At 42.5% G+C, this 106,386-nt stretch overlaps 6 protein-coding genes across 13 annotated transcripts in view; 1 reads left to right on the top strand and 5 right to left on the bottom strand.

Moving 5' to 3' along the window:
• The window catches only part of usp11 (ubiquitin specific peptidase 11), a 34,653-nt gene extending 26,243 nt beyond the window's left edge, over window positions 1–8,410 (bottom strand). The window contains exons 1-4 of the mRNA XM_085780841.1: window positions 8,147–8,410; window positions 2,474–2,583; window positions 1,154–1,284; window positions 936–1,053 (exon numbers count right to left, since the gene is read on the bottom strand). Coding sequence (XP_085636967.1) covers window positions 936–1,053; window positions 1,154–1,284; window positions 2,474–2,583; window positions 8,147–8,256 — 469 coding nt within the window. The 5' untranslated portion in view covers window positions 8,257–8,410. The remainder of the gene's footprint in view (window positions 1–935; window positions 1,054–1,153; window positions 1,285–2,473; window positions 2,584–8,146) is intronic.
• Window positions 8,411–8,956: 546 nt separating this feature from the next.
• rfc2 (replication factor C (activator 1) 2) lies at window positions 8,957–14,093 on the top strand. The gene is made up of 6 exons (XM_085780842.1): window positions 8,957–9,234; window positions 10,305–10,410; window positions 10,507–10,608; window positions 12,008–12,266; window positions 12,373–12,633; window positions 13,700–14,093. Exons 1-6 carry the CDS (start codon window positions 9,000–9,002, stop codon window positions 13,808–13,810), a joined length of 1,074 nt encoding a protein of 357 aa, XP_085636968.1. The 5' UTR covers window positions 8,957–8,999; the 3' UTR covers window positions 13,811–14,093.
• A 327-nt stretch (window positions 14,094–14,420) lies between these two features.
• LOC146984024 (protein NDRG3-like) lies at window positions 14,421–35,121 on the bottom strand. Of its 2 annotated transcripts, XM_085780852.1 has the most exons (18): window positions 34,987–35,121; window positions 34,883–34,949; window positions 30,406–30,493; window positions 30,097–30,129; window positions 26,945–27,050; window positions 26,670–26,790; window positions 25,073–25,135; window positions 24,906–24,966; window positions 24,590–24,676; window positions 23,336–23,392; window positions 23,127–23,230; window positions 21,635–21,700; window positions 21,482–21,533; window positions 21,354–21,401; window positions 20,834–20,869; window positions 19,092–19,143; window positions 18,484–18,522; window positions 14,421–16,655 (listed from the first exon to the last, which is right to left on the bottom strand). In XM_085780852.1, exons 3-18 carry the CDS (start codon window positions 30,463–30,465, stop codon window positions 16,486–16,488), a joined length of 1,155 nt encoding a protein of 384 aa, XP_085636978.1. In that variant the 5' UTR covers window positions 30,466–30,493; window positions 34,883–34,949; window positions 34,987–35,121; the 3' UTR covers window positions 14,421–16,485. The 2 variants fall into 2 exon arrangements, with proteins under 2 accessions (XP_085636978.1, XP_085636979.1); XM_085780853.1 differs by lacking the exons at window positions 30,097–30,129; window positions 30,406–30,493; window positions 34,883–34,949; window positions 34,987–35,121 and adding an exon at window positions 29,065–29,380.
• Window positions 35,122–39,791: 4,670 nt separating this feature from the next.
• LOC146984023 (PHD finger protein 20-like) lies at window positions 39,792–59,316 on the bottom strand. Of its 7 annotated transcripts, none has more exons than XM_085780828.1 (18): window positions 59,253–59,315; window positions 57,092–57,171; window positions 56,737–56,908; window positions 56,533–56,617; window positions 55,531–55,604; window positions 55,196–55,421; window positions 52,126–52,209; window positions 51,915–51,974; window positions 51,412–51,598; window positions 51,201–51,331; window positions 49,824–49,946; window positions 49,608–49,694; window positions 49,341–49,483; window positions 49,112–49,211; window positions 46,411–46,606; window positions 46,067–46,283; window positions 43,406–43,682; window positions 39,792–42,178 (listed from the first exon to the last, which is right to left on the bottom strand). In XM_085780828.1, the coding sequence occupies exons 2-18, from the start codon at window positions 57,169–57,171 to the stop codon at window positions 42,042–42,044; spliced, it is 2,379 nt and encodes a 792-aa protein (XP_085636954.1). In that variant the 5' UTR covers window positions 59,253–59,315; the 3' UTR covers window positions 39,792–42,041. The 7 variants fall into 7 exon arrangements, with proteins under 7 accessions (XP_085636954.1, XP_085636956.1, XP_085636957.1 ...); XM_085780830.1 differs by having other exon boundaries at window positions 51,213–51,331; XM_085780831.1 differs by having other exon boundaries at window positions 51,213–51,341; window positions 51,434–51,598.
• A 5,306-nt stretch (window positions 59,317–64,622) lies between these two features.
• Window positions 64,623–77,958, bottom strand: LOC146984022 (C-type mannose receptor 2-like). Its single transcript, XM_085783042.1, has 5 exons — window positions 77,758–77,958; window positions 69,562–69,781; window positions 65,750–66,088; window positions 64,997–65,088; window positions 64,623–64,742 (listed from the first exon to the last, which is right to left on the bottom strand). Exons 1-5 carry the CDS (start codon window positions 77,956–77,958, stop codon window positions 64,623–64,625), a joined length of 972 nt encoding a protein of 323 aa, XP_085639168.1.
• A 9,469-nt stretch (window positions 77,959–87,427) lies between these two features.
• drc7 (dynein regulatory complex subunit 7) lies at window positions 87,428–103,464 on the bottom strand. The gene is made up of 17 exons (XM_085783041.1): window positions 103,331–103,464; window positions 103,083–103,242; window positions 101,990–102,115; window positions 99,419–99,613; window positions 98,589–98,738; window positions 98,084–98,302; window positions 97,856–97,993; window positions 96,200–96,269; window positions 95,807–95,935; window positions 95,500–95,628; window positions 94,066–94,280; window positions 93,201–93,413; window positions 92,933–93,043; window positions 92,698–92,808; window positions 90,198–90,392; window positions 89,829–89,968; window positions 87,428–87,843 (listed from the first exon to the last, which is right to left on the bottom strand). Exons 1-17 carry the CDS (start codon window positions 103,462–103,464, stop codon window positions 87,753–87,755), a joined length of 2,526 nt encoding a protein of 841 aa, XP_085639167.1. The 3' UTR covers window positions 87,428–87,752.
• Window positions 103,465–106,386: the final 2,922 nt, after the last annotated feature.

The raw sequence follows: 106,386 nt of genomic DNA, 5'->3' as shown, positions 1-106,386 counted from the left end.
AATGCACTCTAACCTTTACAGGAGAACTTAATTTAACCTTCTCTAAACTTTTGAATGCACATGTCCAGTTGTTCAATGTTTCAGTCCTTATTGAATAACATGCTGTTCTCTAACAAGGTGATTAACCACAAACATCACCAGCACCGTCTGATTTAGTGGTTCAGTTGTCATTTCAGTGACAGGTTGTATTCAGTCCTCTTCTCTCTCCCTCTCCTCTGCACCATGTTCACATGTTGACATCATGAGACTAAGACAACACTTTGATCAAACTGAACAAGTTATTGAGACATTGAGATGTTTGTTGTGCTGTAGCCATTAGCCACCACTGTTGTTAGCTTTTGTTTGAGATAAAGAAATGACCATTGCATCCTTCTACTTAAAAAGGCATCATGATAGAATATCACTGTAGCTTTTTAGAGGGATATTCTTGTCAAATATCCCTAACGTTTTAATTTTTTGTTGTGAACTACTGTACATTATATGTTGCAGTTTTGCTGCAGCTAATTAGCCAGATTCACAGCGTCGCCGTCTTTGCTTACGTCATCACTCGGGGTGGGAAGATTCAACACCGTCACATAACGCTACTGTTTATGTTAGCAGTTGCAGCTAATGCCGGCTAACTTAACTCAAATCTGTTTAACCCAAATGTCGTTTTACTTTGAAATATGGCCTGATGTCCCTTCAGACGTTGACAACCCATGGCTTCCTTAAATCTGTATCAACCGGGACGCGATGAAAGGAAAGCAGAACATCAGACTCCCTACGTTTGTACGGCTTGCAGCCAGGGAACCAGCAGTTCTACGGTTTGTTTGTTTACCCACCCCGAGTGATGACGTAAGGAAAGATGGCGACGCTGTGAATATGGTCAATGGGGATCCAAATAAAACAATTAAACAATCAAACACACATGCAAGTTCCAATGTAAACAAACTCACGCATGTTGTCAGCGCGGCTGAACGGTGCGGTTATGACATTCTCCATGTTGCTATGGAGACAGAGGAAGACTTCAACGGGGTAAACTTCAACCTTCAGAGTGCTGGGTAGGTCCACCACCTGACACACACACACACACACACACAGACAGAGGTGCTGTTAAAGCATGTCAGACTCTGCAGACAGGGCGAGTGTGTCTGGCGGCCAGCCGTGCTGCTACCTTGCGCTCCAGCGGCGGCTGACTCTCCACCATGCCGTACCAGGCCAGCAGCTTGTGCCAGGCCTCGGCCGGAACCAGCACAAAGTCTTCATTCTCCACCAGACGCTCCTTCAGGTGGTACGAGTCCAGATCTGGAAAAAGCAGACGACGCCACTTGAGTTTATCCCAGACTGAAAAGTGTGGCCACTTTAAAGCAACACTATGTAGTTTTTCTACCTTAAAGGGGAACAATGCAAGTCAAATCAAAATCAAAATCAACTTTATTTGTCCCACCAGAGGAAATTTGTCTTGGGCAAGGGAGTTATGACAGCTGCCATGTACATGTAAAACATCCATACACAGTACATAATATACAATAAAACTGTAGCAAACAAATCCAAGAGAAGAGAAAGAAAGAAAACTGTGGGGTGAAACAAATAGAGTAAAATACTTATGATACAAATTCAAATAAAAACATACAAAAAAAAAAAAAAGTCCGGTCACTTTTCCTCTGCTAACCCTCCTCTCGGCCATGTGCATTTGTTTACAACGAAGCCGGCGAGAAGTCAATGGATAGAGCGGTGGATAACGTTATTTATCAGATACGATGTTCCATGTGTATAATTGTGTAGTCTCAGTCCGTCATAAACAAGAGATTACGGGTTATGGGGCGCGTTTGTGTAAGGTGCCGCCAAGACCGGAGCTCTTACAAGGTTGGTTTTCAGCCAAGAGATGCTAAGTGGAAGGCAGAGAGCCTCCATTCTCCCTGGAACAAGTTCCAAGTCATTGATTTAACCAGCACAATTACTCCAAAGCTGTTTCATTACGGTAAAAATGTAACAGAGTTGAGCTAAAATTCCTGCAGAGTTCCTCTTTAAAATAATGTTTCTAAACTCATTGACGTGGTAGAAAAACGGTCGACAGGATGAATCGTGCTGCCGCTACACCCTGAGTGGAGTCACGCAGGTAGGAAGTGGAAAATAAGTATGGGGGGAAGCACAACACGTGAATTTGTTGACGGAGCCACTGTTGGAGGAAAGCAAAGAGGGTTTTGTTGACTAGGGGAGTGAGATTCTGGTGGGAAGTTGAAAAATCCTACAACACCGGTCCGATATTTAGGCTATCCGTGCTCAGCAACTGCATAGTGTTATGGCTGTAGCCGTAGAAACCTGATTCTTTGTGAAGTCGGAGACTGTGTTTGTCCAGCACACCAGACGGAGGAGGACACATCAGTATGTGGTGTGGCTGATGTTCAAGGAGAGGGTGTGTGTCGTTTGTGGGAGGAGGTGAATGTTTTCAGGTGACGTCAGCATGATGGCGCGGAGCGAGGCGTTTACTGACCCTCGAACAGCTCGGTGTTGTCGATCTGACCGGGGAAGGACGACGAGTTCTGATCTCCGCTCTCCACAAACTCCTTCCACTGCTCGAACCAGCGATGCTCCACCACGTACCTGCAAAACAACCAGGCAGAAAACATTTCATTTCATTAGATCTACAAAAACATCTGTTGTCTTCTCATTATGTCAATTGTTTTTTTTTTCAACTGACACTGCACTGTGAGCCGCCACACAAAACAACAGTCTGTCTCATTATCATCACTTCTCTCTCTCTTAGGAGGAGAAGCAGCTTCATCTCTCTTACTGTGACTGACATTTTACAACCTAAAAACACACAAAATAAAATAACAAGACCACCTTTCAATAGGACTCAGTAGTTATTACATCATTATCACACTCGTGGGCCAGACTGAGCAGCAGAGTCCCTGTGGTCATCCCCACCACGGTGAAAACAACACCAGGCCCAGTGTCAGGGCTGGTAATCAAAAGCCTCATCAATAATGAAAGTGATCATTAGTTGCAGCAGTGGTCACTCGTGCTGTGATGTTGATGTTAAGTATCATTCAGCCTCATGTTTAAAGGTCCAGTGTGTAAAATGGGGGTAAAACCATGATATCCATTGTTCAGATTCTAGATTGCAGTGCTCACTCGTTCGCACTAAAGTGACGGTGGCCTCAGAGGATCAAAAAACGTATTTACTACGACTGGGAGAATTTCAAGAGCACGGAGCGACGAGGTGAAGATCTGAACCATTTTACCATGTGTCTGCTGTTTCTTCCTCCTTCCTCTTCGTTGGTTTATTTATGACTGTGGAACTCGTGAAACACACTCTCTGACTGGCTGGATTTTCCATTCAGGCTGCCGTACAAACATGGCGGCACAAGATGGCAACACTCTCTAAAGCAAGACCCTTGCTCTATAAGAACAATTATAAGGCTACGAAAACCAAACCAATGTTATTTTATAGCGATTATACACTTGTGCAAATATATTCGTGGGTAGTATGTTCAGATTTTAAAGCAGAAGTAAGCGGAATGTTCGTGTTAATCTAAGTCTTAAATAGTTGTATCTTCCGACAGCAATCACTTCTATAGAGTGTTTGGTCTGAAACACGGGTCTGTCAGTCACTCTGCTCTGCTCTGAGCCCAGGAGAAAACTTTCCTTGTATCCTACAACCTTTATCCAATGAGGAGAGAGAACGGCATAAAGGGGCGGTCCTCTCTGTTTGTGCAGCCAAGGGATGCGCGTGAATGTGGTGACGTAGGGACGAGGGCGGGGACTGCTAACTCCATCTGCTGACAGGAAGTTAGACAAAACCACCGGATCGCTGACTTCTGCTTTAAGCTATTAAACCTTGACAAATATTACACACTGGACCTTTAACTCTTGCAGAGTTTCTACCTGGGACAGACTCAGCTACACATGGTTTGTCAGTGTTAACATGTGGAGCAGCAACAAACAGACCTGTGGCCTTCTGTTTGTTAGTGACGACTCAGACTTGACACATGGCTCGTGACAAACTGTCCATGAGGTAGAGCTGCAACAATTAATCAATTAATCGCACAATAATCGATAATTAAATTAATCTTCAACTATTTTGATAATCGAATAATCAGTTTGGGTTTTTAGGAATAAAATTCCAAATTCTCTGATTTCAGCTTCTTAAATGTGAATATTTATGGTTTCTTTGTTCCTTTATGACAATAAACCGAGTCTCTCTTGGTTTGTGGACAAAACAAAACATTTGAGGACGTCATCTTGTTTGAGAAACACTGACATGATTTTTCAACATTTTTTTTTACATTTTATTGACCAAACAACTAATCGATTAATCGTTTAAATAATCGACAGATTAATCGATAATTAAAATAATCATTAGTTTGCAGCCCTTGTCTGAGCTCTCTGTGGTTAAATCAGTAAGTACTTTTTTTTTTTTTTTTTAAGTAGCCTATATTTTTGGGGCCTTTAAAGGGATAGTTCAACATTTTGGCAAATTGGCCCATTGCCATAATCGCTATAGTCATAGCAGTAGGTTCATTACCTTTAATTGTAGGTGTAAGCTATTTTCAGTACGGCGGAGCGCAGCAGCTGGCTGCTCAGAGCTACGCTATGGAGGCTAAGGGAATTTCTTGGTTTCCCTCATTAAACTCATCAAATTCAACATCCCAAAACTCCACAGCGCTTTTGTAGACAAGTTGTGACCTGCACAACCACCACACTATGAGATAATGACGGAACGATACGAAACGGAGCCGTTTTCGAGGTAAATACAGGGTAAATACGGAGACTGCTTGCTGAAAAACTGTCCCTGAACGCAACGCGCATCAGCGGTTTTGTATGAATTTACCTCGAAAACGGCTCCGTTTCGTATCGTTCCGTCATTATCTCATAGCGTGGTGGTTGTGCAGCTCACAACTTGTCTACAAAAGCGCTGTGGAGTTTTGGGATTTTGTATTTGATGAGTTTAATGAGGGAAACCAAGAAATTCCCTTAGCCTCCATAGCGTAGCTCTGAGCAGCCAGCTGCTGCGCTCCGCCGTACTGAAAATAGCTTACACCTACAATTAAAGGTAATGAACCTACTGCTATGACTATAGCGATTATGGCAATGCGCCAATTTGCCAAAATGTTGAACTATCCCTTTAATAGACAAGTGAGTTGACAGAGAGACAGGAAATGGAGGCAGAGGGGGGAATGACACGCAGGATAGGGCCACTCAATGCGGGATTCGAACCTGTCCTGCAGTGAGGGTGCTCTATCAACTGAGCTAAACACCACCCCGAATCAGTCGGTACTTTTATATGATATCTGCAGCAGGAGTTGTGTATTTCATTATCTGGATAGCCCCAAATAAACATTACTTTAGTTTGGAACGTCATTTAGCTCAGTAGGTAAAGCAGGCGCCCCATATGCAGAGGCTATATTCCTCTCGCAGCGGCCCCCGGTTTGATTCCACCTGTGGCCCTTTGCTGCATGTCATTCCCCCTCTCTCTGTCTCCCCATTTCCAGCTGCCTGTCAATTAAAAAATACACTAAAAAGTTAGTTTTATTTTATCAGTTCATAAGTTTCAACAGTTTTTCCATCATTTTCTTGATTAAATGTCTGATGAGAGTTTCTGTTGGAGCAAAACTGACATTTCATGGACATAAAATAATCAGTAATCAAAAATATGATTACCGTATTATATATAATATCATGAACTAACAAACACAACACTGCCCCCTGAGTCCAGACATGTATCCAGTCCAACACCTCCACCTCCTGTACTTTATGTGAGGTTCCTCTCCTGCAGGCTGCAGGCTGACTGACACTCAACAGCTCATCCGTGTTTTAATTCACATCAAGTTAGATGATGAAACTTCCGCGTGGGGCTCAAAATAACACATCTAGCTCTGATTGCAGCTGGAAGCTCCATCCAAAAGAGAAGCAACAGTGAAGCCGAGCTCCTTTTAAAACCTCTGTTCTGCTTTTAAGCCCCATCCAGTCGGCTCCGGGTCTCATTACTCTTTTATAACAGTTTGGCAGAGAACCACTTTGCTTCCTACCACCTTATAAAAAATAAAAAAGCTTGCAGCCTATTTGTTGCAACTAACGACCCGTCTGTCGCTCAGAGACGTTCTGTATCTGCGTCTAGGTTTCTGTGACCTGCGAATGTTGATCAGAACGTCAGAGATCATAACACACAAGGTGTCCGAACTGTCACAGAGGTTTTATTCTCACGCTGCATAAGTATATGGTGCATTTACTGACCACACTTTTGTTTATTACAGTACTGATAGTGAAGAGAAAATGAAACCAGATCGAGGTAAAACACTGCTTGGCACCAGTCCCTGTCATGGTGCTGTAGAGTCGAGCCGATCGTGTTTCCACCACCACAGTTAATCAATTTATCACACAATAATCGATTATTTCATTAATCGTCAACTATTTTGATAATCAAATAATCAGTTTGGGTACTTTAAGAAAAAAAGTTTAAAAAAATTCTCTGATTTTAGCTTCTTAAATGTGAATATTTCTGGCTTCTTTGTTCCTTTATGACAATAAACTGAGTCTCTCTTGGTTTGTGGACAAAACAAGACATGTGAGGACGTCATCTTGAAACACTGATTGACATTTTTCAACATTTTTTAACATTTTATTATTGACTGAACAACTACGTAATCGATTAATCGTTTAAATAATCAACAGATTAATCGATAATGAAAATAATCTAATCTTACTGATATCATTTAATTTAATTGTATAAAAAGTGTCACATTTATGGACTTGATTATGGAAATGGATAAAGACTATTTTCTTTTTTTTTAAGTATATTTTTTGGCTTTTTTGCCTTTATTTGAGAGCACATAGTGAGATAGACAGGAAAGGGGGAGGCAGAGAGAGGGGGGATGACATGCAGGAAAGGTCCGCCCGACACGGGATTCGCACCGGGGGCGCCTGTGTTGAGGACTGTAGCCTCTACATGGGGTGGCCGCTTTAACCACTGCGCCACGCACCGCCCCGGATAAAGACTATTTTCATAATTAATTCATATGTGGACTATAAGATTAACTGTTTTGCCACCTTTTGACAGATCCATGGGGGTTTCCATGTTCACTTGAAATTGCCAATGACTGTGTTACAGACAGAGGTAAGGGATATGGCACGCTGGGATTTCCACTTGACATTTATCTAATCATCCCCTGATAAAGGGGCCAGGCCCAGGACAACAATGTGTTGCAGGGCCCCTACTGACTCTCATTATTCATGACAGTTTCATTATTTCTCCTGTCACTAAGAAACCAACTAGTCTTGTAGAGAAGAATTTAGCTGGCAGCCAGTTGGATCATTTAAGTCTTTATGACGGGGAATATCTAAATGACAAGCCACATCTGTAAATCAACTTCAAAGATCTTTGTGTTTTTTTATCAACTAAACAGAAAAACTAAAACTAGAATGTTATGAATGTTAGAATGTTAACATATGTGTCGTGTGGCTCCACAGCCACAACAGTTTCACTATTACTTACTCTTCTCTCTTACTAAAGAGATAATAAAACCTCTCCTGACAGCTCAGAGTCACATTGATTCATTTTATTACCAACCAAAGCAGCCAAGAGTCAGACTTGCAAATTAGATTTAAATGCCTCTTAGGTAAATTCAGTGTTTGTCAGACTTTTCAGGACCTACAGATACTCTGTACGTAAACATTAGGCAACAAACAGGATATGTGCTAAATCGAAATTAATGTCAGTCTTGAGTGTGAAACCAGGATCTCGTGAGACTAATAAACTGGGATTAAACGCGTTCTGGCCAGTGCTGCCACATATTTCTGGTCGGGTCAACCACACACAGCGCTGGTCAGACCACCGGTGAAGCTCTCCGAGTGGACCCTGAACGTCTCCCTCCAGCTGGCTGACAGGCTAGCGCTAGCGCCGTCGGCTAGCTGCCCGTCCCCGTCGGCTCACTACCTGGTAGCAGGAACTAACTAACGCCGCGGCAGCAGCCAACACCCAACACCGAGCCGTTAAACCGGCCCCGTAGACTCACACCGACACACTGCCGACCTGCCCCTGCCGTTAAACCCGTTAATAACCGTTAGGTAACCGTGTGGTGCTAACAGCTAGCCCCCATTTGTGTGTGTGTAGTGTGTAGTGTGTGTAGTGTGTAGTGTGTGTGTGAGGCGGGCGGACTCTCACCAACTGTCCCCAGCTCGGAGCTCACACTCCCGCAGCAGAGACTCGATCTCCCGCCGCTGGGTCTCCAGGCCCGGAGGCTCCGCGGCGGAACAGCGGCTGTTGGCCGTCATGATGCCGATCAATCAGTCATAAATGTAGGAACAGCTGAGGATAGAGAAAAGAAACAAGAAACGAAAGACAACAGTCAACCGCCGCATTGATCAACCGATAAACGGGAAGCTGCACGGAGCTGTGTTTGCGGAAATAGGAAGTGGTTCAGACTCCAACGATGACGACTTCCTGAGTCAGTCTCTTTATTTATTTATTTGATAGATATTATTATTAATATTTATTTATTTTATAAGCTACGTAAATACAAAAATGAAGTGGGCCCGTGCTGTGTTTAATGTTTATAAATGTGCCTTTGGATAGTTGTCCATTGTTCTGTAAATATGTCAACATAACAGATGTACAAGAAAACTGAGGAAATGACAGCAGATTAAAACAAGTTCTCATAAACCGAACATTAATTGTCACACATTTCACATCCATCCACAATAGAGAAAAAGAACATTTGAAATAAACATCTGTTATGAGGTTCATTGATATGTACATCATTTATTAATGTTTAATTGATAACCAGACTGTGAATCTTAATTTTTTTTTAGCTCTATAAATAGGACTTATTGGCCATAATAAAATTTTAAAATGGAAGTATCGCGAGGTTTAGCGCGTTGTTCTCGGCCAATCGATGCCTTCACCAATAAACGTTCAGCCAATGGGGCGTCAGTTTGCTGCGGTGCGGTTGCCAGGGAGGGAAACGTTCCGCTGCTGTTCGCGCGCTCGGGCTGCAGGGACAGAAGTAGACGTCAACATGGATGTGGACATGGCGGAGACCGAGTCCGAGCAAAAAACGACAGAAAGTGCGTCGAAGACGAGCACAGAAGCCGGAGAGAGTTCGTCCAAAAACTCCGGCGGCTCTTACGAGCTCCCGTGGGTGGAGAAATACCGTCCGCTGAAGCTGAACGAGATAGTGGGCAACGAGGAGACGGTGAGCCGGCTGGAGGTGTTCGCCAGGGAGGGAAACGTCCCCAACATCATCATCGCAGGTGAGCTCAGAAACATGGAGGTAAGTTAGTGCTGAGAGCTGAGAGTGAACAGACTGAAGAATAAAGTTAGTCCGAGTGGACAGAAGGCCACCACAGCGGACCTGGAGGTCTGTGGTCAGCAACACTAGTGACTATACCTAACCCTAACCTCCTGATAGCTGCACTCACATACAGGATAACGGAACTATACTATACCACGCACACACCGGTATTTAGATTTGTCCATAACGTTACCAGGTGATGGTCAGATACTATGACACCACCAGTAGTCTGCGCAGTTACACACAGTGTCAACCTGAGCGGCTGCATCGCCTTTGTCAGTGTAATGACTCGTTTATAAAGTCAGTGCTGATTTAAATGCTGACAGCGCTGTGGGTTCATGTCCACACAGCTCTGAACCGCTGCTCACACCTGATCCAGATGTGTCTGATCACATCACTTAATAATCTGTTGCACTTGTTTCAGTCTGACGTCACAGTGTCCGTGTATGTGGAGGCAAAAATAATGTAGAGAAAAAACAAAACAACAGTATCATCTTTAATAAATTCTCTTCATAGATGAGTGCTGACATGTATTTTATTATTTATTTATTTTAAAAAGAGTTTTGTTTCAAAATGTGAAACAGCTAACTTTTTTCTGCAGTACATTTGTTTAACAGTTGTGACATCTTCACATGTTTTTACAGTTTGAGTCTCATCCACACATCATGTAGGACGCTGGTCTGTCAGCAGCAGTCTTGGTGTCCTTGCAGGACAGAGCAGGGTTGGTAGTTTGAATCTGTGGACATGAGAAAGACCAAAAGCACAAATACCAGCTAGTGAAATCAGGCAAATCTAATTTTTTGCTTGAAAAATAAGATTATAGCAGGAAAAAAGGGTGCTGATTCATTTTCTGTTAAGCTATTTAATTAAATCAGTTAATTTGTGTGTGATCTACTCTTCTTGGGTGTTTACAAAGCTAGAAAATACTGGTGCACAGTCATTATGAAAAGTCAAATAGTTAATTCTGTTAGATCTGATTATATTTGAGAAGATATCCATCAGTGAGGATGTCTGTCTGTTGTGACTCAGGTCCTCCCGGCACAGGAAAGACCACCAGCATCTTGTGTTTGGCGCGAGCTCTGCTGGGAGCCTCCATGAAGGACGCGGTGCTGGAGCTCAACGCTTCAAATGACAGGTGAGAAGTCAACAGCAAATAACCTGGTAAACAACAAAAAAACAACAATATTTGACGGGGAGTCGACGGTGACGGTTGCCGCTGTTGTGTCCACAGGGGAATCGACGTGGTGAGGAACAAGATCAAGATGTTCGCTCAGCAGAAAGTCACGCTGCCCAAAGGACGACACAAGATCATCATCCTGGACGAAGCCGACAGGTGAGACGGCAGCAACTCTGACTTCACCTGGAACATAACAAGTCTAGGGTCGTGGTCTGTCTCAGTCTACAGCAGGGGTAGGGTAGGCAATGTTTTTTTCCAAAGGGACACATTGATTCTGATAAAGTAAGTGAAGGGCCACACGACTGAAACATGAAATACGTAACCCTGCTGCTGAATTATGATAAACTACGTGAATGTGGTCGACATGGTTGTTTTACAGCAGCCCAGAGGACCTGGGTCCTTGTTTCAAAAATACTGAAGCATGTGTCAGTCTGGTGTCCTCTGGGGTTAAAGGAAAAGAGTCCTCACATAACACAATCCACATAATTGCATTATCAGCTTTAAATCAGTCCAAACACCTTGCCAGTTCCCAGTTGTTTTAGAGGCAAACGCAGAGACTGTTTGCTGAAAAACTGCCCCTGACGGGAACGCGTATCAGCGGTTTCGCATGAATTTACCTCTAAAACAACTCTGTCTGGTAACGTTGTGTTATTATCTCATAGCGTGGTGAATGTGCAGGTCACAACTTGTCCACCAGAGCGTTGTGGAGTTGTTGGATTGTGTATTTGATGAGTTTGATGAAGGAAACCAAGAAATCCCATTAGCCTCCATAGCGTAGCTCTGAGCAGCTCACGGCTCTGCTCCGCTGTTCTAAAAATAGCTTACACCGACAATTAAAGGTAACGAACCTACTGCTGAATGACTATAGAGATTACGGTAATGGGCCAATTTGCCAAAATGTTGAACTATCCCTTTAAATATCAATATTTCTGGTTTCTTTCTTCCTTTATGACAATAAACTGAGTCTCTCTTTGGTTTGTGGACAATACAAGACATTTGAGTACGTCATCTTGTGGTTTGGGAAACACTGACTGACACCTTTCAACATTTTATTGACCAAACAACTAATCGATAAATCGTTTAAATAATCAACAGACTAATCGATAATGAAAATAATCGTTAGTTGCAGCCCTACACACGAGAGAAGAGTTCAACACTGTTGTAGGTGTCTGTAGCAACAGCAGCCACCAGGAGAAACCTGCCTGATGGAAGTGGACCATCAAGGTCAATAGAACAAATAATGATGATGGGAGCTGAGTGTGTACCTTGTGTCAAGGCTGCTTCAGGCCCTGTGTGTCTCTGCCTCTGTCTCTACATGGACATTAACCCTTAAAAAGACGGTTTGTGTTAAAAAAGCAGAGAGAAATGGAGAATCTGCTTCTTTAAGCCTAGGCGTCTACGTATGGTCTGTTTTGAGTCATTTCAGCTTCACCACTAGAAAGAAGTGCAGCTCCCACTGTCTGGATGTCGCCCTTATATTAAAATAATATTTCTATAAAGCACTCGGGCCACTGTCTGTGAGTATTATTCAGGAACCGGGTCTGTCTCCCTGCAGCATGACGGATGGAGCTCAGCAGGCGCTGAGGAGGATCATGGAGATCTACTCCAAGACGACGCGCTTCGCCCTGGCCTGCAACGCCTCGGACAAGATCATCGAGCCCATCCAGTCCCGCTGCGCCGTGCTGCGCTACTCCAAGCTGACGGACGGTCAGATCCTGGCCCGGCTGCAGGAGGTGGTGGAGAAGGAGGCCGTGTCCGTGTCGGACGACGGGCTGGAGGCCGTCATCTTCACCGCTCAGGGAGACATGAGACAGGTGGGAGGCAGGAGGCAGGAGGCGGGGCTAAAGAGCGTGGCGCGGCGCCCGGCACAAGAGACGGGCCGTCGTCTCACACACCTCCTGCGTTTTTGTGTTCTTCCAGGCGCTGAACAATCTGCAGTCGACCAACTCCGGCTTCGGCTACATCAACAGCGAGAACGTCTTCAAGGTGTGCGACGAGCCCCACCCCCTGCTGGTGAAAGGCATGCTGGGACACTGTGTGGACGGGAACATCGACCAGGCCTACAAGGTGGTGGAGCAGCTGTGGGCGCTGGGCTATTCTCCAGAGGACATCATCGGAAACATCTTCAGAGTGTGTAAGACCTACCAGATGGCAGAGTACCTCAAACTGGAGTTCATCAAGGTGAGGCCTGGCTCCGCCCACCGCTGCACACCACTACGTCACCATTGTTTTCACTATTAAACGCTGCGGTTAATTAATCGTAAAGATTCCTTAATGCCATCACTTTCCAGAGATAACGGTTATGCCAGAACCATATAGGAGAATGAGCCCAACTGGCACGGAACCAAAACAAAGTTACACAACAACCGTGTAACTTTGTTTTCCTTCCGTGCCAGTTGCAGAACAGAGTTTGGCAGAGAAAGATTTATTCTCCCCAAACAAACGTATTAGGTCAAAGACCTACTAAAGTAAACCAACCAACCAACCAACCAACCAATCAACCAACCAACCAACCAACCAATCAACCAACCAACCAACCAACCAAGACGGCTCTCCAGCCGCAAAAAAGTAGCAGCCAAAGAAGAAAATAAATCTAATGTACTATATCATCACCTGCAGAACACACACCTGGCTTAGTACGCCAAAGGAATTGAATTGGTAGGAAATGTTAGTGTGTTGCAAATGAACTGTGTAGTGGTCTGACACGGTTCAGCTTCAGTGCAACGTGACAAGTTAAACAGCGTTCACGTAACGTTACGTTAAACAGATGAGAAAAACCGAACATGTCTGAAACTTTTTTGATGGACAGTTCTGCAGTTTGTGTCCAAACATGATCGACACAGCCGGAGGTCCGTCACTTTTTTAGTCATCAAACAGTGTCAGTGTCAGTGTACTGTGGCCTGAAGACAGACAGCATCTAGTCATAAACTTCTTTTGTCTTTTGGTATAGACGATCATTAATGACTTAAAATGTTAAACATTTCCCCTGAGGGAATTACAATTGGTCATATATTTATAGATCATTAAAAAAAATTTGTGTGTGTGTATATAATTAGTAATGTATTTATATTTTGACTATATTTGATTTTACTAATGCATAGTGTTGTGAAATTAATTAATGCATAATAATCGCAATACCGTGGTTATCTCTCACACCAAGAAAATCCATCATCATGACATCACTACTCACAGCATCAGAACATGAACAGAAGTTGTCACCTCATCTTGTTCTTGTTCTGTCCTGCAGGAGATCGGTTACACTCACATGCGGGTGTCTGAAGGCGTCAACTCCCTGCTGCAGATGGCCGGTCTGCTGGGTCGACTCTGCAGCAAGACAAGACCCCCTGCTGCCAGCTGAACCCCCCCCCCCACCACCACCACCACCACCTTAAACTTGCTGCTGACTCTGTGTCGGACTCTTTCTCATGTTGTTGAATCAAGTGTTGATTTAAATTCTGACGGCGCTGTGGCTTCATGTTCGCACAGCTCTGAACCAGATGTGTCTGATGACATCATCACTTCATCTGTTTCACCTGACATCCCAGTGGACATCGTGTGTCCATGTATGTGGAGGCAAAGTATTGTAGAAAAAAAGACCCTAGTATTATCTTTAATAAATTCTTGTCATAGAAGAGTGCTGACATGTTTTGGTTTTTGTGGCATTTTGAAATGTAACAAATGTGCGTGGGAACAGCTGCTGTACAGTCTTTTGGGGTATACTTTTTTTCTTTTTCTTTTGTTTAAAAATAAGAAATGTAAAATGGCAAACTTTTTTTTTGCTATACATTTGTTATCACTGGCTAGTTTAGTTCAGTTAGTTCACTACAATAGTTAAAATTCTGCTCAGTCAAAAAATGATTCAATAATATATGGAATATTAAAAAAACAACACAATTACGCACATTACACTTTGCCATAAAACTTCTGAACATTTTTTGGATATAAGTATAAATTGAGATCAAACCATCTTTTGAATAGTTACTTTTATTTCATTACAAACCTTGTTTACATTAAAAGTCATAGAGCAACATCTAATAAGTACAAAGCTCAGTGTAACAGAACAGCTACTGATGCTTCAGTCCAACTCTTCAAAGAAACAGTGATAAATACTGAGAACAACAGCAGAATTACAGTCAGTATATAGAGAATAAAACCAAGTATTTGTGTACAGCTGACTCTGACCCAAAGTTTGTGGGTCGTCCCTGTTGATCTAGAAAACTCCGCATCAGTTTGTTTCAGGTAGCGACTGGTTTGGTTTCTACCTCAGGATACTAAAACTTAAAGAGCCAACATGAAGGATACAAACAGACACCAGGATCTATTTCCTGCTCTGGAAGCTGTTACGTGCTTGTCCAGCAGGGGGAAGCATCACAACAAAGAGCAGAGCTGTCAGACCCAAGTCCCTAAACTACAGAATCCACGTCAACATGACCTCCATCAGGGCACAGTCATGTTCAAAGTGCAATTCATCAAACAAACTGGAGCCAAACACATGTTTGTCATCATCAATAATCAACATGTTATTGCTGCACATAGAAAGTAATGTTCGTCCAACGTTACAGGGTTAAAAGCAACAAAACTACAACAAAAAAAAACAGAAAATTCCACCATATGGTTGCATCACAGGTTTCATGTAAACCAAGTTGGACGTACTTGATTTTCACAAGCTAGCGGCGATGTCAAATATTTGAGGGGAAAGTGTCTTGCTCAGTGGACCTCAGCTGACAACCCTGCTGGCAGCTTTCAATCCCAACAAACAAAAAGTAGAAATGCAACACCGGGAGGAATATTGAACTTGAGAATAATTTTTTTTGTGTGTCTGTCTCCGAGGTGAGGGACGAAGGTTTACAGCTGAACTACATCACTCACTCACTAGACCACGGTACGGTTTGCATGCCAAAACTCCACAACGAGCATGCTGGCCTCGTCGACGGCTCCGGGAAGAAAACGGGTCATGTACAAGGAGCGGACGAGGTAACGGGACCGGCATGGAGGAGGTGGGAGGACACGGAAAGAATTCACCTACGAATGATTGTTTCAATCAAGTAGTCGCCCTCCACATCTGGAGTACCAGACACACACGTTTTTACAGAAGTAACTGACTTTAAAAACTTGTTTTAACATCAACAAAACACCATCAGGGCTCAGTGCTTCCACCAGCCTCAAAGACGACCGCTGCCTGCTGCTCCGTGACAGATGTTTAACCAAAGCTGTGACCGTCGGAGATATCACGTCTCCTTCTCATTTAGTATGATGGAGGGGAAATATAGAAGCGTGCTATAGTAGTATATAAAGAAACACATATTAGAAGGCAATAGAAATACAAACAAATACAACTAATAAAAACCTTATCATACAAAGAGACAAGGACATGTCGTCTCCAACTGTGTCAAAGAGGAAAGAGTCACAACTTTAGTCAGATATTTTGTGGATTAGAGTTGGGCTAGCTCTGCATGTGCACTGTAATATTTGATCATGTTCTGCTGGAAGGGGCGAGCAATTGACTCTGGGTCAAATATTCCCTCGAGGTTACAGGAACTTCACAGGCTGTATGACGTCAACGCCACGGCACCACCAACAACAACCACCGTGACAAAACTATGTTGATTAGAATAAAGAGAACAGATCAGGACCAAAGGAAAGAAAGAGAGGAGTAAAGTGAAGATCTGGTCTGACCTGAGAGAACCACCGTAAGAGTCTACTGTAGAAATACAACACAACTGTATAGAAATATGAAACGGCTCAACTCTATGTCCGGTAACATCTACGGCGTCGCCACAGCAACCCTATGGCTCTGGAGAGGAGGGAGGGCACTCACCGACCAACATCAGCCTCCTATAGAGCTGACACGACTGCTGCTAGTGACACGGGTGGAATCTAACCTTCTGTCTCTACCTTAAACGTTAGATGTGATCTGAGGAGGACGGTTACGACTAACAGCAGGACTGTGGGGCTGCGTCCTGGTTACCACGGCGTCTGACAGGAGGAGGATGGAGGAGTACGGGTGGAGACGGCGGATGGGGGGGGGCCGTCCTATGCCGTCATTTCGATGGTGTGCGGCGCTTTGTGTTCGGGGCTGACGGACATGTCGCCCTCTGCCAGGGTGTTGGTGGCGCTGCGGCTCCGGACGCCGTCCGCCGAGCCGACGCTGGAGGCAGAGTGAGTCCTGGCGCGAACCAGCCGGGTCATACCAGCTGTGGGCACTGAGGAGGAGGAGGAGGGGGGGGCAGAGAGTGTTGGGAACAGATTACAGATCAGTGTGGAGTGGTGTGGGTAACCAGGTGGTATGACAGCAGGCCATGTTCCGATTTGAATCGTCGGCGCTGTGGCTGAGCAGCTGGATTCAAATCTGGTGACGGTGTCTGAGGCTCCGTTCACACTGGAGGTTAAAATGTGTCGGCGCTGACCCACATTTTGATTTGTCTTACAGGAACCAAAACAACAAACACTGCAAAACATGAACTTCAAATCCTGGTTCACCACTATCCCAGAAAATCCACCCTCCATCACTGACCTGAGCCACTGACTTCCTGCTGTCAGTCTGTGAGCAGCGCCGCCGTTACAAATGATGAGGGGGAAATAAGCATTTAGACCATTTCCACTACAGGAATGTAACAGCCAGAAAACTTCACTTTCACAATGTTAGGGTTTGGGTTAAAGGGATATTTCAACATTTTGGCAAATTCACCTATTGTTATAATACCTATGGTCTTAGGAGTGGGTTCTTTACCTTTAACTGACGGAGCAAGCTGTTTTTAGGTCGGCGGGGGCAGAGACGTGAGCTCTGCACGGCACTGTATTTTCGCCTTTCCCTCATCAAACTCACCAAATACACAATCCAACAACTCTAAACGCTCTCATGGACAAGTTGTGACCTGCACATTCACCACGCTATGAGATAATTATGGAACATTACGAGACAGAGTTGTTTTAGAGGTAAATACGTAACCGGAACTACATTACAGACGCTGGCCGGAGTCATTTCAGAAGCACAAAGTAGTAGTAGTAGTATTTGCTCTATGTGTTACATAATTATACGTTATTATCTCATAGCGTGGTGAATGTAGGATTGTGTATTTGATGAGTTTGATGAGGGAAACGTGGAAATACCGTGAGCCTCCGCTAAGTTAGCTGAGCAGCTCACGTCTCTGCCCCGCCGATCAAAAAACAACTTGTACCGACAATTGAAGGTAATGAACCTACTCCTAAAACTATAGGGATTATGGCAATAGGCCAATTTGCCAAAATGTTGAAATATCACTTCAATAAATTAATCATCAACCCTAACCCTAAATAAAAGACAGGGGTAGTGCAGTCTACAGTGCTCTTACTGATCTCCTCATGAAGATAAAAAAAACTAAGGGGTGCCTGTTGTGTAGCCTAAAGTTTGACCTCCTCTGACCTGTCCTGAACTGACTCCATTGGTCCAGCTACAACTGTGGGTGAGGTCTTAATGAATGGTACTGACATAATTCTGAGTCATTCAGATATCAGACAGGCATTACAGTATACACTGTATGTAGATATAGTAAATATAGACTTTTCCTCATCTTTCCAGCAATCAACCAACTAAGCAGAACCCAGAGGATAGGAGCTGAAACCAGAGAATAATCAGTATTTACACTTAGTCCATGTCTGTCTCACAACTAAACCAAACTAGTTAGAATGTTTCTTGTCACAAGAAAAAACCTAGAACCAAAAGCCAACAGGTGAACAGTTGTGACAGGCCTGAAGTGGGAAAGGTCTTTTTGTTTGGTTTGTGGTTTCTGTGGGATGTGCTTTTTGTTTTACAGTCGTCATGAGCAGCTGAGTGTCTGCAGTGTGAACGGAGCTGGAGTGTTGGCATGCAGCACAGCCAGCTGGGAACTTTCACTGCAGAGGAAAAAATAAATCAGAGTGATCAGCTGATCGGCAGCATGCAGACAGACACGGAGACAGATGGACAACGGCAGAGAAATAAAAGAAGAAGATGAAAATGGACGGAGGTGAGGAGGAATGGGCGGGTGGACGATGTGGCTGAAGTCTTGATACCTGATTGGCTGCTCAGGTTGTTTAATACAACATGAGGGACTGGAGGAGACAAATACAAAGAGAGAAAGAGAAAGGAGGAGAATAAAAAGGAAGGAGGACAGGGTGAGAAATAATTGTAGTCTGAAAAATAGAGCACGCACGCACACACAACTACCATAAGCGTGTTTTTGTGTGTGTTCAAGAAATCCAAATATTCATGTGGCGCTATGAAGAGAACAACCAACACTGCAAACTGCTACTTACAGTGAGGCAGGGTCGGACAGACAGACACACACACACACAAACAGATATATAACATCCATGAGAATGAGACCGTCACTGGTGTGGGGAAAGAGTGCTGAGTTAAAAGTAAACATAGAGGAGTAAAACACTTTCAATGAGTTTATAAATGAGAGTTAGTTTGTTTTCAGTTCATTTTGCCAACAGATAAACTAAAGTCAGGTTCATGAGGAAGTGGAACATCTACAGCATCTATATTAACTCACACCAAGTACATTCTGTTTGATTTTATAAAACAGTACTGTTATACAGAAGAGTGGGAAATGTCTGAATAAAATAAAGAGTAAAAACGTTCTAGTTATATGTGAAGAAACATGACAGATACTTACTGTAGCCCATCCCCTGCACAAAGTACTTGAAGGCCTCTGCTAGTTTCCCAGGCTGAGGAAAGAAAACCAACACACTTCAGTTAGAATGACTCATCATGTAGGCAAGTGATGATTCTTTACTAAAAAGCACTGTGACAAACACCACACCTGACACTGCTAGCTTTTTTATTTATTTGGTTCATTTCGGGCATGTCAAGTAGTCCTTGACAGCTTGACATGTGTTTGTGTGTGTGTGACACTTGAACACACACTGAAGCATGCTAAGACCTTTAAAGGGATAGTTCAACATTTTGGCAAATTGGCCCATTGCCATAATCCCTATAGTCATAGCAGTAGGTTCGTTACCTTTGATTGTCGGTGCAAGCTATTTTTAGAACGGCGGAGCAGAGCCGCAAGCTGCTCAGAGCTACACTACGGAGGCTCACAGGATTTCTTGGTTTCCCTCATCAAACTCATCAAATACACAATCCAACAACTCCACAACGCTCTGGTGGACAAGTTGTGACCTGCACATTCACCACGCTATGAGATAATAACACAACGTTACCACACAGAGTTGTTTTAGAGGTAAATTCATGCAAAACCACCAATGCGCTTTCCCATCAGGGGCAGTTTTTCGGCAAGCAGTCTCTGCATTTGCCTCGAAAACAACTCCATCTCGTAACGTTCCGTTATTATCTCATAGCTTGCACCGACAATTAAAGGTAACAAACCTACTCCTAAAACTATAGGGATTATGGCAATAGGCCAATTTGCCAAAATGTTGAACTATCCCTTTAAGGATTTCGCAGAGTTTAAATGTTTTCAAGTCTGTATTAGAACAACACTCACACAGGCATGAACATTACTGGTCGAGCAGAGAATTAAATAAACGCCATTTCAACTTCCCACGTTAGGAAGGCAAAGCCCCACCTTAAGATCATTATGCTGTAAGGTTTAGTAGGTATAGGTAGACTAGGGTGATGGTGAATTAAATGTGTGGCAATCACACATACAGTTTGATTGTAAATAGGACAATGAGAAAATGCTTTGCTCATAAATTCATTTGGGAAATCTGGTGTTCAGTGGTAAAGAAATATAATTTGGAGCGGGACATCTTATAACTTCAAACCAGAGGCCCTAAACACACGTGTAACAGTGGGCACACAGGAGCATCGCAGAAATTTATAGGATAATTGGCAATAAAAAGGTTTCACAAATTATGGACAGTAAGGAAAAGTAGATTTTACACTGGAATCACACACAACACCAGTCAAACGTTTGGACACACGTTCTCATTCAATGGTCTTTCTATATTTTCATTATTATACTTTCTACATTGTAGATTCAAACTGAAGAAATAAAAACTATGAAGGAACACATGGAATTATGTAGTAGGCCGAAACAAAAAAGTCCCAGAGGTGCTGGTCCAACTCATCCCAAACCATCTCAGTTGGGTTTAGGTCAGGTCACGGATAATTGGCAGTTTTGTGTTTACTGCATAATTTTATGTGTGTTCCTTCATAATTTTAATGTTTTAAGTATGAATCTACAATAGAAATACAGAAAAACCACTGAATGAGAAGGTGTGTCCAACTCCAAACCTTTGACTGGTAGTGGAAGCAACACATCTGGACTGGAGGAACAAAGCTATCAATCACTAACTCTTTCACAGTCCATGTGGAACTGAACTGACATTGGATCGATACCCATAACTAATAAGAACATCATTAAAACTGCTTTAAAATGTGGATCAAACCCACCTGCACCACCTGAGGGAGTCCTCCACAGTCAGCCATCTAGCAGAGACAGATATGACAACATCTGGTGAGAAGAACACCAACCAAGAGGGTACGAGTCCGACCACAACTCAAATAATAATTATTAGTATTTCTTTTTCTTTCTTTTTTGGTTTTAATATTATTTCTTTTCTTTTTTTTTTGTGTATATCTGTATATAAGCATATGTATAGGTATGTGAATATACTGTATCTTGTGATCTATTTTTGTAACATGTGCATATGCCTATCTGTACTTTTCTTTGAAATAAAATAAAAATTTGATGACAAAAAAATTAAGATAATTTCATGTGGCTATAAAATAAACCTCATCAGTAAATTAGTCTGGTTTGTCTTTCATCTCACAGGCCGGACAGAAGAGGACAGAAGAGAGCCAGGTCCAGCTCGTGGCTGTAAAATGCCCAGGTCTGGTCTACAGCAAAACCTTACACATGAAAACCCTCAACACAGTCCATGTTTGAAGACAGACGGACGTGGACGGGTACCTTGAGCAGGGTGGTCTTGGTGGGGTCCAGTCTGGAGTTGCACTCCACCTGTAGAGCACAGCAACACGCACTCGTCACAACAATGTGACATCACTGGCTGTTGTCATGGAAACAGTGCAGATACTCACCACGACATCAACAGCAGGCGATGTGTCTCCGACCACCAGCAGAGCAGGACACCTGCCAGCGAGAGAAACACACACACACACAGGCCAGACTGAATAACAGGACGTGTCTGATTCTTGTACTTATCGTGCAAATGAAGTGAGTACACGTGATACCTCAGTGTGGTGACGGTATTTTCATTCAGACCGAGGACCGGCCGCTCCATCTGCAGCTCGGTGCGACTGTCAGACACACAGTAACATACAGGGAAGTTCATCAGCTTCAGCAACAGCCCTTCTATCAGGAGGAGTTCAGTGACGGGGGACATTGTTTTGGATTTTCACTGAGGTCTGAAAACAGTGGTGCAGCATATATACTGGACATAACAGCAGCAGCTGGACACGCAACTTAGGCCGCACCTGAAAGTCTGAACCAAGGTCCGTGTTCTGTTACATTGTATACATTTGGTCCTGTTGGTTTTGGTTTCACACCACAAATGGAATAATGGACTTCACAAGACAAACCTACTGGACGCTTCTAGGGCTGTCCTGATTATCATATTTTGATAATCGAAGCTTCGCGGACATAAAATCGATCAAAATCAAAGCTTCGACGGCGGCGCGGCGCGGTGGGGGGGGCGGGGGATCGTAGCGTAAATAAGCGCCATCGTAGCGTAAATAATGAAAGTAGTGGCAAACAAACACTGCATATCTCCAAAATCAAGCCAAGTAGCCTGCTCATTTCAATGTAACTGCTGATGAGAACCGGTGTCAAAAAGGAAAAAAAATAAAAAATCGATCACGGACTTCATGATCGATTACCATGGCAACGAACGAAGCTTCAAATTTTTTGGGTCAGCCCTAGACGCTTCATCTCCCTACTTCCACGGCTCATTTTGTTGTGGTTACACTGCGTTGTTGGCCAGTCGGCATCTGACATCAGTGTTACTTCCTGTTTATTGTTGCCGCAGTTTCTTCACCTTCAGGTGGCACTGCTCTCCCGCTCTCTCATAACCTCTCTCTTTCATCCTCTCAGAAAACAAGTAAAAGGCTCATTATTTTGATGTGTTGGGTCTTGATGAAGTTGTCCGACCAGATTTCAAGTAAGCACCTAATCTCCTCAACTCCCCATGTACTCCTGCGGCTTATTTTGTCATATACTGTAGAACGTCTCTGATTTAGTTTTGTTTACGCTGCTAGGCTAGTTTTGTTTTGCTGAGTCAGCTGGTTAGCATGACGTAACTTTATTGATACGAAGATCCGAAACCATACAAAAAGTTGTTTTCACACTGCAAAAGGTATGAACCTTGGTTTGTTTGGTCCGGACCGAGACCACCTCTTTTGGTAGGACCAAATTTTGGTCCTTTGGTGCGGACCGTGGTCCACGGCACCTTTCACACCTGGAATTTAGGTTCGGATCAAACTGAAAAGTCCGGACCAAACGGGATAGGTGTTACAGTGTTGATAGAATGAAACAGAATTCACCTTTTAAAGTTCATGAATGTTCAACAACTCATTTTTAGTTCTCTTGTGGTGAACCGCTGCTACAGCCAAAAACACCATGAGAGTGAAGCGAGTCAAACTGTAAAGCTATAGTTTATCAGCTGCAGCTGTTTTAAGTATGCAGGTTTGATCCCCTTGAGGACAGCATGGGTCTGTAGAGTCCTACCTGTCATAGCTGTTATAGAACATAGCCAGGTTCTCCTGTGGTATGTCCTGAGAGATGTGCAGTCTGTAGGTCTGGGCCGTCTCCTGATTGTCTGTGAGCTCATCCTACAAACAGTGACCAGTTCACAGCTCAGTGGGGATTCATCATCAGGCAGACATGTTCCTTAGAAAACAATGCAGAGCCTTTTAAGTGTATGTAACTGTACTCACCGTGCTGAAGTGATGTCCCATGATGGTGTCAACTAGGTTGCTTGTCCAGCCGCTCAGCTGCAGGAAACAGAAACACAACATTTTACAAAGATTCATGCAGCAGACAGCTTTAACTGTTAACTGTCATGTTACTCTTCAGGTGACTAGTAAGTCTACTAGGGCTGGGTATCTCTACTGATTTACTGAATGGATTCAATTCCAATTAACAAGGTCCTGATTCAATTTGATTTCCAGTTCCATTCAATCCAGTTCATTCAAAGATATTTCAGTTTTAATACCAATTTTGCTTGGTTATGAAGAGATTTTCACAGAATTAATGCTGCAAATTGTACAAAGATGGAACTCTCTAACCTGGTGCATCATTAAAAATATTACAAATTTCATCAGAAGCAGTTAAATTAATGCACATTTATTTAAAGAGGAACTATGGGGGAACTATCCTCTGTCTTGCTAACCCTCCTCTCGGCCGTGTGCATTTGTTTACAACAAATGCCAACGAGAGATCAATCAATAGAGCGGTAGATAACGTTATATATCATATACGATGTTACGATGTGTATGTTTGAGTGGTTTAATCTGTCATAACCAAGAGATTACAGGTTACGGGGCGCGTTTGTGTGGTGGTGCCGCAGAGACGAGAGCTGGGACACTGGGTCGGAGGCTCTGATCTTATTATTTGATCTGATCTTATAATTACTCCAAAGCTGTTTAATTATGGTAAAGATGTTAGAGAGAGTTCCTCTTTAACATGACCCACTCCAGAAGTAAACAGTACAGCTGTGGGTGATAAATTCAAGTACATTTCAGGTGTGAATGGACATGACAAAATGTAAACAGCAGCTGTGATGTGTCACGCTGCTCTGGGATCTCGTCCTGTTCGTCTCGTGCACCAACAGAGGAAACCGGAGACGGCATATGGTACATTAAAAAATCCATCTGAGGAGTTTATGAATCGATCTCTCAAATGAATATTGATATGAATCGGAAAATCCAGGCCTACAGGCTACACATCAACATTTTCAAAGCTTCAGTTCACATTTCAACTGCTGCTCACACACTGACTGGCTCTTCACATTTCCAACTAAAATTTGAAGTTTTGGTTGAACTTATCATTTTGACAGTTCAGCTCTTTTCTCCTTATAAACTCCATCTGACTATTTAACTGGCCATTGCCTTCGAATCCAAATGATGACAGTGGAATGAAGATTATTGTGTTAAACTACTGTTACCACTTCACTTTGGTATGTGGGCTACCTTAGAGGCGGCCCAGTCCATCCAGCCTTTCGCGCAGGGGTCAATGTTGATGAGAACTAAACCCTCCACCAGACTGGGCTCATTCAGCTGGAACACAAAGGAAACCGTCATCAGCAAAACTTCCTCGTAGTAGCAGGAGGTACTGTAGCAGAAGTAAACTCCAGTCAACTCTGAAATGGTGCAGTGGTGTTTCCCAGCTGCTCCAGGAATCAAACTGGCGATCCTTTGGTCACTGGGCCCTGCTACAGCCTCTGTCTGAGCCCGGTGAGGTTCGACACAGTTCAACTCATAAGACTGTTGATGTGTGTTCACTTACAGCCAGTTTGGTCAGGATGTACGCTCCAGCTCCAACCCCGATGCCAATAACACTCTTCACCCTAATGACACGCACACAGACAGACACACACCAGGGTGAATGTCAGTTTGATGAGACTTGTTCCTACTAAAATACTCTTCATGATTTCCATTACAAGGCAGACTTACTGTAACTGTGTGAGGACAGACGGCAGCATCTCAGCCAGCTCATCCAGAGTGGGATACTGGTACCTGCTCTCACACACACACACACACACACACACACACACACACACACACACACACACACACACACACACACACACACACACACACACACACACACACACACACACACACACACACACACACACACACACACACACACACACACACACACACACACACACACACACACACACAGTGATGTTTTAAGGTTTATTTTCTCCCTCTCACTCAGGAAATGATTTTAGGCCCATAGCCCTGACTGGCCAGGTCATGAAATGTTTTGAAGGAGTGGTCCTTGGGCCTTTCAGTAGGCAGGTCAGGATCCACTCCAGTTTGCATATGTGTTGGTGTGGATGATGCTCTACTTTATATGCTACACAGAGTATATAGCCACTGGTGCAGCTGTGAGATATATATATTTTTTTACTTCTACAATGCTTTTAATACAATTCAGCCACACATTTTAGTTAAGAACCTGCTGGATTGGAATATAAATAATAACAATAGTGCATGGGACTACCTCACATCTAGACCCCAGTTTGGTAAAATTGGTGACAGGGTATTGAAAATTATTTTTAACCAATACAGGAGCACCGCAAGGTACAGTGTCGTCACCCTTTTTATTCACTTTCTATACCTCTGACCGGAGTTGGATCTCCAACTGCCACCTACAGACATTTTCCAGTGACTCTGCACTTGTTGGTTGCATCACTGGAGACAGCCACATATCTTATCTGAAGTAAACTGACAGTTTTGTCAAGTGGTGTGAAGAAAACCACTTAATCTTAAATCTAAATAAGACAAAAGAACTTATCACTGATTTTAAAAAGAAAAAGACACTGGTGTCCCCTGTATTTATCAATGATCTGGAGCCTTGGCATCCTCTAACAGGCTGGACTGGGAAGAGAACACCTGTGCCATGTTTTTCCTCAGGATTTGATGTCAGTAGGTCTCTCTTAATGTGTTTTATCAAAGTATTTTAGCTAGTGTCCTTTAATGCTGTTGTCTGCTGGGTTGGGGGTTGAAGTCAGAGGGCAGGGGCATGGGGGTCCACATGTTTAAGCAAGCTGAAGAGCTCAGTTAGTGATGCTGAGGTGCCCCTCAGAAAGATTTAAAAGACCTTTATACCTGGTGCACTGAGGTTTTTTTTAATGAACATTGTTGTTGACTGCTGAGTGCTGTGGATTGTTTGTGATGTGAGTCTGTTTCCTTGTTGTATGTTGGCTGTCTCTGTGTGAAGGTGACATTTAATCTCCCCTCTAAGGGATTAATAAAGTACTTCCAACTCCAACGCAATGGTGTTTACCACTCTGTGACTGTGTCTGTCTACTGTTGACTGGAATAATAATTATTATTGCAATAAAGGTTTTTTATTCAAAATGTAATACTACATACATAACCTGGACAGTTCTGTCAAAAAGAAAAACAAAGCCTGGAAAACAACTGGTGTGTCGGCGGCTACCTGGTGGAAAATTGTAGAGGACTGTGTGTGTTTACGTCAAATGGAGAACAGTGGGTGGAGGTTGTGTGTGTGTGTGCGTGTGTGTGTGTGTGTTACCCAGTGGGAAATACAGGAGCATTCTCCTGCTGTCCTGGAGCATCAACATGCACGACTGAAAAGTGCTGTGTCACCTCCTGCATGTCCTCATAGTTGAACAGGCTGTTGAAACAAGACTTATCTACACACACACACACACACACACACACACACACATTTATACAGCCACACATGATACAAAATACTGTATGTAGTATTGATGTTTTCGTCATTACTCAAACTCTTCAATAAACATCATGTGTAATGACTGTAGATGCGTGTGCATGTTTACTCACGATTAAGTCCAATGTCATGGTAGGTGAGGATAGTGGGACGGTTGCCCTTAGCAACTCCCCTCATGGTAACATGCAGCACACCGTGGGCTGTCTCCACATCGTGCTCCTGCACAACACAGAGAACACAAATAAACTACGAGCACCGACAACAAACGCTCCGACAGCCTGGAGGGGAAACTTCCTGTTGTAGAGTAAATAACACACAGCAGCTGCTCAGGGTCACATGCCACAAAGGTGTGGCTGCTGTTGTTCTCACCCTGCATGTGTGTGTGTGTGTCATCATGGAGACACCTCAATAGTGGGGAGAAGCACAGAGGCAGTTTTTAAGTACTATGGCGGGTGTTTGTGTGTCTGTGGACAGATTCAGCATCACAACCTTCAGGACGCAGCCACGGCCCTTCAACTGATCCAAATGAATCCCAAGTATGGATATGGGTGTGTTAGAGCTAGGGCTGCATGATATATTGTTTGAGCAATGTCATTGCGATGTACACATAGTCACATCACAGGATGTGTGATGTTTTCTCTTTTTTTAATTAACATGTAATATAAACTTTTGTTTTGCTTCAGAAGAACATCTCTGAACCAGCTCCATGCTTCGCTCTGAGTTCTCAACAGTTGTAATTGTGATTTCAAACTTCTATAAACTTGTATAATGTTTAGCCTATAATGGAGGAAAAACAACATTTTGTCATTTTCCCAAACTTGGATTTTACTCTGAAAGACATCCGCGATTCTGAAGCCTGCACCGCATTCATGTGATCAGTTATTGATCCATGGTGGTGAACGCTGCTATTTCAAAATCAGTGCGACTGAGGATGGCAGAGGGAGAGCAGTGCTGTTCTGTCGCCTGCAGCTTCTTACTGGGGGCTTCAGGTGGACTACTCGGACCAACATGTTAACTGGGGCAGGAGATCGTGAAGCGCAGTGGAGAGAGGCCGGACTGAGTGCGTGTGTGTGTGTGTGTGTCAGAGGAGCGAGGGGGAGAAATGCATTGTAATGAATGCAATGAAACAACAGCAACGCATCAGACTGTAGTTGTAGGTCCTTTCCATTCAAATATTCATTAGGCCAGTTATGGACTTTTTTTAAATCTACAATTGGTTGGGGGTCCTGTTGGGGGGGGGGCACTGTATTTCTTAATATCGCTATATATATTGCAGAAATAAAAATAATGTTAGTTTTTCCCAGTATCGTGCAGCCCTAGTTAGAACCCATCAGTACCATGTACCCATGTTGTTACATTGAGTTCTGACTCAGTACTCATGGGTTGTAATGTCACAATGTTGACTGTTGTCATGGTTATGAGATAAACAGCAGATAAACAGTTTCATCCACCTTTTTCCGAACGTCAAAAACGTAAGCCGGTTTTGCTCTTCCAGTGGAATTTTATGTTTAGGTTTCCATGGTTTGAAAATCTGTAAAACGCATGGATCATCACACCAGCTTTTAACAATGGATATCACACAAATTGACATCCGTGTTAAAAGCCAGCGTTATTAGATCCATGCGTTTGTGACGACTGAAAACCATGGAAACGTAAACGTACAATTCCACAGAAAATGTAAAACCGGCTTCCGGTTTTGACCATAGATGACGTTCGGAAACTTGTGGATAGGCTGAGGTGTCTGGTAATCTAATTAATGCACTGACTATGGAAACACTGGCCAGATCCTATTAATGGTTCTTAGGCTTCTCTACACTCATGTACACACACAAACACACACACACAGTCCGTCACTACTCTGCTAAATTTACACACTTGTACATATTCTTACTGGGTTTCATTATTTTTTTTCTTTCATCATTTTAAGTAAGAACCTGTGACCTTTAATAATCATTTCCACCCCGCCCATTTGGTGAAACAGTGTACATACACAAACTGAAAGTCTTATAAACAAAACATGACTCATTGCTGTCTCTCCAACATACAACTGAAACAGAGCAAATACATGAGAGCAGATAAACGGCTAACTGTCTGCCTGCTAACACGGTGCATGCATGTAACAGGGTGAGCAGGCTAAGTAGCTAACCAGCTACAAGCTGACTCCTGTGTGTTAGCAGCGGGCCAAGCGTGACTCAGGACAGCAGGCTAATCAACGGCTAACTGGCTAACTCACCACCCCAACTCCTAAAGAACAGGAGATCTGGTGCAATTCCAGAATGTCAGACATCCTGATAGAGGAGACCAGCAAGATGACAATGACGACTTTAGGAGAGAGTTAAAACCTTCACATAGAGTCAGCAGGAAAAAAGGTGAAACGTCATATTAAAGAAGAGAGAAACAGGTCAGTAGGAACAGAAGGAAGAGATACAGGTCAGGAGAAAGTGTGCGATTGGATCAAGAGGAATAATCTCTGTGGCTATTGGCTGAGAGCCAGAAGGTCTTAAAGTCTCAGCAGCCAACCACTTGTCACCTGTTTCATCCTTCACTGGTTTCATCATACCCCTCTTCAATCTGCTCCACTTCCTGCTCTCCTCCGCTTTCAACCTGCCCCTCCTTACCTCTCCTCCACAGGGAAATCAAAGTTCACAACCGCTTCCAAAATAATCATAACACTTAATTAAGAAATCACATGTGCCTCCCGTCCCCTGATACTTTTGATTCAAGTTTTCCCCTTCACTCACTGTTCACTAACATTTCATTAAAATAACCCGGTCGTTGATATCAACTGTTCTGCTGTGGTGATGTAAGTCCTGCTGATCGATACGTGTGTGTCCAGTTGACTTCAGGCTCATGTTTGAAGACCAGTCCCCCTCTGCTTGTATGGTGCCCCCCCTCCCTCCCTCCATTATTGCTCTGATTGATTATCACAGTTACATAAACAACATGATTGATCGATCATGGTCAGTGTTGTTACCAGATGAAGTATCTGTGGCTCTTTTGTGTGTTGCAGAGGTTCTGTGCTTTTTCCAGAGGTTAAAATGCTGTAATAACTGTAGTAACTCCATATTCATTTAGCACAGATACTGTCTTTTATGAAGCATCGTTATATTTTATGCATCTGAATATAAATCTGAATATAAATCCAAAGCTTTGACTCTCTTAAGTAACTTGGTTTTATGAATGATCTCCTTTTGAATTGTGATGAAATTTCAGTTCAAACGCCATTGTAGAGTATGAAGTTTTTGCGAGTCTGTGTAGAACGTACCTGACAGTCGAAGTCCTGCAGATTGCTCCCATTCTGAAGAGACAGAGAGAAATTCTTTAACCATAATTGTTATGCATTAAGAATCACAAGAAATCAGAGTATCTAATAAAATAAGAAACTACATTTTGATTAAATTGATTGAATTGAAAATGTAATAATATTCAATAACTCAATAATAAATATTATAGGATGAAACCATAACCTTAAAAGATTTTTGTCATTACATGCAAACTATAAGTCTACAGTCAATCCCCACAGGATTTTTTTGATAAGACACTTTCGTCAGCAGCATGTGGACGTCCCACTCACCTGTCCTGTCAGCAGTGGTTTGATCTCAGTCAGCTGGACGTCGTGAAGCTCTTCCATCATAGGGCTCCTTTAGTGCCAGTCAACTCACCTTCCAGGCAGACAGATTAAACAACACAGTGTTAGTGAGCAACAGCTGGGAAAATGTCACATGTGAGTTTACAGTCACGTGTTTCCTGTTGATGGTTTCAAGGCTTCACAGACTGAAGATGTAGATCAGAAATAGATTGTTCATTTAAATACTGTTCCTGTGGCTCTCTTTAGGACAAACAGCAAGGTAAGTAATTATGATTCTGTAAACTGAAACACACAGTTACGTTTTATCAGTTGACAACATGCATGCATCATTCACAGACTAAACGAATGTGCTGCAACCAGGATGTACCAAGTGAAAAAGACTCAATTAAATCTAATTAAATTTGAAAAAACAAACCACAAAAACAGAACTACCACCTCTGACTCTGACACACAAAGTCTAAAAATGTTCTTTCTTGAGCCCAATTAAATGTTTGTGGCAAATTTCAAGAAGTTCTAAACCTAATTAATGCATTTTAGGTCGTTTTTGATCAGCTGACAATCCCCCAGTCACACAATTATCTGCATCTCTCATCCAGGTCTCAACCTGTCTGTCTTACTGTCTGTCTCTCTCTGGGTATCTACCTGTGTGGTCTGTGTGTTATCCAACTGTGTGAATCTAATGGAAACAATCAGTGATCTCTCCTTGGCAGTATTCCATCCAGTTCCGTGTGTGTGTGTGTGTGTGTGTGTGTGTGTGTGTGTGTGTGTGTGTGTGTGTGTGTGTGGGTAGTCAGGTTGGGTAACAGTGTTTTAGCAGAGTGCTTTGGATGGATGATGAGCTTCCTGCAGGCTATCTGGATTTGACCCAAACAGATAACTGACTGACACAGAACACACATACAGTACACAGCACAGACCACAAGATCCAGCACGGTACAACATTTTAGTGGGAATATAAATGCAGAAGCTAAATGAGCAGAATGTTTACTATTATTATTTATAATAATAATAATTAATAATTAATAATATAATAATGGATTACATTTATATAGCGCTTTTCTATTGTTACCCAATACCCAAAGCGCGTACAGCAACCATTATTCATTCATACCACATTCACACCGGTGGTGGTAAACTACGTGTGTAGCCACAGCTGCCCTGGGGCATGCTGACAGAAGCGTGGCTGCCATTTCGCACCAAACAGCCCCTCCGACCACCACCATGATCATTCATACGCATTCACACGAGGCAAGTTGGGTTAGGTGTCTTGCCCAAGGACACTACGACAGAGACTGGGAGAGAGCGGGATTCGAACCGCCGACCCTCCGATCATTGGACCCGCTCTACCTCCTGAGCCACTGACGCCCCATAGCGTGGTGAATGTGCAGGTCACAACTTGTCCGAGAGAGCGTTTTGGAGTTGTTGGATTGTGTATTTGATGAGTTTTGAGGGACAGGGGACCTGTACCATTCACCTCCATTGTGTTCACTGAGCAGCTCCCGTCTCTGCCCCGCTGATCTCAAAACAACATGCACCAGGTTAGGGTTACTTGTAAGACAGAAAACCCAGGTTGTTCACATCCATGTTTACATTCTAGTTTTATTCACAGCTGTTTGTCTACATTGGTGGAGAGATGGGTCCGACTCCTCTGTATCCCCCAAACCTACCACTGAAAACTAAATAAACTCACTCAACAGCTGAGGATGGGCTCTTTCCTGATGGCCTTAACTCCTTGAAGTATGACTTCTTCTAGCCTCCGGGTGAGGAAGACATTAATACCAGAGCCGGACCTCTATTTCACCATAAACACCATAGCAACATATTAATCTACATTTATTTTAGCATTACTGACGAACATAACTCAAGCTGAGGACACACAATACACCAGAGAGTGATCACATCCATTAAAACCCGCTATGGTACGCTCAGTGATGCCAGTTAGAAAAAGGATGTTTGGAGTGTTTTTATTTCTTAAAATAGACTAAATAAACATAATCCAAAGCAATTTTAGAATTGTTATTTTTTGGGAAGTCTTTGGAGTTTGTTGCCTGTAGGCAACATTGTACCAAAGCAAGGTTTTCTTTTCAATTTAATCATAATTTATTTCATAAACATATGTAACATATTAAATTTTCAACTGGTTATAATACATGCCATTTTTGGCATGTATATATTGAATTTAAAAGCATTATAAAAGGAAATCTTTAAAAGGGTTTCTTGTCTGAATGTTGCCTGTTGGTAACACTGTACCATTGTGGAACGACCCATTGAAATGAATGTCTCAAAGAAGCATATTTCTTTTTTTTTCTTCTTTTTTTTAATAATTGTTGGCTTTTTTTCTTTTTTATGCCTTTATTTGATAGCCATAGTAGAGATAGACAGGAGAGGGGGAAGCAGAGAGAGGGGGAATGACATGCAGGAAAGGTCTGCCCGACGCGGGATTCGAACCGGGGACGCCTGCATTGAGGACTGTAGCCTCTACATGGGGCGGCCGCCTTAACCACTGCGCCACACACCGCCCCAGAAGCATATTTCTTTGAAAAAGAATTCATTATGATTGCATTTTACAGTACATCCTATTTTATACTAGAAATATCAGTCTCTGTAAACTTTCACCTTCACTGCCGTCATCCTCATCCTGATTCTCACGCTCATCTTCCTCACCGGTCTCACTTTCTCTTGTAGCTCGTCATCCTCATCACTAATCAATTCTTCGCTTTGTTCACTACGGAAGTGTGATTTCTACCCTCTATTTACTTTAATGGGCATAGAATGTGACTGACTCATTCTGTAAATAGAGGAAACTGTGTGGAAATGATCAGACAGGGCAGGTTATGGCCTATACAGAGTACAATATAACCTGAAGTTTACTTTACTGCAACCAACATCAAATTTATCTTCGTTAAATTGTAAAGATCAAAACAAAATTATGATGAGGTACGCTTTCTGAACATTATATATAAACACACACTTACAAAATCTCATGCTGCCATGTTGATTATAATGGTTCACCGTTGCCACTTGCCTCACATTTTCTATAATGGTATGTTGTTGCCTCAGAGCAACAGGTGCAAGTTTCCATTATTTAATAAGAAAATAAATTGCATGAAACTATTGGGAATTAAACATTCCTAACCTATTCGTGTAAAAAAAAAAAAAAAAAAAAAAAAATCAGACTAAAAAGGGCCAGGAAATTATGTTTTCAGACCATTTTTGTGAAGCAAAATGGCAAACCTGCTTCCTTTGAAAAAGTCTGCAAAAAAAGGGTTTTGGTGGCTTCCTGAAAGTCGTGGGAAAATGAAAGCATTGTTATTGGTGCTCTATGGTCTTCCTTCTTTTTTAAAGTATTATATCATTGTAGAGATGTGTCAGGCCAAAAATTGTGTTGCCTGAGGACAACACAGTACCATAGAGGGTTAAGTGGCTGTGATGATGTCCTAGAGGTGCAGACAACTAATGTGAGTTAGCAAACTATCCTTTGGTTTCATATTCTCCAGTGAGAGTCTGATCCTTCCTTTGCCAGTTAAATCTTTTGCAGTGTGTGTAATATCCTATTGGCTGAAAGAGCAGGGTGCAATGAGATTTTACACAAGAGAAACCCTGTAAATATTTTGTGCAGAAGTTAGTGTTGATGCTCACAGGCAGTCCTGAGAAGTGTGGTCCTTAACGTTACCTCTTACACAACACAAGGCAGAGCCAGACCCACAACACACACTGACTGGAAAACTGCACACTACAATGGATGGAACAGAAATGATAAACCGACTGAAGTCACCCGTTTGATCTCTGGTGCCATCTTACTGCGTGACGTGATGCCAGATTCAGTTTATGAATTGATTAATTGACAAATCAGCTGCAACAACGATCGTTACTTGGAACCACAGCTCAGATCTGAGACTGTGTTCCCGTTATGAACCGAGTGCACCGATTAGATGCTCTTGGAGCTCCTGTCCGCCCACGCACACACACACACGCGCACGTACGCACGCTCACACACACACACACACACACACACACACACACACACACACACACACACACACACACACACACACACACACACGCGCGCAAAGAGCAAAGATCTAGTAATCTGTGAAGATGAGTGAACGATGAACGTTGCCTAATTAATGAGCCTGGATGCTAATGTAAGCCCCAGACAAACAGCTTAGGCTTAGCAACTGTTGCTACGGGGCAGCTCGTTAGGGACACACACACACACGCCTGCACACAAACATGCAGAAAACACACCTGTAACCCAATACACCGCCGCCATAAAGGATAGTGGACCAACCTCGTTATCCGTGCCTGCTTGCTTCCCCGTTAACGCACGGATATAATTCAACAAACACCTCACTGACCGTTAGCGGGCTAATTAGCTAACTAGCCTTTACTTGGTTAGTAGACGTTAGAGCAGCTGCTCGTTGCCAGCCCAACGGAGCGATAGTCGCTGTTAGCTACTAACCGTCAGCAGCCGTTAGCTCCAGGGACTACCCGAGGTCTCCGTGTAAGTGGACGCCTGGTCGGCTGGTCTGTTGTCTGTTGACCTGCTGTCTGTTGTCTGTTGACCTGCTGTCTGTTGGCCGGTAACCGTCAGTAACGGGGCTGGCTGGACGGGCTGGGAGGCGCGAGGGTTCTCTCACCGCCTGGGCTAACTGACAGCGGCACGCGGACAGAGAGGGGCGGAGCTACGTCAACGTAAACAACAGGTCATTCTCTATGGCGTCACGTGACCAGTCACCGAAATCACAACAGGTGGCGAATTTGCGGTGTATTTTTGTGTGTGTGTAGAAAAATTGACCAACTGATGTCTTCTGAAAGACTTCAACAGTTACAATGACATTTTACTTCAGCGACGAGTGAAACAATAGAAAGAAAAGATGAAACTCTTTCCCTTGTCGTTGCTCTCTTCAATGTTAGCAAACTACTAATTATCAGCAATGTGTTCTTTTGTCTGCTCTTGGGATGTAACTGGTCGGTCTCATTGATTGTTACCATGGTCCATGGACAGACCTGTGACTGAAACTGTTTGGTTTATGAGTTTCAACTAGTGTTGTAGTCAAGACCGAGTCAAGAGCAAGACTATGAGGGGCCTGAGACTTGAGTCAAGACCAAGACCAGAGTAGGCCTAGATACCAAGAGACCAAGACTATGAGGGGGCTGAGATCGAGTCAAGACCAAGACCTATACCAAGACCAAGAGTTTGAGGGGACTGAGACCAAGTCAAGGAAAGAAGTCCAAGACCGAGACCAAACGTGAGACCAATTTCAAGTCTTGGTCTTGAAGCCAAGACCAGGCTTAGTTTCAGCATTTCCTAAAACAAAATCTAATTGTCCGTGGTAGGGGAGACCGGGGACAGTAGCAACAGGGGATGGTTGCAACCAGAGCGATAGATATAACCAGGCCTGGAATTTCGTCATTTTAGGGGCAGGGCCACTTGGCCTTTCGTGTTGTCAATTTTTTGAGGGCACAAAGGCCAAAAGCCAGGGCAGCAAGGCCATAATATAAAACAATGATTTTAAATCCATGCCTTTAATGAATTTACTAACTACCGGTATCTGTTAAATTAATACATAAAACGGGCTCAAGCAAACCAGAAATTTTCTACTTTAAATTAATTTATGCATTTAATTTTTTGCACAAGGGTCCAGTCCTATGGCTATGTTTTGAAATTCCTATCTTACTTGTTTACTATTGCACTGGGCGATATGAGAAAAAAATCCTATCACGATCATTTTTTTCATATCAGTCGACATCAATTTATATCACGATATAACTCAAATCACTATTTTGGTCAAGCTTAAATATATTGTCACAAGTGAGATTTTAAGTTATCAGAAGGTTATTTTGTGATTTTTTTTTTCCTGTCAAAAATTAAACATGACAGATGTAATGATGAACATTATACAACATCATATAAATAAAACAGATGTTAGTATAGTAGCTTGCCTGGGTCTGGGCAGTGTTCAGGTCGGCACAGTTGAACTTTACGCCGGAGTGCGGTGCTCTGGGCTGAGCAGCAGCAGCAGCAGCAGCAGAGCGACCGCATCGTGACCGCATCCGTTTGTTGTGTGAACGCGGCCGGACGTCGGTCCGCTCCAGCTGTCTGGTGTCTCCATTGTGAAAGTTTAGCGTTACTTCAGAGTTAATGACGCACCACGCATCTTTTCACGGTCAGCCATCCGAGTTCTCCTTGACTCCTTCACATTTTCTTCCGAGGCAAAACTCTTTTTTTATTTTTTCTATTTTTTACCGGCGGTTACTCTGCTGACGTGCACAGCTGTAGCAACCCAAACACTTAGCACGTGTTGACATGTTGTGGCTTGGCTCTTTTCCAGCCACATGATTGGTTCGGCGAGTGGGGGGTGTTTGATGAAGTCACCTGGTTGGCCGGTGATAGATTGGTCATCAAACTGTTGTTATAGCCGCCCGAGCGGTTTATGCCAGGCTCGAATCAAACCCACCCCGTGATGATGCTGCCAGAATGTCAACAAAATACGCATTGTTTTTTCTTCAAAGACGCAGGTGTCAAAGCCGTGTTGACAGGAAAGAGGCAAAGGAGAAAACCGCAAAATCAACCGGGGCAGTGCGGGTGGGGCATCAAGGCCACTGTGGCCTTAGGGCAGATATTTTTTTCAAGGGCACAAGGCCAAATCGGACGGGCACGAGGGCCATGGCCCTTGTGGCCCTCGTGAAATTCCTGCGCTGGATATAACATCACATAACATAACATACAAAATCCATACTAATGGACTTGATTCTCATTATGAAAAACATTGGTACAAGAATTTGAATGATAAACTCACTATCACTCATTTGTTTTGGTCTCAAAATAGATGTGTGGCCTTAGTGCATCTAACATCCACTCAGGAGAAACTGTTTGATGTGTAGGTAACTCCACGCATCACGTGTCATTGTCCAAACGGATCCAACACATGATTTGAAACCAACTCATCAAAAGTGCAAAATAGAATGGTTTGATCTGTTAACTGCATCACAAAGTGGTGTAGTGTCATAGTTGGCACTTTCTGTTGCACATTAATCCCTGACAATGATGTTGATGGAGGCATAACAGACCAAGCTCTTATTATACTCACTGCCCTTCATGATGCAAAGATTAAAGACAGGATGGTGAGTTTTTCTTCATGGCTCATGTGTTGGGGACTGCATGGATAGGGGGGTTATTGTCGGCTATGCTGTGTATTTGCTCTACCATGTCATCCCACGTTCAAAGCTCATCTCTACACAGATGATTCATTTGCAATCTGAATGCCATTTATTATTGGCTTCCAACAAATCTAACTAACAGTGATCCTGACCTGTTTTCACCTTCTTTAGACACTGACCCTTCTTCTGATGACTGATCATCTGAAGACTCCATGTGTAAATGTAGCCTATTTAGCCTCCTCCTTGCAGCTTGCAGTGTCAGTGTTCCACAAATACAGCCAATGCTTTTCTCATTTCAAGATTGTGATAACTTAGATTGAATCATTCTGTGAATTTCTATGTCTGATGTTTTACATGTAATGATGTGTAGGCTACACTTTCTGTGATCAATATATGATCAAAAGGGAGGAGTGTAATGGAAAATGTTCAGTGTGTAGGCTACCTATTTATTCACTTCTCATGTTTTGTGCTCTCTGTCTGATACAATAGAGAGATACATCTTGTGCATGTTCTCACCTAACATCGCCTGGTTCTTTGTTTTTGACACTTGTTGGTGACCTTGGTGTAGAGCTGCAACAATTAATCGATTAATCACACAATAATTGATTATTAAATTAACCGTCACCTGTCGGCTTGGGTAATTGTTTTTAAAGAAAAAAAAGTCAAGATTCTCTGATTTCAGCTTCTTAAATGTGAGTCTCTGTTTTATGTATTTTTTGTTCCACTCCTTGCAGACTGAATTGCACTCTGTATGACCGATGACCTTCTTTGCAAATAATAAAACCCTTAAAAGACATCATCACAACAGTCGATCTCAACATCTTTATTTCAGCTCTTGCCAAACAAATTTCCACAACACTGTACAGTGTGGGGGGAGGGCCACTGTAGCACACACACACACACACACACCATAAGGGAGTATCCTGGTGGTCTGTGAACACATAGCGAGACCATCTGGCCAACTGGACTTGCTCATAGCACAACAACACAAACAAGGTTTGCAGCAGAGGAGCATACAACAGCATCATGCTCAAACAGAGGTCTTTACCAGACCTACAGTATGTGACAAAGAGTCACAGACAACATGAATAACTGACCCAATCAATCCTGATCAATTTCTCATTATATATCATATATATATGTATATATTTTTACAACCCCAGTATCCAAGCATACTGATAGACAGGGAATGTGGTGGCCCAGTGTTATTTTTTGTTTTTCAGGCTTTTTACACATTTATTTTTGAAAGGACAGCTGGAGAGAGACAGGAATGAGTGGGAGAATGGCACACAGCAAAGGGCCACGGGGTGGAATCGAACCCGGGCCGCTGCAGTGAGGACTAGAGCCTGTGTTTATTGGGTGCTTGCTCTACCAAGTGAGATAAATGATGCTCGCAGCCTGGGGCACCAAAAAGGGGGAAAGAAGGAGAAGGATTCTAGGGGCCCATGACTGACAGGGGCCCAGTATGATAATACTGAATAAAATAATATGACACTGAGTTATTAACTTATACTCACACATATATTTTGTACTGGTAACATGAATTTAATTTGTTTTTGGAAACATGGTCAAGGACGCATTGTGACCACATTGAACACAAGTGTAAACGGTAATGCGTCCTGTATCTCCATACAACTACGCAGGAGGAAATACTTTTACTATTTATTCTCTTTCTTTTTTAATTTACCCGGGCAAATATGTGAATCGGATCTCAATGTGGACACTGCCAGGTGTAAATGCTATCCGGAGACACATGTTAATCCCAGTGTAAATGGGTGAGAGTTGCAGCCAGTAGTGATTTTCATTGTATTCAGTGTGCTCAGTGCTTCCCCTAGCAAGCCAATTATACTGCAAAATATCATTGTATACTTTTACAGCATCAAAATAAGATTTCTTTTCATGGGGCACAAAATCTTTATAAAAGTTTATAAGTCGGGTTCAGCGGGGGAGGGGGCACATCCTGATAGCTGAGAATATTATTGTCAGATACCGCCCCCCTCTAATAAATATGGGGATAGGCTCCCACATGCTTGAGTTTTACACTGTTGACTTGTATCATCAGAACAGACAGCAGCCCCCCCTCAAATTAAGATGAGAGGGGTGGCAATCAGGTACCACCACAACCGCATTTTAATCCAGACAAAACCCTGGTTTGGGTCAAATTTAAAACATTTTAAAACGTGACACATACACATACACACATGAGCGGAATTTCAGCATTTTAATCAAAGTTTGAATTCCTCAGAAAACTCTTGCTTCATGCTTTAATCACAGTATGAAAATACATGAGAAAACTTTGAAGCTCCGTGTGTGAACTGCTGGTCCTCGCTAACTCCCCAAAAACGATAACATGACCAATCATGTGTTTGCATTCAGATGTACCAGGTGGGAGATGCAGCTGTAGGTTTCCAATAGGCTGCAACTTAGACTCATCCAAGTTGATGATGACATGTTTGAAACTGTGGTGAAGTGGACTGGTGATCAACCATGAAAACAAAACAGCTGCACCAGCAGCAAACATTGTGACGAGCCTAAGACACATCAGGAGAACTTGTATTAAAGTATAGTGGTCACTGGAGATTGTAAGAATAAATCTGTCGTCACATCAAGAGAAAAAAAATGTGGTAACATCAAGACATAAAAAACATATTGAGAGAAATTGAAATTGAGTACTTGTTAACCACTTTTCCTGTAATATTTAGATTCTTGCCCTAGAAATTTAAACTTCTTTTCTAAAATGATTTTCCTTGAAATCTCCAGTTTCCCCTAAAACTTCACTGTGGATCCATAACTAATCTCTCTATATCAAAATAAAACTGCAGCTTCAAATAGCTGACATCTTGCATAAAAGTATAAAACATTCAATTTGACATATTTACATTTTAAATTGTTTTTGTGTCACAATGGATGAAGCTTTTGATAACTTTATTGAAAAATATGCACCAACATATTATGAGGCGGTGACCTTAACTGAAGAAGGCCAGTTAGATCTGAAACATCACTACACTAAGTGAACCGGTGAGCTTATTATTATTATTTTGTTCATATTCGCGGAAAACAACAAGGGACTTTCATGGCCTGTCATCATGGACATTTGTCTTTGTAAAGTCAGAGAAACATAGAAACATAAAAAAAAAACAACTCAAAAGCTCCGATATGAATCTGCTTAAACCTGAAAAACTAAGAAGGTGAGAGAACTGCACTGAACTGAGCTTGGGACAAAGAGAGGAACTACTCAGTGTGAAACTGAGGAAATAGCAAAGTTACATAGATTTATAATAATAATGGATTATTTTAAAATAAATGTCTTCAGAACGTAATTTGATTGACCTCTGGAAAGAGCAATGATGTGCCAAGTTTTGAATTTCAGCTTTAAGATTCTTATTCCTGTCTCACCCACTCAAACCAGGTTGACATTTTGCTGCAAAATCCCTTAACTCCTGTGTTATCAACACAATTAAGGGATTCTCTTGTGGGAGTTCAACAATAGTGAACTCACAAATTAGTCCCATAAACTATTGCAATTAGCTCCTAATGATCCTGAACTGCTCCGTAACAGAGAAACATCTGTGCTACAAGTGTGTAAATACATCCACTGTGCAGTTACTTCTACAGCACCAAGCTAACAGTTGGTGCTAGTAAATGCTTATCAAGCTATGTAGAGCTACTTACTACACTTTCTTTGATTTGTAATTGAATGAAATGAAAAATAAAGGACTGATCTAGAGAAAACAGGATGATGATCAGACAGCTGTTACGACAGACTGTGCTAACACAGCTGGAGTGTCAGCCATCATCACTGTGCCTTAACAGCATAATATTTGTTCTGTGACCAGAGTTCACTCTGTATTTTACTTTGAAGGATAATAACCATGTTTTAAGTAACAGAGAAAACATTTTCAGTGAATACCAACTTTCGTACAAAATATCAAACAAATAAAACCACTGTAGAAATGTTTAGACCAAAGCCTTTCCTTGTGTTTGTCAGGTGTTACAGCTGCTGAAGATGATATATGACAGTACCGTGTCATACACCATCTGTCATGTATGACACTGGATTCAGTCTGAACTCAGCTGGAACTTTTTGCTGATGTTCCACGTGCTCCTCATGACATGGACGACAGCTGCCGACCCAAAGACAATCCACAGAAACCATCACTGATCAAACCTGGGGTCACCACAAACTGTGTGGTTGGACACGGAGCGGTGTCCTGTTGGAGGCCTGTTCAGTCACTCTGTAATAAAAGCGGCCTCACTGTTGCAGTGCACCTTTTGTCCACCTGGCGGGCACTGTCCCCTGACTGTGTGGAAACAAACCACAATTGTCCTTCAAGACTGAGAGAGACTCACTCTCAACCCGTCTTTAGTGTCCACCCTGAGCTGGCCTCGCCGGTCAGTCAATCTGTCTGTCTGTGACTTGCAGGAGGTCAGGGGTCAGAGGTGACAGAGAGGGGCTGTCAGCGGTAGACCGACAGACTTCTCACAGTGCAGAGGTCACGCAGTAGCCGCCTGATTCGCTGTTTGAGCTGCGGCAGACGGGACAAAGGGTCGGGAGGCTCCAGCTCGCCCGAGTGGTCCAACCAGGACTCTAACACTGGAGAGAGAGACAGAGAGATTCAGTTTGTATATTACCAAGCAGCTGAGACTGTGTTAAAGGGGTATTTCAACACTTTGGCAAATTCTCCTATTGCCATAATCCATCTATAGTCTTAGCAGTAGGTTCATTACCTTTAATTGTCAGTGCAAGCTGTTTTTAGATCAGCGGAGCAGAGACGCGAGCTGCTCAGCTAACGCTACAGTGGCACATGGAATTTCCACGTTTCCCTCATCAAACTAAATACACAATCCAACAACTCCAAAACGCTCTCGTGGAGAAGTTGTGACCTACACAATCGGCAGGCTATGAAATAATAACATATAATTATGTAACATTATGACACATGAAGCAAATACTCAGAACTACTTGCGCTTTTGAAGTCACTCTGCTGAAGGTGCGTTCACACCGGACCTTTTATTTTTGTCGCTGGCGACAAGTTTACATATTAAGTCAATGCAAACGAGCGACTGAATGATTAATTGTTGGACTGAGTATTTGATGAGTTTGATGAGGGAAAGGCGGAAATACCACGCGCCGTGCAGAGCTCACGTCTCTGCTCCACTGATCTAAAAACAGCTTGCACCAACAATTTAAGGTAATGAACCTACTCCTAAGACTATAGGGATTATGGCAATAGGCAAATTAGCTAAAATGTTGAAATATCCCTTTAAGTAATTACGGGGTGTCCCCGACTGAGAATTTTCATAGTCAAATCTGATTGGTCAGATTTAGCCTTTAGTCGACTAATTGTCGCATCATGTTGTTTTTTTCCCTCATTGATTCATGATCTCGTTTGCACCTTTTTCACATAGGGCCAGGTAGGTTTGGATAGCTTTGTTCCCTTAATAAATGAAATCATCATTTAAAAACTGCATTTTTATATTTACTGAGGATATCTTTGTCTGCAAGTTTACACTCCTCACACCTGTGCAATGTCCAGAAATCACTTCAAGTATTTGGTTTTTATACTTATTTATTTTAACTTATTGTATTTGTGTTATTAAGAGAACAATGCTTGTAATGTTGTTCTGCTTTACATCTCTGATATTGTTCTGAACGACAAATAAATCTGAATCTGAAAGATCAACAGATATCAGGAGAGTCCAACTCGTGACTATAACACTCGCCCTGCTAGAATGGTACAGACAAAAATGTGGCTCCTCCCATGTTTTTCAGTGTTACTAAAGAAATGTGTGTGTGTGTGTGTGTGTGTGTGTGTGTTACCGTCAAGCTCTCGCTCGATCAGGTCCATCCTGGCACTGATCTGGTGGTGCAGAGACTCAATGTGCTCCAGCAGGTTCAGCTGACACTCGGCCACGGACGCTGGACGAGGCTCGGGCGTGTGCGTCAGAGCGTGCGCGTGTCCCTCGTAGTCCACGTGCGTGTGCTTCTCTGTTTTTATGCTGGTGTCGGCGTGTGCGTCTGTGTGCATCGCAGCATTCCTGCCATCGTCTGTGGTGGTGTCGGTCACTGGTGTGTCGAAGGCTTCAGGTTTAATTTCCTACACAAACACAGATTCACTGTTTTAGTGAAGACAAGGAGGATTGAATGCGAGTGTGTGCGCCTGTGTGTGTGTGGGTTTCATGTTAACATGACTCCCTCTGTGAAGCTGCCCTCTGTGCTCACACTCATAGAGCACTAGGAGGTAAAAATAGTCCCACATTTACCACAACGAGACTCAAACTGGTTGTCAGGGGTCTCGTAGCAACAGCAGGCGCCTGTTTAACGCTGTGAATAAAAAGCGCATTTCTTAAATGTCTCTGTGCTTCTCTGAGCTCAGCTGGTCTGAACATCACATCCCTCCATCCATCATCTGCGCTTCACATGGTCACAGTTTTAATTCAGAGGAAGTGAGCTGATTAAGGCAGACCACGGGTGTAGAGGTGAGGGGACGCCGTCCGCCCACTTTTATCAGCAATGTTATAAAAAAAATAATACTACAAAACCATTAAAGCAATAGACAAAATATCTGACGACTTGCCTGACATGCCAATTTAAAGGATAATTACCGTTTATTACCATCTGGACCTTATTTCTAGCATAAAATACGATCATTTACTCACCCAGATAACTTTGGTGTCATTACAAGTTGTTACGACGAAATTAGATCCAGCCGAGAGCCACGTATATCACTATAATGCGAGTTCACGGGGCAGCACAATGCAGCCTCTAAATAACACATTATCTGCCGCGAAACTCGTTCATTTCACCAATATTTAGTTCTGATACACTAGTGCTATTCCCCTCTGAGCCCGTGGTGGCATGTTATCAACATCCGGGGTCTGTAGGTTGACCTACTGACCTCTGACCTGGATGATGTCATCTCCGACCGCCGCGTGGCGTGGCTTGTTGCTACCACTAATGCTACGGTTCGTTTCTGCGTGTTTCCAACTTGTCAGAACAAAATGAGCAGCTGGATGAAGTTCAGCTTCCACAGGCTTCCTCTCCTCAACCTGGACTCACTAAAGCTCCGGCTAGTTGAGATAAAAATGGACCTGAATGCCGAAGTGGAATGATTATTATCAGAATGAGCCGGGCAGCGGTCGGAGATGACATCATCCAGGTCAGAGGTCAGTAGGTCAACCTACAGACCCTGGATGTTGATAACAGCTAACCCCGGACTCAGAGGGGAACAGCACTAGCCTATCAGAACTAAATATTGGTGAAATGAACGAGTTTCGTGGCAGATAATGTGTTATTTAGAGGCTACATCGTGCTGCCCCGTGTTCTCACATTATAGTGATATACGCGGCTCTCGGCTGGATCTAATTTCGTCGTAACGACTTGTAATGACACCAAAGTTATCTGGGTGAGTAAATGATCGTATTTTATGCTAGAAATAAGGTCCAGATGGTAAAAAACGGTAATTATCCTTTAAGACTGCCATCACTGCGATCATGTTCTTTACATGTTTACAATCCATCTATAAAGTTTAGGGATGTCAAATAATATCTGATAATGAACATGTTTAATATTTGCGACTAGAAATCCTGTAGTGTGTGGGTTGCTCCGAGGGGAGTCGAGCACGCAGTGTGTATCTCTACGTCCACCGGATTAAAATGGAGGCTCTGCCTTTTATTTACCTGTTGCCATGGTGACTTGCAGTATCGGGGCCAGAGCGCACGGCCTCCAACTCACGCTGTAACGCATACAGCCCACATTCCCGCCGTCTCCATGACTTTTTCCATAGTCGTTTTGTTTTTTCAGACAGTAAACGGACGAAAACAACCACCATTGCGTCTTCCTGTTTGTCCGCCATGTTTGTTTACACTGAAGTCACGTTTGACCACGTGAGATTTGAAATATTGAGTGTGAAGAACCTGATACTCGCTGAAGAATCGGTTAGTGTGTGTGGTGTGCTCCGTAGTGCACACCACACACACTATAAGATCAGAATCCGATTGGTCAGATTTTGCCTTTACTCGACTAAACATCGAATCACGTTGTTTTTTCCCTCATTGATTCATGATCACATTTGCATCTGTTGCATCTGACAGATTAAACAGCCGATATATCATGAGTTATTGGCACAAAGAACTTCTATGTAAAGTCAGATGTTCAGCAGCAGTGAACTCCCCCTTACAGTCAGAATGGTACCATCTTTCTTTCATAATCACATTTTGCAACTGAACGACAAGGTGGATCTATTTCTTGTGTGTCCTGTTTGTGAGGTTCCTTCTGTTTGGTTTCCTTATAATATAAGGAAAGCGAATAGAAGGAATATCAGCTCAGAGAGCGTGTGATCTGTCACCTGGAGGACTGAGTGCTGAGCTGAGGCGGACTCTGATTTATAATTTTGGGTTTGATGTGATACTAAACGTTGATGCAGTCTGAAGATAACCATGTCAGAGTTGGGAGATAAAGGCAACAGGCTGTTTTTTTTACCTTCAGTTCGCAATCGTGTTCCTGCTTCACTGCTACCGTTTGCGTTTCCTTCTCTCTCTCCTCTGCTTTTTCCCATGATGCTCCAGGCTTCTGGTAGCAGTGCTCGCTGCTGACGTAACAGGCGGCAGGGTCTCCTCTCGGGCTCGATGTCAGTCTTGGCCCCTCTTCCCGTCTCCATGGCAACTTCCACAGCTGCAGGTCCGGGTGGGATGGGAAGCTGTGCAGACAAAAAGACACACACACACACACACACACACACACACAGACAGACAGACAACCGACTGAGAACAGGGCTGTGTGGATTATAACACGTAGAGTCTGAGACCATGGTTAACTGTACTCACTGTAGGAGGCTGATTTTGAGCTGCAGCCCACTCAGGACCTGACTGAGACCGTGTATGTGCGACAGCAGGCAGCTGGTGTGTGTGATCTTGGAGGAGTTGATCTCAGAGTAGTTCTCCTTCACACATGACAGGCCAAACATGTGACCAGAGATCAGGAAGTCAGGCTCTGACAGGAAACGCTGGGCCTGCCTCCAACCTGGACATCATAAATAAAAATACACTATACATGAACACTGGTGATACACAGAGCCATGCTGACCCTTTTTCATACTTTCTCTCGCAAGAGTACATGTGAGATTTTGACTGGTCCAGATGTTCATTGTAATAATGCTAACGAGGCGCGTGTTGATTGGCCGCAAGAAAGACAGAGCCTTACTGCATACTATACTGCTAGTACGTACTGATTTGGTCAAAATGCAGTATGTAGTATGCAGTATGCAAACAAAAGCAAAATCTGCAGTGTGCAAAAAATTCCCGGATTCGGAAAATATCTCCAGTATCTGACCATCTGACCAGTCTACATTAAATAATCATATTTATTTTGATAGACTCAAGTAGGAAACTCAACCAGAGCTGTCTTGTCTTGTCTTTTCTATTTCAATTGTAGTTATTGTTTTGTCAGTTATGTTGTGAGTTATTCTACCTTTAAAACATGCATGCATTGATGCATTGTTGTGTGTGTTGTGTAAGTGTGTATTCTTTTTTTGCCACCATGTAATCTGATGCTAAACAGAAGCTAACAGGGATCTTAATAAACGAGAATGATGATGATGATTGATGACAGTGGTGAATAAAGCTGCAACTGTGTCAAACACCGTGCACAGGTCCTGCTCATGCCAGCGGCAGCACGTCTGATAGGCTGGTTCATCTACAGAGTGAAGGACACGCACTATGGACACACACAAACACACACACACACACACACACACACACACACACACACAGAGGGCCTCACGTAGGAGTGGTGGAGTAAACACACAACCTAAAGATTAGCATTTTAGCATGCTATTGCTAACTCTCACAAATGGACTGACCTTGTGCAGATACTCTGTGAGAAACTAAAGAAGTTGATGGTGGTGCAGGACGAACAGTCTGAGGCTTTAAAGCTTCAGTTGGTAACAATTATTCAGTCATATTTGCTGGAACTGTCACTATATTCTGATGGTCAGACATTAAATGAGTAATTTAGGACAAAACCCAACTCCTCTGGCTCCACCTACAGCCTGGAATCGTATTTGCCAAAATCCACTGCGACCGAGGATTCTCCTCCAGTCAGGTAGAGGGAGCAGGAGGAGCAGCCAATCGCCGCTCCTACACGTCGTGCTATGGATACGGTACATCTTCTGTGGGTGCGTTCATGGCTACTTTGTGTGTGTCTGTGTGTGTGTGGGGCGCTTGGCAGAGGTTCATAAAGGGACCTGACGGAGTATTGTCTTGAAATTTCCGACCAAGTCGCGGAGTTTACTTTCACTTTCGTCAACTTACCAACTGGAGCTTTAAGGAGGAAGTATGCAGTATTTGTAGCTGAACTATGCTACATCTTAATACTACACCTTAATTAAACAGCTTCAGAGTAGTTGTGAGGGTTTAATAGATGGCTTAACTTGTTACCAGGGAGAATGGAGGCTCTCATTCTTTCATGTGCGTGCATTTTATAATATTTTGTTTATGACACATTAAACTACACAAATATAAACATCTTAACATCGTATATCGTTATGTACCGCAATTTTGATTGATTTCTTGCTGGCTTCGTTGTAAACAAATGCACATGGCCGAGATAAGAGGAGGGTTAGCAAAACAGCGGAAAAGCGACCAGACCTCCCTCTTTAAGGGATGCACTGATCTGGCTGTATCACGATTATTATGCATTAATTAATTTCACTAGACTATTAATGTGTAAAATCAAATATAGTTAAAATATACATTACTAATTATAAAATATTTTAAATATCTATTAAAATATGACCAATTATTAATCCGCCAGGGGAAGTGTCATCGATACCAAATGTTTAAGTAGAATTCAATGCTACGTTAGGTAAATGGACCAGTATCTGTGCATTTACCTTTACTTTGCCATCTGCCAACATGGTTCATACATGATCTTTTTTTTTTGAAAGTGACATACTGTAAGTGACATAAGGAATCTTTGCGATCAATTAATTGTGGCATTTAATACCGCGATTAATTGTGAAAACAAGTAATTGTGACATCCCTAGTCTCAATGCCAATTCCGATACCTGGGCATAGCGTATCCGCCCGATACCCGATAATGATCCAATCCCACTGTTGAATTAATAAACTGTACACCTTGCCATGTGGAAGACAGTGAAGGCTGGACTCTAACATTACTTTCTAACTTTGTAAAACGTTGCTGCTCTGTGTTTGTTGTCTACAGGCATGCTGCACATTGCTGCTGACACGTGATGTAGCACGCCTCACAAACATGGAATTGAAGTGAATCGATCGGGGTCATGGACCCGGCGTCAGCCCCATTATCCAATACCCAATCCAGAGGTCTGCAAATGTGCAGCTCCTTTAAATGTATTCAGCTATAAACATGTCTGATTTGTGGTGAAATATCTGATGAGGGAGTAACGGGTCACAGCGGTAAATGTGAGGTAGAACTCACGACAGATTCTTACCTATTCATGAACACCGCACACAAACAACACATCAAACACAGAGTAGTGCGTCGTACCTGCAGTGTGTCTGCAGTAGTAGCAGATGTAGTTATGTGGGACGTTGTCTTCATATAAACCCATACAGGTGCCGTGCTGCCAACACAGACAAGACTCACACTACACACACACACACACACACACACACACAAACATCTGATTAGGAGAAATGATGACAAAGCCCAGAAAATATCTTGTATAATAATATCTCTATACATGTGTGTGTGCAAGTGTGTGTGTTTAGGTTACCTGGATCATGAAGTCATTCTCCTCGTCCACCTCACACACACACCTCACCACTTCGCACTCCTCTGTCTCCATAGCAACAGGCCAGGAGGGCGTGTCCTCTCCACTCTCGGCTGTTAATGTGGACCAGTCGCTGCCGTCGTCAACTGAGAGCAAAGTCACGACAAACCTTCATATTCAGTGTCAACAAACCAAACGTCTGCATTCCAACATGAAGAGGAAGTTCTATGCAGCTTTTGTGTGTGTGTGTGTGTGTGTGTGTATTCCCACCTTGTGTTTGTGAGTCCTGTTGTCCAGTGGTCAGTTTCAGAGTTATTGGGGGTCTGTCTGAGCTCTCATCATCACTGCCACAGAGTCCTGAGAAGTCGATGGATACGACACAGTGAGAACATGAGGTAAAGATACTGTTTGAGGTGAAAGGGACACATGGACGTCGGTGATCTAAAAACAACAGGTCGGCAACTGTAGTTTCTTTGAGTTTCTCACCCGACTGATTTTTCTTCTTCTTCTTCTTCTTTTTCTTCTTCTTTAGTTTGACCCTCAGGAAGTTCTTCCTGTCCTTTCTGCTCTGTCCTCCAGTTTTCTCCCTCCCACCATCCACCATCACCTCTGTTCAGACAGCAGGTCAGACGGGTCAGATAGAGTAAAGCTGAACGATTGCTTGAAGGAATATTTCAACATTTTTGCAAATTCCAAATTCCAAAATTGCCATAATACCTACAGTCTTAGGAGTAGGTTTGTTACCTTTAATTGTCGAGCCTACTCCTAAAACTATAGGAATTATGGCAATGGGCGAATTTACCAAAATGTTGAAATATCCCTTTAACCTCAATATTAACCACATTTAAGCCTGAATCAAGGACCTGTGTTTGGACAAAGATGTTTGTGTCTTGAAATATCAAAGTTGTGTCAGATATCATTAGTTGCGTTTCCATCCACCTTTTTTTATTCGCATTTTCAAAAATTGCGAATAAATACTTGGATGGAAACGCCGTAAATTCGAAAAAAGGCAGTAAATGCGCATAAAAGTTTTTACGCTTTGGAGGGGGGGGGGTGGATTTGTCAGCGTATCGATAAAAGGAAAATGCAACTTTTTGTTATGGAAAGGTTATGAGAATTGAGTCAGAGTTTGTGGGTGAAGTGCTGCTGGAGGACAAAGTCCTTCACCCGCTGACGTTCAAACAAATGGAGAACGACGCCCCGGTCTCCCAGCTCTCCTCTCTGCACCGCAACACAAACGCGCTCCGTAACCGTAATCTTTTGTTCATGACGGTTAAGACTACACAAACACACACGTAACATCATATGTTATGTAACGTTATCCACCGCTCCATTTATTGATTTTTCACCAGCTTCATATGTAAACAGATGTACATGGGCGAGAGGAGCATAACCAAAACAGCAGAAAAGCGAGCAGACTGTCACAGTTTCCTACTGTCTGTCTGTGTAAATATCTCATGTTACAACATGAAAACCTGCAGCTTATATTCAAGTGCAGCCTATAGGCTATATGTATTTTCTTTTAAAATTTAGCTGGTGCGGATTATATACAGGTGTGTCTAGTCTGGAAAGTAAGTAAATTGTCCATGATGTTGAGTGTCAGCTGAGTGTCAACTGTTGTCATGGATACATTCACGCTCTCTTATGACGTAATCTCACGGCGCACTCCTCCTCTCCCAATAATCGCAAAACAATAACGAATGGAAACGGGCATAATTTTGCATTAGCTTTTTGCGCATTTTCACAAAATCCGCTCTTAATTCGATACATTTGGATGGAAACCCAGTTATTGTATTTATTAAAATACTGTGTGTGTGTGTGTGTCTGTGTGTCTGTGTGTTCTGGTTGTTTCAGTTTTTATACCTCCATGTGTACCTGTCCTTTCTGTTCTCATAGTGCTGTGCTCCTGGTCGTCACGGTGACAGCTTGTATTTTGGTTCTCATTCTTCCTGTCTGACGCAAAGTCAGCTCCCTCTGAAGATGACCGCTTCCTCCTGCAACAACCTCAGTGTCAGTGTTGAGCTCAGCTTTCTACACAGTTTCTATACTCTGGGATTGGGAACCATCGACCTACCTCGGCGACTCCTGCTCGCCACCCTGCTCGCCAAGCTCCTGGTCCGAGTGGTAGTACTTGATGTGGTAGTGGAGCAGACTGGCCTTCCTGAACGACTTGGAGCAGCCTGCTGTGGGACACTTGAAGGGGTTGTGGTCCAACTCGATGGACAGGATGGGGGGAGGCTGGTTCTTTATCACTCTGTACACTGAGACAGGGACAGAGCATGTGTTTTCTTAGGGCGCAGTGTGTTGAGCCCTCTAGGCCGCCGTTCTTCCTGATTCAAAGCATCACTTTCCATTTGATACTCTATGTCACATTATCAAACCAACACACACAGCTGCAGGGGCTTAGTTGATGTTGTGGATGTGAGTGCATTTTAAATCTTGGCACTATAATATTATTAGATACATTTCTCTACAACAATAAACTCCTATAGATTGTGTAGTGTGCATGTGAGGTGAATGTGAAGCATGATGTTTTGTATTGTGTGCAGTTTGTGTGGTGTATGTGATTTCACTTACGTGGTTCTCTGCTGAACTTGTGTGTGGTGGGCAGGTGGGCTTGACGCTCCAACAGGAGTTCTGAGAGCCAAGACAAAAACTGAAGTTGTTACAGGAACACTATCACACATCGGTTAGAGTCGTTTTTTTAACCAAAGACTATTTTTGTTTGGTTGTTTAATGTTTTTATTTTGAGAAACTACACTGGCAGTATCTGAAATGCTCCGTTTACCTCTGTCAATGTGGGTGGGGTTAGGAACAGCTGGTTGTGTGGAGTCAGCTGCGATTGGCTGACTCTCAGCCCCACTGCTTCTACCTGGGGGAAGAGCAGTTAAAGGGATATTTCAACATTTTGGCAAATTAGCCTATTGCTATAATCCCTATAGTTTTAGCAGTATGTTCATTACCTTTAATTGTCGGTGCAAGGTGTTTTTAGATCGGCGGGGAATAGACATGAGGTGCACAGTATTTCCATGTTTCTCTCATCAAACTCATCAAATACACAACCCAACAACTCCAAAACGCTCTGGTGGACAAGTTGTGACCTGCACATTCACCAACGTTGGAACGTTACGAGACGGAGTCGTTTTCGAGGCAAATGTGTAACCGGAACTACATTCCAGACACGGCTGCTGGGCGGAGTGATTTCAAAAGCAAGTACTTCTGAGTATTTGCTTCATGTGTTGTAATGTTACATAATTCTACGTTATTATTTCATAGCGTGGTGAATGTGCAGGTCACAACTTGTGACAAAAGTGTTTTGGAGTTGCTGGATTGTGTATTTAGTTTGATATGGGAAACGTAGAAACACCATGAGCCTCCATTGTGTTAGCTGAGCAGCTCACGGCTCTGCTCCGCCGATCTAAAAATAGCTTGCCTTGCACCGACAATTAAAGGTAATGAACCTACTGCTAAGACTATAGGGATTGTGGCAATAGGCGAATTTGCCAAAATGTTGAAATATCCCTTTAATTAATATCATCAACATGACAGTAGACAATGAACATGGTCCAGGTGTCTGTCTGGAGTAGGCTGACAAAGCATACAACGTCACCATAGGCGACCTTACCTACGTTTCAACCCTTTCAATTGAAGCCGCCAGGGGGCCCCCAACTGCCCGCCAAGTGTAAAAGAAAGTATAAACAACTAGAAAAAGCATTTCCAAGAATGGAAATGGTGTGACTGCTGACAGCAACTGAACGCTGTTGCAGAATTAGCAAATAGTGCAAGCTGTGATCACCATACAAATGTTTGACCAAGGTCAGAATCGAACCCACATCCTCATGGTTATTAGACTTCCACTCTGCCTCTAGGCCACAGTGCACACACAGTTGCAGAGACTGTTGTCTGTTAATGATCTGCACACTGTCAACATCAAGAAAGCTTGAGAGTCAAGCTTGAATGACTTAGAATGAAAATGTCTGTGAATTTCAGGCTGAGCACTAACCATATGGCCACAGAGAACCTGAGTTACAATGAGCTTTATACTATGAGGAATCAAAGACTGTCCAATGACAGCTGAATAATTGGAATCAAAAGTCAAGCAATGAAGTGAAAAGACTGAGGCAGGAATCGAACCCATGACCATATGATCACTAAACCTTTACTCTGCCACTCGGCTACAGAGAGCACACTGCTTTCAAACCTGTTGTCATTCATTGTAATGTGATGATGTGCTGCAAACTGGTACGAGTAATCAAGGAGATAACAAACACCTGTAACCAATTGAAGGCGGGGGAGGAGAGCAGAATTCAACATAACATAACAAGAGTTCTTCCCTTGGATTCGTACCAGTGACCTTAGGGTTGGCAAACATCCACCCTAACCCCTACACTACAGTGGAGTTGTGAAGAAGAGAGGTTGAGACTTTGATGAATGTGAGATTTTTTGTGAAAAAGTTAAATATTTTAAAAAGTATAAATAGTTAAAAAGAGAAAAGTAATGCCGATAAAGTTCAAAAAAAGCTGCACGTTTTGATATATGAATTGTTGAAATAGCACAAAGTATGAAGGACTAGAAGAAGACCGTAAAAAGGCGGAAGAAAATGGCCAAACAGAAGAACAATAGTGTGACTGCTTCAGCAGTCACACTAATAATTCATCACCGAGGCAACGCCGCACAACTACAGTAGAAAGCTAACGTCTCCACCAACAGACAATGACACCTGAAGAATTATTTAAGAGAGATGTTTTCCTTCAACTAGTGGATATAGGACTAGTGGATATAGGACGAATCTACGTCTGTTTGTCCTCTCCTGTATGCTGTCCATGGTGCTGAAATGACACGGTGCACTCTGCTTTCATTACTTTTTTTGCCAATTTAAATTCAGAGTATTGTTAAAGTTTATAGTATTTGATTGTGTTAAGCTGCCTATTCATGGCTGAAATGCAGGTAATGATTTTGCTTTTTTTTTTTAAAAAACAACTTCAATCTTCGTTTTTTCTGCTGATTCCTGGTTTCTTGGCCTGATAATGATTTTAACACTTCATCACAATGTATCATTTTACACAGGTATGTGTGTCCCTGGGATGCATGGATAGTGCGTTTACTGCGTCCTTTCAGCTTTTAATGAAGTATTGAAACGGGCGCCCAGAGCGCTTCGGGTTGAAATCTGTTTAACTTTTAGAACAGCGCTGCGCTCGTCAATGTCACTTTTCCCCACACTGACCAATCAGAATCATACGTTACCGACAGCAACACAACCGGAGACGTGGCTCGGTTTATATCATGACCCACTCTTGTATTGAAGGTAGGCCGACCTCAGAGTCCATGTCAAAAGCTGCTGCTAATGCTGTTGTGTATTTCTGACACTCGTTGTAGTGTTTACATTAAACAAGGCAGGGACACGGACGTGTCAGAGGACTCGTTTTGGAGTCGAGGGAGTGCTAAGCGCTGGGAAAGCAGCGCTGAGAGCGCTGTCAGCGCTAAAAACACGTTTGGTGGACATGGCCCCTTAAAGGAGAATTCCGGTCATTTTCTAAGTAATGCTCTACAGCTCCAGGTGCTACCATAGGAAAAGACCCGAGAAAAATATGTGCAGCCCAGACCTAGCTCTCCTCCTGCTAGCTGCGCAACATTGCAGTTATTTTTCTCGGGTCTTTCCCTATTATTTTTACTACTATTACTACTATATGGTAGCATTCGGGACTTAGAGCTGTAGAGCGTTATTTAGAAAATGATGGGAATTCTTCTTCAAGGGCACCTATGATGCATTTCATTAATACTTATGAAGCATCAATTAATGTGTCAGAAGTTTTCATTTTTAAACAAAAGTTCAGTAAAATGAGAGTTGTCTGCCTTACTGTCATCTGTTTTCTTCTTTGCTGGTAGATGGGAGGATGAGGCCTCTGCCTTTCTCTTCCTCTCCCCGTCCTCCTCATCAGCTCCTTCATTCTCCTCTGATGTGACCTTCTCCTCCGCCTCTTCTTCCTTCTTATCCTCTTCCTCTCTTTCTCCACCATCCTCCTCCTCGCTCTCCCCTTCCTCCCATCCCTCACTTCCGACCGCGCTTTTCTCAGATCTGGACTTCTTTTTACACACACACACACGAAGAAGAAGAAAACACTCTGAGAATCAAACGATCAGTGACTGGTGAAGCCAAACTGGTGAGGACCAATGAGAAGTGGGTATTTCTTACTTCCTGGAAAGGTTTGACCTTGGTGGGCTTCACAGTCCGAACCACGCCGTCATAGAAACGCACTGTGTAGGATTCTGACACACACACACAAAGTTTTCTTAAAGGGATAGTTCGACATTTTGGTAAATTGGCCCATTGCCATAATCCCTATAGTCATAGCAGTAGGTTCGTTACCTTTAATTGTCGGTGCAAGCTATTTTTAGAACGGCGGAGCAGAGCCGCGAGCTGCTCAGAGCTACGGAGGCTCATGGGATTTCTTGGTTTCCCTCATCAAACTCATCAAATACACAATCCAACAACTCCACAACGCTCTGGTGGACAAGTTGTGAGCTGCACATTCACCACGCTATGAGATAATAACACAACGTTACCAGACAGAGTTGTTTTAGAGGTAAATTCATGCAAAACCGCTGATGCACGTTGCCTTCAGGGACAGTTTTTCAGCAAGCAGTCTCTGTATTTCCCTCGTAATCAACTCTGTATCGTAACGTTCCGTTATTATCTCATAGCGTGGTGAAAGTGCAGCTCACAACTTGTCCACCAAGTGGACTTGTGGACTTGTTTTGGAATTGTTGGATTGAGTTTGATGAGGGAAACCAAGAAATTCCATGAGCCTCTGTAGCGTAGCTCTGAGCAGCTCACGGCTTGGCTTTGCCGTTCTAAAAATGCACCGACAATTAAAGGTAACAAACTTACTCCCAAGACTATAGGGATTATGGCAATGGGCCAATTTGCCAAAATGTTGAACTATCCCTTTAAACATATGATCTGATTCTAAGACAAGATTTAAATCTCCAGCTCAGTTCAAGCCATTTAATCACCAGTACAAACACTTGAGTCTAAACCACAAAAATATTCAATTTACAATGAAAGAAATCAGAGGACAAAACCGCATTTTGCTGCTTTAAAAAAATAAAACAATTATCAAAACAGATTTTCTGTCAAACAACTGTTTAAGCACTAATGTACAGTGACATACAGTAACTCCACACTGAAACTCACCATCCTTGTTAACCCTGAGGATTTTGGCCGGGTAGAAACGACAGTCTGTCCAACAGGCCAGAACCTTTGTGCCTGAAACAAACATCTGAGAGAGAGAAGAAAAATCAAGTCCAGCAGAGAGACCAGAGAAGAGGAGCACAGACCTGGAAACCAGGATCAGGATAAAGAACATCTGAAACAACACACACGGTCAGTGGATCATACCGGTTGTGAGCGAGGGGGATTCAGGCCCTGCCTCCTCAGACTGACTCGCTCCATTGGTCGAAGGTACGGCGAGCTCCACTGAAACCATTCATCGTGTCTACGGCTCCATTGACGGTAATGGATAAGGACCCTCTCTTTTTTGTAGTCGATCTTTTCAATCGTGGCTGTGTACCTGACAGGACAGAAATGTACCCCACAATGAGATATCATCAAATATTAAAGGTCAACTCAACACAAAAATTTTGAATTTCAAGGTTCAGTTTGTTCAGAAAAAGCTACAGTTTTAAATGTCAGAATGAATCAGTTACTGGGGTTTGTTTGGTACTACACGGGCGTGTTAGTGTAAAGTCCAGACCAATTCTTGTGTCGATCTCTGGCTTCCAGCTGTGCTCCGACCTTGAAAGTGATTCCTGGCCTTTCAGGAGGAGTCTTCATCTGCAGAGAGAGAGTAAGATGGTAAGCAATAGGGCTGATCAATTAAGTGTATTTTCATCGTTATCACCATATGAACATGCTCTATAAACACATTGCAAAGGGTTATCTAGAATGTGATAAGTAAGGAGAGGAGGCAGGAGAGGGTTAAATTCACTGACTGAGTAATTTATCTTCTTAGGGTCTTGATGGCTGCAAGTAAAAAGGCCATCACAAAATGCTGGCTCCAGAAAAAATGCCCCTACCACAGATATTTTTGTAAAGCAACTGCATGTCCTAGACCTAGAGCAAATGACTTACTCAATCCGGTTCCAGAAAGATCTGGCTGAAAAACGTTGGCAGAAATGGCATGCTTATTTGGCCAATGAGTGAGACTGTTGTTGATATTCTGCCTTTTGGATATAGACCACCTGGACCTTTCAGTGTTTTTGTCTTTTTGTTTTACCTTTTGTATTAAAAGATGAAAATTATCTACAAATAAAGAGTTTTAAAAAAGACTAAGGAACTGCATGGTTAATATACACACTTACAAATGTTCTTATTTATCGCAAGTCAAATCGTCATTGCAATGTTGAAAAGTGTTGTTGCACATTTTGCTCATATCGTGCAGGCCTGGTAAGTAGTTAATAACAATTCATATTTCTTGTCTTTTGTTGTTATTAAGTGTATTTTAGTGTTGCCTTTGACTCCAAAATCTGTTCATTCTTGTGGTTTTCTCAGCAAAATAAAGCGCAATGCATCGTTTTCTCATTCAGAATCAGTTTGCTCCAACTAGCTGTCAGAAACCTACACAGATGACAATGACATACAGCCAAACCCTGATCGAAACACATAATAAATGTGCTCAAACCCAAGAGCACAGGCATTAAGAGCCTGGGACTGTTGTGGGTTCTCCAGTTTTACTTGAAAAATATCTAATTTGCTGGAGTGACTAGTTAACTAATTTAATCAACCAATTGCTGCAGCTCTATCTTCAACAGTGTCTGTTTTTAGACTGTCACATTGATTTAACTGATCACAAATGTGATCCAGATAGAAATACACCATTCTCCTCGTGTGTAGCCTGGTCCAGGATGTGATCAGTCTGCTATTATCAGTTATCAGTATGGCACTTCATTGCGAATACACTCGTATTTCTCTGTACTCTTTGTATGGCTTCAATATTTTTTTGTAGAGTCCACAAACTTTCAAACTAGGGAGCAAACTACAAAGATATGACGGACTGTTGTTTCAAAATAAGTGCTCTTGAAAGAAAGAAAGAAAGAAAGAAAGAAAGAAAGAAAGAAAGAAAGAAAGAAAGAAAGGTCCATAATGACAAACTGCCTTGTGTCAGGTTGCGTCGAACGCACGTAACGTGATGACACCACGTACTGGACGTCTCTGAGAGATAACGGCTGCAGACAGACTAACTTTTTAGTTTAGTTTATCCATGAGTATCCGCGTAGCTCTGCCTGAATCTCAAGAGCTTTCATACCCGACTTAAAACATAAAAACCGAGGCAGATGGCGAGCGAATTAATTAACTCCTCAAAGACATTTCTGACATTTTTTGTATGTGGTCTGTCAGCGTCCTCTGAGAAAGAAGCTGATTGGGAGCAGGCAGCCGACGGCGCCTGTCCAGTCTTGTCACTGGAGGTTTCGACTGTCAGTCGGAAATAAGTCCCGCCTACTCCGGAGCTGCTCAGATATTTGACAGTAGCTAATATGCTAATGCTAACTGTGTTAGCTTCAAAGAGTAGCAAGCAATGGCATGAAGACTAAACAAGAATATGCTTCAAAATAACGCGCCTCTACGCTATAGTTGCACAGGAAAAGAGACAAACAAAGTTTTGAAGTTGTACATTAAGCCTTTCCAGTTAAATTGAGTTGTCTTCTCTCTTCTCACTGTGAATAGATAAGCTAAGACAGCTAAATGTTAGCCTGTGCTCAGTCTGGAAAGTCACAGTGACAGCTGCAAGCGGATTACGGTTTCGTGTTGGCCACTGAGCTGTCATGGAAGTGGAAACCTTTACAAAGCCGTCTCCGCTATTCAAACGTGACAACGAGCGTTAAATGCGCAAACGAGTAACATGAAAGCTTGTTTACCTCTGGCGCTACTCGTACACTGCACTCTTCATCATACTGTGATGACCGCAGCGCGCATGCGCGAATGAAGACGTTCAGCTGGTTGGTGTTTATCTCTAGGATATGTTCTGACTCATCTTAGCAGATGATAGTGGGTTTATAAAGATTTAATCATTTGTACGTACTTATTTTATAAATAGTTAGCAGATGTTTTTATATAGATTAACTATGAATGAATAAAAGACCAATGTGGAAAAACCCCACTGGCACAGGTTCTCATTATTTGGAAATACCGCTGTCATGAATATTACCAATGCATTAATAAATGTTGTAACTTCCATCTGTTGACTAACTGTTTGTTTATTCTCTTGACCTAATGAGTCTATCAAGAAGTCATGTTCCAAACGTCAGAAGACTGAAGACACTACATGTCCCACTGATGACACCTAGAGGCAGCAATGTCTATTACACTGCACTCACTCAAATTGAAAGGACTTCTAAAAACAGTTTGTCCTGAGGGTGGTGGTCAGAGGCCAAAGGGTAGCTGAAGTTTTATGGCTTCATATTGGCCCACTATTTTGGGTATACCCAAAATAATATACATATTAAACAGCCAATCAGCCAAAATCCAGTTGCAGTCCTTACCTCTGACATCAATGCAGACTGCAATAAAGTGTTTGTCACATCTGTTATCATTCCACTTTCCCCTATTCATTATCTCTACACAGGCCTCTTCACCATTCTTATTGTTTGGTTGGTTAGGACTCCAGTTTCTGAACTCAACCTCCTGCCCTGGTTTGTAGAAACATCTGTCTGACAGCGACCACCTCCAGCTGTTCACGTCATCATCATACAGGCCAACCCAGGTTCTCTGGAAACAACATCTTGTCATTGGCTTCAAAGATGACAGTATATGACATTTTAAGACTACTTCTAATTTTCAAAATTGTATCAAAAAAAGAGTTTTAAGAATATCTGGTTCAATCATTTTATTATTACTATTACTTGCTCTATTGCCCATACCTTTGCCTGGTGGACTGATTATTTGTGTACCAACCTGTTTATAACCATTGAACCTTTTCTTGCCTGAGGTCTGCTTTGTGGGTCCATTAACAGTTAGTATCAGTGTATTTCTCTCTGCAGTAAGTCTGCCATGTTCTTTTGCTCATAGACAAAATAGTAGTAAAAGCTATTCCAACTGTAAATAACTTACTAATACAATTATTTCATATATTGCTAGATTTCATGTTGACTAAAGAAAGTTGTTACAATGTTGTATATTTTCCACCAAATCATATTAAAGCAGGGTAATCAATTACTAAATAATATAAGAAATAGCCTACTTAGCCTATCTGATACAGTTATGATCCAAATTTCTCTGAGGCTCTGACGGATTGTCACTAGATGCAAATAAGTAATCTCCCTCTGCTCCTTCATTTGATACATGCAAAGTGTTTATGGAAATAATCCTTTTTACTTTTTTCTCTGTAAGTAATATACCTGTGAATGACAGCTGTTGTTGCTGCTCTGAGCACAACCAGACATAATAGTATCATAAGATACGGTATGGCAGCATGGTTCGGCTCCCTCACAGTCCACTGTAAGGCCAGACTCCAAAGAATGGTGACTACAGCATTGAGGATAGTGGGGAAACAGGACTACGACCACTTCCAGTCCCTCCAGGCAAATACGAGGGAACAGTTGTAAAGGGAGCAAATAGGATCCTGAGCAACCCTTCACACGTCCTCTTTCAAGAGTACCAGCTGCTGCCATCAGGGAGGCGCTATAGAGCCAGCAGGTGTAGGACCAACCGTTTTAAACACTCCTTCATTCCCACCTCCATCTCATTATTAAACAAACAAACTAACACCTCTCGTGGTAGAGGCCCCTCCCTTCCCCCACTAGGGTAGTGGGGAGGCCTACTGCTGCGGATCCACTACCCTAGCCCCCTCCCACCCCACCATCTGACCTCGGTCAGGTGGAGGGGATGGTTCCTGGCACTATTCTGGTAACCCTTCCCCTATGTGGGCAGGGGGGAGGCCGTGGCTGTGGATCCCCTGCCCATCAACCCATCAACTCATTAATCAATCAATCAGTCAATCATATCTATTACATCCGGTTTGCCTGTTCACCTGCTGGCTTTAATTAACATCCCTGGTTCTCTTTTAGTTTTTTAGTATGTTTATTATTTGAACTTGTTTTATGAGTATTTTAAACTATTTATTGCACTCTCCACACTTTCTCTTTTTTTCTGTCTTTTTCTCTCTTGGATATGTGTGCCAGTGTTGCTACTGTAATGTATGGATTGTGTATGTATGTTTCACAAGTACAAAGCAGCTGGATTATGCCCAAGATGAATTTCCCTCCTGGGACAAATAAAGTTTATTTGATTGATTTGATAACCAACTAAAAGACTAAATATAAAACATCATGGATTAACCCACGCTCCAAACACTGACACCTAATTGATTATTCTTTATGATATTATTATTTTTATTCTCCAGAAAAACGAAGTAAAGGATAACCTGCTGGTGGCGTTCTACTGCTCCGCCATCGAGGCTGTGCTGGCGTACTGTATCACAGTTTGGTACGCTGGCTAGTGGCTGCTCAGCTGCAGACCTGAAGGCCCTCCAGAGAATCATAAAGACAGCAGAGGAAATCATAGGCTGTCCTCTGCTTTCTTTGGAGGACATCTCCAACTCCAGATGTCTAAACAGAGCTAGAAACATAACAAAGGACAACACACACCCTGGATGTGAACTGTTCACCCTCCTGGCCTCTGGTGGGCGCTACAGGAACTGGAGGAGCAGAACAAACAGACTCAAAAACACTTTCTTCCCCTGGGTCATCAGAACTGTCACCTATAGCCCCTGTCCCATTTCTCCACACTTGGCTGAGTGTGCTTGGTTACGCACACGCTTTGGTGATGTTTTGCTGGTGGAACGTACATTTGCATATAGTGTGCAAGCACATAATAAGGGGGTCATTCCTATGTTCCCACAGCCCTATGTTCCCACAGCCTTATGTTCCCACATTTCTAACTTTTGTTGTCACTGAAAATGAGGCCCTATGTTCCCACAGCCCTTTGGTCCCACCATTGGTTGGGTTTAGGCAATGAAGAAAGGAGTTGGTTAAGTTTAGTAAAAAGACCCGGTAGAGGCTAGACAGGCCAGATAGAGAGAGTCCAGATAGGTAGAGAGAGTCCAGAGGGAACATAGGGCCTAATTTTGAGAAAAATCTTAGAACTGTGGGGACATAGGGCTGTGGGAACATAGGGCTGTGGGAACATAAGGCTGTGGGAACATAGGCATGGACCCGTATTAAGTGTTCAAGTGCGCGGGGATAGCAACTGGGACATACTTGACAAGTGCAGCCTGTCATCTGAGTGCCATTGTGCACACTACAAGTCCGACACACATACTGTAGCACAGCAACAGTTTTATTAAACAGTGCTACTGGATCACAGTCTCATCTACTCCAAAAGTTTCTCTATGCGCAAGATTGAAATTCTAAGTAAAAAAAAAGAAAGAAAATCACATAACCTTAAAGCAGTAAGCGGAATGTTTGTGTTAATATGTGGTGACGTAGAGACGAGGGCGGGGACTGCTAACTCCATCGGCTGACAGGAAGTTAGCCAAAACCACCGGATCGCTTACTTCTGCTTTAAACAAAGTGTGATGAAATTCACATAAGTTATTATCAATAGAGTTAATTCATAATTATGTCATAACAGGTCAGGAATGATCAGATGTACAAGTAAACGTAGCCTAAAGACAACAAAACTGAATTTGGAAAATATGAGATAAAAGATTATCAAAAGAAAGTCAAATTCATTTTATTGAAATTTATTCAGTGGCATTTCCCAAGTGTGGCTTGTGGCTCCCGGTGACGGCAGACTTCACCAGCTGGTGCATTGTGGGATTTATACTTGGCAAATAGCCTACCGCTCAGATGTGGTCTTAACGTAAATGTGGATAAAGTGCAAATCAAGCGCGCTGCACTTTTGGTCATTTGAGAAATGGGACACACTTGCGCACTTACACTAAGCACATGAACACGCACGCCAAGTGGCCAAGCGTGTGAGTGTAATCGAGTTTGCATATTGGGACAGACCCAGAGTCTGCCAGTAAACCTGTAACTCTGTTAGCACTTTTAGCACTTCTGGTTCTCTCATCTAAAAGTCAATACATTTTTTTAATGGGATTTTGGTAAATACCCCAAATTAAGTTTGTGGTGAGTTTCAGGGTTTGTTCTATGACATAAAACACATCAGTAAATAACCTACTTGTGAATTTTGAAGCTTTTACGTGTCAAAAAATGGCGGTAGCTAACAAGTCAGGGACATTAAACGTCATCACCCTGAACAGGCAGCCTGCCAGCACTCTCGCCTGTTGGACCAGAGTGCTAAAAGCGCTAACAGAGTTTGGAGTTTACTGGCAGACTCTTTTCCCCACCTCAAGTACACACTACCTCAACCTTAGTCGTAACTTTTAATATTTATTAGTCATCATCATCATCTTTATTTTATTGGAAATGGCATTGATTTTGGATATGTAATTGTTGTCTGTGAGTGTTGTTTTGTCTCCTGTGTATTTGCACTTTTTTTCAGTTGTAGCACTTTTAATTTTGTTGTGTACAATGACAATAAAACAGTCAATTCATTTCCATCAATTTTATTCCAAATTTAAAGAACTATTACTAACGTATACACTGAAATACCCTGGTATTCCTATACCTAATTAGCCTGCATTCAGTCTCTTAAAGGCTGGCTACACTATATATTAGGAACATGTGATGTATTACACATTGAAATTAATACAAATATCCTCTCTGTGGTAAATCCTTTAACAAAAGCAAAATAAAATCCCTTTCTATCATTCTGTCATCGATCATCCAAAGTCTCCTGTTGGTTGCATTTCATGAGGTGAGTTTTTTTTCTCCTTTTTTTTTACCATGTGTTTAAAATGCAATAAAAATATATAGCAAAAAGGAGAAGGGAAAAATGAAGGAAGAAAAATAAATTAAAGAGGGTAAAAATAATGAAAATGATTTTATAAGTACTTTAATTTAAGTAAAACATGCAAAATCACAACATCAGCCTATTCCATTTCATACAAATGCTCTGAATTCTGAATCTACTGATGTAAAAAAACAAAACAAAAAAACATAGGTTTTAGCGGAATAAATGAAATGATATAAATGAATAAATCCTTATTGCAGTGTTACAATATTATACATATTACTGATTGTGACATTAAGCATTTCCATAGCAAGCATGACAGTGTGTTGATATCGTATAGCATTTAACTACTGAGTCCCAAAATGAAAGATGTTTATCTTGTGCACATCAGTTTTCTTTTACCTTGACAAACTTCTCACAAAACTCAGTCACTAAAGATCATCTTTAGTTCTAATCTTCTTTTTCTTGTGGAAGGTCTTTCCATCCGACTGCTTCCTCCAGCTCAGTTTGATGTCTTTGTTCAGTCCTTTGTCTTTCAGCTTCTGTTTGAGCTGAGACACAAATTTACAACAATGAATATCACCAACAGAGAAGATGATTCTTGTTTGCTTATACTCAACTACCTTATTGTCTCTATGTTTTCTGACACATGTCTACTTTCTGTAAGAATCACAGAAATGGCAATGTGTTGAATGTGTTGTTGACAGCTGTAGTATTTGTGTTTGTGTGTGTTACATGGATATATTCTTTGCAAACTGAAAACCATCTATTCTGTAAATAAATACAAATGTCACATATTATTCACCTGCTTCAGGATGTTCTCCATCACAGCAGGGTCATTCAGATCCAGAGAGGAGTCTGTTTCCAGCTTCATTCTCACCACCCTTGAAACCAGGACTGAAAAACAAAAAACAAAAGAACAAACAAGCTTCATTGGTAACACAGTTTAACAGCAGCACTGACATCTCAGGGTCAGTGAGAAAACCCCGACTTTCCATGAGCTTAGAGTTTGTTGAGTGCATTTTGTGTTGGATGAAGAATCCTGGCAATCCCGCATCACTGAAAACTTTGATCCCTACTGCATTTCAACTTTTCAAACAAGTTCATAGGGATCTCATATTTCATTTGATATCTATGGATACTACTACTACTTTTGACATATATTCCTTGTGGTAGGTTTTGGCCTTTTTAGCAGCATGGCTCCAGAGATGGAAAAATATGTCAACTACTGTTCAGGAAGTCAAGGTAGGCTACATAGACAACAAATCCTGATAGCAGCAGCTAATACACCAACATTTACTTGACTGAAACTTTGGTTCCTAGACAACAACTATATTACAACTAGTGGAAGAACTGTGAAGAAATGAGTTTCAAGTGCTCATGTTTGCCTAGTGACACCCAAGTCGGAGTTTGTGTTTCGTACAGATGCAACATTTGAGGTGCTGAGCATGGTAAATATTTACCAGCTGAGCATTAGCATGTAGCATTATGATTGTGAGTATAAACCACAGCAGTGATGTAAATCTAAATGAACATTTAAAAGCTGACAGATTCTTACCATTGTAGCATATAAATGCTCTCATGTCATCACAGTTCCCGGGCTCCCATTTTCCAGAGTTTGCAAAATTTGCTGTTGCACATGTCTGATTTTGAAGGCTTATGTCAGGTTCCAGAGCTGTTTCATCCCAGAACCTAAATGAGGAGTTACTTCCATCCAACCACTTCCAAGTGTCTCTGTGAAGGCCGATCCAGGTATTGTGGTTGGGCAGCTTAGATATCTCCTCGACGTCCTGAAGGTTTCTTACACTGGCCAGGTCTGTGTGGTGTTCTCTGCAGTAGATCTGAGCTTCAGTCCAATCCATAGATTTATATATTAAGGAGTATGTCTCATTGGACCCTGGAAACAAACCAAAGTAAAGGCTGTGAACCTAAAAGAGTTCACAAAACAGAGGCAGATACAGATACAGCAGCAACAATTAAAAATGAATTTCACAAAACAACAAATGGTGGTCTATGAAGTCAGGATGTGAAAGTGACTGATCACCATGCCATTCTTAATTGAATATAATGTTATGTTAGTAAACATTTAGTTTCCTATCCAGGTTCTTTAAATACACACAGACTTACTGCAACGTTGTGATGTCACAACAAAGCAGTCGCCACTCTTATAGCCACGCCCTAAGTCCCGCCTACCTGGACCCACCATCCAACCTTGCAGCATTTAGTTTCTCTGAGGCTGTCCAAATAGGCGGGTGCAAAAAAAGCACCTAACCCTAAAAAAATTCTAACAAAAGGTTTCTCAGCTGTTTTTTATAGTATTAGATGTCCTTAATAACATACTAAAAGTTTACCAAAGTTTGACCACTAGAAAGGTGTTATTTTCAAGATGGCGTCCAAGATGGATAGGAAGCCTGAGGCGACACCACAGGTGAATAGGGTAAAATTTTTAACTAACAGATATCACCATGAAACTTCCCAAGTTTATCACTTACATTAAGACAAATATTTTTTGTATTACAAGTTTTGTCAAATTGTATGTTTAAATATGTAAATTAGGCAATCTCTCATTAAATATGCGCTAATTTGCATATCCGAAATCTGAACAATGGATAAAAGCCACTTTCAAAATTCTTGTTTTATTTTGTTGACATACTAGAGTCAGAAGTTTTTACAGAGGGGATTTTGGATATCTCTCTTTATCACTCTGTAAATGAGAAAATACTAGCAGCCCTAAAAATTCAAATATCGTCGTGTTTTTAGGAGTAAAATGTTGTATAAGAGCCCGAAATCTCCACTTCAGCAGCACTTACAGACACCAAACCTTCCAGTTTGATCCCTTTCTATATTCTGAAGGTTTTTACAGAGGGGATTGTTGATATATCATTCATAGCCTGATTTATACAACATTTTACTCCTAAAAACACGACCAACTTGAATTTTTAGGGCTGGTGACAGTATTTTCTCATTTACAGAGTGATAAAGAGAGATATCCAAAATCCCCTTGGTAAAAACTTCTGACTCTAGTATGTCAACAAAATAAAACAAGAATTTTGAAAGTGGCTTTTATCCATTGTTCAGATTTCGGATATGCAAATTAGCGCATATTTAATGAGATATTGCCTCATTTACATATTTAAACATACAATTTGACAAAACTTGTAATACAAAAAATATTTGTCTTAATGTAAGTGATAAACTTGGGAAGTTTCATGGTGATATCTGTTAGTTAAAAATTTTACCCTATTCACCTGTGGTGTCTCCTCAGGCTTCCTATCCATCTTGGACGCCATCTTGAAAATAACACCTTTCTAGTGGTCAAACTTTGGTAAACTTTTAGTATGTTATTAAGGACATCTAATACTATAAAAAACAACTGAGAAACCTTTTGTTAGAATTTTTTTGGGGTCAAGTCATATTTGCACCTGACTAAAACCACTTATTACACCCTAGTTCACTTTAGTGAGCTTGCAATTTTGTAGTGCAGTCTTAACCCATTTAATCCCAAATTTTTCCCAGACATAAAAATATCCAAATCATGTGCCATTAGCAACCCTTTGAAATAGTCAGTCATTACTATTTTTTATTTTCATGGAAAAATAGGTAAAAATGTAGGTTTTATAGTCAGCCACAATTGTGACCAGTGGGATAATTTGTATACAAATTTTACATATGCATTATATCCATCAATTTTCTTATATTCCAGCCCAATTTGAACTGGGCTGTAATATAGAACTTGAGAACCAGTACCAGCATAAATTAACAGATGCTCGTGTGCTTTATCACATGTTAGTATGACTACTTTACTTATAAAAAACATGTACAACAACTGAAAGCAAAACCAAGAGAAGCATCAACATTACCATTGTCACTTTTATGCAATATTTAAGTAAGTTATTGTAAATTTGTTGTTATATTGGGATTTACACTTTAATGCAATATTGCTTTACTCTTTTTACCATTGTAAATGTAAAATGTTAGTGCAATATTGACTTTAAACTGTTGGGCAGTAATTCACTCGAACATAACGGCCTCTCAGAATAGGGTTAGGCCTAACCTGCATAATCCCAGTCTTACTTTTGTTAATGTTAAAATGTCATTTCAAATGACATAAAAGCAACATGACTAGAAGATATACATTTAAACAAATCTGATGCATGCTTTTTAAACCAATTTTAAAGATACTGTATTTCTGAATTTGCCAACCCTTGTCACTGACCCATCATGAGACTTCCTTCCTTCAGCATCTCTGTAGGAGAGATGGCTGCTTATGAGTGCATTGCTCAGGGACCATGCAAACATCAGCCCCCACCACTTCTTGGACCTGCTTGAGATATGGTACCTTGAAACCTGTCGATTGTTTGATATTTTTGATCACCTACAACTTCTCAGGCTCATCTGTCTGGACCCTCTGGTGCAGGCATGGGCAAACTCTTTCTGTGGCTGTAGGTTTTAGTTCCAACCAATCAGTTTGACCAATCAACTCTGAAGACTGACATCAGTTGATTAAATTAGTCAAGTCTGGTGAACTGCTGCTTGGTTGGAACAAAAACCTGCAGCGGTAGAGTTCACCCATGCCTGCTTTGGTGGGTAGGGGGATATGAATCTTCACCAACAGTGGGTCAAAGTGGGGAAGTGGTTAGAGGGAAGTTATCATCTCTGATAACATTGTTTATTACATAATCTTTTATATTATTTTGCACAACTTTAATTCAACAACATGGCTGGTAATTGGCCTGCCTCACCCTTATAGTCCATATAAAATTTAAAAATAGACTCGATCAATGTTGGTCAAACAAGGACTTTTTATATAATTACAGAGCAAGGGTATGAATTATTATGTTTTGTGTTTGTTTTGTTTTTTCTCTTTCTTGTTTTTGTTCTTCTCTTGTAGTTTTCTTGAGATTTTTGGGGATTATTTTGTTATATGTATTTTAGTGATTATGTATGAGTTGATATATTTGTGTTTAATTTTTGTATGTTGTTATTTATTTGAGTCTGATGTAAAGGATTTATATCCTGTATCAGATATTTTTCATTAAATTAAATTTCATCTGACCCATCTTTTTCAAACTTAGTGTTTTTTTTAAAACTTTATTTTAATATACTGTATTTTTATTACAGTATAGCAGGCTCATAGATTCCTCTCTTCTGACTGGCTCACAGACTTGTTGACTAAAGAGGTAGAGAGCTAGTCTGTTGACTGTCTGTTTATTCTCTTGACCTAATGAATAAACCGATGAAGTCATTGTTCCTGAGGGTTTTGGTCAGAGGCCAAAACGTAGCTGAAATACAAGTTTAATGTCTTGGTGTTGGCCCACTACCTTGTGAGTAAAATTCAGCCAACAGCCAGAATCCAGTTATAATCCTTACCTCTGACATCCATGCAGACTGCATAAAAGCGGTGGTCACAGGGATAATCGGCCCACTTTCCATCACCTTCCTTAATTACACAGGCTTCTTCACCCTCATAATTGTTTGGTTCTGGATGCCCCCAGTTTCTGAACTCAGCCTCCCCTGGTTTGTAGAAACTTCTGTCTGACAGCGACCACCTCCAGCTGTTCACGTCATGATACAGGCCGATCCAGGTTCTCTGGAAACAACATCTTGTCATTGGCCTCAAATATGACATATAGACTCTGATCAGTGTTGAGGTTTTACGTGATGTTTTCTCTGTGTGTTTGATGAATAAAAAAAGCATCTTTAATCACAAACACCCCCTCACTTTACCATAAACGTACAATAAAAAAGAGCACATAAGATAATCTATGATCCAACACACCCAGCCAACCACCTGTTTCAACTGTTGCCCTCTGGCAGGCGCTTTAGGTCCATATCAACAAAAACAACCGGACTTTGGAGGACATTTTGTTTGGCCAATGTACAACAAAACGTCCTCTTAAAGTCCGTATAGCTGAAACACAAAGCAGCCATCTGGAACAATAATATGGACTACGCAACTGCTCTGCACTACAAACAGGCAAACCACAGCTCCGCTGCGACTCAACGTTTCTGGGGCATTGAGAACATTTCTCTCTCCTTGAGGGGCGGAGATATTATCAACAAGCTCCTCAGGAGGGAGGCGTTTTGTATTTACACCCTTAAAGCAGAAGTAAGAGGAATGTTTGTGTTAATATAAGTCTTAAATAGTTGTATCTTCCGACAGCAATCACTTACATAGAGTGTTTGGTCTGAAACACGGGTCTGTCAGTCACTCTGCTCTGCTCTGAGCCCAGGAGAAAACTTTCCTTGTATCCTACAACCTTTATCCAATGAGGAGAGAGAACGGCATAAAGGGGCGGTCCTCTCTGTGTGTGCACGCCAACGGGGCAGTTGAGGACGATGCGCGTGCATGTGGTGACGTAGGCATGAGGGCGGGGACTGCTAACTCCATCCGCTGAAAGGAAGTTAGCCAAAACGTCCGGATCGCTTACTGCTGCTTTAACACAGTGGAACCACTCGGACCGAATGAGGAACTCAGCCTCTCATGTTTTCTCTAATAGCCTATGTTGAAGACGTTGCATGTCGAAACGTTGGTCCTTCTTTTGCACTAATTAAACTACAGTAGGTGCGTTTACATGGACACAAATATTCGGAATAAAGGGCTGATCCGATTAAAAATGTGTCATGTAAACACGTCAGTTGGAAGATTCTGATCGGATTCGGCTCGATCCGAAAGAAATTCTGTTCGGATCGAGAGGGGTGGTTTATACCGATCGTTATTCCGAACGACGTCCATGTAAACACTTATTCCGATCATTACGTCCTCTCCCACTAGCGCGACACACGGCTGTCTACACAGTTCTACTCGGTTCTTATTTATTTAGCCTATTAATTTTTGCTTTTACACACTCCAGTGTGACGTCCGACAGGAATCAAACCCGCTAAGTTTAAAAACACACTGGCAGCAGCGCACACATGATCTACTGAGACTTGTTATTCTGTCACCTGAGTTAACGAGGTGGACGGGTGTGTTTGGAGGTTTGGAGCTGACGAGAGGAGAGAAAAAAGAGAGCGAGTACTGACCCGATATTACCGTGTATCACGCTTTCAGAGTAATCCCGCTTCTTTCCCCGCTCCTCTCCGTTGTCTTCACCGTCTTCCACTGACGTAACTCCACAAATTTCCAGAGCGCACATGGCTAATTAATATGCACGTGTTGTTTTGCATTGACCATATATGGTTGTGTTTGGGTGTATAGAGGGCAGGATATGCCGTGTTCACATCCGCACTTTTCTTGGGTCCGGTGAGATTTATCAATGGCAGGAACAGTAGTAGCCTACACGTTGCTGAGTCTGCTTAATAACGATATAGGAGTAGTACAGTAACAGCTCTTAAAATCTGGCGCAGGTCCATTTTGAGTCCTACTGAATGGGAAGTGGTTCGTTTACAGTAGTACTGCTGTTGTTTTAGGGAAAAAGACAGCTCTGCTCATGTCAAAATGCTGTTATTCTGAATAAAGCTTGGTGCATGTGTACGCACGTCATGATTGGATTATTTGATTTTGCGCCCATGTAAACAGTGGATTCAGATTTTCCGATCCCTCAAATTTTTAATCTGATTAAGAAATTTTGCGCATGTAAACACAGCTACTGTCGCATCACCAATGGTGCCCAGGTATTTATACTGTTGTACAGTGTCGACCACCTGACCATGTATAAAAACAGGAAGGTGCGTGGCGCAGTGGTTAAGGCGGCCGCCCCATGTAGAGGCTACAGTCCTCAACGCAGGCATCCCCGGTTCGAATCCCGCGTCGGGCAGACCTTTCCTGCGTGTCATTCCCCCTCTCTCTGCCTCCCCCTTTCCTGTCTCACTGTGCTATCAAATAAAGGCAAAAAGCCAAAAAATATTCTTAAAAAAAAAAAAAACAGGGGAGTGTGGTGGAGGCTTTTTCCTAAAATCATTAATAAGTTCTTTGGTTTTAAGAACATTAATTTTTAAAAATGAGCTTTCAGGGGCGGTGCGTGGCGCAGTGGGTAGAGCGGCCGCCCCATGTAGAGGCTACAGTCCTCGCCGCAGGCGGTCCCGGTTTGAATCCCGTGTTGGGCAGCCCTTTCCTGCACGTCATTCTCCCTCTCTCTACCTCCCCGTTTCCTGTTTATCTCTACTGGGTACTATCAAATAAAGGCAAAAAGCCCAAAAAATATTCTTAAAAAAAGAGCCATACCACATGTTAAACTCATTAACCACTGGGCCGTGAATGCAATCTTGGTTGTTTAAAAGAGATACAATCACTGAGTCGTCGGCAAATTTAAGAATATGCCTGTCAGGATGCTGACTACGGCAATCATTTGTGTGTAAAATGAATAAGTGGTGAGAGGACACAACCTTGAGGGGAACCAGTGGAAGATAAAAGTACATCAGATAAAATGCCATTTACTTTCCTCCTCTGAGGTCTGTCAGTTAAAAAGTCAACAAGCCAAGATACTAAGCCCTGGTCCAGGTTATGTGTGTTGGTCAGACGGTCAGCTAAAATGTGCGGTTGGATACAATTAAAAGCAGAAGAAAAATCAATAAAAAGGAGACGTGCAAAGGTGTTTGCCCCCTCAAGATGACCCAGGACCAGGCTGAGAAGAGTGTTGACAGCGTCCTCAACACTCCTGCCTGGGGTCCGTTTCAGGAAGCAGGTTGAGTGAAAACTCTCTGAGTCTGTTAAAGGAGTCATCACCCGGAAATCACATTTTTCCTTGTTAAAACCTGTATACTGGTGTTGGACCTCAGTGGAAACTTGCCTGAAAACCTGGGGTTTGAAAGTGGCTGAGTTTTTTGGTTTGGGCTCTTTGTTTAAGCCAGAGCAGCTCATGAGGCTGCGCACCTCAACATTACGAGATTTTGATTCTGCTCCTACGGTGACGTCACCGTGGAGACTGCTTTCATAAACACACCTCTCTTCCACCACCCCGACTTCCGCCGTGCCGCCATTACTTATTGTTTTATTTCCCACTGCAGGGATTGGCCATAGGGAGTACCGGGAGTTTTCCCGGTGGGCCGGTCACTAATGGGCCGATAGACGGCATTTTTTTTTTTTCGCCATGCCTCGCTTTGCCTTTTAACTATTGTAACTCTCCCGGGCTAGGGAGAGAGACATGCATCGGCTCGGCCCACAGTGCTCAGCTGCAGACACAGCAGAGAGGTGACGATTGGCCCAGTGGCTTGTCTACCTGGCCCAATGGCCCTATGAGAGGCTACAGAGGCCCAGGAGTCCCACCCACGCATGTTCTAGACCCCCCCTCGTCCAATCACTTTTAATGATGAGGAGTCATGATGAGAGAGAGCGAGAGAGAAAAAAACAACACCACACCAGCGCACGAAAACGGAGAAGAAAAGTAAAAAACGTAAAGGCAGTGCGGAAAAATGGAGGGAAAGTAACAGAAAAAGAAAAGCTCTAGCAGCACAGACTGTTAAAAGTACAACAATTATGCAGATGTTTGCTGCAGGGGCCGCCTGGCCTGGCCAGGGCTAGAAGCACCGATGCAGCAGCTTCAGCAGCAGGTCCTTCATGTGAGTCTGAAGAGAGTGAAGCTCCCGTTACCACTGCCCTTACTTACGGTGCAGGAGGAGGCTGAAAAAATAAGTGTTGAAGAAGACTCCACCATGTGAAGGAGGTATATGTGCTTTCCAAAATGGTGTGGATAAACATTCATTAAAATACTGTAAATGGTCCAGAAGGGTTGCTAAACTGTCTATGAACTCAACTTGACATAATAAATAGCAAACTCTGGATGGTGTGGTGTGTTACAACTAAATCTAGTTATCTAAAGTATTGGAAAACAATAACCATATTCATACTATCCTGATGAATTGATTAGTTGCTTTTATTAAAGTGCCAACATGCACCTTTCTTCGTGCTCACACTCCAATTTGGTCTTGAAGGACATTGAGCTAACAACTTAACAAATATGTATGCTTTACATATTTTTTCAGTTACTGTCCTTTCAACAGTTTAACATTATGCAGTTAAAATGAATAAAACACTGATTAACTACTGTCCCAATAAAACATCTGCATACATATTACTTATGATGCAGTACACAAATTACAAGTATTTCCTGTCATGCTTCATTGTCTATACATTATGTTGAGCTGTACTGTCTTTCTAAAATAAAATTTTGTCCATTTTTCAGATCATTATACTATTGTTTTCCATACTTTAGGGAACTAGCCAAAGTTCTGATTGCAGACTCATTATGAGCATGTAATCTTGTCCAAATTTAACCTATTCCACACTATTCTGTGTTGTATAGTTTAGTATAGTGGTGTTATTAAGAGCTTGTGTGTTTGTATGTACATCAACGGTGCTAGTTTGCACAATATCCGTGCGCAGATAGTGGGCCGGTCTGGACCAAAAAGTCCAGGGCCAAATTTTGGTCCCAGTCCACCCCTGTCCCACTGTAGCGCTGTTATTTCGTCACTTTATTAAGTTTTAATAATTTTTCATGCGAGAAAGTAAGGGTTTAGATCCCCAATGTGCGGTTAGTTTATCCGAATGACGGCTGTTTAGAAGTTAGCTCCGCGTTGGGAGGAGTGAGGTGCAGCCAGCTGCAGCGAGCACCAGAGGAGCACCGCGGTAAAGTGAGCCGCTGTTTGCGAGATAGTGGTAAAGTGAGCCGCTGTTTGATTTTCGTTGGGCGCGCGCTACAGTAAATACGGTAGGCACGGTTCTCGAGCAAAGTGAAGGTCCTGAAAGATACATAAAGCCTATGTGCTTTTACTGGAGAAATGTGGAGGAAAATCACTTACAAGATTAATCAACTTTTTAGTTATATTTCACTGCCGTAAAGGGGAGAAAAATCACCTTTCATCGACATTTTACTGTAGAAATGTGGAGAAAAATTAATTTAAAACGACCCCTATAATAAAAGCCATTTACTGTATGCTGACCTTTGACCTTACCTCACACCAATTCCTTCATAGGTGTCTTCCTCATTTCTTTTGCATACTGTTCCTGGGGTCTTATTCTACTTCTGATATCATTTTGGTGGCATTCTACTGTAGAAATGTGGAGAAAAATCATTTTAAAAATCCCACCCATAATGACTTAACCCCATTTACTGTATGCTGACCTTTGACCTTACGTCAGATCAATTCCTTCATATGTGTGTTCCTCATTTCTTTTGAATATTGTTCCTGACATCTCACTCTACTTCTGATGCAAAAAAAAAAGTATGCAAAAGAAATGAGGAACACACCTATGAAGGAATTGATGTGAGGTAAGGTCAAAGGTCAGCATACAGTAAATGGGTTTTATTATAGGGGTGACTTTAAGGTTATTTTTCTCCACATTTCTACAGTAGAATGCCACCAAAATGATATCAGAAGTAGAATAAGACCCCGGGAACAGTATGCTAAAGAAATGAGGAACACACCTATGAAGGAATTGATGTGACGTAAGGTCAAAGGTCAGCATACAGTAAATGGCTTTTATTATAGGAGTCGTTTTAAATTAATTTTTCTCCACATTTCTACAGTAAAATGTCGATGAAAGGTGATTTTTCTCCCCTTTACGGCAGTGAAATATAACTAAAAAGTTGATTAATCTTGTAAGTGATTTTCCTCCACATTTCTCCAGTAAAAGCACATAGGCTTTTTTTTTTTTTTTTTTTTCTATATTTTTTTTCGGCTTTATTTTGATAGTGATGACAGTAGAGATAGACAGGAAATGGGGAGGCAGAGAGAGGGGGAATGACACGCAGGAAAGGTCTGCCCGACGCGGGATTCGAACCGGGGACGCCTGCGGCGAGGACTGTAGCCTCTACATGGGGCGGCCGCTCTACCCACTGCGCCACGCACCGCCCCAGCACATAGGCTTTATGTATCTTTCAGGACCTTCAATTTGCTCGAGAACCGTGCCTACCGTATTTACTGTAGCGCGCGCCCAACGAAAATCAAACAGCGGCTCACTTTACCACTATCTCGCAAACAGCGGCTCACTTTACCGCGGTAGAGGAGCGGAGGAGTGACTCCTCAACCCGCCTGCAGCGCTTGTTTAGCCGGCCGATAACGACGTCGTCATGCCGCCGGAGGAAACGATCGTTAATTTATTAAAGCAGAAGTAAGTGGTCCGGTCGTTTTGGCTAATGCTGCGTTCCAGGCAGGCTTTTGAAATCGTAAATTACAGCTTCAAGTCACAACTTACGACTTTGTAGCGTTTCAGGCAACCCACTCGTGTTTTTCCGACCTGTTTTACCGGTGAAAGTCACTATAACGGCCACTCGTAACTTCTGACCCGTGAACTCGTACCAGATCGAACTGGTACCACTTCACGGTCGGAAAAATATGAGTTTCCTTGAATGCACCATAACAGTCCTCGTCCCTACGTCGCCACATTCACGGCGTTCCCTGGCTGCACACACAGCCCTGCATGCCGTTCTCTCTCCTCATTGGATAAAAACTGTAGGATACGATAAATGTTTTCTCTTCGGCTCAGAGCAGAGCAGAGGGACTGACAGACCCGTGTTTCAGACCAAACACTCTATGTAAGTGATTGCTGTCGGAAGATACAACTATTTAAGACTTATATTAACACAAATATATCACTTACTTCTGCTTTAAGTTTTAATATTTTTTCATGCGAGAAAGTAAGGGTTTAGATCCACAATGTGCGGTTAGTTTATCCAAATGACGGCTTAGAAGTTTGCTTCGCGTTGGGAGAAGTGCAGCTCCAGCGAGGCAGAGGAGCGGAGAGTGACTCGTCAGCAACCCGCCTGCAGCTGCTCGTTAACCGGTCAAACTACGTTGTCATGCCCGCGGAGGGAACGGTCGTTAATTAACTTACCCGCAGGTTTGTAGAGGTTTACCGCCGACTGGTTCAATTCTTTTTAGGAGATAAATGTTTGTCTCATTGATGAAATCTAACAATTGTGGCAGTGGTATTAGTTTGTTTGAATGAAAAGTGAAGCTTCACACAGAGCAGCAGCAGCTTTGCCCCGGGGCTCTGTAGCCTACGTACAGAAATCACCACATTTGCATCAATAAATACATGTTTTACAATGAACCGATAAAATGTTTTATTTTATGAAGTTATAACATGGTTATGGTACACAACAGAGAGCAGCATAGTATGCGGTTTCCAATACAGCCTGCATGTAGCCCACTGGGCCAGCCACCATGCCTGTCCTCCCTGCGTCCAATCAATGCGCGCCTCATTACATATTAATACAATGAACATCCGCACCAGTCAAAACCTTGTGCTTACTTTCACGAGAGAAAACTGCCATATGAAAAAGTGTCAGAACAAGCTCTATGTTTGAATTAAAAAAAAAAATGTTTCCAATAAGTTTTAAGAGCTGATTAAAAGCAATTTAAGGATTGGATACATAAAAAACCAGGTGATGACTCCTTTAACCCTGAAATGAGGCAAACTGGGTTTTCCGTTTGAGAAAGGGAGGTACGGTAACTCAAACCAGGGAAAGAGGAGTAACTCCAGCCCGTTTCACAAAGAGAGGTAACAGTTAGTGACAGATATGTATAATAGAATTGGAAACTAGCATAAAGAAAAGAAAAAAAAAGTATAGATTTACTACTAAGTCACTTCATTGTCAAAGAATGAAGAAACCAAAGATAACTCACAGAGCTGGAGGTTTTCAGTTGGTTTAAATCCACCATGGCGTTCAAGATGCTGACGTCCTCCGTGTTGTCTATAGTGGCCAGGTCAGTGTATTTCTCTCTGCAGTAGCTCTGTGCTTCTGCCCTGTTCTTTTGCTCATAGACAAAATAGTACTCACGCCCAGCATGTGATGACACTGCACACAGTGCTGTAGTGGCAGACATACATAATGTCACTGATAGGCAGTAAAAGCTATTCCAACTGTAAAGACCGTATTAACCCTTTAACAGGCACTGTAACCGCGCGGTTGAGCTATATTCGATTATAGTCGAATTGCCATTATAAAACCTCGTCAAAACCATTCTTTGGTCATTTGCGTGTAATGTGTGTAATGCCAATTACATCCAGTGGGTGGCAATGTAGTAAAAAGACAGCCTTGTCAGAAAGTGCCGTCCATAAAGCCATTTACTCTTTACATAATACAATCATAATAATATCTTTACATAGTAAGAGAAATAATGAGCTAGTGCTCATTATTCCTGTCATATAGATAATCCTTATTGAATAACACTGTGCATTGAATAGGCCTAGTCATAGTTACAGTTATCTAGAAAGTACAAACATTAAATTTTACAGTAGCAAATATGAGGCTGCAACTGGGGGTGGACTTACTTTATTCAGCACAGCAAATGATGATTTCACTTTCTTGTTTTCTGAGTAGGTTTGAATTTAGGTGATGTATCTAGAAAACCATTTGTTTATCCAGTAGCGCAGTCGTGACAATGATTTTTTTTTTTTTTATGACTGGATAAATATATAGCACTAAAACTGATTATTATCCGTCTTTTTCAGATCTCTACTCATATCTCTGTTGCGTGGACACCATGGATGTCTACACACACACATTGCCCCCCTGATGCAGATATAGGCTACTGTACAGCTTGTGTTTGTGTTTTTATGGGAAACGTTATGGAATAATATGTTGTTGTTGTTGTTTTCAATAAATTGATGAATTATATTAGCAAATTCTGCTGTCTATAATCATTTTATATGAAAAATCTTCAACTTCAGTTACACAAATGGAAAAATTCCATTGATTCCTAATACTTGTTACATTGAGCCTAAAGTTACCCTTACTGGGACTTGCATTTCTGCCATCTGATTGGGTCAACTGGAAAAAAAAACTGAAAAGTTGCTAAATGTGGAGCCAGGAACACAATTTTACAAAAAAAAAAAAGTTTTCTTAGTGTGCCTGTTAAAGGGCTAATGCAATTATTTAATATAATGTTAGACTGGGGCGTCGTTCAGCTCAGTTGGTAGAGCAGGTGCCCCAGAGGCTACAGTTCTACAGCCCTATAGACCTTTTCAGAGAGTATAAACAAAGACAGGTGTGGCTCATTAGAAAACGCTCTGGTACACTAAATGGAATGGAGCCTTAATTAGTATCCTTGGTAACACTTGTATTTGTTTATACTCTCTGAAAAGGTCTATATCGAATCCCGAGTCGGGCGGGCCTTTGCTGCATGTCATTCCCCCTCTCTCTGCCTCCCCATTTCCTGTCTGTCTCAACTATACTATCCATTAAAGGCCAAAAGCCCCCCAAATAATATACTTTAAGATTTCATGTTCAATGATGAAAAAACCTATAAATAACAAAAGTAATGTTTTAAATTACTTAAATTATTTTAAGACAGGGCAATCAATAACTATTACATAGAAAATATAAGAAATACTTGCCTGATACTGCTATGATGCTCAGAAGTTTTTCCATCACTGTATCTTCCAGGTTTATCTCCCTCTGACTGATCCGGCTTTACTAACCTGTGTCTGCACTTTTATTGGATCCATGCAAAGTGTTTAAGGAAATAGATGTTGTTTGTTTTACATTTTTCATTCTATGCGGGTTAGGCAGTGCTTAATTTGTCCATGTGTAGGTCCCGGAACACTGAGAGGGTGCTGTTCCGGGGGGGGGGGGGGCAGAGGGGAGGAGCGCACAGGAGGCGAGACGTGCGGCGTGCGTAACGGCGCTTAAATGACTTTTAACACACCTGAAAAATGACCCCGATGCGGTGAAATTCAGAGGTATAAGAGCTCACGTCGCTATGGCTTTTATCTGAGTTCATCATCTTCCTCATGCTGTTCCCCTGGCTGCGCTGTCCAACCTGGGTCTCTGTGTCCGTTGCGCCATAGCGCTTCAGCACCATTCAAGTCATCCCGAACGGGTTCCGGACACGGAGACCCAGATCCGACAGTGCAATTTGTCCCACCGGCAGGCAGAGGATGAGGTCGGCTTCACTCCCGTCAGTCTTCACAGACAGTCCACAAAGTTGGAAGAGTTTTGTTTGTTTGTTTGTTTGTTTTGACCCGGCCGGCTTTTAATTGTTCGTATAGATAACTGAATACCGGCTATTAGGCTATTTAAGGAAAAATAACTTATTTTTTGAAGAAGTTGAAATGAGCAACCATGTTTTTGTTAAAATGCATTTAATCTTCAGTGTGAACTATTGAATAAAACAAAAAGACAATAGACTAAAAAGGCAATACTGTGCTTATATAAAGACAAAAGGCAATAGACCCTCCTTCTGACCTACATTGAACAAAGATTATAAAAATGCAATAAACTGTTGCTTATATAGAATAAAGACGTGAACAAAGATTATAAAAATGCAAGGTAACACTTTATTTTAAGGGGTCCTTGTTCCTGTGTATCTACCTAATTAATTATTACCTATGTAACCGTATGTAATAACATGTACTTACATTGTAAATACATAGTGTATTTTGGTGTACTTACAGGTCCTTGTTACACTTGTAATAAGAAATGCCAAAGTGGCCTCTCTCTTTGCACACTAATCGCTCCTAATTAATAATACGGCAGGAAATATCAATAACAACGTAGCTTACCTTTGAAAACGGCCCGCAAACTATCAATAGACCCTCGTTTTCCTTCTCCCAGTATTATTCCTTTTCTCTTAGTGTTTGTTTTTCCTGCTTTCCTCCTGACGTGCGCCCAGTTGCGTAACCTGATGATTGACGTCTGTCAATCACTTTCCTCCTCTTTCCTTTTTTTCCTCGGGTTAAAATGCCTCCAAGGCGATCTATGAGTACGTCCTAACTTAACAGAGAAATAAAACACAGCGAGAGCACAACTAAAATGTGATATTATTGGCAGCTTATTTACAGATTGTAATAATGGAGGAGACAGCTGTCTGTCTGTCTGCTGCTCCAGCACCGCAGCACCGACAGGATCAGCGCCTGTAGACGTCTGTCTGTCCGCATGTCTCGTCCTTTCCTTGTCCGTGGTGCTGAAATAACGCGGAGCACTTTGCTCTCATTACTTTTGTTGCCAATTTAAATTCAGAATATTGTTAAAGCCTGTAGTTTGTCTGAAAATGTAGGCTACATAATGATTTTGCTTTTTGATGAAAACCAACTTAAGTCCTCGTTTTTTCTGCGAAGTCCTGGTTTCTTGCCCTGATAGTGATTTTAACACTTAATGTGTTGTGCGTACCTGGGATGCATGGATAGTGCGTTTACTGCGTCCTTTCAGGGTTTAAAGCATCAGCGACACATGGGCACATAGCTGGCAAATAATTTTATGTTTAACAGGGTAGGGCCTCATATGAAATATTGAAACGGGCCCCCAGATGTCTAAGGCCGCCACTGCACGTATTTGACAGAGGAGGTCCCGGATCCACTCGGCGAGGTGCCGGATCTTGTTCCGGCAGGATCCGGCACAAATTAAGCCCTGGGGTTAGGGTCAGGGTTACCTATGAATGACTACATTCATTAGAGGCAGCTGTTGTTGCTGCTCCAAGCACAACCAGACTATAACCTACACCATGGGCGCCGATTTATGTTTTTGCCCGTGGGTGGGTGCGCGCGTCGGGGGGGGGGGGTATTATATTATATGTATATATATACACCTAAACCGGGCTCTACAAACTCTGGTTCGCTCATTATTAATAGCCGACTGCACAACTGAAAATATTGTAGCGACCCCGCAGTAATGTTCTTGTTATGATGTTTAAGTTCTGTGATTTCTGACTGACTGTGAATGTGTCTGGTACGGGCAGGTTAGATGGGAAACTGAGGGGCCGGGGTGAGTGTGAAGAAGACAGCTGTGTGTGTGTATGTGTGTGTGTGTCGGTGAGTGAGTGAGGAGGTGCAGAGGAGGAAGTGAGAGCTGTCAGATAAGTTTGTGTTATGTTGTTGTAGTTACGTCGGGCCGGACCCTACAATATCAATAAGAACATGTGCTTTACATAGACGTTGGATGCGAAATAGCCTCCTTTCGGTGTCGTTAACCGATTGTGTCAGATGCGCCAGAGTGTGCACCTCTGTGCCAGGCTCGCGCTCTGCCGCAATTTGTGTTTATTCATCACAGAGCGCGCAAGAGATTAATACACACATTCACACACAGGCTACACACACATACGGGCTACACATGATACACAGACACACAGCTGAGGGGCCGAGGCGCGGCACGGAGAAATGCGCATCTGGTGGCGTGCCCCCAGTGGGTGCTCAGCCTGGTCAGTGGGTGCTCGTGCCCCGGAGCACCCACGGAATCGGCGCCTATGACCTGCACCATTTTTTACTAAAAGACGACATCATCAAGACCAAGGGTGCTCATTACGTCGATCGCGATCGACGAAGACAGTGTGGGTCGATCGCGTGATGAAGAACAACAAAAAAAAGTTTATTTATAAAAACACAGTTGTCTGGACAGCAGGCATTTTTCTCACAACGGACCCCAAAAGGGCAGGTCCGCCGAAGCATTATTCCGGGTGAATCACGCTCTCCGCCCGTTGTCTTTGTTGTTACTTTGTTGCCGCTCCACAGAGCGCGCATGGCTACTTAATTATGCACGTGCTGACCATATATGGTTGTGCTGAGGCATTCTGGGGGCGGAGTATGAGGTGTGTTCATGTCCGCACCATTCTTGGGTCCGGTGTGATTTATCAATGGAATATTGCGGAGAGTTGTGCGTATGCACAGCTTGATCAGTGTTTCCCACTAACAGAAAAAAAAAAAAAGTGTCCCAAAATTTTTTTTTTTTTTTCTCCTCACGTGTGTTTACGTGCGGTGCGCCCGCACGCGAGAGAGGCGGCAGGTTGAGAGGCTGACAGCTGACAGATGAGAGATGGTGAAACGCTAGCATGATTATTAAAAAAACACCATCACTCATCTCTGCCCGCACATAGACACAGGTTCACATACAGACAGGGGCGCACGGTAAATGCAGCTGCAGCGCTATTAACCCCCCCCCCCCCCGTCGTACAGTCCGACCAACGACTGGACAACCAAAAATTGGTAGATCATTTTGACTTGGCCACTTTAAAAGTAGCTCTCAGGCTGAAAAAGTGTGAGCACCCCTGATCAAGACTGAAACATCATTTTTTTTCTGTAATCCATGTCCCCAAAAAACCATTGGTGTGCAGTCTAAATGACTACAGATCAATGGCCCTTACATCGGTTTGTTACGGCCGAAAGGGGTTCGGCCTTGTTTCTCTCTCTCTCCCTGCTCCCCACAGCTCCACCCAGGCCCTGATCATGGAACCAGATCCACTTGGCCTGCTTGAGAGTTTAAAACCCGGCAGCTGGCATCAGGGGGACAGTGCTGCTGGGCTTGCCTGCTTCCCAGCTTGGCTTTTCTTGTGTTCTACTTTGTGTCTGCCTTGTTTGTGTGATCCTTATTATTATCCTTATAAGTCATCCTTATTATTATATCATTTCCTATTTTATTTAGTGTCTTTGTGTGGGTGTTTGGGGTCATTGGTGGTCCATTGTAATGCCCTTTAGGGCCAACAGAGTTGGGGTGTAACAACCATGAGGTGAAGTAATTGTGCTGGTTTTTGTGCAGCTGTTGTGTCACATTTGTTTGTAATTGTGTAGTAGATGTAGTAGTCGTCTCTTTCAAGGCAATTTATGATTTTACTGCCTGCTTGTGAATTTGTTTGAGAGCACGCTGTAAGGTAGTCGTTGGGCAGAGAGAGACTCTTGTTATTTTGGGTTCCATGCTGTCATTCCGACATCCCACCACTCCGACATACCGCTATTCCGACAAGGCTTTCAATATAAGGAAATGTGCACTACTCAACAGGTGACTCCCTCCTACTTATCTGGACTCTCTACTTCTGGACTCTTTCTATCTGGCATGTCTAGCCTCCACCTGGTCTTTTTACTAAACTTAACCAACGCCTTTCATCTAGGGCCTGACTGATATGGATTTTTTGGGGCCGATGCCAATTACGATTATTTTGGGGGAAAAAAATCTGATAACCAATACATTTTTTTAAATAAAGTTTTTAAATTGTATTAATTTAAGTAATATATCTATATATTTACTTAATTATATATTTTTGTTGTTGTTGTTGTGTTTAAATTAATATGGCTTACACTACACCCCTGGCTATTTATTTTAACTGTAAGAAAGATGATAGACTAATTCTTCTCTGCTTATTATTCAGCGGGTGTGAATGTGAGTCTGATTATTTTGTCAACCTCCCGCACTCACACACTCGTGATCCTCTAAAATAAATAGCCTATATAAATAAATAAAAATAAACCTAACTAATGTACATCATAACTTAAAAAAAAAAAAAAAAAAAAAAAATCAGGAACACCGACCATAGGAAGAGAAGAGTAAGTAACAAAGTAACAAAAAAGGTAACCAGGATGCAGGTTAGAGCTCTTAATAGATTTATTTAAAGAGTGATGAAAATAATTGAATATTTGATACAACACAAAGGGAGGGCAGCGGGTGGCATCAAATCAATAAATAAACAAAAGGAGTCGCTAGCAAACTCCAGTCGAACCTACACAAAGTAACTAACTAAATCGATACATTACAGAAACAAAAAGGGACGCCACCCATAACCTAAAAGAAAATCACAGAAAAAAACGAGGGGCAACGATCCCCAAACAAAAGAACAGAAGACGTAAACCTAGTGCCCGGTTCCCAAACGAATGTTCACAAACTATAAGGCCTCAACAAAACTGGCACGAGGCAACAGAGGAAAAGAAACACGAGGCGTGGGGCTGGCAGCCACAAAGCAGACTGCGCCCCTGAACCTCTCATCCCGGCGGCTTCTTAGGCCTCCCTGCTTCCGGGCAATGACGTAGAGGGAATCACCTGGGACAAGGCGGGGCAAACACACACACACACACACACACACACACACAACCCAGACAAACCTGTACCCATAACATCCCCAGTCATCATAAAAATCTGCTGAAGCCTTATTGTGTACTCCAAGTCAACGACTGTGAAAATCGCGTAGTGTCCCCCCAGCTTTAGGGCCAACAGAGTTGGGACATAACAGGTTGTTATGAAATCATAGTTTGAAGCATCAAGACCACCCTCCCTCCTACCTTGAATTCCCATCACATTCCCTACAGGGCAATCAGATCCAGAGAAGACACTACTACAGCCCTCCATACTACACAGAGGCAACTAGAAATCGGTGCAGAAGCGAGACGTGTTGTCAGGCTTGGGCACAAGCAGGCAAGGGGAACTCCACGCACTGGAGCTGGGAACCGCCAGGCCATTCTACAGCAGATATGCCTTTCGTACGAGGGCCGGCTAGGTGGGATTAAGCATGTTGCTTGATAGGCGGGTGGCTGCCAACATCAATGTCATGGAACAGGACAGTGGTGTGGGACGGAGTGTGTTGCAACTGAAGCTGGTGATGTCAATATTCTTATAACCTTGGGTTCGGATCTGAAACCAGCGGAGCAGTGAGTTTCTCAGGTAACGTTTGGCCACATCCAAGTAGAATCAATACTGTACGTTCAAAGGCGTTGAAATATGAATCAACTTCACCCTCCCTGAAAGGTGGTACCAGCGCAATCTGTCTACTCATGTGTTAAGGCCTCAAAGCAAAGGGAACAAAGGCTCAAACGCAAAGAGGCCAGTAACATAAATTAAGGACGCCAAACACAGGTTTCGACACAAACCAAGCTTTATTAAACCAAAGCAGGATGTGGAATATAAAATGAATGCAAATAAAGAGGGGGATGTAGGTGCCGGCTGAACAAAACAAAAGGGAGACGGGGACAGAGACCGACCCAGCAATGGGCCGTAGGATCACTGTCCACCGTCGAACTAAACTGCCTAACCTAAACTTCCTAAAGATGGGGGGGGGGGGCGAAAACGGGACCACTGGTCACCTACACCCCAAACTAAAACAACAAAGCCCAGCGGTCTACCACCACATGGGAACAAATGAATAAGGAGAAAAATAAATGCTTGGAAAGAAACACAGAACAGAAAACAAAAGAAACCTCCTCCTGTTGTGGTCGTGAGTGTGTGTGTGAAGAGAGAGTGACAGGCCTCTCTCCACCCTCTAAATACTCCCTCCCGTCCACTGAGTGGAAACACCGCTCAGGTGTGCATCCACACAGTGGGAGGAGGGTGCTGACAGAGAGAGAGAGAGGAAAGGACCGGGACGCGCAGCAGGAGAGGCAAGGGCGCGCGTAACATCATGTCAAACTGATCCGGGGACAGGAGGACTGGGGGGCGCGCAACCAGCGGAGTAGACGTGGCTGGGGGTGATGTTCTATCGAGCTCCATGGCCCTTATCCAGAGATGCATAAACTCAACTAAGAATGCTTTCAAAGGTCAAACCGTTTTTATCGTTTTTAGACTTTGAGAAAGTTGTTAACGCTTTTATTACCTCAAGACTGGACTATTGCAATGGTTTATATCTGGGTGTTAGTCAGTCCTCACCCGCCTACAGTTGGTCCAAAATGCTGCAGCCAGACTTTTGACTGGTACACGTAAATATGATCATATGACCCCAGTCCTTGCATCGCTGCACTGGCTCCCAGTTCATTTTAGAGTTGATTTTAAGATCTTGATGTTTGTTTTAAAGCTCTTAATGGGCTCGCCCCTTTTTATCTGACTGACCTTTTAAAGCCCTATGTCCCCTCTTGGTCCCTCAGGTCCACAAACCAACTGCTCCTGGAGGTCCCTCAGACCAGACTCAGGGGCAGAGGGGACCGTGCGTTTTCTGTTGCTGGCTCCAAACTTTGGAACTCCCTCCCCCCTCACTTGAAACAAGCCCCTAGCCTAGCTGTTTTTAAAACACGTCTTAAAACGCACTTTTACTCCCTGGCTTTAAACACAGTCTGAAATCCTAATATTTTAGCAACTATGGTCTTATTTATTTGTTTTGCTGTTTTTATCTGTTGTGCTTTTTTACTGAATGTTGATTTTGTTTACTTTTTTCTGTGTAAAGCACTTTGGTCAACTTGGTTGTTTTTAAATGTGCTCTATAAATAAATTGGATTTGGATTTGGATTTGAAGCTCATAGCTCCTAGTTTGGAGCTCCACCTCACGCAGGCGGAGGGCCAGTTTAAGTTCACTTCAACTGTTGAAGTATTTAGACCGCGTTCAGACTGCAGGCAAATCTGACTCAAATAAGATTTTTAGGGCTGACTGTCCACACTGTTTTTAGCAAGTGTCCAAATCGGATTTGGCTATGGGCTATTCAGACTGGGCCACATTACTGACCAATCTGACAGGTTGATGTACTGTAACGACATCGGAGCGGAGGCGTCATCCAGCGCGTGTATTGTGTGACGTCATATAATTGCGACAGCGACAAGAACAACAAAAACAGAGCTATCCATGAGCCGTCTCCCCACAGATTAACGAGGCATTTCGTTTTGATGTTTTCAACGTTTTCCATTGACTGCTGCATTTCCTTGATATTGCTCCACAACTCCTCAATAGGCGGGTGGTCAGAGGGCGGTCTGGCGCGGCGTAGAGTGACGTCACGGACAGTCAAAGAGCTGTTCAGACTGAGATGTATCTGTCCAAATGCGATTTGAAACTACCTAACTACCCAAAGGTGGTTTTGATCCATTTTGCAAAAATCGGATTTCATGTGATTTGTGATTGTTCAGACTTCAAAAGAGCCATCTGGTTCCAATCTGGATTGGCTAAAAATCAGATTTTGGCTGGCAGTCTGACCGCGGCCTTAAAGAAAATACATGTGTATAAAAAAGTCACTGGCTCCACAGGCAGTTGGCCAGTCGAGGGTCTCGTCTCAGCTTCTGATCAAGATCACGGTATTTCTGAGGAGCTGCCTTCTTGTGCCTGGAACAAACATACACAGATACATATATGTAATCAGATTGTATCCATTTGGAATCATCATTTCCTGTTACTGTTGCTTTTCGCTCTTTTTACATCAACTTTTGTCTAACTTTAGACATATCCGCAGTTGCATGTCAACCAAGGCAGCATTAATGTACATGCACTCAATGATCTTGTCCCATATAACATATTGTTTGACTACTTGGTCTCAAGCGAGCAACACTGCTCTCAAACCATTACTTTCACTATACAAAAAAACCCTTAAAGTGCTGGACAGGAAATCCAATAACTATCATCATTGTCATATTTTACTGAAATACAAGCTGTTAAATTGGGAAAACCTGATTAAATATTCACACTCTTGTCTTATGTACAAAATCATACATGGACGTGCGCCTCCAGCATTGAATCAGTTTATAAAAATGGTATCAACATCTACTCGGAGTGCAACTAGAGGAGACTGTGTTATCGCATTTAGAAAAAGTTCTTTCAGCCAGTCTGCATTTTCTATTAGAGCTGCTCGCGAATGGAATTCTATTCCAACTCATATTAGAAATATTTCAAATTACGCCTCCTTTAAACACTTTTTAAAAAAGTGGCTAATTAGTGGTCAAGGCTGTGAACATTAAATTTCTTGTCATGTTGTCTGTCAGTGTATTAATTGTCTAGTATTGTTGCTTTTTGTGCATGGCTTCTAATGTGTCAAATGTGTATAATTGTCTGTCTGTCAGTGTATTAATTGTCTAGTATTGTTGCTTTTTGTGCATGGCTTCTATTGTGTCCAATGTGTATAATGTGATTGTGTCTTGTGTACTTTTTCTTTTTTTTTTTTTTTTTTCTGTTGGTGTTGCTGCTTAATGTTGCTTCTGTTTTGTCTGTAGCGGCTGCTGTTTGAGTTCAGTTTTATGTCAGTTTGTGTGTGTATGCATGGACCTCCACTGAGCTCTCTGTCTTTTGTCCACTATTCAGCTTTTTTAATTATCGAATGTATTATTTGTATGTTGATAACCCAAAATTTTGTATTATTTTCTTTTAGGGTGACTTTCAACATCAGTCCAGGGACAACAGATGCAAAATAGCCTTTGGCTAATTCTGGCATGTTTACATTTGTTTAAATGTTTTTATTAATGTGCAATGTCCCTGATCCTTAAACCTTTAAATAAACAACTAGCCAAGCAACACTTTTGCATCCTCAAATTACTTTAAACAAGGCATCACCAAATGGCCGTGATGGTTCCATCCAGACCCGTGACCAATATCTGATAAATTAGCGATAATAGATCATTCTCATGGAGCTGTGCAATATAGACAAAATTTTATATGCCGATATAGATAAATTTATATCCCGATTTATATAACGATATATATCCCGATACAGTATTCTTTCTTAAAATTACATAGGTTTTTCCTGGATACGGAATTAGATTTTTCTGAAGGTTGCAGTTATAGATGCTAATTGTTAATACAACAATACCTTCACTCAATTGTGCCAATCAAATTGTTTGTTTACCCCGTGCGGCCAGTGAGCCAGAGAGAGGAAGAGAAAAGAGAAGGAGTGGTGACAGCGTGGCTCCAAAATAAGGAAAGTTGATGCTGAAAACTGAACTTTTGGCTCTGACTCCACACAAGCCGAGATTTAAACTGCTGGCAGGGCAGTCACATGCCAATTGGGGCGTGACAACATATTGACAACATGTTGTCACGCCCGTAATGTTTTTCCTCGTGCTGGCGGACCACTTGTTTACATAGACGCTTGTTTATCCTGTTACATGCAGCGTCTGTTGTCTGTCTGACGTCTGCCCCATTTCAGATGAATGCAACATCAAGAATATGTTCCGATATGCAACCGCACCGCTAGATGGGGGGAATTCCTACATATTATACCTTAAAGTAACGCAACCTCCTTGAATTTTAATTGAATACCCCTGCTTTAGATTGTTGAATTGTGTGTGTGTGTGTGTGTGTGTGTGTGTGTGAGTGAGTACATGTGGAGTCGTTTCTTGGCCACTTGGATCTGCAGTGTTTTCTTAGAGCAGAAGTCCTGGTACTCTGCCTCCTGTGCCGCCGTCATTTTGAGCTGGTTTCTCTGGTACCACTGCTGTTTCCACTCCAGCACATCTGTCTCCTAAACACAGAGGTAAGTGTTGGTCTTATCCCAGAGAGGTTGGTAACAGCTGAGCATAGACTGTATTAACATACAAACACCGAACATGCATGAAGCATCTTTCCTTGGAAAAATATTGAAACATTGTGGACAGAGGTGAAACAGCAGGTTACATCACACCTAGTCTCGCTCACCAGACCTTTCTCCAGAGAAGAAACATCACATCATGAGCAGACTGTCTGTGCTCTACCTTTTTGCAGCGTTCCTGAATGAGGTTGGCGTGCTCTACCAGTTTCTGTTTAAAGATGGTCAAACAGTTCTGGTGGAGCTGCTTGGCATCCTCGGGGCTCAGAGTATCTGATTTGTCCAACTGGATCAGGAGGAGAGCCAGGATGTCCTTCTCCCTCTCCTGCAGGAACCTCTGCTCCTCTTTAGCCAGACGCTCCTGCAACAGCAGAGAAATAAGTGTCTAGTTAGGGTGAACACTGACAGGGCAGTCTTCATAAACCTGCTTTCCAGACTATTAACATAGTGGAACAAGGTTCTTATATACAAGACATATGTAACATGAGAAAAGTCAGTACCTTGACATGTTTCTTTGGGAAACTTCTGTCTTCTTTAAAATCGTCATCTGGTGTTAGTGTGACTTGTCTTTTTATGAGCGGCATTCAGTGGCGGCTGGTGCCATAAATTGGGGTGGGGGCGTCAGATAAATACGATAAAAAAGAGCATTGCTAACTTCACATCCAGCCAACTGTGTTTGGCATTACACAGACGGAAGAAGCATCGAGTGTAACTCCGTCCACGGTCACTTGCCTGCTGCTGGATTTTTAAGTCAGGTTGCTCCGGTCCAAGCTCCTTTATCCTTTTTTTTTTTTACTCCAGCGAACGCCTCGTGAAAGGATTATTTTGTAAAGAAATAACAGACTTTTCTTTTGCTGCCGCCGCCATTGTCTCCTGTCTTGTTGTTGTTGTCTGTCTGTTCAGTACTTTGCACGCGGGTGCGTCTGTAGCTGTTTGAGTGACAGGCGCTCCGCTGCCAGGGGAGTGACTTTGATTGACAGGTATCATGAATCAATCCGATTGGATGAAAAATAACCCAAACGTGCTGATTAGCCACGGGCGCAGAGAGCTCCCGGAGGAGAATCTTTAAGTGACCAATTAGAGACCAGCATGAAGTCACATGGAAGACAGAAATTCAGCCCCACTGGGGAAATGTTGGCACAGTGATTTACTAAGTACATTGAATATGTATGTCTTTGTGTTGTGTGTGTGTGTGTATGTGTGTCTCTGTTATATGTTGTAAAACTAAACTGTAAATAAAAAAAATAAATGTATAAAACAACCCTGAAAAACCCAATATGGAATGGAAAGGAAATTGTCCCGAAAAAAATTAAATAAGTCTATGGGTGTATTCACACCTGCAGTGTTAGTGCGCACTAAATTTAGATCGCACTAAATTTGGTCCCGTTTGGGTCAGTGTGAAAGCACATCGCACTCTAATGCACCAGAACTAGTGCGGCCTGAGGAGGTGGTCTCGTCTCGTCTCGGTTCGGCTCCAGCCGAACTCTGGTGCACTAGTTGATGTGTGAAAGCAACCGCACTCTGGTGCGAGCCAACTGCCAGGCCAACTCAACAAGTTTGAGCTAAAAGGGCTCCCGTAGTCGTTGACAACGGGTTAACGCAGCGGGGAGACGCCCGGTGCTCCGGTCCTATGCAGCTCTGTCCCCACAAACGAAGCAGCAGCAGCAGCAGCAGCAGCAGCAGCAGCAGCAGCAGCAGCAGCAGCAGCAGCAGCAGCAGCAGCAGCAGCAGCGGGGCAGCCGGTCGCTGCGTGTCTGCTGAGTCCGCTCAGACACCGACAGGTCGGCGGTCCGTCCCTTGTGTCCGCGGAGCAGCTGGTTACCGTGGTTACCGAGCAGCAGAGGCCCGCCCGTGTTTAACGTTTAACCGGGAACTAACGGGACCGAGCTGGGTGAACGCAACCGGAAACCAGCCGGAAGTACCAAACAGAGTTATACATGCAAACAATATAGAAATAAATGACCAGAGCTACTAACAACCGGCCCTACTGGAGTCTCCATCATGAAAGTTTTATCAATCAGCGCTTCCAGATTCCAACCGGTAGTCATGGAGACGTGACGCTCTCCAAGTTTGGTCCCGAGTGACAAAAAGCAGGTGTGAACGCAACCGCACTAACTGAAAAATGAAACAATGTATCATTTTAACATTTGTTGCGCACCAGGGTGCACACTAAACAGGTGTGAATACACCCTATATTTCAAGCTTGTTTGTAGCAGAAGCTCCTCTTCCCAGTTCGTCCAAATTTGACAAACCAGGAAGAGGAACTTCGAGAAGCTTCCGCTACAAAACAAGCTTGAAATATATAGACTTATTTAATTTTTTTCGGGACAATTTCGCATTTCGGGGCTTCAATACAAGACGGACATTACATACGAGCAGCATGGAGGTATTTGGATGTTTTTTGGTGTGTCTTTTTGTTACGAAGACAGTTGGTATCGATTTGCAACCGTTATATGGACATGCACTGCTACGCCGAGACCCCCTGTAACTCAGAGAAGCCTTCTCCCAGCCCTTAGTCGACATGAGGGTGAGTAGATAATGAGTGAAATTTCAATTTTGGGTGAATTATCCCTTTAAGACCATCAAATTGGGAATTGGATTGTTATCATGCCACTGATACAAGCATGTTATATGCAGTATTTAGTCTGTGTATGTGTGTGTCTAACCATTTCCTCACTGTAGCTGCGAGCCTTGGCAGCTCCTGCTGTGCTCCATGGGGACAGGACCAGCTGGATGTTGTTCTCCTCCTGCTCTCTGGAAGCCACGATGTCTCTCACCTGCTTGTACAGAAAATGTGGAACAAGTTCTCACATTCTCTACTGAGGTCAAAGTAACTTACACTAACTTACAAACTGCCAACACACCACAGGACTTGTTGGGTAAATCTCTGAATATCTTCACCTCTTCCTTAGACATCTGGATCTGGAAAGTCACCTCCTCTTCATCCCTCATCAGGTTAATCAGAACTTTATACAGCATCTCTTTTGTGTATGATCTCACAGATGGACACACCTTAATCCCACCACACACACATACACACACACACACACACACACACACACACACACACACACACATACAGACACATACATATACACACAGACACAAACGGTTTTACCATTATGCTTACATTATGTTATTGTAGATGCTTTGTGTTTGTTTTCTGTACCTGGAAGCTGGAGAGCATGTCAGGTGTGAAATTCTCGCCCTTCTTATTTTCTGCGGACTGTGCAGGTTTGATGAAGGTCATCTTTGAAGGTATGAATCTGTGATCATCTATGTGATGGGTCACCTCGATCCTTCTTTCATTGGGTAGGAACACTCGCTTGGCCACATCTTCATTGGCTGGTTTTGATGTGTTCCTATGGAAACACTCCACTACCTTGAATGCAAAACAAAGTTGATCCCTCAAGTTAGACAGAAAACAAATCACCATGTGTCCCTGGTCCATATCAGATGGGAGCCACTCTATCATCGCCATGACACACTCATTGGTTAATTTTGACTCAGCTCCACGCACCCCATCCTGCTGACCCCAACCCCTCCAACCCTTTCCACTGGTCCAAAGAAACCTACTACCGTAAAATTCGGAAAAAAGTTGCACTGGAATATAAGTCACAGTCGATTTTTGAGGGTTTTTCTGTTGCTATTTGTTAATAAAAACGTTTTACAAGTTATTCCACAAGTCCGTGCGTAAGACCTGTACTTTCAAGTGGTCAAGCACTATCTGACTGCAATTTGATTACTGAAAACGCATGTTCATGCCAGGTGTCAACAGGGTCGACATTTACCTTGGTCTATAGGTCGCACCCAACTTTTTAGATGAAAAAAAAGGGGAAAAAAGTGCGACTTATAGGCTACACCAAATTTTACTGTATGTCCCGCCTGCATTGGGCTTTTTCTGGCAGGGAGGCAAGTATAGACACCCTGAAGACATGATGCCTTCAGTACCAGCCCTCACCACCACGGAGACACAGTAAAACTGGAAACATTAATGTTTTATCAGTTTCTTAACTCCTTCTTCACATATCTACCTTGAGAACTTGGCCGTCACGGGTCTGATGTCTTTCTGGAAACTGGTCCTGTGGATTAAAGATGACGCGTCTACAGTAAAGGAAGTCTTCCCGGTCCTTAAACGTCTCCGTCATTTCACCCGGTGACATCACCCTGAGCACCAGGCCGTCCACACGACCGAAGCTGAACTCCAAGTCATGCATAGAGTCTGCACTCAGGGACTGGAACCTGTGAGCTGAGCAAAACGAAGAGGCTTAACACTGAGGGAAGTTTGAGATCAAAGGTCCATATAGTATACAGGTAGATGCCCATGTGTTCTTTATTATGAAGCAGCTCTTGGTTCTACTTTAATACTGGGAGAGCATCAAAACCTCAGTCCACAGAGCGCCGCCCACTTGGACCCACCACCATCATTTTATTCCACACTTACAACAGTCAGCCAATCAGAGCCCCCTCTCATCTGATTGGCTGGTTGACCTGTTGTTGCTAAAGCTCCAAAGGGAAGTCTGTAAAACTACACTGAGATGATTTTTGGCTCTTAAAACTACTAATACACATTTCTTTACGGATCAACGAGTCAAATCTACAAATAAATGAACACAGAAAAGTATCAAATATCAAATATGGACCTTTAAAGCCTGTTGATTTTTGTTCACCATGTTCCTGCAAATTCTTGCTTAAAGGTGTTAGCAACAAGTTTAGTTCCTCCCGGCCAGTAAGTGTCGCACTCATACTCGCCCGCTCTCGCTCCAACCTTCAATTGTACTGGTTGCCAGGTACGCCAATAGGGAGCGGCTAGTAGCTAAAGCTAAGCTAACGCTAACTGTATTTAAGGAGCAGCAGCTCCGGTGTTGACAGCGGACTGGAAACACATCTGAATCATTTCACACTAACTCACCTACAGATGAACCCAACAAACCCACAGCATCACGCCTGCATCGAAAACGTTTAAAGTACCAGCTGACCGTTAGTTAGCATTAGCATTAGCACGTTGCCATTTCTCCACAGAGCTATCAGGATCTGGCTCCCCCTGAGCTCGGCCTCACATGACATCAATGAACTAATGCGATTATTTCATGCCGACGTTGCCAACGTAACCAGATGTAAATATTTATATATTTTGAACCCGTCAAAATGTATAAAACATGTATTTATATACTATAAAAAAATCTGTAAAATTAATACTTTTATTCTGCACCCCTCTAGATGTTCTGTGGATGTATTGTTTTTGAAAAATTTATCGTTTTGATGAAAAAGTTGTAGCTATGACCTTTAAGAACTCTAGAAATAATAGTGTGAACTATAGAACTGGGAACAGTAAATGCTTTTCACCACATTTGCTCACAAGTAAAAAAAATTACAATGCGGGCAATACATTTTTTTTAACATGTAAAGTCAGTGATGTTAGTGGTGATGTGAGCTTGGAGCTGAACATCCACAAAAATCTGATTTACATAAGAGGTGGAAACAGCTTCCGCATTTGAAGCGTTCTGTAGTAAAGTTGTCGACATTGTTGACCTCCCTCTCCTCCAAATGGTCGTTCCTGTGTTGATACCACTCTTTCACCGTGGCAACCTCAGTGTCTGAAACACACACACACAAGCACAGGTTTCATCATACACAAGCCCATTCCAGTCCTATAGCACATGTGCTCTGCTCTACTGGACCCTGCTGTGACTAAAACCTTTTTCTCCAGATCTGAGTAAAAATACTAATAGCTATTTGCAGAAAAATGTATTTTATATGTCTTTGTACTCATACATTCTGGGTCATTGTATGTTGTGAGTCGTGTGACCAGGCCATCTGGCCTGAGGTATGGAGCAAACTTCTCCAGCTTTGCTCCTTTGTAGTGGGTCACCTTCTGTCCTCCAGGCCAGCAGGTCTCCAGGTCTGAGTGAGAGAGTAGAGGCAGAAGCTTGCAGAAGGATACTGACAACAACCTATGTTGCTTTCACTCTGCCATCTGCACTTGACTTGATTCATACTCTGAGTTTCTGCTGTATCATGGTGTTTTATATGTTTGCGTCTGGATGTCAGTGTTTCATTTATAAATGAAAGGACAAAAACAAACTAACTAACTTAAGAACAGTGTATTTAGTTTGAATAGTAACAAACAGCATTCGTGGAGAAAACCTTTATGTGGAGTTTCAGTACCTTTCTCTGAGATTGTGATGTCACTGACCCAGGATTTCGGCATCTTAAGAACCCGACGTTTCTTCTCCACCTCCAACAAACAACAACACAATGTTGACTATTGGCGGCAATGGCTTATAAAATTGGATGTTATTAAATGACATAGTGACATGCACTTGGATGGAGTGTATGACTAGAAGAATAAAGGTTATTTTTTCTCACAAATCAGAAACTGGATTTATTTATACACAACACAAATTCACAAATGCAAAAGACATGTGTGAAAATCTGAGTATCATTTGGAAGAGAGACCTGGGGTCTGATCTTGGTGATGGGGAAAGGTGTAAAACATAATTGAATACCAGGAAAAACGTTAAGGAGACTAAGAGAGTTAGATGGGTTTACTGACTGGACCGACAGAAGTAGGAGCATTTTCACATGCAATTTACGAGACAGTTGTTTTCTAGGTAAATTCATGCAAAACCGCTGATGCGCGTTCCCGACGGTGGCAGTTTTTCGGCAAGCAGTCTCTGCATTTGCCTCGAAAACAACTCCGTTGTGCAGGTCACAACTTGTCCACCAGAGCGTTGTGGAGTTGTTGTATTGTGTATTTGATGAGTTTGATGAGGGAAACCAAGAAATCCCATGAGCCTCCATAGCTTAGCTCTGAGCGGCTTGCAGCTCGGCGGTTCTAAAAATATCTTACACTGACAATTAAGGGTAATTAACCTACTGTGATGACTATGGGATTATTGCAATGCGCCAATTTGCCAAAATGTTGAACTATCCCTTTAAGTGTAAGCTGAAATTAGAGGGCTGCACGGGCCTGGAAATTAAGCCCGTACCCGGCCCGAACCCAAGACTCTCAAACCCGACCCGAACCGAGCCCGAATTAATAAATTAAAAACCAGGCCCGACCCGACCCGTTACCCGAAGTGTTGTTATGCAAAATGCACGTTATTTTCAATGACATTTAACAGCGCGACGCTCGTCAAGCGGCTCGGAAGTGAGACGACTCGGTAGAGAGAGAGAGAGGTGGACACGGCCGTGTGTGTGTGTGTGCCAGAGCAACCTCACTCATGCACGACAGGAACCAGCAGAGAAGGACCGAGAGACGTGCCCAGCGACACCAGAGGGCAGCTGCATCCAACCTGCATCTGGGCTCCCCTGCTTAGACTGCGGACGGATGATTGGCTCAAGGTGGCACCAGTCTATGAGTGGCATGAGCGACACACACCGCTCAGAGCGCTCGCAACCAAGACCAGCTGTCCGCGTGCAGCCCGACCCGACCCGGGCCCGAATTAATTAATTAAAAACCAGGCCCGGCCCGGCCCGTTACCCGTCGGGCCTCGGGTTACCCGCGGGCTTGGGTCGGGTAGCCATGCTCTAGCTGAAACACACATGCTAGAGCACATGGGGAAGTGGGTAGACTTGATAATCTCTGTGCCACCTAGATTGTGTTTATTGGGGGAAATATGATTACCATGGAAATAACTCATAACAAAAGGTGATAAAACTGTTGATGTGTGTAGATTAAAATAAGTAGTGACAATAAGAAAACAGTCTTCAGCATTACCCCTCCTACTGCTGTCCTAGCTGAGTCTTACTTTGGGACCGTAGCTGCTACATAAGATGATAAGGTGAGCTATACACACACATACACACATACACACACACCTCACTGTCTTGGATCATTTGGCCCATCAGCTCTCGCTCCTCTTTTATCAAGGCCTGGTGAATCAGCTGCATTTTGCTGGATGAACCAAACAAGACTGGCTCCCACATATTTAAATCTTCCAGGTCATACACCATGTCCTACAGAGAAAGAAAGCATCCATTGTCTCTTGATTTTGACTAAAACCAATATACAGTATTATGTTAGATTTGCATTTGTTGTGGACTCACAGCGCTTCCATTCCTGCAGTCCTGCATGTTGACATAGTAGTTGAGATGGTTCCAAACGCTCTCGATGCCCAGGAAGTTGTGGTGGGCGGTGTCATACCTGACCCCGGTCAGAGGGTCGATGAAGAAGTTCTCCTGGACCCCATTACTCCCTGTCAACACCAGCACCCAGCAGTGCACCCGTAGCCCTCGCAGGGGATCTGCCAATCGCCGCTCAGTCTCCTGTGTATGGCACAGAGGGAAAAGGGAGGTTTTAATATCTACACCATAGGAAACTGCTGGTGCTCTCAAATCCACTCACAGGGCTTTGATTACATACTATTTAAACTGCAGCAACCATTAATTAACCAGTATATTACTTGTTTCACACAAAATCATCAGCAATTATTCTGATCACTCAAAAATCATCATTTCCTTTGTCAATTCAATATTTTTTCTCAGACCTTCAGGACAAAACAAGATTAGAATCAAAATAATAGAAGCTTTAACTGTGTAGGTGTTACATGACCTTCTGTTGTTTTTGGTTTTCAAGCAGTGCAGCCTCTGCTTCCTCTTTCTGCTTCTCCTGCCGCTCCAAAAACTGACTCTTAAATTCATACTGCCACTCAGGTCGCACTACGTATTTTTCTTCCAGTGCCTCCTGCTCTGAGATCACAGTCTGCACATGCAAATAAAACAAATTTGATACAAAATACAAATATACAGCGCACACAGCCAAACACCAGACACATTCAAATCTGTAGCCATGATGGAACAAACATCTTTTTTCACCAAGGTCCTTTACTTAAGTGAATTGAGATAATAATACAAAAGTACTCCATAATAAGTTATTCCTATACTATACTATCCAGTGTGTAAAATTAGACAAATATTACACACTGGACCTTTAAGTGACAGGACAAAAGTATTGTTGTTAAGATATGCTCAGTAACAAAATTAGATTATTGTCATAGATGCTTTAGTAAATCACACAAACTGTTTAAGCGGTAGAATATTGAAAAAACGGTTTGAAAAACATGGTGAAATTGGTCTGAAATATTCCTACAGTGACAAGTTTATTTCACTTTTGTGACCAAACAATTTATAAAATAACAAGATATAACACAGTTCCACACAAAAATGACTTTTGAGATTTTCCCCACACAATGCATCATGTGTGAGAAGCTTACGAACAGTAATATCCAAAGTAACTATTATTTGGTAAACAAATGAAGCAGTGCTGAAGAAAATGCAAATACAAGCAATGCAAACACCTCCAAATTGCACGCAAGTAGAGACTTATGTGTACTGAGATACTTTCCATAACTGGTCGGCAGTGACCTGCAGAGCAGCACTTACCTTGATCTTTGTGTCCAGCACAGGGCAGTCCTGATGGCTTTGGTCAAGCAGACACAGGTCTTTGTCCGCGTAGCCGCTGACACAATAGGCGTTAAAGCCGGAGCCGAGCAGCAGGCTGCACAGCAGGGTGGCAGATTCATAACATGTGGCTCTCTGACTGTGCAGCACTGAAGTGGAGGAGAACAGGAACCTGGGCTGGGATAGCAAAACACGCACACTTTCATGATCTGTCATATTCTCTGCAGAGAAGGTGCATGTGTGTGTGCCTATTAGTGATTGTGGACACAGACATGAGAACTAATAGGCAACTTCAGGGAAGTCCTGTACCTAATGGCTGCAGGGCTAGAAACCAACAGCTTGGACTCTAGCTTGATGTTGCTGTCACAGAGGTCCAGGACGTCATTGTTCCCTCTGATATGTTATGTTTCATATACTGACATGTTAGGGCAAACCAAACCAAGAAATCTATGCAGTGTTTCCCACAGGTTTGCAAGGAGACTGTGGCGGGTGGTCGGACTTGGGGGGGGGGGGGTATTGTGTATTGGTTTTTCTTTTTGTTTGTAACAAAGAAACATTTCCCTTCTGGGATCAATAAAGTAATTCTGATTCTGATTCTGATTTTATGTTTTATAACAAGCACTAAATTTAAAAGTGTCCAAAATCATCCCGGCTTTTAAAAGGAACCCAGACTATGATGACCTATAGGCCTGAATAAACCATCTCTCTTCTATATAAATATGTTTTTAGAAACAGATAAACTATTGTCATTGTTTTAAAAATCCACATATATATTTTTAACTACGGAGGCAGCCGTTGTTCTACCTGCACAATGGGAGCAGTGACAGAAGAAGGTTGCACTAGGGAGAAGAGCCGTTGGCACCAGCGTATGTTTACTTTCCGGTAGTATCACAACGCCACATTGTGCTGCGTTTGGTTACAATTTCAAATCAAAAGGCGAAAGACGATGACAGGATTATATGATCCGGGTTAATGTTTTGATGTAGGCTACCTGTTGGTGACCCTGTTCCGATTTGGTAGGCCAACACTCTCCCTGTCATGGAGGCTGACGAGGGCAGCCCATAATACATAGTGGTTAACGCAGACCGCATCAAAGTTCTATCTACATTAAAAAATCAAACCCGTACCGTACGCATCCTGTCATTGTGTTTTACTGTTATTTCCTCATAATGCAGGCTGTAAATAATGCAACTATAATGCTAATCTCTGAAATCATTTATATTTGAATACAGTTAATCATACATCGATAGCTGATGTAAGATTAACTGCTGATTTGGAAATTGAAGCTCTCACACCACACACGCCCTCTCGGTTGTCATGGAGACAAAGTTGTTACTCTCAGTATGTTTACATGCAGAGCTAAATCGAGCTATGCTCAAAATTCGATTTTGGCGTCTAATCGGACTTCTGTCCTTGTTTCAATTTACATGCAACTGAGAAAATGGAATAACTGACGGGGTCCATCGCCCCCTCATGCGGCGTCACCCGTTGCTTCAGCAGGTTAATACGCCCCCTGTCCTGTTGACTTTTCTGTCACCTCGTAAAAAACTGAATATAAACAACTTATAAGCTTAATAATAAATTCTCAACTGCAGTTCCTGACAGACGCGCCAGTCTGGGCTGGATTCACGCTGAGAATAGGATACGGGCTTCCTTTTTTCCTCTCTCTCTCTCTCTCTCTCTTTTTAACACTCTTGCTGGTGGCGCTGTGTGAAATGCATTGAATCAGTGCTGACGTTGGGTTTTTTTCTTTACTTTGCCGGGTTCGGGCGGCTTCTCTGCTCCACTTTGTGCCGTCTTTACTGTTGTGGAGCAGCGCACATGCATTGTCCAGCTTCAGTCCAACTAAGGCGTATACATGACGGAGAAAATTGAATTCCAATCGCGTTATCTGGGTGTCTTAATCGGAGTTGGAGAACTAAGGCGTTTACATGCACTTCAGTTGTCCAGTTATAGTCGGATTAAGGGCCCATTCACATGGAGCGCCTGAAAACGCATGCAAAACGCCAGCTGGAGCGTTTTGCATGCGTTTTTCAAAGCACTTCGGAGCTCGCGTCTATGGTCACGTCTGCCGTTACTAAGCAACCAAAAGCGCCTGTCCAATTTTTACATTAGTGGTGTGCTTCTGTCATTTAACCAGGAATTGAGTAAACAGAGCTGATCAGATTTCAAGCACCGTGAATCCCTCTCAGCAGACGACATGTTTGTTGCTGTAAAGTCAGAAAAACAGGAAAGGTGCAGGCAACCATTTGACGTCACTGTCAATTACAATGGCGATCGAAATTATAATTTAAAATTTTATAGAAACTAAAACATCAAGAATGTATTCTGTATCATATTAATTTTACTGATATCAATCTTATACAGCCTACAAGTCATCATGGTTCCTTATAACAGCCACACGAATAAGCACTTTAAATGTGAAGAGTATTTACTAATGAGAACTTCAACATGACATGAGAGCATAATGTTGAGACTGTTTGGTTTGGCCTGTAAGATGTTAAATTGTGTCTACCTGTCTCTCTCTGACAGATAAAAAAGTGCATGTCTCACCGGGTGGACAGGCGGCTCCAAAAGCTCCAGAGACAGGAAGTCGGCCACAAAGGAGGAACTGCCCTCCCAGTCGAACAGCTCGGGATGGACCGTCAGCGTGGGCCGGAGAGTCGTACACACAAACTTCTGAATATCAGAAATATACACTGATATTAGACAAGTTTCAAGTTTCAATACTTTATTGCCATGTTGTTGATTGGAATTTGTTTCAGTGGGCTTCACACACTGACAAAAAAACATTCACCCAATACAATTAAGCAATATCACACTCGAGGTCGTGCTGTTGTACTGTATATCAGCACGGCTGTGATTCGGTCGTAGGCACGAGGCCGCAGGCCGAGTGCCGCAGATAATCACACCGTGCCCCGGCATGAGAAATTGTTCAGAAAAAAATAAACAACTATATATTTTAAGCTTGTTTGCAGCGTAAGCTCCCAGTGTCTCAGTTCACTGCTCTTCCTGTGTCAGTGCAAATCTCGCGTGATTTGCACTGACCGGCGGAACAATTTCTCATGTCGGGGCTTCAATACAAGAGGGACATTACAGACGAGTAGTATGGAGGTATTCGGATGTTTTTTGGTGTGTCTTTTTGGACAAAGGAAAAGTGAGCACCATTCACAACAATTATATGGACAAATACTGCTGCGCGGACCCCCCCATAACTCCAAGAAGGCACGGAGGACTCTGAAAATTCTCATAGCTCTTAGTCGACATGAGGGTGAGTAGATAATGAGTGAAATTTGAAGTTTGGGTGAACTATCCCTTTAATAAAAATCCAGACTATAAGGGGTTGGTAGCAAAATCAATTAACTGTGCCACTGCATATCAAAGTAAAGTGCACAATAAAAACGAGTAATAAATAGATAAATGAATAAATATGGCACATTGAATAAAACCAATGTGTTTAAAATGATATTTCTGAGGTGTTGAGGAACTGGACAGCTTGTGGATATGTACTGTTCTGGAACCTGGTTGTTCTGGACTTTATGCTTCGCAGTCTTTTTTGTGAGTCAGAGATACAGTACATACACACTGGAGAGGTGAAGTGGCATTTCTCACACTGAGAGTGTAATGAGAAAAGTTTGAGCATTACCTTAACACCACATTCGTTGACAGGACACAGCAGCAGGGGCTTGCGGTCAGGAAACAGGTGTGAAAACTGACGCTGGAAGTTTTTCGCAATTTCCAACAGTCGGATCTCCTCAGGAGAGTTGATCCTGTAGGACTCAGGATAGACCACCTCCAGGTTCTGGCTGTTGAAGCACAGCAGGTGAAGTCAGTGTGAATTTCATAATCACCTTCAGTGTGTGTGTGTGTGTGTGTGTGGGGGGGGGTGCTCACACTGGTGGGGGCTGGTGAGGCACTGAGACACGGAGGTTACTAAGAGCCTTCTCCAGCTCTTGGTGGTCCTTCTCCTCTTCTGTCATCCCACGCCTGAGTTGCTTCTCTCTGTCTGACTCCTGCAGAGTCTCCATCTTTTTGAAAAGTAGTCAATGTAATATACAATGTAATGTAATATACAATAAAAAACAAAGCAAAAACATGAGTAAAAAGAAAGCCTCAATATGAGGCCGGCCCATTAGGACAGTTATAAAGGCTTTTAAAGGAGAATTCTAGGTCCCCGAGTGCAACCATAGGAAAAAATCTGAGAAAAATATGTGCAGACCGGACGTAGCTCTCCTCCTGCTAGCTGCACTACACTGTAGTGAAACAGTGAAGTAATGGGAGCAGATCTTAACCGCAACTTTGGCCTCTATATAATGCTCAAAATATCACTACAAATGCTTTGCAACATCCAGAATTCTCCTTTAATCCAGTGTACCCTTAGGCTAGAGGAGCATCTGATACAGCTCCTCACAGGCTTATTCATACTGCTGATGATGACAATCACAGACCATAGAGTCACAGACTCATCCAAGTGACACGTAAATGTATACATTAGGTTCCATAGAACCGCTTGAAGAGTATTAACTCTTGCAGCCACTAACATTTCCTTTACACCTTTACACTTTTTGCCCGTATGTAACTCATACCATGCACAACTTAGTAGAGGCTCGCCATATCATTCAAAAGGTACTACACAGGGAATCATTTATTGTGCTTATCTTTTTTGTTTATTTGTCCTAAACAGCCAACAGCGTGCACCACTGTTTACTTAACTGTTATATTAGTAAATCATACTTTTCAGGGTCTCAGGCATGTCATGTCTACTCACGTTCCTATCTTCTGCCTCCCTCGACCTTCCCAGATCCCCAAGTCTTCTCAACAGCTTCCTTTTCTCCCAGTGTATGGGACTACTTTATGCATGATTCATTGGCATGTGAATATCAAAATATGAAGCCCTAAGATTGAGGGGGTCGTTTTATTTAAAGCCTGCTGATGTCATCAGTGTCTGTGTAACGTCAAGAAACTACCCATGATTCATTTGCATCATAGTGGTTATTTGTTCCACCATTTCAATGTCCCCCACTATCCTCCATGGCATCATTAACCTGCTTGGAGTTTGTGAAGACTTGACTACAGAGCGGTCTTGACTGCTTCTGAACACAACTCAACGTTACTGAACCGTGTTCGGTGTTTGCCTGTGTGCATACATGTTTCTACATGTTTTTTTTTTTGTTTTTTTTACAACTCCGCCTTTGTAGCCAGCAGCTGGATGATATTTCAACTAATGTCCCTCGTGGGAACGTCATGAACAGTGCTGTCTAAGTAAATAAAAGCGGTGTTGTTGTCGAGTTAAACACTGTTTATCAGAGTCTGTTTTACTCACCCTCTCTCTGAAATCAATTGGTTTGTTTGGGAGAAGCCGAACGGTGAAAAACTTGGAGCGTTGACCATCCGTGTCCATGGTAACAGCGGAACGTCATGACGTAACACTGTGTTGCCTTCACGTGCACTCAACAGCGGCGTAAATGTAAAGATTAGCGGTTGGTAGATAACGCAAAAGAAAAAGAAATCAAACATCATAATAATTTCTTTTGTAGATAAATATACGTGTATAGTACAGTATAACAGTACACTGTACCTGGGTGATTCTTCAACTATCGTAGAATGTGTGTCCCTGGCAGATATAACAAAAACTGAAACACATTTTTTTTTTTTTGGCACACTTACATGACATCAAGAGGAAATAGAAACATGAAATGATAGATCACGTGTGCTGGGGAGAAGGAGCTCGCTTTATGGATAGTTCAGCTTTCTGGTGAGTGGGGTATGGTTGCAAGCGGTATGGCCATAAAGTAGAAGTAGAAAGGTCTCTTGAATGCGTGATTGTTATCTGGGAGTGTTTTGTATTTGCACTTTTTTTCTGTTGTAGCACTTTTAATTTTGTGTACAATGACAATAAAGCTTTCAATTCAATTCAATCAATTTTATTCAAATTTTAAAGTCTCTTAAAGGCTGGATACACAATATATTAGAAACATGTGACAACATTACACATTGCAAATGAATACATCTTATCCTCTCTGTGGTAAATTACTGATTTAACAAAAGCAAAATAAAACTCCACGTTCTATCATTCTGTCATCAATCATCCAAAGTCTCCTGGTTGCATTTTATGAGGTGTTTACAAGATTGTTTTTACCATGTGTTTATAAAATATAAAATATAAAATATAGCAAAAAAGAAGGAAGTAAAACCAAACAAAGAAATATAAATGAAAGAGAAAATGTGGGGTAAAAAGAACGAAAATGATTAAAAAGTACTTTAATTTAAAGATATGGTTGGAGATCCTATTCTGGAGCATTTTTCAAAACCATTTGAAATCCTCTTTACACTCCGATTGGTGCTTTTTCACAAAAATTAGTGCACTGGAAAAGAGAGTGACTGGACGACACGCATTGGTCTGATATGGAAGAGCCTCCTGATGGCGGAATAGGGGTATTGCAAAAGCGCCCAAGAACTGACATCTCTGCATTGTTGGTGAATGAGCAAGTGTGGTGTTTTCAGTAATTTAAGGACATTTATAGATCACCCACGTTAATAGCATCATTGAGGATCCTTTACAGATAAACAGTTTTTCTACATTAATGTTTCAATCTACATTTTGTAATAAACAAATTATAAGTATAATTTGATATGACCAAGACACCTAAAAACAAAAACATGGCCTTTTTTTTTTTTTTTTTTTTTTAAAAGGAGGTTAAATGGAAAGCAACTGGACTTAGTTATTTGTCTAGGAAGACGTTTCACCTCTCATCCAAGAGGCTTCATCAGTTCATGTAGCATCTGACCAGGCTGGGACTGGTCCAACTATCTGGTGTGGAGACTCACTATTTAACCTCTTGTGTGGGCGTTCACAAGGGTGATGATGTCACTGGTTCCCTTCTGTGCTCCAAGTGCCAACGACAGTCGTTTAAATGACTGCCTTTGATGGAAAGTTGGTTTCGACTTCG

The sequence above is a fragment of the Trachurus japonicus genome, chromosome 7, assembly GCF_045865225.1.
Source record: "Trachurus japonicus isolate A0001 chromosome 7, Traja_1.0".
Taxonomy (NCBI): domain Eukaryota; kingdom Metazoa; phylum Chordata; class Actinopteri; order Carangiformes; family Carangidae; genus Trachurus; species Trachurus japonicus.
The sequence above is the reverse complement of the archived record's forward strand: the minus strand, read 5'-3'. Positions and strand labels throughout refer to the sequence as shown.

Bases quoted from the DNA above. Each gene is read 5' to 3' on its own strand.
- rfc2 (XM_085780842.1), top strand. From the start codon at position 9,000: ATGGATGTGGACATGGCGGAGACCGAGTCCGAGCAAAAAACGACAGAA. The intron at 10,411-10,506 runs GTGAGAAGTCAA...TTGTGTCCACAG, and splicing joins CTCAACGCTTCAAATGACAG to GGGAATCGACGTGGTGAGGA. The intron at 10,609-12,007 runs GTGAGACGGCAG...GTCTCCCTGCAG, and splicing joins ATCCTGGACGAAGCCGACAG to CATGACGGATGGAGCTCAGC.
- drc7 (XM_085783041.1), bottom strand. From the start codon at position 103,464: ATGGAGACTCTGCAGGAGTCAGACAGAGAGAAGCAACTCAGGCGTGGG. The intron at 98,739-99,418 runs GTAAGTGCTGCT...TTGCATGTGCAG, and splicing joins TGCTGGACACAAAGATCAAG to ACTGTGATCTCAGAGCAGGA. The intron at 93,044-93,200 runs GTACAGAAAACA...GGTGGGATTAAG, and splicing joins ACATGCTCTCCAGCTTCCAG to GTGTGTCCATCTGTGAGATC.
- LOC146984024 (XM_085780852.1), bottom strand. From the start codon at position 30,465: ATGATGGAAGAGCTTCACGACGTCCAGCTGACTGAGATCAAACCACTG. The intron at 30,130-30,405 runs GTGAGTGGGACG...CTGTCTCTTCAG, and splicing joins AACCACTGCTGACAGGACAG to AATGGGAGCAATCTGCAGGA. The intron at 26,791-26,944 runs GTGAGTAAACAT...GTGTGTGTGTAG, and splicing joins CCATGACATTGGACTTAATC to ATAAGTCTTGTTTCAACAGC.
- LOC146984022 (XM_085783042.1), bottom strand. From the start codon at position 77,958: ATGTCTGCCACTACAGCACTGTGTGCAGTGTCATCACATGCTGGGCGT. The intron at 65,089-65,749 runs GTAAGAATCTGT...TTTGTTTTTCAG, and splicing joins AGCATTTATATGCTACAATG to TCCTGGTTTCAAGGGTGGTG. The intron at 64,743-64,996 runs GTGAATAATATG...TTTGTGTCTCAG, and splicing joins TGGAGAACATCCTGAAGCAG to CTCAAACAGAAGCTGAAAGA.
- LOC146984023 (XM_085780828.1), bottom strand. From the start codon at position 57,171: ATGAAGACTCCTCCTGAAAGGCCAGGAATCACTTTCAAGGTCGGAGCA. The intron at 56,909-57,091 runs GTCTGGACTTTA...CTGTCCTGTCAG, and splicing joins AGAGATCGACACAAGAATTG to GTACACAGCCACGATTGAAA. The intron at 46,284-46,410 runs GTGAGTACAGTT...TTGTCTGCACAG, and splicing joins CTCAAAATCAGCCTCCTACA to CTTCCCATCCCACCCGGACC.